Raw genomic sequence first — 143,183 nt, forward strand, 5'->3', positions numbered from 1 at the left:
CTCTTTCTAGTGTCGATAAGCCCTTTTGTACCATTTCATCTGTTTCATCAGTGGCTCACGTTCATGTTAACTAGGCAGGAAACAAGAACCAAATATCCCAAATTTGTTTTCCATCAGTATCAAGCATCAGGCTAAATATATCCAAAACCTTCAGTAAAATGCATTTAGCTATTTTCGTGGAGCTTTCAAACAGCTTTGGGAAATTTCAACAAAATGATGTTGAATTCCCTCACCATTTCTAGGATGGGCAATGGGATGTTATCATGATTCTCTAAGTGCTTACACATTTATTCAGAATCAAAGCGGTGTTCCTGCACTTTATACAGAGGAGTCAGGTTACTTCCTGTGCGTCTTCTCTAATTTTGTGTGTGATCAGACAATATTATATTTTATCCAAGGAAAAAAATCATTTAGCAGACAGCATTTTAACAACTAGTTCTTTATCCCTTGTTGTTGGCCCACATTTTCATAGTTTTACACAGACCTCTTCATTATTGTAACACACTCTATGCCCATTTAAGAGAGAAAAAAAAAAAGGTGTGGGAAAATTAAATAGACTAGATGGCTTGTAAAACTCCTCAGAGTTAGGGATTCAAACTTCTAGTGTCTGTGGTAATTGGATTTTTTTGTTGTTGTTGTTCTTTTGTTTTAATCAACCAGAGGTAGGACTTCTATGTTTTACTTAAGCTGTTGTTAACAGGATAAGTAAAAAAAAAAAAAACAAACCAAAAACTTTTCACTGGAGAAAAGTGCAGTTAATAAAAATGGTAGGCAGGGCACGTGGTTGGTTGAGCATGCGACTCTTGGTTCTTTCCGGCTCTGGTCATGGTCTCAGGGTTGTGGGATAGATCCCTGGGTCAGGGTCTGTGCTCGGCATGGAGTTTGCTTGGGACTCTCTCCCTCTCCCTCTGGCCCTCACCACCACTCTCCCTGTCTCTAAAATAAAAAAATCTTTCAAGAAGTGGCAGGCATTTGTTGCAGTTAATTTCTACAATTTTCAGGAATATAAAACCGTCCTTTCAATGGGCAAAATACATTTAACTTAGAATGTTCATATGTTGTGATCCGCCAGGGGCCCTCTAGAATGGGGTTTTCTAATTGTGTCCTATGCTATTTTCAGATATATTAGTTCCCTGTGGCAGCTATAACAAATCACCAACAAATCACTGGCTTAAAACAACACAATTCTACTATTTTACAATTCTAAAGGTCAGAAGTCTCAAGAGGGTCTCAGGAGGCTAATGGGTATCAGCAGAGCTGAGATCTTTCCTGAGGCTGTAGGAGACAATCTGTTCTCTGCTTTTTCCAGCTTGTAGAGGCTGCCTGCATTCCTTGGCTTGAGGCCCCCGTCCACCCTCAAAGCCAGTAATGGTTCCTTGGGTCTCTTACATCACATCATCTGACTCTGTTTCTCCTGAACTTCTTTCCTTTATAAGGACTTTTGTGATTAGGTGGGGCCACTAGATAATTCAGGATAACCTCTCCATCCCCAGTTAAGTCTGCCATCTCAATCAACTCCTTCCCAAACATGTGCAGGGAAGGTCATAATGTAAACAAACACAATAATGATAAAAAAAAAACAGTTACCAGCATGATGCAGGCTCTGTTACTTAGTGGGGTGACCCAGGGCAAGGCACACTTGGTTTGTAACATTTAGAGTAAAAAAATAACATATACCTCAGAGGAATTATCTAGATAATACATGGGCAAATGTTTAGTAGTCCTGGCATGTGACAAAACCCTCAATAAATGATAGTTTCTTGTCATCCTTATTACTGTTAAGTTACAAAAGAAAATATATACTTATCAATGTAATTATGATGAGAAATTGTCCAAGAAAACCAAGTATGGCAATGCTTACATTTCCTTGGTGTTTCCCTTGTCATGATGGGATGCAGAGCTCTTTCTGCTTGGGTCTTGAAGCTGTTTAGTGCAGAGTTGCCTGAGGGGAGGTGGCAAGTCCCCCATGGTGCTGAGTCTCTGGTCCTCCTCATTCTCAGGCCAGTTCTATCCCTGCTGTGGCTTGAGAATGTGGTCACTAAGCATTGCTTTTCGTGGAAACTAGATATATGTGGATTTCTGTCACATGTACTGGAAAAACATTTCTTATATATTAAGTTCTTAAGGGTATTTGAGTCTATTTTTATTCTCACCCTGTTCCCATTGACCTTTTCCCTTCTTCAGTAGAGCTGGAACGTTCATACTTCTTTACATTTTAAAATCTGGGGCTAACCTACTGCGTCATTACACTTCACATAGCCTTTTAGTGGAACTGACCTAGAGAAACCTTGATTGAGGGCAGGGGGAGATCGTCCTGGACTGCTGATGGAGCGATTTTGGTTTCTGTAAAGGTAGCTCCCTCTGCCCCCAATCTTGCCATCTCTAATCTTAAATTAAGTTGGTCAACTATACTTCAATTAAAAACAAATAAATAGAAATAAATCAAGGTTATTACTCAGTTTCTTATAAATAGGCTAGCAAAAATTAGCAGTCATCTTTAGGCTTGCTTACTTGGGCGGCCTCATGAAACTGGGGTTTCTAGATTTAAAAAAACGAAGACTGAACTATGAGCCACTGTGAGCACACCTCAGTGGCTGGGCCCGAGCAGCCAGCAGGCTAGCCGTGGCTCTTTCACAACTTTTTTAGCTGTAACAAGTGGTATATGTGCAGGGAAACCCAAGGTCTTACTGAGACATTGGATGCCATGCTCTGACTCGTACAAAGGGCGGGGTGTCAATGAATGAGATGTGGCGCTAGGGCTAGGATCAAGGGACACTGAGGAGAGGATAAAATGGGCGGGTTCTACTAAGACTGGATGAACCTTAACTGCACACACTTTAGTTGGGAGAGCCTTGGTCTGAATTCCTGCTGAGCAACTAACTTGTACGTAACTTTGGGAAAGTTATTTTAATTTGTGTTTCAGTTTACTCATCTGTAAAATGGAAGTAATAATATTATGGGCCTTACATGTCGTCACAAGGATTAAATCAGACACATGAAAGACTTACAACAGTCCCTGACACATAGAAATTACCAGGGAAATGACGGTTATGATAGTCTCGTCTAAAATGTTAAGGCAAAAAGAACTGAGACTGTGGATCTCTTTCCATGTTTCTAGGGGTTGTCTCAGACAGGTGAGTAAATCTTTAAGCCAGTCCAGCCCTCAAAAACACTGCTAGTTATTACTTTTCCTATAATTGACATTTGAGCTATAATCTAAAAAGGGAAGGGGAGAGGCAATATTTAAGTTGTGTTTAAAGAGAATCTTCAAATTGCTGATTTGGGCACTTCTTTGCACAGGTCCCTACTTTGTGTGATAGACTGGGCTAAGTGTCGCGTGGCACCCAAAGATGACAAAAAAGGTCTCTGCCCTCCAGGGGATTTCAAACTAGTGCTATGAAGAAAGACATGGGCCTAATGAAGGGCCCAGAATACTCACAGGAGGGAAGAGCCCACGTATGGGGTGGGGAAGAGCACACACTTGGACAGTTTCATAGAGGAGACCGTACTTTAGAGTTTGTAGCTGACACCGGAAGCACATGGTACATTTTTAAAATAGGATTTTTTTATTTATTTACTTGAGAGAGAGAGTGTGTGTGTACAAGTAGGGGAAAGGGCAGAGGGAGAAGAGAGAATCTCAAGCAGATTCCACACCGAATATGGAGGCTGATGTGGGGCTTAGGCTTATGACCTGAGCCAAAACCAAAACCATTGGATGACCAATCAGCTAGACCACCCATGCGCACCCACACAGTACATCTTAAAGATAACTTTTCATGCACTAGGGGTAGCAAAAAAAAACCCCAAACAAAAAAACAATTAGGAAATGAAGGGTCTGGAAATCCCTTCTGGGGGTATTTCTGGGATTTCAATTTCAATTTCGTCTAGTTTGATGAAAAAATGTGTAAGAGAATAATACAAGGTCTGGCTGCAAATGAGGCTGGAGATAAGTGGAAGTAGTTGGATTTCATTGTGGTGCTAGACACTAGACATGAGAGCAGAGAAATCATGTCCAAGTGTCAAAGAAGATGGATTATTAATGGGAAGGTGAAGAGTATATTCAAACATCATCCACAGTTCTTCATGTATAATTAAGATGTATTTTTTTCATTGATAAATTATAAGGAATCTTCAGTAAAAATATGCACAATAAATCATTACTATTTGAAAATGCTCATCAGACAGCTTCATGCCTTTTCAGTGGAAGAGGCCTCAACACTGGGGAAATCAGAAGGCGGCCTCAATAACTCTTCCACTTCCTCTTGTAAAGCCTCTGCTTTCTCGTGCAACAGCATCTACAATAAAAACATCAAGACATGAGGCCAGAATATGCATTGGCAGGAGCCGCAGCCATCTTTACCACCGTCTGTCAGATACTTGAACCCTTACACATCAGCGATCCAGACACTGAGACCAATAATGAGAATGAAAAATAGCCACTTAAGCATAAGTGATTATAGTAAATGAAACTGAAGCATCTACCTAAAGCCATTTTAACTGATCAGGGCACTTGGTATACCAAAAATAAAGGAGCTTTATTACTCTCAAAGATCTGTTTTATTGAAGACTCAGCTACTTAAAAATTAATTTACAATCTGTAAAATTTAAGGCAGTTTTGCAAAAATTTAATTAGCTCTTGAAAATGTTATCCTTTATATATGCTTTTTATTATTCCTCAAAGTTTAGTATGCTATCTTTTAAAAATCTCTATCAGTGTTTCAAAGAAAAATTTTGTTCAAGCTCCTAAAATTAACATGGCTAATTTCAAAAGAAACATAATGAGTCAAGAAAGTATTTCTGAATGTGGCACATGGTAGATGTCAATGAATATTTGTTGAGTAATGGTCTTCCCTTTCTTTTAAAAACCGGAAAAAGGGGTGCCTGACTGGTTTTAGTCTCTCGGTCTTGGGGTTGTGAGTTCGATCCCCACAGTGGGTGTAGGGATCATTAAAAAAATAAACTTTAAAAACAAAAAAACAGACATACAGTTTTGGTGTTTGCTGCAGCTAGGTGCTGGGTATACTGGGGGGCAGAATTTGCATTACTTCTGTTACAGAAGTTTTATAACAAAAAGTTCAGCAAAATCACATGGAGGAAAAAAAAAATCATAGGACACAAAATGAAAGTGGAAAACACACTCTACTCATTTGACATAAAGCATAGCATTGCATAGCATTATAGACAGAAGAGATTAAAAGGCAATGAGGCAAGCTTTCCAGTAGCCGAGGTAATGGTGACCATGTAAACTCATCTCCCAATGCACCCTTTAAAAACTATACAGCTCAGGAAGAGCGACAAGTACACTGCACAGAAGCCATGTGTCAGCACTGCTAGACTACAGAGAACACCATCATCTTTGTATTATGGTAAAAATACCTGCCAAATTGCAGCAGGACCTTTTCTCAAGCTTCTAGTCCAAGGGATTGCAGAGATGGTGAGATTGAGAAAAAAAATACATGGGAAGGAGGAGAGGGGAACATAAGGTTTTAGATTCAATATAATCACCTCCAGAGAGAGAAAGGCTACCCCAAGTATGAAAACACTGAGAAAAGACTTGATAGATTGAAGCACTGCCTACAAGAAGGGACTGAAAGCTCATGCGACTCTGGAAGGCAGTCTTGGAAAGGCAACCCCTCGGGGGAGAAGATGAGTAAAACAGGAGAGGAGCCCTTTAAGCTGCGCGGCGCGGCGGTGGGGGGCATAACAGGGTGAAGTTTAGGACGCAGCAGGACAAAAGGAATTAAAAAAAATCAAAGAACTTTTCTTTGCACTCCCCGCCCACCCCAAGCTGTCCATGAAACTATCCTTTGCTACACGGACAGAAAAGACTTTTAAACCAGAATTCTCATCAGCCACTCCAGACGGCCGACTCTTGTCTGAGAAGTGCAGGGCACACCAGTTCTTATTACACTGAATTACCGTATAAAATAAAACAGAAAATGAGAATCAAAGCTCTTCAGCTCATGAACATTTATTCTCCTGAAAGCAAACTATGAAGCAGAAGAACTGTAATGCAACATTCCAAACTGAATTAAATATTATTAAATAAACTATTTAATATAAAATATAATTAAATATTATTAAATAAATAAATATCATTTGGAGATACGGGGGGGAAACACATCTAAATAAGTCCCAAAGTAGGAAGAGATGGACCCAGAACAGGAAGAGTAAGCTCAGGTAAGAAGTGGAAGAAACAGGCAAAATCATATTAGAAATAAAAACCAACAAAGTGATCAAAGAAGAGTAGATTGTAATAAAACTTAATTAGGATCATGAGAGAAGGAACAGGAGTGGGACAAGAAAACAAGATGATGAAAATGAGATAAAGAAAAAAGTAAAGTGGCGCCGGAATGCAGAGTTGGTTAAGCATCTGGTTCAGGTCATAATTTCAGGAACCTGAGATAGAGCCCTGCCTTGGGCTTTACGCTGAGCGCAGAGTCTGCTTAAAGTTTCTCTTTCCCTCTCCCTCTTAACCCCCAGCCCTACTCTCTCAAATAAATAAATAAATAAATCTTTCAAAAAAAGGTAAAAGGGTCAGGGAGATTGAAATGGAAGATGGGCAAAGAAGATCCAACATACATATCACTAGCGTTGCTAAGAAAGAAAAATGAAACAGTGGATCATACTGAACTAATAGTTAAAACTACAATCTGGGGCGCCTGGGTGGCTTGGTCAGTTGAGCACCTGACTCTTGGCTTCCGCTCAGATAGGGATCTCATGGGTCAAGGGATCGAGCCCCTGGTTGGGTTCGTTCTATGCTCAGTGGAGAGTCTGCTTGAGATTCTCTCCTGCTGCACCCCCCGAATCACACGTGTATGTGAGTGTGTTATGCTCTCTTTCTCTCTCTCTCAAATAAATCAGTTAATTACAAAAATAAAACTACAGTCCAAGGAAACTTCCAGAAATAAAATAAAGATATCCTAGTAAAACTGCTTCAATTTAAAATACAGAACATATATTCATGTTTTACATCCTAAAAATTCACAAGGATGGGGGGGGAACTAAAATGGGATACAAACAGAATCTAACTGCTCTTCCAATGAATTACATAACCACAGTGAAGCAGATTTAAAAAAAAAAAAGTGACATTTGAATACATTATTTCAGTTATATATTCTCAGACTAAAGACAAAAAGAGCATATACAATACTGAACTCATTAGTTTTTTTTGCAATAGTATGGTTTAACAATTCTGAAAATTATTTTCAGTGCATTCTAGGATTGAGCAAAACAGAAAATATGCTGATGAAGACAGGAACTGGGTGTCTCACTGTTGGAGAAAGGAAGTAAAAATAAGAGAAAGGGTAGAACTACAATGAGTCCTGTAGTGTGGGATCAGTGTGGATTAAAGGTGACTGGAAATTCTTTGATGTTTACACTGGAAGGTGGGATTTGATTCTTCTCTTGAACCTGGATTGACTTGTAACCACTGGAGTGTAGTGGAAATGATGCTGTGTGATTTTCAAGGGTGGTCACAAGAAACTGCAGTTTCTGCATTAGTTCCTTGGACTGAGACCATTCCAAGATCTCCTGAATGTTCCCGCTCATATCCCAGGCCCATGCTATAAGAAACCCAAGCTAGGGTGGCTGGCTGCTCAGTGGGTAGAACCTGCAACTCTTGATCTTGGGGTCATGAGCTCTAGATCACACTGAGCAGAGCTTACATACGGGGAAAAAAAAAAAGAAGAAAGAAAAGAAACCTAAGCTACAGATAAATAAGAAACACACAATATTTTAAAAGAAATTATACCAGATTGAATAAAAAGTGGCAGAGAACCTTTGAGCCCTTGGACTTCTATGGACAGGGAAAAGACTGAGAAAGCTCCCCAGCTGCAAACACAGGCCATTCCTTATGGGAAAGAATGATTCCGATGAGCGATTCAAGCCAGGAAGCATCATTCCCAGGGAGAAAGAAGTCCTAACCAAGCAACTAGCCACAGGTGCCCAGCTGGATACCAGAACTGCTTCTAGGTGGGGCACACGTCCCCTCCTTTGAATGGCAGTACCCTGTGCTTCTGTCTCTGTTCACCATTGTATGTGTGTCTCTTTAGTTCACAGCTCCTCACAGTGAGAGGAGCATATCTGTAAAATTGTGCTCAAGAAGCATCACCTGCAGCTAGACTTGATTTAGAAGAAACACCGGACCTTGAGCCCGAGTCTAATGCCACAAAGGGATAAATCTTTTAAGGATGAGTATATTTTGCATGTGGGAGGAATGTAAATAATCTGTGACCAGAGAGCAGACATTACAGATGACTACAAATTATTTGGCCCAGCCCTCATGTGGAGCCGGGGTCTAATTCCTCTTCTTTTGGATCTGGGCTGATCTTAATGGTCTTCTAGTAACCAACAGGACACAGCAGAAGTGATACTACTTAACTTCTGAGGTTAGTTCAGAAGATTTCCTGCCTTTTCTGCCTTGATCTCTCAAAATGCCCACTCTCTGGGCATTTCCTTGAAACTGAGCTGCCAAGCCATAAGAAACCCTAGCCCCATGGAAAGGCCCTATGTAGCTGCTCCAGTTGAAAGCCCCAAATAACAGCCATTTTCAACCACCAGCCATGTGAGTGAACCATCTTGGATATCCAGTTCAGTCCAATTCAGATGACTATAGGCCCAGTCAAAATCGGACTGTAACTGCATGAAACTCCAAGTAAGACTCATGCAGCTAAACCTTTCCAGAATTCCTAATCCACAAAACACAAGCACAATAAAATAGCTGTTTTATGCTGCTAAACTGTGGTATAAAACTTTGTTATGCAGCAGTATGTACCTGGAAAAATTAGAATTGGAGTTACTGAACGAATTCATAGCCTTTAACAATTCACGTGTAAGTAGAGAAAAATATACATTTCTCCATAGATGGGCTCTCTCTACTAAAAGAACCTAGAAACAATGATCTCTCTCTCTGCTTATGAGCATACTTAGCCGCTGGAACTTGGGTTTCTAAAATACCAATCTTCACCAGAAAGAACTACAGCTCGTTGGAAAAATGGCTGATTCCATGACTAAAGCAAGCTGAACCTTGACCATCTTGTGTGAGAGCACTAGTTACCAATTTTACCGTCTCTCAGCTCCAAATCCATCCCCCGTTGTCTTGTAGAGAAAGACACTAGAGGTGGATCCTGTAAACCCGGCTCCTTTGCCAGCTGGGACAACGTTCAGCTTCGTCAGTAGAGGGCACTGGAGGGACTGCTGGAGGATGGGGCTTCTCTTCCCGGGTTTGGTGTGTCTTTTCTTTTGGCTCCCGCAGTGCTAGTCTGGTACCTGGACACCCTATCTGCCATCCCAGAGCCACGGCCACACCCTCTCTCCAGTGAATCCCATCGGCAGCGGGTGGTGTGGGTTGGGGCGGAGGCTTTTCTTGTTACTCTGTCTCACGGCGGCTGAAGTTCTGTCTACCCCTTAGAAGTCAACTAATAGCCTTGTTACTAGTCACTAATCCTTTATGTTGAACTTTCCTCTTCAAATTACTGTGTGCTTTCTGTTCCTAATAATTAGACTCGAACAGATATACCCCAAAAGTAAGAAAGCCCAACTATGACGGGGACAGGTCCAAAAGACAAACTGGCCCATGTCTAGAAAATGACGAGGAGGACAGTAACTGCCTAAAGCTCCATTATTTAATATGAGAAAAGAGAAATGCTTAGACACAAAGAGAGCTGTTTTCAAATATGTAAAGAACAACCATAGGAACAAAGAAAACAGACTAATTCTGGGGGTAGAACTTACGGCGTAATGGTAGATATTGTAAGAAGGCAACAGTTAGCCTCACTATTGGGGTGCTTTTTGGAACACGGAGAGTGTCCAAAAGTAGAACTACCTAATTTTTGAGGTTGTCAGCTCCTTGTCAATGAAGGTGTGCATAGGTGGGAAGACCAGACAGGATACCGAGGAGGGGCCTTCTGTGGAAAGCGTGAGGAGCGGATTCTGGGAGTTCCAGCTTCTCTGTACCTCAGGGGACTTTTGAGCCTAATTCTTAGCAGGTGCTTTTTCTCTTTTATGAGCCTTGTGGCACAACAGATGCACTCTTTTATCCACATACTGTAAGTACATGCTTCTGTGTCTATAGTTAAATGTTTTTGCTTTTATGTCCAAAGTATAAGGAGATAACACTACAAAATATTATGAAGGGTAAAAACTGGTTGTTTGCTTAACTTTTTTTTGTTTTTAAAGATTTTATTTATTTATTTGACAGACAGAGATCACAAATAAGCAGAGAGGCAGGCAGAGAGACAGAGAGAGAGAGGGAAGCAGGCTCCCAGCTGAGCAGAGAGCCCGATGTGGGGCTCGATCCCAGGACCCTGGGATCATGACCTGAGCCAAAGGCAGCGGCTTAACACACTGAGCCACCCAGGCGCCCCTGTTTGCTTACCTTTGCTGATGAAACAATTTGCTTGGCCTGGCGTCTTGATAAATGATCAACTGTCCTTATGAGCACTTCAGGATTTGCATTAGCTAAGTGAATCAGACTTTTATAGCCTGCGTTGTATAACTGTTTTGCTCGACCCTAAAGGTATTACACAAATCAACAGGGTCAGAATTTGGGATTAGAAAAAAATAATCAAGTGTCTTATTGAAGGAAAAATTTCACATGCAAGAGATAGAAACAGACTACGGTAATAATAAATATGCAGAGATAACACATCTGAATCCAGAGAAATTTTAAAATATGTATTTGGGTAGTCCCACTCTGACTGCAAGACAGCTTTCTGTGCAGCTTAAGTTAGCCAATGTGTGTTGCAATCAGGAATGAGATGTTCTAGTGCAATATCCTTAAAATGTTTTCACGATCTACTCAGGGGACTGCTGGGGTGCGTGCATGTGCGTGCATCTGTGTGTGTGTGCCTGTCCCCAGGCAGAAGAACGCTTCTGACGGAAGGACTGAGAAACAGAATAAGCTGAAATCAACAGTTGGCTAAAAACAAAGAGTTGAGAAACCAGGTGAGGATACTTGGTTCTCACTCCCTTAGGAAATGGAAGTAAGCCTTGTTGCCCCGAATCACCTTCCTGAGATAAGCACACCGACAGGAGGTAATGCTCCGCTGGAGTGGAGGAAGAGACACTAAGGACCATATACTCGGGGAGTCTCATTCTCATCCTACTGCTGTGTTTTTCCACAAATGTGATTCTTCTCATCAGAACTGCTTCCAGATTGACAGGGGATTTCTGGGAGGCCATGACAACAATTTAATAAAGAAACAGACACACACACACAAACCAACCTCTCATGATAAATGAGGAGTAAGACCGTTGTTTTTATTTACCTTGTGATAAGACTTCACAAAAGAGTCAAACCTGACTTTTCTTTAGTTGAAATCATCTCAGTTGGGAAACTGGGAAGCCACTAACCTCTAAAACACCAGTCACTTCCATGAGAGGAATTAGCTCTGCCTTGACACAGTAAGTCAACTTCTTGGTAAGTTCTACCAATAGGGCTCTATAAACCCAAAACTCCTCAAGTTCCTACAAAATACAAAGAAATACATAGGATTTAGATCTGGCAAGTCATTTATTTTTATTTATTTATTTATTTTTAAAGATTTTATTTATTTATTTGACAGAGAGAAATCACAAGTAGTCGGAGAGGCAGGCAGTCGGAGAGAGAGAGGGAAGCAGGCTCCCCGCTGAGCAGAGAGCCCGATGCAGGACTCGATCCCAGGACCCTGAGATCATGACCTGAGCCGAAGGCAGCGGCTTAACCCACTGAGCCACCCAGGCGCCCCTGGTAAGTCATTTCTAAGCTTGGTTGGCATAGTAGGGGCCCAGAGAGGGTGTTCCTTCATTTAAGTTCTGAAACTTGGTAAAACCAGAGACGAGTAACAATTCCACACAAAATTATCATAAGGAAACATGGGCAGAGACTGAGGGATTTGATCAAGTGGTTCTGCGATGAGGAAGAAGATGGGAAGTTGGAAAACGAGCCACTGAGAAGAGCTCTGTTCATTTTTTATCAAAACGCCAGCAAGTGAACGTGCAATTTTTCTTTCCCAAGTAACTGAAAACAATCCCCACCTCTGGGAGTTCATCCCGAAGACAAAACATTACGTATGGAAGGATCCCAATGCAAGATGTAGCAATATTCAAAACAAAAAAATCCTGGAAGCAATATTTCAGACAGTAAAAATATTGGAAGACGTGGGTCAATCATGGTTAAAGGTGGTGGTAAATGGGCATTTACTGTATTATTTTGTCTTATTTAATGTCTGAAAATTTCTGTCGTAGTTGTTTTCTAAAGGTCACTTTCTAAGGGCTGGGTGTCCCCATGAGCACACGTGACACATGAAGTGCCATTAGCCGGCTACTTTGTGACCACCAGGAGAGCAGCCAATGCACTAGAGATGGCAGAGTGAAGAGAAGAAGACCTTGACCAGAATGACCAGTCCGCCAACCCTGAACTGCCTTGGCTCCAGCTGTCCGGTTACATGCGACGATCTTGGTTCGCTGTTGTTTAAACCTCTGTGGGGTTTTTCCCGTTACTCGTAGTTGAAGGCATTTTAACTAATACTACTGATGTACTATTTCATACCACTTATGTAGCTTTTTAAAAAGGAAAAATCAGGGGCACCTGGGTAGCCAGGGGGTTAAGCCTCTGCCTTCTGCTCAGGTCATGATCCCAGGGTCCTGGCATCAGGCTCTCTACTCAGCAGGGAGCCTGCTTCCCCCCCCTATCTCTGCCTGCTTGTGATCTCTGTCTCTGTCAAATAAAATCTTAAAAAAATAAAAATAAATAAATACATTTAAAAAAAAAAAGGAAAAAACCCTTTAAAATACTGAAAATACACTCATGAGAGCACAGGCTGTCGGGCAGATTGTGTCTAGGATCAACCACTAACTTATAGTTGTTTTTCAGATTTGATAGTTTCTTTTACTTGAACAATTCTATAAGGCTGAAGTCCTTATAATCCTAAGTAAAACAAAGGGATAGAATTTTAGGGGAAGTACCTTTAAATATGAAGAAACACAAACACAGAAAACTTAAAAAAATAAAGGCTAGCTTCTTACTACCTATAAATTTTGTCTACTGCTTAGCTAGCACATGATTAGGGAATGTAAGCCAATATTTAAAACTTAGCATAAGTGGGAGACATTTAGAAATGCGAATTTGCTAAAATAATTATCATTCAACCCAAAGTCAAGTATTCTGGATTATTTACTCATTAATACATATGACAGAATTGACTGCCATATACGTACACAGAATATGGAAATTTAAGATGGGGAAAATGAAGATTTCAAATTTAAAAATAAGATTCATGAGAGAAAAATGTTTTTAAAAAACTGAGTATAGAAACAAAAATGGAAGGATTATTACACCATTCAATTAGAAGAAATTTAAATGTGGCCAAAAAAGGCTTATATTATCAATTCATCCCCAAAATTGTCCTAGTGGAAAGTCTGGTAAGCTTTGCTATGCTATTTAAAGAAACTCTGAAAGCTGGTATTAGTAAAGTCTTAAACAAATGCGTCCCAAATGCAAATGGCCAAAATAAAGTTTTCTTCTTGAGTTAATTAAACTATACACTTGACATAGAAACCTAAAGCAGCTGCCAAACACTGGAAGCAAAAATGGCAAAATACTGTGGCGATCACGAGAGCATGGTCCCAGGAGTGACAGGTGCCTGCTGGATATTGGTGAGGCACTCGTCAAACACTTCCCATGGTTAGCACCAGGGGAGAGATACCCCCCCCCCAGAACCTGTATCGATGGAGAACTGTGGTTTTAAGATTGATTCCAAAGACTTGTCACTACTAGAGGTGGTTTTATGAGTAGGGATAACCAGGTGCTCGCTTTCTTTTTTTTTTAAAGGTTTTGGTTTTTTTTTGGATTTCATTTATTTATTTGAGAGAGAGAAGATGAGCACAAGCGGGTTGCGAGTGAGGCAGGAGAGAAGCAGACTTTCCACTGAGCAGGGAGCCAGATGCAGGGCTTGATCCCAGGATTCTGGGATCACGACCTGAGCTGAAGGCAGACAGACACTTAACTGACTGAGCCACCCAGGGGCCCCATAACTAGGTGCTTTCTACTTGTTCGCTAAATATTTTAGGTGATTCTGCCAATTTTGTATCTTTACCGTAAGTTAGTATATAGGACTTTCATAAGCAGAAAGAAACAAGTATATTTTAAATATAGTTTGAGTGCTTAGTATTACTAGAACAAGTCAACAGTGAGGAAATAATGACTAACCGGTTTACGAGTTTAGCAGCAGTCAAAACAGAAAGATGCATGAGGCATGTGTCATGTAGTCAGTGGAATTACCTCACAGAAATGCAGCACACAAGAGGAGAATGAGGCAGCTCCGGCAAGAAGACTTTGTATATAGCCTCGAGGCATATTAAATTTTTCAGACACACTCCAGATGTTGGTCTCTTTGAGCAGGGTATAAAGAACAAAAGACAGGTATAGTCTGTTGACAATGTCCTTGTCCACCTTCTAGAAAGACAAGCAAGTAAATTTATGTCCTGGACCTGCTAAGAATGTACATCATATTGAAATTGGACAACAGGCAATCTGAATGAAGTTCTACTACAGAAAAGCCAGAACAGAATGATTCCACAGAAAAAAACCTAAGTTTTTACCATAGGTACTTCAGACTAATTCAGATGATCATTTTTCCAATTATTAAAAAAAAGAAAATATGCCAAATTACTTCCAATTTAAACTTCTTCTACAGGGGAAGCTGTAGTGGGTTGAATCTGTCTGCCCCCACAAAAAGATATGTTTACCTCCTAACCTGTGGTACCTGTGAATGTGACATTATTTTAGAAATAGGATCTTTGCAGGTGTAATTAATTAAAGATCTTGAGATGAAATCCCCCTGCGTGTGTACTGCCCACTTAGGGCTCTGTATCCAGTGGCCAGCGTCCTTCTAAGAGGAGAGGACACAGAGGGACACAAATAGGAAGCAAAGTGAAGATGGCAGTGTTCAGTGGCGACCCTGGAGGGATGCATTTACAAACCAAGGACACCAAAGATTGCCAGCAGCCACCAAAAGCTAGGAGAGAAGCAAGATGTTTTCTTCCTTAGAACCTCCAGAGGAAGCCATCTTGATTTCAGACTTTTGGCCTCCTGAACTGCAAAAGAGTAAATTTCTGCTGTTTTAAGATACTCGGTTTGGGCTAATTTGTTGTGGTAGCCCTAGGAAAAGAATATAGGAAGGGAAGGAGTTGGGAAGACCTTTACATTTACTGTGGTATTTACAGGTTGTATATATTTGTGAATGGAGTTAAAGAAATGCATTTATTTGGATAGGTATGTTAATAAGCTTATCCATATAGCTTATAGTAATAAGATATAGTAATAGTTAATAAGTTATAATAATAGTTAATAAGCTTATCCATATAGCATATAGTAGACTAAGTAAATATTAGATTTTATGATTTCTACATGGTCATGATAAAAAAATTAATGTTTCTAAAATTAAAACACTGAGAGAGAAAAACCTACCTAGAGCTGACAATTTCCATGTACCTGCTTCTGCCTATAGTATCTAGTGACCAGTTCTTGTGTAGAGTATCTCATAACCAATATCAAGCTAACTTAGAAATTGCATAACTGATGCTTAAAACCAGAGGAAAGACAGGATGAACTGGAAGGGAAAAAAGTGGGTATAAAATATAAAATTGTATCCCCTATGGTGGTAAAGGAATGGGGTGAGAACTCACAGTGGCATATTGAAGACTGTCTGAATTACAGAGTCTACATGTCGATTCTTATAAAAAGCATCGAGCTGAAAACCACGATAGTTGAATTGCCAGTAGGGAAAAACTGCTTCTCAATTTCCCAATTTTGGTGCACCTTCATTTGAGTCAATGTCGATTTTGCTTAGAATGTATTTTCTAAGCCAAGAAAAATGATATAATTTTATTACAAGGTAGGATAAGATGCTTTATACCAATTTCAAGATCTTTCATAAGAAATATCTAAAGAAAAACGGGAGTGTCTTTTTCAATGTAGAGAAACAAATTTGATTTTAAGTAAATTTGTTCTCTAGAAATTAAATCAACTGAAAGTTTATTGACTATATTTCATTAACAAAAATAAATTCTCATATGATCTCTCTGATATGAGGATTTGAGAGGCAGGGCGGGGGTTATGGGGGGAAGGGAAGGAAAAAATGCAACAAGATGGGATCGGGAGGGAGACAAACCATAAGAGACTCTTCATCTCAGGAAACAAACTGAGGGTTGCTGGGGCTGGGGCAGGGATGGGGTGGCCGGCTGATGGACACGGGGAGGGTCTGTGCCATGGTGAGTGCTGTGAAGTGTGCAAGCCTGATGACTCACAGACCCCTGGGGCTAGTAATACATTGTATGTTAATAAAATAAATAAATTTTGATCCAAGTTTAAGAAGATGCATTATTCTCAAAAGATTTTGTAAATGTTTATTATTTGTTAATTGAATTTCAAATTATTATTTTTTTTAAAAGGAGGACTCTTCTTCTTCTTCTTTTTTTTAAGATTTAATTTATTTATTTGACGGACAGAGATCACAAGGAGGCAGAGAGACAGGCAGAGAGAGAGGAGGAAGCAGGCTCCCTGCGGAGCAGAGAGCCTGATGTGGGGCTCGATCCCAGGACCCTGGGATCATGACCTGAGCTGAAGGCAGAGGCTTTAACCCACTGAGCCACCCAGGCACCCCTCAAATTATTTTGATTTTTTATTTTATATGTTAAAGTTGTATATAAAATGTTTGTTTTATGAAATATTTTTATTTAACATTTTGAATGTCTAAGCAGCATAGGCATTTCTGAGGTAAGAGACCCAATCAAAATATTGTGATAGCATGAACACTCAACAACTAAACATTCAATTCTAATGTGAGTAAATACCATCTTTCACTTTTCAAAATGAAATGAGTAATATTTATGTAATTAAAGATACAGGGGAAATGAGAAGATAATTAGGTTTCAATAAAGATTAGATTACCGATAAAATTAAAAATGAAAAAAAGTGTATTATAAGGCAGAAAATGAAATTAACTTTAGGATTTGAAGGCATGTTTGCCAAAAAATTATTTCCATTCATTTTTTTTTAAAGATTTTATTTGCTTGAGAGAGAGCACAAGCTAGCTGGGGAGGTGGGGGTGGCGGCGATGGCAAAGCAGACTCCCCACTGTGCAAGAAGCCCAACGTGGGGCTCAGGCTCAGGACCTTGAGATCATGACCTGAGCTGAAGGCAGACACTTAACCGAAAGGAGCCACCCAGGGGCCCCTATTTCCATTCTTCTTGACATTAGTGTATTAGACACTTGCTTTGTATTTGTTGACTAAACTTCAAAACACTGTAACATAAGAATATTACACAAAAAAGTATTAATTTATCAACTTCAACCTTCTACAGAATTTTATGTAGTTCAAGTACTAACTAGATAGGGAGTTCTTTACGAAAGAACAACAAACGACAACAAGAATGAAAACCTCAAACCCATCCTATCTCAGAATCTCTGACATCAAGCAGAATGCCTAACAGAGTGTCTAGGTGTGGGGGAGCACCTGGCTGGCTCAGTCAGAGGAACATGTGACACTTGATCTTGGGGTCATGAGTTCAAGCCCCACATGAGGTGTAGAGATTATGTAAAAAAAGAAAAAGAAATGTTCTAGGGGGATGTCTGGTGGCTCAGTCGGAAGGGCATGCGACTCTTGATCTTGTTATAAGTTCAAGCCCCATGCTGGGTGTGGAGATTACTTTAGAAAAAGTTTCTAGAAGATACATTTTTCTCCCTTGAACTGAAATTATTTCAGGATTATATATTTTATAAACATTATATAAATATATAAAAATATATAAACATTTATATACATTATATACATTTTATAAAACATTTTATAAAAACTTTATAATTTTTATAATATAAGCCATAAGTAGCCCAAGAAAAAGAGATCAAGAAGCTTTACCTTCTCCTACGATAAGAAGCTTATATGTGCTTGACAGTGTTTCAGAAATGCAAAGGTACACATAACAAAAAAACTCATGACACCATCCGAAAATACTGTTTTTAAAAAATTCCCAAATTTCTGGTCCTCACGTTTTAAATAGCAAAATGGGAATCGTATTAACTTAAAGAAAAAAATATGAAATGAAAAGATTGAATCAACAAAAGAGATGATACAACAGCATTAATTTTGCTAAGTCAACTTACTTAGGAAGAGAAAAAAAGACTATGGTACCTTTTTTATAGCTTGACCTGATGCTTTCTTCCCAATAAAGTTTTCAGAGACTCCAAGAAGAGCAGCTACGTTTTGTTCTGCTGGACTGAGCTGGCTAAACTACGTTTAAAAAGAGTAAACATAGAAAAAAATCAAATTGTAACTTTAAAAAAAATATTTATTTATTTGAGAGCGAGCAAGAAAGTGTGTTTGGGACAGCAGAGGGGAGGGAGAGAAAAATCTCAAGCAGACTCCCTGCGGAGCGTAAAGCCTGACACAGGGCTCGATCTCACAACCCTAAGGTCACCTCCTGAGCTGAAATCACGAGTGGGACGCTTAACTAACTGGACCACCCAGCCACCCGTCAAATTGTAACTTTAAAAAATCTGCCTTTTGAACCAAATCCAGTATTTCCTGATACCACATTTTCATGCTTTTAAAGGATATGAGAAGAACACCACCAATTTATTTATACAAATTGTAAGCTTAAACATGTATTATTAAAATACAACATATTTTAGCAGAATACTTAAAGGCATGGTCACAAGCACTGTGGTCTCCACTAGGGTTTCCACAGAGTATGTGGTTACGTCTAATACTGAGATGATGTCTGCTGGGGAGGAAGAACAGGGAAAACTTTTGACAGTAACTGCTTTATACAGCACCACTTAAAAAACCTTAGTTACGGGGCGCCTGGGTGGTTCAGTGGGTTAAACCACTGCCTTCGGCTCAGGTCATGATCTCAGGGTCCTGGGATCGAGTCCCGCATCGGGCTCTCTGCTCAGCGGAGAGCCTGCTTCCCTCTCTCTCTGCCTGCCTCTCTGCCTACTTGTGATCTCTCTCTGTCAAATAAATAAATAAAATATTAAAAAAAAAAAACCTTAGTTATGATTTTAAAATAGGACATTAAAAGAAAGATAATTTCCTGCAATTAAGAGCTGCATACTGCTTCCGCCTAACACATGTTCCTGTGTCTGCCGCACTCACAGTAAAGTCATAATAGACTACACTCGACTGCCTGGTTTTAGAGAAAGCAGGACCAGCTGCACCTTCCTGTTGTGATAAAACTGACATTCCTTCTCAGTATTGACATCACTGGGCTTCGTCATCATGCTTGGCTCTGATAGAGCTTTCATGTAATTCAAGTCTCCAAAAAAACCCAGCTTTCACGGTTTTCTTCACACTGCAGGCAACATAAAGTGGAGTGGTCACCAAACTGTAACAGTGACTATCTTTGCAGAATGGGAACAGGGATGATCCTGCTTTTTTTTTTTTCCTGATAATGAACATGTTTATATTTAACAGAAAAGTAGTATTTAAGTTAAATAAACTGAAGATGCTATTGCTATATTACTATTTAAAAAAACTGAAACATGAAAGACCCAATTTCAAATACACTTCAGTAGAGACAAAAAGTGAATAATCACTTGACAAAAATTCCATCGTCATTAATAAATAAAATAGCCTATATTGAAGAACCTTATAATCTTACCTGCCTGAAGTATATCATCCAGTCAGGGACACACTGAGAAGCCATATCATAGGGAGTTGTTAGGTAAATTAGGTGAAGAAGGCTTTCAAGCACAAGACCTTCGAGACCTTTCTTCAAATCTCTGTAGAGAATGTCACAATAAGCCAAATCTATAGTTCCTAAAAGAAAGATCAAATATTTCATCTTTCATAATTACCAAAAGGGAAATAATGTGATTTTTAAAGCATCTTATTTAGAAGTTACCTACATATAGCAAAAAGTCTTCAAAAGCTCTCAAGTTTTTTTTAACTCCATTATAGTTAACATACAGTGTTAGGTTAGTTTCAGGTGTACAATATAGTGATCCCACAATTCTGTACATCACTGAGTGTTTATCATGATGGGTGCACTGCTAATCCATCTATACATCTCACCCACTCCCCCCCAAATCTCTTCTTATGGAATTTAGCATAACTATTTTGGAGGTCATTTTGATAGTATATATCAACATTTCATAAGTACATACCTTTTGACCCAAATACTTTGTTTCTGGAAATCTAACCCAGAGAAACATGTCCACATATACTCAAAAATACATAAATAGTGATGCCCATTGCAGCTTTGTTTATAACTGAGAAAATAAAAAACCTGTGCAAATGTCCATCAATAGGGGAATGGTTAACTAAATTACGGTATCCAGACTACGGATGATTACAGTAGTCAAAGAAAAATGAGGTAGATTTAAAGGGACTGACATGTTAAGATGCTCCTAATATTTTAAGTAAGAAAAGCAAGCTGCCAAAAAATACCTACAACTATGATTTCATCTTAAAAAATAAAGTATAAAACATATATAAATATATATGCATGATACATAATAAAATCTATACACATATACAGATAGACAAATGTAAATACATACACATATTTATCTATCTCCATAGCAACATATGGAAGGACACACAGCAAACTGTTAACAGCGGTTGCCCCTGGGAGAGTGGAAATGGGACAGGAGAATGGGGTTTTCCTTTACATAATTCTGAGTTCTAAGGATTGTTTTAAAACAATATGGGGCGCCTGGGTGGCTCAGTGGTTTCGGCCGCTGCCTTCGGCTCGGGTCATGATCTCAGGGTCCTGGGATCAAGCCCCGCATCGGGCTCTCTGCTCCGCAGGAAGCCTGCTTCCCTCTCTCTCTCTCTCTCTCTGCCTGCGTCTCTGCCTACTTGTGATCTCTGTCTGTCAAATAAATAAATAAAATCTTTAAAAAAAAAAAAAAACAATAGACCTGTATTATTTTTCATTAAGTAAATTATGATGTAGCCATTAAAAAAAAAAACCATTCACTGCTGTGGAACAATTTTTAAGATATTAAGCAAAAAAAGCAAATTCTGGAACAATACAAATGATTATTTATTTAAAAACAAAAGTTAAAAAATCTCAAACTTGTATACAAGTATGTATTATGCATTGAAAGGAAATGTACAGAAACTGTCTGAAAAGACGCATGCCAAATTATTATTCTTGGTAGATATTAAGATTTGCATGATTGCTAGGGGAGGGGGTGTGTGAAGGGAGATTATCATCTATTTCCCCAAATACTTCTACAGTATCTTAAATTACCTGTATTCTAAAACATTTTTCGGGGCACCTGAGTGGCTCGGTTGGTTAAACGGTCAACACTCGATTTCGGCTCAGGTCGTGATCTCAGGGTTGTGAGATCAAACCACGAGTCCGACCCCTGGAGGACGTGGTCTCCTTCGGGTTCCCTCTTTCCTCTTTTCTGCCCCTCCCTGCTCCCTCTCTGAAAAAAATGAAAACAAAAAACCCCCAAAATCCCCAACATATTTTCAACTTATTTATTTACAAAAAATTTTCTTAAAGAAAGCTCTACACACAGCGTGGTCTTGAACTCACGACCCCGAGGTTGAGTCACACACTCCACTGGGCCAGCCGGGCGCCCTGATTTTCCAACTTTGAAAAGCTAAAGTAGTCTCATAGCTTATAAGATTAATGTTATTAATAAGAAATTACAGTTCCAATTTAAAGAAAGAGAATGATTTAATTTCTATTTCTTCCCCAGCATATTTCCTTAGAAACTTAGCTAAACTCTTACCCTTAAAAGAAGCTCGTCCCAGTTTTGTAATATGAAAGCTCTCGTCTTTGGGCTTGTCAACAACGTCTTTCTGGAGAAGTCCTTTTTCTGTCAGGTCTCTAAGCCATTCAACAGTTATTTCCCGCAGACTTTTTTCTTTCAACAAAATCTTTTGCTGAACACCAAACAATGTACCACCCATAAAGTGACATATGTCATCAAGATTTGTTGCGATCTGAAACAATTCAGGATGTCACTGGAGCATACGTCAAAGATACTGAAATAAATTAGTGCGCGATTGACATATTCGCGTATATAAGGATAATCATATAGTGATGTTTTAAAATCAACGAGAAACAATTTAAAGAAGTTATCATATTCATACTTCTAATGAAAACACGGACCTATTTCTCACTCAAAAACTCCTCAGATTTTTGAGTGGCTTTTCAGTCTCTCCCACGCTGTGCCGTTCCTTCTCCAATCATCACTGATTCCCACGCCGCCTCCTGCAGAAATTCTCCCTTCACCCCTTCCCACCTGTAAGAATTCTTCAGCGTCGAACACACAGACACCCATGCAAAACACAGCCGAAAGTCTCCAATGAAACAGGAGCAGGCAATATTTCCTGCATATCACCTAAAAATAAAGTCTTCTTCTTTTTCTGTCTCTCTCATTCCTGTTCTTTTGCTGCCTTCCCTTTCCCCCTCTTAGTCACTATTTAAAACCTTTAATGGCAATCATAATACTTAACCCTCCATTTGGTATTCAGATGTCGAGATGATGCTGAATTAGAATTTTGTATTAGCTAATTTTAATGAAATCAGCATGTTGTACTAAAATATAGTCAATCAATAAGCATATTTCTCTCTCTCACAATTCTGACGATACTTTCAACTGGAAAACATAGTCATTGGATACCAAACCCAAATAAGGGTTAACAAAAAACATGATGAGGCATAGACACTTTCTACTGCTTTTCCTCCTTTTAGTAAAATTCACTTTCTTGGAAATGTTCTGACCTTTTATTATTATTATTACTACTACTATTATTATTCTTTGAGAGAGAGAATATGAAGCAGGATCTATACCCAGTGGGGAGTCTGATGCTGGGCTCAATCTCACAACCTTGGTATCATGACGTGAGCCGAGATCCAGAGTTGGACCCTTAACGGACTGAACCACCCAAGCACCCCAAAATTCATTCTAAGTATAATATTCAATTAGGACAAAACTTCAGTTTTAAGATATTCAAGACTGATTCTCAGTGTGTAGATTATCAATGAATTTAGTCGCTGAACTGTTTTCTACCTGGTTGATGTCCGTAAACACTGGGGATACTTCCAGCTACCATCATGTTATCTTTCTATCCCTCTATGAAGATTTTACAGCATTGTGATTGACACCCACTGGTCTAGCCTCTGTCTCTGGCCTCCACAGCTTCTCAAAGCTAGATTCTCTACTGCTGCCCCAACCTTCAGGTTCACCCACGCCTCTCCAAAGTCAATCCATTCATTCGTTCAAGTACTAACAGAGCACCAACCCCATGCCAGGAACTGTGCTGGGCACTGGGAGTCAGGGACAAGTAAAGATAAATGTGGAGTCTGTTGGCCCAGGGCTTACATTCCAACAGGGATCGCTGCACTAACCAGCAAAGAAGTACAAACTGATAGGTTCTACTAAAGCAATGTGGTTCGATCAAGCATACAGTAAACTGACTGGACACAGAGGCACAGGGGGGCTTCCCTGAGGAGGGATGGTTAAGTGAAGCCTCCAGGTTGAGTGCGTGAGGGTCAGACGAGAGACAGAGTGGGGAAGATGGGCGAGTCCAGGCTCAGTGAGCACTGGTACGGAAGGACCCAGGAGGCCAGTGTGTCTGGGGTGCAGATTGCAAGGGGGCTGGGGGAGGGCAAGGCAGACAGGCAGAGGCCAAATCTACCATGGTAGACCGTGACAAGGAACTTGGGCTTCCTAAATCCTAAAAACAATGGGAAACCAATGGGACAAATTTTAAGCAGAGATGGGTAGCACAATCTGAGTTTACGTTTTGACAAGACCAGTCTGTGTGAATGATCATTTGGAGGGGATGTGGGAAGGCATGGCGGAATGGACGCAAGGCAGTCAGACCAGTGAGGGGACAACCACACTGGCCCGGACAGGAGAGAGACACTAGGAGCACGGACCCCAGTGTCCAGGTGCGGGGATAAAGCTACAAGCAGCCTACAGAACCTGCCTCTCTTTGCCTCAGATTCTTTTTTTGTAAAAGGGGAATTTCATTACTTAATTCGAAGGTATGCAAGGATCAGAGATAAAACACATAGTGTCTAACAGAGTGTGTGAAACATGGTTGTGATAAATAAATAACTGGAGGCTCCCCAGGTATTTAACAAGGCATTTACAACAAGTTATTTAACAAGTCCTTTAACAAGGCCCAACTTGTTAAATGCTCTCATTAATTCCTAGTTTCCTTCTCCTCGACCAAAGCAAGGACTTAGTCCCTCCAGGGGTGCTCCTCTGTATCCTCCTGCCCCCAACCTCACTGCCCAAGTCGCAGACCTTGCCCTTCTTGCTTCTCCCCTCTTCAACCTGCGTGTTTCTGTCCAGAGGACTTGACTGCTGCTTTAATTCCAACTCTAACGGTCTTCCTACTTTCTACTGTGTTTAGAGTTCCAGCCTTCTTCCATGACTACAGCCCCGTTGTGAGCCTTTACCCCAAGGTGTAAGAGGAACCCTGGTGGCCTGACCTCTTCATGGATGGGTCCAGTTTCTTGAGTTCTGCCTCCTGTGGTAGGCTTGGAACAACAGCTGCCCACCTGCTAATCTCCTGCCTAGACTTCTTGCTGTACTTCAACTGTTAAAACAGAATTTAAATGCAACTGTTGTGCCCCATAGCTCTTGGACTGCCAGGCCTATGAACCCTACCCCTGTGGCCAAGTCCACCCTCCCAGTAGTTACCTGAGTGGTCCCATCTTGAGTGAGTCCCAACTCCCTCCCAATTCCATGAGTCCTATCTCATATACACATTTGTCAGATGTATGTATTATATGTCCTGTGCCTTCTCATTTTAGCTGTCTTTTGAAGATAATTTTTAAAATTGTCTTTTGAAGATAATTTTTAAAATTATGATGAAGTCTATTTGATAGATTTTTCCCTTCATGGTTTTTGTTTTTTGCTTTCCACATAAGAAATCATCCAAGGTAACAAAAAATCCTTCCTTATATGTTCTTCCCTTTAAGTTTAGGTCTATGGTCCACTTTGAATTAATTATTTTTGACAAAATTAGTGTGAGGTAAGAGTACAGGTTAGTTTTTTGTTATTGTTCTATAGAGATATCTAGTTGCTCCAGCCCCATTTATTGAGAAACACTATCCTTTGTCCCTTTAAATATTCTGACACCCTTTGCTAAAACCTGATGATACACAGGGATGCCTGGCTGGCTCAGTTGGTGGACACGCAACTCCTTATTTTGGTGTCCTGAGTTCGAGCCCCACGTTGAGTGTAGAGATTATCATTTTTTTAACTGATCACATACATGGGCCTAATTCTGGACTTACTGATCTATTATTGGGCTATATAATCCTTGTGCCAATACCGCACTGTCTTGATTACTCAAGCTTTATAGTTACTTCTTGAAATAGTGTGAACACTCTAAATTTGTCATTTTTTCACAAAATGAATTTTGGTTAATCTACTCCTTTGCATTTCCAAATAAATTCTATCAGACTTCAATTTCTACAAACAAACCTACTGAGATTTTGGCTGGTATTGCATTAAATTTACAGACCAAGTTGGGAAGTAACATCTGATCAAAACTGATGTTCTAATTCTTGAACACGGTACCTCTCTCCATCTACGTAGGTCTCGTTCAATTTCTCTCAAGTTCTAGTTTTCAGTGTACAGATCTGACACATATTAGTTAAAGTTGTCCTTAAGTATTGTATGTTTTTTGATGCTATTGTGAATGGAGTTGTTTTTCCAATTATTTGTAGTGAGTATACAAATATAATTGAGTTCCATACACTGACCCTGTATCCCATGACAGTGCTGATTACACTCTAGTTTTTCCCCCTACATTCCTTTGGATTTTTTTCTTGAAACTAGTATCGCAAATAAGACAGTTTTACTTCTTCCTTTCTAATCTATACGCCCTCATTCCTGTCTTGTACCGGCCAGGATTCCAATATACGCTGAAAAGAAGGGTGAGAACAGATCTCCTTGCTCTTCCTGATCTTAGATGGAAAAATGAATCTTTCACCATTAAGTGTGATGGTACCTGTAGTGGTTGTTGTTGTTCTTAAAGATTTTATTTATTTATTTGACAGACAGAGATCACAAGCAGGCAGAGAGGCAGAGACAGAAAGGGAAGCAGGCTCCCCGCTGAGCAGAGAGCCCGATGCAAGGCTCGAACCCAGGACCCTGAGATCATGACCTGAGCCAAAGGCGGAGGCTTAACCCACTGAGCCACCCAGGTGCCCCAGTTTTGTTTTTGTTTCTGGTTTTTTTTTTTTTTTTTTAAATAAACTTCCTTGACCTCTTCTCCTCCTAGTTTGCTGAGTTTTTAATCATGAATGGGTGTTGAACTCTGTCAAATGAATAGTAACACTGACTTTTGAATGTTAAATTAATTTTGCATTACTGGAATAAACTCTGATTATGTTGCTGGATTACTAATACTTGGATAGGATTTTATCTATGTTTACGAGATAATGGCCTGTAGTTTTTTCTTCTTGTAACATCTTTGTCCGATTTTGGTATCAGAATAATGCTGGTTTCATGAGATGAGCAGTATCCCTTCTTCCTCTGCTTTCTGGAAGAATATGTGTATGATTGGTGTTATTTCTTCCTTAAATGTTTGATAGAATTCACCAGTGAAGTCAGGTCTGGAGTTTTCTTTGTGCCAAGTTTTAAGTTATAAATTCAATTTCTTTAATAGATCTAGGACTAGACTTTTTACTTCTTCAGTCAATTTTGGAAATTGTGTTTTCCAAGAATATTTGTAGTTGAATTCATTTTTTTTGCATTCAAGACTATAGTTATTCAAGGATTATTCCTTACTATAGCTTTAATATCTCCAGGATCTCAGTGATGACCCTATTAGGAATGATCCTAATATTGGTAACTGAAGTGTTCTCTCTTTTCCCTCTGATGAAATCAGTCAATAATCTTACTGATCTTTTCAAAGAACTAGCTTATAGTTTCATTATTTTTTTATTTACTTTTTATTTCATTTGTTTTTATTTGTATTATCTCTTTTATTCTACTTTGAGTCCCCCACACCCCACCCAGGTTCCTAAAGTAAAACTTAGAGCAGTGAATCTGGATCTTTCTTGTATTCTAACAAGGATTTTAAAGCCATAAATGTCCTTTTAAGCACTTCTTTGGGTTCATGCCAGTAATTCTGATACATCTTTTTTCATTTTCTTTCCATTAGAAATATTTTCTAATATCCCTTGTGATTTCGGTCAAAGTATACTTACTTAATTTCCAAATATTTGAGTAATTCCCTGATACCCTTCTATTACTGCTGGTATACTGTAATTGCTTCCATTAGATACTGTGCTATATTTTATTTCAATCCTTTTAAATGTATTGATATTTGTCTATGGTCTCAGAATACGGTATACAATAGTGAGATATTTCATGGGCATTTGAGGAATAATCTACACAGACAATAGTGTACTGGACAGAGTACAGGCCAGCAAGGCAGGAACCTAAATGATAGTCCAATCCAAATCGTAACTCACTGAATGATGCTACACTACTCACCGACTCGGAGTCCGTTACCTTATTGAAGACATAAATGTGGTAAGACTTGCCAATCTTCACGAGCTCTCCCTCCCTTACCAATTCCTCGGCAACCCTCCTCTTGCAGGTCTCATTACATTACATGTGGATTACTGCAACTGCTTCTCAACTAGTCTTTCAATACTTCTCTACACTATTATCCCAGACATTTTACAGATAAGGCAACTGAGTGAGGTCTAAGAGAGAGCTAATAACTTAAGCAGAGCAGTAAGAGACAGAGTTGGGACTGGGACACAGCCATGTGTGATATCAGAGCACTTGCTCTCAACCACCACATGTCACGATTCTCCACCGACAAGCGACAGTGTCACAGCTCTCTAGTTTGCAATTTAAGCACGCTTTCCCAGTTCCCCCAATTTACAGCACACTTCCGGCCTCCCTTTCCCCACCCAGTTTTCAACTCTTCAGGATCTGCAGCCCTCGTCTAGAGCTACACAATCTATTCTGCTGACTGTCACCTCACATCGCCTGAAGCTTTCTCACCGTCATTTCTACGTGAAGTACTCTGAGCGGCTTACTCCTGCAGATCTACAACTTCTATCTCTTTCACCGTCCAGCACTGATTCCTTTTCTTCCTTATGACCTTTCACATTCTAAACTGCCAGGGAATGTTACCACTATACATCTACAAGGTAATCAAAACTTATGGTATTTTTGTTTATTAATCTCTTCTTTTATTTTCACCTAAACTGTTTGGGTTAATGAAGGCAGACTGCATGATAAGTTAAGAGCACTGGTTTCTTTGTTTGTTTTAAATATTTTTATTTATTTATTTGACAGACAGAAATCACAAGCAGGCAGAGGCAGGCAGAGGGGGAGGGAGAAACAGGTTCCCTGTTGAGCAGCAAGCCTGATGCGGGGCTTGATCCCAGGACCAGGGGTTTAATCCACTGAGCCACCCAGGTGCCCCAAGAGCATTGGTTTTATTGTGGAACAACAAATTCAAACCCTGGCTTTGCCACTTTACGGCCAAATGACCTCGCACAAAAGTAAAATTTACTTAACTTAAGAATAACCACAGAGGTGCCGGATGGCTCAGCTGGTTAGTGATTTTTCTTTTTTTAAAGATTTGAGAGAGGGGCACCTGGGTGGCTCAGTGGGTTAAAGCCTCTGCCTTCAGCTCAGGTCATGATCTCAGGGTCCTGGGATCGAGCCCCACATCGGGCTCTCTGCTCAGCAGGGAGCCTGCTTTCCCCTCTATCTCTGCCTGCCTCTCTGCCTACTTGTGATCTCTCTCTGTCAGATAAATAAATAAAATCTTTATTTAAAAAAAATAGATTTATTAGAGAGTGAGTGAGCGAGAGAGAGAGAGAGAGAGAGAGAGCACAAGCCAGGATGGAGAGGCAGAGGGAGATGGAGAAGCATACTCCCCACTGAGCAGGGAGCCCGAGGCAGGGCTCAATCCCAGAACCCTGAGATTATGTCCCGAGCCCAAGGCAGATGCTTGAAGGACCGAGCCACCCAGGCACTCCAGGCATCTGTCTCTTGATTTCTTCGCAGGTCATGATCTCAAGACCATGGGATCGAGCCCTGACAAGCTCCGCATTGGGCTCCAGGCTCAGTGGGGAGTCTGCTTGAAATTTTGTCTCCACTTGCCCCTCCCCCAGCTCATTCTCTCTCTTTCTCTCAAATAAAAAAAATCTTAAAAAAAAAAGTATAACCATAAAAAAGAAGTTTAACTCAAGAGTAACCCTAAAAGAGAGAGTGAATTTCTAAGAAAAAGAGTGTTTTCCTGCTGTGTCTTTTTCTTTTTAAATTTTCTGCCTGATAAAGGCTATACGAATCTCACAAATGTTTACAATATCCTAGAATGATCACAGACTACCGGTGAATCTTATTCTTAACCAGGATAGAGATGATGGATAATCCCACATCAGGACCTATGTCTTTATAGCTTCTTACATCCCCCAGAGTATACAAAAAAGTGTCTCACTTGTAATAATGTGCAGTTATGATTTGCTCATTTTTCATATTTCATAAAACTCAAAGCATTAAAATGGACATATAAATCTAGATTCAGATTTATGTCAGATTTTTCTTTTCCACATTAGATTAGAAGTTAGCATTTTTTTCAAACTTATAGTTCTCATAACTTTTAAATCTCTATTATCTCAGATAATGGAATAAGATTTAAAAATAATGAAAAATACCTTCAAACCAATCAAAGAGAGAAACAAAGTTTGGATTCCCTTGGTGAATTCTTGAACAAGATGGCTATAACAATTTTCCAATGGTCTGCTTATTAACTCTGATACCTACAAAAGTTAAAGCAATATTATGTTTTGTGTTGTTATAAGAAAATTAAGTGTTCCATATAAAATTTTATATTTTGCATAGATCTTGTGGAAACAGGGGGTGTTAAGGACATAGAGAAACAAATAAGAATTTAGCAGGTGTTCTCATGAAAATGGAAGAACGATAAATAAAGAAAATACTTTTCACTGCTTGCCTGAACTACAAAAGTATTCAACTATTCTTTGTCATTCCTAATCGTAGAGGAGAAAGAAACATTATTGAAAGAAATATTAATAATTAATTTTTAAAAGATGATATCATAAAAGGGCTAGACCAAAGACCAAAAAGAAAAAGATGAAACAACAAACCGACAGTCAGACGATTACCTGCTGCTTGTCTTTTTCCTGCAGTATAAGGACACTCTCCCCGACAGAGTCTATTCCGGCACGGCCAGCTCTGCCAATCATCTGCTTATACTGACTCCTCTTTAAAAACTCCTTTGCAACATAGGGAGCTCTTAAAATAACTCTATGGAATTGATAATATTAATTAAAAGTGATACTCCTTCTATAATACTGCCTATTTTTTCATTCTTAATTTCATTATACAGTGATATTAAATTTAATGACATGTTAACTCAAAATAAGTCAGTGCTATTTAACAAGAACCAGTGATGTCCTAGATTCTTCATGTACATTATCAGTAATTCTTACAAAATTCTTGGTTACAACGTTCTTTATTATTTCACTTTAATTTTTACGAAGGGGCTAAGTGAAGCACAGACAAACTAAGTGGTTCACCTCAACACACAAAACTAGTAACTACCAGGACCATGCTTTGAACATGCTGGCTTGTCTATAGAGCAACAGCCTCCAAAGACTGATTCTACACCCCATAAATAAAAAATAGAATCATGCATCACCAACATATGCATATTTTAATTAATTTATGTTACTGTCAACTATATAACATTGCAGGTTTCGACTGTTTTTGACCTACAAATATGGTAATTTCAATTCTGCCAATGTAGTTGGAAGCCTGTAGCCAGCTTTCCTGTTCAGAAGTGAGAGACCTATGTCACCTAATCAACCTACTCTTTTATGAGCCTCAGTAGACAGCCAAGGTTACAAACACCTGATGAAAACTAAGGGCACAAAGTAGAGCCAGAATACACAGAATAAATACCTGACAGAAACAGGGAACAGAAAGAACCTTAAACTGGGGGGTGCCAGGTGGATCAGTCAGTTAAGTGTCTGACTTCGGTTCAGGTCACGCTCTCAGGGTCATGGGATTGAGCCCTGCACTGGGTGCTGCGCTCGACATGGAGTCTGCTTGTTCTTCTCCTTCTGCCCCAACCCCACTCATGCTCTATCAAAAAATAAATAAAATCTTAAAAAAAATTATTCAAGGATGGCAAAATAAAAAGTAAGTCATAGAAGGAAGACGTGGGATATAAGAGGCAGCAGTAAGCAAAAAAACAAGTATAATTTACAGGAAGGTTTAAATAATTACAGACTGTAAGAAGAAATGCAATTAAAAATCTGGTACTAAAATTCCAGATAGCTGCAACATACATGAGGCACTACAGGAGAACACACAAGGAGTAAGACTACTGTTATGTTCAGGAGGGGAAACAATCATTGATTAATTCTAAAATGGCAGAAAAGCATGTCTGATTACAGCTGTTACAATTAAGAGTAACAACTGGGATAAGAGAAATAAGATATTTAACTTCCTTTTTTATTCTCCAGTTGTCTGAAAAATGGAAAATTTAAACCGTGACTGATGGAAATAAAAGAGTGAAGAAAGATCTACTTTGCAGGGAAAACGTAATCCTAGTGTTCAAAGTGAAAACACTCAGTGAGAAAAACAAGGACCAATTATATTGATAAAAAGTATGATTCAGCAGTAAGATAGTTGAAATGAACCTTTGTATACCTAAACAGTTTTGAAATACAAAGCAAAAACTTCTAGAAATGCAAAAAGGAGAAAGACGACTCCAAAATAACAATGGGAGACTAACACAACTCCCTGAAATGGACAGATCGAAGAATCACAGATAGTAAGAAAATCAAGGGAGCTGATAACACAATAAATAACTGATCTCATGGAGATGTACAAACTGTGTATCCAACAGAAAATACATGTTTTTTAATGTGGATGATTTTTTTTTTAAAGATTTTATTTATTTATTTGACAGACAGAGATCACAAGCAAGCAGAGAGGCAGGCAGAGAGAGAGGAGGAAGCAGGCTCCCTGCTGAGCAGAGAGCCCGATGTGGGGCTCAATCCCAGGACCCTGAGATCATGACCTGAGCCGAAGGCAGAGGCATAACCCTCTGAGCCACCCAGGCGCCCTAATGTGGATGATTTTTAAAAATCACCCAAGCTTTTGAAAAAAATGTCACAAATTTTAAAGTCAAATTTTTATTTTTTTATTTTTTTATTTTTTAAAGATTTTATTTTATTATTTATTTGACAGGGAGAGATTACAAGTAGGCAGAGAGGCAGGCAGAGAGAGAGGAGGAAGCAGGCTCCCTGCTGAGCAGAGAGCCCAATGCGGGACTCGATCCCAGGACCCTGAGATCATGACCTGAGCCGAAGGCAGCGGCTTAACCCACTGAGCCAACCAGGCGCCCTAAAGTCAAATTTTTAAATAAAAATTATAAAGAACAGATATCAGCTATACAAGCCCACAACTTGGGTAATAACTGAAAAGATGGTCAAAGCTCTACTCTGGAAAAGATACTAGACCAGAAGTCTTTATGGATGAGTTCTCTAAGCTTTCAAGGAAATACCTGTGTTAAATAAACTCAGATCATAAAAAATGGTAGAGCTTGCTGTTTGCAACTAGCAATAAACCCTAACGTCGAGCCAGATAGGGAGAACACCAAAGAAGTAATTCTAATACCAGAAACTCTGCCGGTCACTTTTCAGTAACGTATTAAAGGGCACAAATGCGGAGCAGGTGGGCAGGGCAGTTGGTCGGGCAGCGGACTCTCGGACTCGCGAACTCTCGGTCTTGGCTCAGGTCCTGATCTCAAGGTCAGGAGACGGAGTTCTGCACTGGGCTCAGTGCTGAGTGAAGAGTCTGCTTGAGACTCTCCCTCCCCCTCCCCCGACTCTAAAATAAATGAATACATCTTAAAACATAAATAAGTAAACTGAAGGAAACAAAACAAACAATCAATTCAGCAAATGTCTGATAAATTCTCATCCACTCCTGAGAAGGAATAAAACAACAAAAACTCCTGGCAAAGGGCGCCTGTGGGGCTCAGTGGGTTAAAGCCTCTGCCTCTGGCTCAGGTCACGATCTCAGGGTCCTGGGACTGAGTCCTGTATCGGGGTCTCTGCTCAGTGGGGAGCCTGCTTCCCCCCACCCTCTGCCTCTGCCTCCTTCTCTGCCTACTTATGATCTCTCGGTCAAATAAATAATTAAAATCTTAAAAAGAAAAAAAAAATACACACTCTTACCTAGCTAAGAATTAAAAAGTTTTGAGCCTGGCCAATGGCTACCTTACCTTCGAGCTGGTAGATTCACACCTGCTGCCAGGGTGGACGTGCAGGTGAAGAGGCACAGAGCTCCCGTGGAATATGCCTCCTCCAAGAGCCTCCTTTCGTCGCTCGTTAAACCGCTGTGGTGGTAAGCAACGCCAAAGGGGACGGTGCGCTTTAAGATGGGGCACACGTTGCCACCGCTGATACTCTTCAAGTTCTTAATCAGCTCATGTTTTTCTTTCTCCCTGTGTTTCAGATACTCCCTAGGGAAAGAGATCTATTAGAAATATAAACCCTCGATCTTACAGGGACAAACTGCCTACTGCTTTAATTTTAGTAGATACATGTAAACATTCTTTATTAAAAAATATATAACTTTCATGAATCTCAGTATACAAAATGTTCTTAGAATTTGATTCTGATTTCACTAACTATTGGGCACTCTTTCAACCTTTTTGTGGATCACAGAACCCTATGAAAATCTGATCAAAGCTAAGGAAGGAAAAAGAACACAATATAAACATGACACTTTGCTTATGAGTTCATGGACTTCCTGATGCTCATTCTTATGCTGCCTATGAATCCGCGGGTGCTGGGGTTAGACACCTCCTGTGGATGTCACCATCATTTTTTTCACTAGAATATACATTTCTATGGGTGATTTTTATAGAATTTTTAAAAAATTCCAAGTCATAAATGTTCTTCTCTCAAGATGGAAACCTACTTACAATCGAATCACATGTAAGAATGTGAGACACGGACTAAACACTATATTTTAGAACCGTCAGTGAGGTCCCACAGTCTTTGCATTTACGAGCACTAAAGTCCCTTCAGAAAAGAGAGGAAGCACTGAAAGAGTAAGCGTGACGAGTAACTCACGCACTTCGAATGGCAGCCGCCAAAAACCAGTCTACGCCACACGCAGTGTTTCAGGGTGCTTAGTGGAAATAAGGGAGAGCCCTGGCTCTCTTACTCTGATGTTCCCAACGGGAGGCCAGGGACGTCACAAGAAGCCGAGAAACAGGGTGCAAGGAACACAAGAACCAAGAAGAACTGGGAAGAGCGTGGCCAGGAGTCGTGGGCACGAGAATGACAAGTGACAGCTGAGGAGAGAGCAGCAAACTCTGTGACCACTTCCCAGTCAGTGTTCGGGGTCATGCAAGGGACGGGACGGACACGACGAACTCCTCTCAAGAAATTACGTCTTACGTGGGGTGAAATGTGGATAATCACCACATAATGTTAGAGAAGGGAGACACTACTGATGGCTGACCGGGTAAGCTATGGTTACACGGCAAAGGGGTCACGGCAGAAGCAGAGGTCTGAGCTGGCTCTCGACCAGGGAGTGTCAGTGCCAGTGAAGAGGCAGGGGAGCACCCTTTCCTGGAAGGAAGGAAAGCATGATCAAAGGCACAGACACGAGAAGCTCAGAGCGCGGACAAAGAGAGTCGTCCGGGTGAGCTGCGAGGGAATGAGGAGTAAAGCAGTACGGGTGCACAAGTGAGCTGGACGCCAGCCTGAACCTACACGGAGAGAGCACAGTGCTATCATTCTGGGGGAGATTGTTAGGGAAACTGGTATGACTAGAGCTTTGGCAGTTGTTGGCAAATGATGTTTAAAAGTCATTTTTTTTTTTTTAAAGATTTTATTTATTTATTTCTCAGAGATCACAAGCAGGCAGAGAGGCAGAGAGAGGAGGAAGCAGGCTCCCCGCCGAGCAGAGAGCCCAATGTGTGGCTCGATCCCAGGACCCTGGCCTGGATCATGACCTGAGCCCAAGGCAGAGGCTTTAACCCACTGAGCCACCCAGGTGCCCCTAAAAGTCATTCTTGACTTAGAAGTCAATGGTAGTGACAGCTATAAAAAAGATGATAATTTTCCTTGCGATTGAGATAATCACTAGGGAAAAATCTGTTTTAGTCTTTGCACTTAAACAGACATAGCACCTGTTCTACTGCTCAGGCGGCTTTACTGCAACAGCTTCGCATGCCATTCACGATAAGGAGGACATCCCACGATGTCTACAGGATACAGTGGACATCCCAGGACACTCAAGAAATCATGCTTTACAGACATGGCTTGGGTCAGAAGCCATTTAGCTCAGGATTTTACTTCAGCTACATGTGAATTACAGAATAGTATTAAATTGTATGAGTAAAACATGATTCACCATTTCTTAATCAATAGCCATAAAAAAGGGTGCTAAACTATACTTGGAATATTCAGCTTATGAAAACAGCAAGTAATATACAAAATAGATTTTAGAGGAAATTTTCCTTCAGAAAGTGTTAAATCCTACTTCTTTAAGAAAGTATCAAGTAGGGACACCTGGGTGGCTCAGTGGGTTAAGTCTCTGTCTTTGGCTCAGGTCATGATCTCAGGGTCCTGGGATCGAGCCCCGCATCGGGCTCTCTGCTCAGCGGGGAGCCTGCTTCCCCCTCTCTCACTCTCTGCCTGCCTCTCTGCCTACTTGTGATCTCTGTCAAATAATTACATAAAAGATCTTAAAAAAAAAAAAGAAAGAAAAGAAATATAAACTCTCTCCTGCAATCACACAGTGATGCTACCGCCCCTGGGAACCGAGACACTCATGAGGAAAATCCAAACAGAAAGGACGTGCGATGATCTGAGTGGGACGTGTCCGCGTGAACACATGCGGTATTTTGTCTTTAACTATTATGCGGCACCTCCGCCCACTAAAAATGTCTGGGAGAAGTGCCTGACCAGGGGTGTCTCGGTGGCTCAGTTGTGAAGCATCTGCCTTCGGCTCAGGTCCTGATCCCAGGGTCCTGGGTTTGAGCCCCAAATCGGGCTCTCTGCTCAACAGGGAGCCTGCTTCTCCCTCTCCCTCTGCCTCTCCCTGCTTGTGCTTTTTCTTGTGCTCTGCTCTCTCTCAAATAAGTAAAATCTTTAAAAAAAAAGTGTCAGGGGGCGCCTGGGTGGCTCAGTGGGTTAAGCCGCTGCCTTCGGCGCAGGTCATGATCTCGGGGTCCTGGGATCGAGTCCCGAATCGGGCTCTCTGCTCAGCAGGGAGCCTGCTTCCTTCTCTCTCTTTCTCTCTGCCTGCCTCTCAGTGTACTTGTAATTTCTCTCTGTCAAATAAATAAATAAAATCTTTAAAAAAAAAAAAAAAAAAAGAAAGCCTCTGCTTTCAGCTCAGGTCGTCCTGGGATCGAGCCCCACATCCGGCTCTCTGCTCAGTGGGGAGCCTGTTTCCTCCTCTCTCTCTGCCTGCCTCTCTGCCTACTTGTTACCTCTGTCTCTGTCAAATAAATACATAAATAAATAAATAAATCTTTAAAAAAAAAAAGTGTCAGCTCAGGGGGCGCCTGGGTTGCTCTGTGGGTTAAGCCTCTGTCTCAGGTCATGATCTCAGGGTTCTGGAATCGAGCCCCGCATCAGGCTCTCTGCTCAGCAGGGAGCCTGCTTCCCTTCCTCTCTCTCTGCCTGCCTCCCCCTACTTGTGACCTGTCAAATAAATAAATAAAATCTAAAAAGTAGAAAGTATCAAGTATTGGGGTGCCTGGGTGGCGCAGTCTGTAGAGCATCTGACTCCTGATTTAGGCTCAGGTCATTCAGGGTCATGTGACTGAGCCCTGTGTAGGGGCTGCACTCAGTGGGGAGTCTGCTTGAGATTCCTGCCCTCTGCCCCTGCGCCGGCTTGGGCACACTCTCTGATAAATAAATCAATCTTAAAAGGAAAAAAAAGTATCCATTACAATTTATTAACTAAGGGTCCTGGAAAACCAGATGTTTAAGTGCTTCAAGGTTAAATATCAACATTTATGAGCCAAGTAAACTATTATCATCAACAATCAAAATAATTCAAGGGTATAACTAATAAATCGCATGTCTTCCAGTCAAATGTTAGTCTCTAAATCTCCACATCACTTAGCCAGTGCCAAAATTCCCTTAGTCTATGAAAAAAAATGACTTACTAAGACACCTCAATGACAATTTAATTTCCTTAGGTTTCTATAATCAACATCATCATTGTAAAGGCAGACTATTAGTTACCAAAATGGAAAACTCCTGGACTCTATCCCAAACATCTGGATCTTTGTGCTGGTCAATAAATTTAGCTCTATCAGACCAATGCATGACAGCAGGACTGGAAGGAGAGATGGGAGCTGCCTAAATTAGAATCCAGGGTCATAATGGTCCACGGTAATACAGCACTGGCTAGGGGCCAAAAAGAAGTCTGAAAAATCTGAGGAAACTACACATGGCACAAAGGTACAGAAAAAAACTCAACTGTTCACACTCAAGGTCACTTTACACTTATCTCTATGAATATAACAGAGCCAATATTAAAATACTATCAAATTACAAACTAATAAATTACTTAATTACCTAAGAAAATCAATTTAAATGTCCACATAAGTGTGACGTTTACTAAGAAAACAGAAGCAACAGTACTTAATTAGAGAGAAGGTTAAACTAAACTATGATTCATGGGGCACCTGGGTGGCTTAGTCACTTAAGCATCTGCCTCAGGTCAGAGTCTCAAGGTCCTGGGATTGAGCACCTAGTCGGGTTCCCTGCTCAGCGGAGAGTCTGCTTCTCTCTCTCCCTTTGCCCTACCCCTCTGCTGCTCTCTCTCTTTCTCTGCTTCTGTCTCTCTCAAATAAATAAGTAAAATCTTTGAAAAAGACGATGATTCATATCTGCAGTGATTAGTGACTGATCCTCTGTCACAGCCAGTTCCTGACCTTGGCTGGAGGCTGAACCTGCCTGGAAAGTTCTATAAAATAATGATAGCTGGGTCTGCCCGCAGAGAGTCTGATTTGTCTGGGATGTAACCTGGGCCCTCGATTTTTTAAAAGCCCTTGAGAGGATTCATTTGCAGTCAAGATTGAGAAGCACTGATCGAAGCCATTATACGGGTCAGCACTCTCTCTCATGGAGTCTTGGAATTTTTCTTTGGCTATTTCTCAGACATGAATTTCACGGTTACACTTCCTTCAGGGTTAGGGCCCTTAGAATCTAGTACAGCAACTTAATGTAACATTCTACAAGAAATAACAAGTGCTTGTTGAATAAACAGAATACACAGCATGGAAACCACAATAAAATAAAACAATATTTTTTGAAGATGAACATACTTGCTTAAAAATTTGCATATCATTTCTGCTACGTTTTCACAGTTCTTCTTAGTGGGACAAAAAACTAAGCAGGAATAATTGGGAATGACTTCTGTCACCAATGCCACCAAGTGATCGGGATCCATCTTTTTCAGAGTATCAGAATACTGTACAACGAGATGCAGGAACAAGGTAGATAGTTAGCAACCAAGAAAACCTGTCATTTACCAGAGTGCTCTGTAATTTTGAACTTCTCATTTAATTTAATAAATCTGATCATTTAAAAGAAAGATGAAACCCAGATGAAACATCAAAATGTTAAGTCCCGCTTTTAGGTTGTTAAGGTTTTGTTAGGTGTATTTGGTTTTAAATTAAAGAAGTGAAAATAGCAAATGTTATTAATAACCCCACTGCATGTTCATCTCTACCAGAGCAAAGCAAAGAAGTCCACAGAGAGAAACTCAGATTGGTCCTAATAACCGCCAAAGGACCACATAAACAAGATATACTTTTACTATTACTAATAGTTTTCAAAAACATAGGTTCAATCATACTACAGTATAGATTTTCAGAAATAAAAAATGTATTTGTCAAGCAGACACATGGAACCCAACATATGGAAAGATACAAAAATACAAAATTATTTAAAAATCTCACTTCCGGGATGTCTGCATGGCTCCATGGGTTAAATCTCTACCTTAGGCTCAGGTCATGATCTCAGGGTCCTGGGATCGAGCCCCGCATCAGGCTCTCTGCTCGGTGGGGAGCCTGCTTCCTCCTCTCTCTCTGCCTGCCTCTCTGTCTGCTCGTGATCTCGCTCTATCAAATAAATATATAAGTAAATCTTTAAAAAATTTTTTTAAATGTTAAAAACCTCACTTCCTTCAACTTTATTGGAAACCAAGATACAGATTTAGAATAATACACCTTTACTGAATTCTAAAAATATTGTAAAATCCCTTCTCCCCTTTTTAATATCCTTAATATAAGTCATAGAACATTAACACAGCAGACATTAACATTCTTGTACTCAGTATCTGAACTACATAGCCCACAAAAATTTCTTCTTGTTTTGTGCTTATTGCTGAATGAATGAACATTTAAAGGAGAGGTGTGCAGATTTTCTTGGTTCATGGAGCTCCAGGGCCAAAAGAAATACCTAACAGCTTTGTTTCTTAGGTATTTAGGTACACACAACTTAAGTATGTATTTCCTCACAATTCAGTAGCCGTTTGAATAAATAATATGCATCAGTTGAGTGAAGAAAATATCTCATTCTTAACCATAACTGCCCACTGACAGGATGTGCGCACAGCTGGGCACTGCACAGTCTTTCAGAACTTAGAATCAGATTGGAAATGGCTACTCTTTTTCTATCCCACATTGATTTTCACACTGCAAGAAACAAACCAACAAAAAACTTCACTAAGACCTGATATCATAGAAAGGAACACAGTGTGATCTGATGTCCAAGCTGTCCAAGCTACCTCGAACCAGTACTTTGTAGGGTATGCAACAGATGTCAGGCAACAGCTGCTTCTTGTAAATATCTCTTAGGGCACCAAGGGTGGGAACCTCGTATCCAAAGTTATCAATGTTACCTGACAATTAAGGAGACGTGAAAAAGTCATGCCGTTCTCAGCTTTGTTGTCAACCTCATATATGGCATCGTTTATTTTCAAATATTCTTTTAATTCGACCTTGGATTGGAAAGACATTTGCAATTAATACCACATACAAATTCCTCTTTCCAGAGTTTTAAATTTTATAAAATGTTCTAAAAATGGACAACTACAGAAAAACTGTAGCTTTTCTAAGGTATTTAAAACATGCTTCAATGTAAAAGTTTTTTCTTTACCATTTCTTTAACTTTCTTTTTCCCTTTCAATCAAAGTAGAGATTATTATCCTTGAAAAAGATACTTTTGAACAGGCACTATCTAAAAGGAAAGCAGACACTTCTGTATTCGTTGCAAGAAGGATAAATAAGTCAATGTTCACATTCTTGTGTTATTCCTTAGATCTAAAATTTTCTGTCTTATCAGTCATTAGTTTTAATTGTAAATATCACATTATTTTTAATTTAAGTATTTGTAGACAAAAAATATCTTCTTAAAGATTTTATTCATTTATTTGAGAAAGAGAGAGAGAGAGTGTGCATGAGCAGTGGGGAGGGCAGAGCTGGGGGGGAAGCAAACTCCCCGCTGAGCAGGAGCCCAGTGCTGGCTGGGCCACAGGCAGAGAGTCAACCAACTGAGCCACCCAGGCGCCCTGTAAAAAATGTTTTTAAATATAGTCCATTGCATTTTTAAAAGAAGTCAGTGAGTATCTACTGAAAATTCTTTTTGGTGCAAATGCCAAAACATCCAATTTCAAATTAAACTTTGGTGATTCTCAGTAATTATTTTCTGAAAAGCTATCTGGACACTGACCACGCATGCACACTAGTACCGCACACAGAGTATATGTTCATTATAAGCTACTTTCAGATAACTGCAAATTGTATTTATTTAAGTCTTTTGGGAATACCATTACTAGGGAGTTCAAATTAAATCCACGTGACATTTTAACTTATTAAAAGAGCATTGTTAACTACCAAAAGCATAAATATCTGAAAACACCTTAACTTTCAAGATTAACAGTTTTATGTGCTAATAACTCAAAACATGACTGAATTTTGACCAAATGAAAAAAATTTACATTACAGAATTAAGAAGTGAAAAAAACAGAATGGGTCTGAAAAATTTCACTCAGTGAGTATTCATTGAAGGCCCATGGGCCAAAGCATTGTTCCAGGTGCTACAGACAAAGTAGTGACCCGAGCCACAGTCCCTAGCCCCAGAGTTTATATTCTCTGTACACAAACTCTTATTAGCGTACAGTCACGGTCAGGGAGGGGAATTATGCCCCTTCCCTACTCTCTGGTACGTTTCCTCCTTTTCTTTCTGAGTGAGATGATAGGTAACAAACCCATACGGTGCAAACCTTAGGTACATACTGGTCTAAACTGACTGGTGTAACATTCCGCTTGAAGAAACTCTTGTAAATCTTCAACATTGTTCAGTGTTGCACTCATGCCAATAATCTGAGTTGTTTCTAAAAAAAAAAAATCCAAAAGAGGGAGGAAAATGTGTTACTTGGTATAACATAATAGTAAGTTAGTAACCTTTCTGGGTTCAGGACTCTTCCTCAGTGATCTGTGAAAAGGAGGGAGAGACTAGGAGGTAAGAAAAATTAAAAGATATTGGCAGAGTATTATTCTGGCAAACAAAGACTGAAAACTTTCAGTGACCTGAAAGTTACTATTTGGAATTCTACAGAATTTCACACTTGGCAAAAAGTCCCATCTTCATCAAGACTTCTAAGCAACAATAATGAGTATGAAATACTCTTGTTGCTGGCTCTCTGGACCACTGCCATGAAGAGCTAGGACATGTGCCACAGGTATGCCTAAAGGCAGAGGTACAGTGTAGGCTGCAGGGCTGAACAGGTCCTGAACACTTGCCAAATAAAGCCCTTAATGGGATCTTGCTATCAGGTTGTCAACTTTTTTTTTTTTTTAATATTTTATTTATTTATTTGACAGACAGAGATCACAAGTAGGCAGAGAGGCAGGCAGAGAGAGAGGGAAGCAGGCTCTCCGCTGAGCAGAGAGCCCGATGTGGGACTCGATCCCAGGACTCTGAGATCATGACCTGAGCCGAAGGCAGCAGCTTAACCCACTGAGCCACCCAGGCGCCCCGTCAACTTCTTTTTCTTCGTAAACAAAGGTGGAGTAAAACTCACATATGCAGTTAAAAGTGAGTCAGGATTTTAATCCAGCTCGAGTCCGTCCTCAGCCATCAGCTATCTCTCACGGTAACACACGCTCCCCACAGAGGGTGCTTCAGCACTCAAAGGAAAGGAAATCGATAAACAATCAAATGCTGAAGGAAAAGACAAGGACCGTCATCGTGCACTGGGTTTGACAAATAGGGAACGCTTCTCCTCTTTTCCTCTGCTTTTTCTTTTTCCATAGAAATTGTCACCATTTGACACACTGTATGTTTTCTTGTTTATCTGCGTATTGTCTGCTCACTTTCACTAAAATACAGGTCTGATGAAGGCAGGGTTATTTTTCTGTGTGTTACGCACTGCTATATCCTTAGCACTAAAAACAATGCCTGGCACAAAGTAAGTACTCACTAAAATTTTTTTTAAATGAATGATTATAAAGAGCCATGACCTGTCTAGATACCATTGCTATCAAAATTTTAAAAATAATTTTAATATTTGACCCTTATAATAACTTTTCCATAAATAAGCTATTGCAATATATAACTTAGTAAGTTATTGCAACAGTGTATCTATAAATAGGAAAGAAGACATTCAGAACAAATACCGAAAGACCATCCAACGTTGCAAAAGCTCTTTGAGTGACTACTTGCATTTGCTGCTCTACTGGTCTGACCAAGGTGAGACTGACGGCAGCAGCAACAATTGCGTATTGAGCGCTCCGTGCGAAGCAAGTGCTGACTGCTTTACACTAACTCATACGATCCCCCCAGCAATCCCCTCAAGGTGGTACCATTATCCCCATTTAGCAGATGAAGAAACAGAGGTTGAGTCACATGCCTACACATGCACAGCTGGCAGTGAACATGGGATGTCCAGATGTTAATCTCCTTCATATTCACAGCTCTGCTCATCTACCCATTTTTCCAACCAAAATTTCTAAATTTGCTTTAGAAATAAAAATCCAAGGAAGAAAGCTTAAGTATCTTACCCAAGGGTGCATCGTCTAGCTAGTGATAAAACGAAGTCTTTCACAGGCCTCCTGAGGATAAATCAGTTAGGGACCACATTTGAAAAAAATACTTACTGCTAGTGTAGAGGATTTTTGCTAGGGTCATTTCCAGGATAGCCCCACGGCTCCCTTCACCAATCATGTGCAACTTTGAGATTTAAAAACAGAAGGGAGGAAAAAAAGTAAATTTGCATATAATGCCTATATAGAGCATGCATGTATTTATATGAAATGAAGTAATCTTTGCTTTATAACTCTTAAGCATTTTGGATATAGCAACCAGATTACATATGCACTGTATCACTGATATTTTGGTTAATGAGGTTTGGGGGCAACATCCTGACATATCTAGAATTCATAAATACCATTATAAAATTGAATACATGCAGACATTTATTCACTCTTCAAAAAACACTTGACAGGGGCGCCTGGGTGGCTCAGTGGGTTAAAGCCTCTGACTTCGGCTCAGGTCACAATCCCAGAGTCCTGGGATCGAGTCCCACTTCGGGCTCTCTGCTCAGCAGGGAGCCTGCTTCTCTCTCTCTCTCTCTCTGCCTGCCTCTCTGCCTACTTGTGATCTCTGTCTGTCAGATAAATAAATAAAATCTTTAAAAAAAAAAAAAAACACTTGACATAAAACTGAATTTAAGATTACCAAGCAAGCATAAATGTATTCATCTGTATAGTCTATCTATTAAAACAAGTTACTTATTTTCATAGAGGTACTAAGGAGATACACATGATAATGTTAGTATAATAAAAATGTTGATAAATTATAAAAACAGTTACCAACCTCATCTACAACAACCAGACCCAGACTGCCAATCCTTCCAGTTTCAATCAAGGAGTTTACCAGACTATGTCCTTTTTCGATAGTGGCAATATATAGAGATTTCTTTTCCCTTCTTTTAATTGGAGGAAATTTTCCTTTGCTTCCAGCATATTCTTCAACAAAGAAGCCCAGTTCTATACCAAAACTTGACAAACCTGAAATCTAGAATATTAGTTAAAATAAACATACAAAAAAAATCTGATAATTAAGAACTCAATTACCAAGTGCTCATGTTGATTTTTTTAAAAATCTAAAATACTATATAATACCAATAAATGAGAACAAGGTCACAGATAAGACATCTATATCTAAGAAATGTCATAATTAGTATGTATGGCTCTTTGCAAAAGGAATGTAACTTTTAAACTACATAATCAATGTGGGAATAAATTTCAACTGTCTCCTCGGATTAAAAAAAAAACAAAACCCAGAATCATTCACTTACTTTGATAATAACTGGTTACTTTCTGCTTGAAAAGGCAGGCTGAATATCAATATATTAAATATCAGTATTAAAATGGAATTTACTCTGCCAGCTTAGAAAAAAGAATAAAATTCTTGTTGTGATTAGTATTAGAAGTGATTTTCGGCAGGTCCTGCACTTGCTTTTGCACACCCTAAGAATATCCTTCACCTCTTCTCTAAGTCAATCAAAGTTTTGAAATTTATGCTACTTTTTATATTTTAATGTGAAAATGTCAGCAATGTTGTTAAAAGACAGTCACACCTTTTCTTGGACAATTGCCACATACGGTAGGATCATTAGAACATCTCTTCGCCGGCAAAGCAGCTCTTGCAGCATTAAAATTTCCGCCACAAGGGTTTTTCCACCACTCGTTGGCAAGGAATAGATTAAGTTTTTTCTTTCTTGCACAGAATTCAATGTTAAGCAAGTATGTTGCCATTCTGTGGAGTTAAAAAAAAAAAAAAAAGGCATTTTTTTCCCCTTCTGCAATTCATTCTCAAGAAAGTTTCCTAAGAAGGAAAACTCAAATCCTACTCTGAGGATCCATCTTCTCATAACGATAAGTGTAATTATACATCAACATTAAGTGTAAGCATCCCCAGTGCACCGGGGACACAGCCAGTTAGAGTCTAATTCCAACAGTGGGTCACTAAGCCATCTATTTGCCAGATGCACACTCAGGTCTAAGATTCCAACAGTGGCCAGGACATAAGAAGAGCTAAAGGACAGTACGAGGATCTGTGTGAAATTTTAGGCTTTCCTCTTTTGTTCTGCAAGGAGATCATGTAAGCTTCCTTTCCTCTTCTACACAAACATCCTAGAGAAAAAGGGGGAGGAGGAAAAACACATCTATGAGGTTTTATACACACTAAGAAAGACTATTCACCTGGCTCTTGTGGGGAGCTGAACTCTGGTCTGAATGCCATTTTGAAGAGTTAAGAATATTTAAAACATAAAAGGCTAGGACTGGGTCCCTGGCTGACTCAGTCAACAGAGCATGAGACTACTGATTTCAGGGTTGTAAGATCTCTACACGTTGGGTATAGAGATGACTTAAAATCTTCTTTTTTTCTTTTTTTGAAGATTTTATTTATTTGAGAGAGAGAGAGAGAGCACAAGCAGGGACGGGCAGGGAGAAGCAGACTCCCTGCCGAGCTGGGAGCCTAATATGGGGCTTGATCATAGGACCCTGAGATTATGACCTGAGCCCAAGGTAGATGCTTAACCACCTGAGCCACCCAAAATGGCTTTTATTTTTATACCCCCAAAATAAAAATCTTTAAAATACAAAAGTCTAAACTGGCCCATCTAGGAGTTCCACAATTTAGCAAGGTGGAATTCATAAAAAGGATATCAGACCCAAAACATAGTGGGAAATCTAGTGTAACTACTCTGTAGGCTAATCTGACAATGTGGATCATCGAACGTCTTCAAAATGCACGTTAGTATTTCACCACTAGAAAAACGGGCAAAAGATAGGATGACATATCACAGCAGAGAGAAATACACGAAAAGATGCTCCACTGTTACTTACTGGGTTGGCAAAATAAAGACACAAAATACAAGTAACTACTACCACCAAAAAACACAAAAGCTTCACACATGGAAAATCCAGAGCTAACTTGATTGGGGACAGACAGACATTCTCAGAGTGGTCGATGAGAGCATAAAATACTATAATCTTTTTCTAAAGCAAACAGGATCAAAAATAAAACTGCACACCATCTTTGAGCTAGCAGTATTACTTCTAGGTCTCTACACCTACAGAAATAAAAACAAGGACATAGATTGTGTGCAAGAATGTTCATCACACGGGACGCCTGGGTGGCTCAGTTGGTTAAGCGGCTGCCTTTGGCTCAGGTCATGATCCCAGTGTCCTGGGATCGAGTCCCACATCGGGCTCCTTGCTTGGCAGGGAGCTTCTCCCTCTGCCTCTGCCTGCCACTCAGTCTGCCTGTGCTTGCTCTCGTTTCTCTATGACAAATAAATAATTCTTTAAAAAAAAAAAAATGTTCATCACAGCAGTGTTTGTATGTAACAAAGAGCCTCCAGGGGGTTGAATGAATTATTGCACAATTGTATCGTTCTTTGCAGCTTGAAAACAGGTGGCTGACTGCTCAATGTACAGTTAAGTAAAAGATCATGAATGTGAATTGGATTGTATAAACCCAAAGATATACAGATATTAGAAACAAATATATAATAGAAAAGTTAGATTTGAATGTATTATGTTTTCCCCCCAAAAAAATTAAAAAAATGACTAATAGGATGTATTACACAAAGGTATTAAAAAGGTATGTCTGCAGGATGCCTGGGTGGCTCAGTTGGTTAAGCGGCTTGCTTCTGCTCATGTCATGATCCCAGGGCTCTGGGATGTAGTCCCCCATCCAGCTCCTTGCTCAGCGGGGAGCCTGTTTCTCTCTCTGCCTCTTCCTGCCTGTGCTCACTTGCGTGCGCTCTAACAAATAAAAAAAAAATCTAAAAAAAAAAGCCAACAACAAAAAGTTACGTCTGAATGACAGCCAAGTGACATTAATTTCTTATATTTTGGTGATTCCCAAATATTTGCAAATGATTTTTTTTCATTTTAAATATTTCAAAAATACTTTAATACTTAAGCTTAATATTTAATATTTATATATTAAAAATATTTCAGACTGGTATCATCCATTATCTATGAAACTTCAGATGTCTATAAGAAAATACAACTTGAGGGGCGCCTGGGTGGCTCAGTGGGTTAAAGCCTCTGCCTTTGGCTCAGGTCACGATCCCCGGGTCCTGGAATCGAACCCCCGCATGGGGCTCTCTGCTCCGTGGGGAGCCTGGTTCCCTTCCTCTCTCTCTGCCGGCCTCTCTGCCTGCTTGTGATCCCTGTCAAATAAATAAAATCTTAAAAAAAAGAAAAGAAAAGAAAAGAAAAAATACAACTTGACCATTTCTGCATTTTATCCAACTCTAATTTTTAAAGACTACAATGACCAAAATACCAAATATTTGGTAATATCACTTATCTTCACACATTGAAAAAAGATATTGATTCTGAACATTTATATAATACATTAACCATGCAACTCTTTAATAAAAATAGTAACAGTATAAGAAAAAATATATATATACTTTTATATAAAAAGTATAAAAGTATAACAGTATAAAAAAAGTATAACAGTATAAAAAAAGTATAAAAAGTATAACAGTATAAAAAAAAGTAATAGTATAAGATTGAGGTTCTCAAGCTCAGTGGTTCTCAAACTTCTGGCACATCAGAATCCCCTGGAGGGCTCGTTAAAACCAATTGGCAGGTCACAACCCATGATTCAGGAGGCCTAGAGTGGAGCCTGAAAACGCCTATTTCGACAAATTTCCGGTGATGCTGATGCTGGGGTCCAGGCACTATACTTTGAGAACGACTGCTTTAGTGCAATCAAAGGTGGCACACATGCTTGATTTTTAAATCAGTCATGTCATCAAGCCAGATTTATAAGTAAAAAGAGATTTAAAGACCTGTTATTTACGGTAGTTCTTACTTAGAAGCTGCCAATATAGTTACAGACAGTCATTACCACCGTTTAATTTGGCATGTCCTTGATGCAGAACATAACTTAAAAACAATCATTACTGGTATTACTATTCCTTTTTAAGAGATCAGGAACTGAGACTCAGAGTGCACAAGCTGTGTTTCAGTACAGGGCCTGAATTCCTAACTAGCTGATGACCCCCAGCAGTTGAGAACTGACCAGAGTGTACCAGGCACAGAACTAATTCTATAAGAAAAAGCTGAGTTAGAGAGAGCCCTGTCCTCAGGGGATTCAGTCTGGGAGGAGATGCAGCTTAAACAAAGAACAAGGTACTAGGAGAAAAGCAGAGGGAAGAAAGTTAACACCTATTTCAAGGGCAATACACACCTTTAGCTCCTTAACTGCAAACCTCGCAATTCAGAATTTATTAGACTCTTGTAGTCTTACATTACTTTGTTTCCTGTAGTTCTACTTCTCCACCCGCTTGTCTTGTCCCCGAGATGAGAACCATGTTTTCACATGGTTCCTAAGGCACTAACACAGGAGTTTCGGAAATACTGATGAAGGATCTAACCAGCCAACAGGCTCATCTTTGAGGATGCCAGCAACCGTCCCTTCTTTGTCTAAAATGACACACAGTGAAGATATATGCAAGGACCCAGGATTTTTGAGAAACATTACAATATATATTGTTACTAATAATATCTCTTGCACTTAATTCTTAACTTCTGCTATCTTTAAAGATATTTAGTTTTAACCAATGGTATCACTAACATTGACATTTTCACTCAAGCCGTGAATGGTCAAAGGAAGTTCCAAGTTTTTGTACAGAAGACAGAGTCAGCCAAGGAGACACACCAGCTAAGAAAACGGAGAAGCAGCTAGACAGAGAAAAAACCAGGCACAGAATGTCAGAAAGTCAAGACACAGGTGTTCGAGGGTCTGGTCAATTGTGTCATGTAAGCTAACTGAGAAGTCAGGCAAGTGAGAACTGAAAATACCAGTGGCTTTAAGACACTCTTGTCCTTGCATCTTAAATGAGAGCACGGAACCCCAAGTGGGCTGGGGATTATTTGAGGTGAGAAAGAAACCGCAATGACAACAGATATGAGAAACGGGACCACGAAGGGAAGGAACGAGGCTCCGTAGCAGGCTGTTAGGGATGGAAGGCTGAGAGGACCGATAGTTTTATTCTGAAGATGAGATCTAGAACCGCAGAAGCATCTGATCTCTATGGACTTGCACTAGTATTATGGTAATAATGGGAAATTTTTTTCATTTCAGCAAAAAGCATTTACCATATAATTTTTCAATTCCCTTGAACTGAACATAAAGGTCTCTCACTTTGCTGGGCAATGAATAAAAAGGACCAAGATCATCTGATGACGACTCCATTGTTTTCTGAGCAACACTGATTTCTTCGGATAGGAGAGTCTCTTTGAGCTGTTTAGTTCTAGAAAACACTGGTGTTTGGGCCCTGGCATTTCCAGTCATGGCACTTTTCAGATGTTCTTTAAGGCTCTTTCTCCGACTTTCTTCGGATCCCCGTCTGGCTTCTGAAGAGGCGTCATCAGGCTGCTGGTGCTGTTCTACGCTACTCCGGGGGAATGCCTCAATCGGAGCGTCCAGAGACGGTGCCTCCCAGCCCCTCTCTTCAGGACGCCGGTCGCCCGCACCGGCGGGCGGGTTCTCCGCGTTTCCGAAGTAGAGCACCTGTGAAGAAGGCAGCCCATCCCAAGGGCCCCGCTGGGCAGAGGCCTCCTCACGCCTGCGGCGGCTGCTCACCGGCTCGTCCGTCTCCCAGTCCGCGAAGCCGCCCGCAGCCGCGGCGCCGCCTGCCCCGCGAAGACCTTCGGCGCCGAGCCCTGCGGCGTGTGCTCCGCGCTCGGGGTCCTGCATACACTGTCGTTCCGCGTCGTCTACTTGAGCTAGAAAAGAATTTTCGGCAAAGCTGTCACAGTCGCCGAACAGGTCCTCGTCGCTGTCGTTACTCTGCGAAGTAAACGAGGTCTGCGGTCAGTGCGGCTCGTCCCGGACAGACGCGGCGGCCTGGAGCCGTCCAGGCGCGCGAGTCCCTAAGCCCGGGCGGCGGCGGGACGGAGGTCCCCGGCTCCGCTCCGGGATGAAGACGCGCAGGGCCAGGGCGTGCACGGGGTCTGCGCCAGCGGCCATCGCGGGGTGCGGGGTGCCAGGACGCGGCGAGACCCGCGGGCCCCCGCAGGCCCCCGCGCTCCCCGCAGGCCCCCGCGCTCCCCGCACGCCCGCCGCCGCCCCGCGCTCCCCGCAGGCCCCCGCACGCCCGCCCCGCACGCTCCCCGCAGGCCCCCGCGCTCCCCGCACGCCCGCCGCCGCGCCGCAGGCCCGCGCGCACGGAGACCGGCCGCAGGAGACTGCTCCCGGCGTCCGGACCGCCAGGGCCCGCACCGCAAGGCCCGCACCGCGCCCGCGACGGTCTCCTCGGCGGGAGACGGGAACGTGGAGGGAAACGGACGGCGAGCGACGAAGGACGCGCGGTCTCGCCCCCCCTCCCCCGGTCCGCGGCCGTCTCGCCCCGCGCGGGGCATGCACGACCCCGGGCTCCACCCTGGACACCGACACGGAAAGCCACGGCGCGGCCCCGCGAGCCAGAGCTACCGGCGACGCCGGAGTCGAGGCGACGAGGGCCGCGGAGCCCGGGCGCGACCTCGGGGTCTCTGCGCGCGCCCGAGCCGGCCTGCGGGCTCCTCCCGGGGGCGCGCCCCGACGCCTGCGCCCCCCCCCCCCACGCGGGCAACCAGCCGGGCGCCCGCGGAGTCCGGGCGCGGCGCGGGCGGTACCTGGAGCGGCTGCGCCTCCGCGGTCCGCCTCCGCCGGCTCCCGGCCCCCGGCTCCTCCGCCCGCTCCTGCCGGGGCTCCCCTGGGCTCGGCCGGGCCCTTTTGCGGACAGACACCCGCCGGCGGAGGCGGGACCCGCCCTCATCCATGGCAGGGGCCGAGGACCATGGCCGAACCCCGCCCCGCGTGACCCGAGCAAGGGGGAGAGCGGGGCCGCGCGCGGGCAGCAAGTGCGGGACGCCGCGCTCGCCGCTCCAGCCACCTCAGGCCACAGACCAATCGCGCGGGCTCTCGGGCCGGAAGCGGAAGCACGAGCGTAGGGACCCGCCTTTCCCTAGTCCAGTCAGAGGCGTCCCGGGCTCGCGGCCGGGAGCGTCGGAGCGGGAAGGGGCTGCGCAGGCGCGTCGGACAGCGGACCGGCTCCGTTCGCTCGCGGAACCTTTGAACCGAGTCCTCGGGCCAACCCGGGAAGAGCCGCGGCGGGACTCGTCAGGACGGCCGGGGGAGAGCAGCGGAAGAGGAGGGGCGACATGGCGGCCTTGCGCGCCGCTCGCGGTGGTCCGGGGGGGAAGCCGTGGACGCCCTTCGTGAAGGCGGCTCTGGGCCTCGCGGGCCGCGGGACCCGCTCGGGTACGGCTTCCGGGTCCCAGGCCGTTCCGCCGCCGTCGCCGCCGCGCTCCCTGGGTGCGGGGGTGGTCCTGCGGGCCGGGGGACGCCGGCTCTTCGCGGGCGGAGCTTCCCCGAGAGGGTCGGGGTCCGCCGCGGGTCCTGACGCGGGTTTCACTCTGTTTCTGGAAGACGCGGCTCGGCGGGGCGGCGCGGGGCGGCGCGGGGGCGGCGCGGGGCGGCGCGGGGGCGGCGAGACGGGACGCGGGCCCCGAGCCGCGGCGCCCGGGTTGCGTTTCCGGGTGAGAAGCGGGGTCTGAGCCGCCGGGACGTCCGGGCCCAGGAGGAGCCGCTGCGGGATTCCGAGAGACGCCCCGGCCCCCGCGCCCCCGGCCGGGTCTCGGTCCCCGTCGCGGGCTCGCGCGGCGCCTGGGTCGCTCGTCTTCGGAACCCTCCGAGTCGCCGCCGGGACCGGTGCCGTCCCGCGAAGGGGACAGGGATGTCCCCAGCCCTCCCTCCCTTTCCCACGCGCGGAAGGAACGGCCGCGGGGCTCTCGAGCAGCGGCAGGGACTGACTTGCCTCCAGCTCCAGGCGCAGCCGGCAAGGACGGGACATGTCCGGAGGCCCGGGTAGTGCACTGCGGGCGCCGGCGGAGTCCGGGACGCGGGCCCGAGCGGGACGGGGGCTCTGGCGTCTCCCCTCGCCGCCGGTCCTCGCCGCCAGGGGCTGCTCCTCGGGGGCCCCGCCGGCGGCAGTGAGGCCGACCCGCGTGGGGCTCTCCAGGCTCTGTCCTGCAGCCGGTCCCCCTGCGGGCGCGCGGCGAAGCGGACCGTCCCGCTGGGGGCGCGCGGGGAGCCCCGCTGCAGGGCCGCGCAGCCGACCTGTGCTTCGGGGGTCCCTCCTGCCGGCTTGCCCGACCCCGGCCCTCACAGCGCAGAGGGAGAGGCGGTCTCGGGAAGGGGGCGGGCGGCGGGGCGCGACGGGCCCGTGGGTGTCCGGCCTCGCGCTGCGGCTCGCACGACGCGGGTCTTCGCGCCGCGTCCCCGGGTCAGCCGCCGTGAGGCCGGCGCTGCGGCGGACCGCGGACTGGGTGTCCTCTGTGATTGCAGTGCCCTGGAGAGGCTGTTGGCGGGGCCCGCGCGTGGCCGGCCTCGACGACCTGGTAAGACCTTCCCGCTTCCTTCTTAAGGCGTTGGCGGCTACGGCCCGGGTCTTGCCCTGTAGCTGTCGGGGCGGAGTCCGGGTTTGCGGTGAGATCGGTGATTTGTTGGCGAAGGGTCACTTAGGCGAGCTCCGAGTAAGAGTCCCAGAGTCCTAGCCGAGCGCGCCAGCAGACCCCTCAGTGCCCTTCTTAGGGCCCAGATTGCAGGCTCCGCCCCGGGGATTCGAGGACAGACTGGGGGGCGACAGGGCACTGCGGAGTCCGCCCGCCGCGGCCGCCTTCGCCGCCTCTTCACTGCCGGGGCGGGCTCGGGGTTCCCGCGCAGGAAGCGTCGCGGAGCGAGTCTGCCCTGGGACGCGGGACCGTCTCTTTTAGCCCGGGCGTGTGTCCTGATGGGTGTCCGGCGCTGGCATCGGGCTGGGCCTGGTGAGTTTTCGTGCAGAGGGTACGGGACGCGCGCCCGAGCGCACAAAGCCGGGGCGCGGGCGGAGAAGGGGTCTCGCTGCGCGGGAGCCGCGTCCGCGCGACCAGGAAGGGCTGCGGAGCCGGCACGCGCGGCTCTTCGGTCCTGGACCGCCCTCGGCAGCTAGTGCCCAGCCTGGTTCAGCGGAGTGGAGGGAAGTACTGGAGCGCTTTTCCAGGGTCGAATGAAATGTGGGCCCCGGGTGGGGGGGCGCAGTCTCAGTCATTGGAAAATCTGCATCCAACCGAGGGGCTGACGGACCTGCCACTCCGGATTGAGAATCTAGATCTGGACCGCAACACTTCCCCCCCACAAACCTTTGTTTTCCCCAAGGACCGTGTTTTATCTCAGAATCCCCCGAACCAGAGCACTTGGGCACAATGTGTACGAACACACCGCAATCTGGAAAATGGCCACTCCTTTTCAGATACACGGATTTTTCTTACATAAGCCAAGCTGTTGTGTTTTTTCTTTCATAGAAGAAGGGTACAGCTAATCCTTTGGATAGATTTAAATGTGGTAACCTTAAGATTTAATCTTTTTAAGTGTGATGCATGAAACTGTATTATCAGATCTTTTTCCTTTCCTTGATCTTAGCCCGTTCCAATGGAAAACCCTTATAAGGAGCCTCTTAAAAAATGCATCTTGTGTGGAAAACGTGTAGATTATAAGAACATACAGGTGAGATACGGTTTTACTTTGCTACATTTGATTTTAGGAGTTGCTCCTTTGTTATAATTGAGGAGGATCAAGTTAGCTTTATAACAGGCTTTGTGTAGAGGCACCTGTTTCAGTAGCTTCCTAATTTCAAATCTGATTTTCTATGTATAAGGCATCTCTGTTTTATTCTAATGAGAGCCCTTTGGCTCTCCCTCATCCACTGTTATTTCGGGTCAGTGTTCTCTTGTCTTCCCTGGAGGTCACCAACAGCTCACGGTGCAGTGATTCTTAGTTGGTCGAGTTGAATAGTTCGAAAAATCTCCTCTGGTGAATTTGGACTCCATACTAATAACACTGCCGGTGTAACTGCTTCAGATGTAATTTTATCTGTTGTCCAGGGCTCAGCAGATTAAAAGTGGCAAATGTAGGGGAGAGGATGATGCCAGAGGGAAGTGTACTGACAGCAGCAAAAAGCGGTAGCTACTTTAGATGAAAACCGAGAAGTTTAAAGATGCATCTTATCAGGATTATGCACAGTGCCAGGAACAGTGCCTGTTATTTGAAAAGTACTAAAGAATTTAAATGAATAAAACAAATTATGGCAAGTGGCGTGATGTACCTGTACCTCTAGAAGACCTTACTGTCGTCTGATACAATGTGACAGCCTCTTGTGGCAGATGAAATGCTTAGTGCCTTATTACAAGCAATAGTATTGTAGGAAAGTATCTGTGGAAAAGTTCAAGAAAACAGTTTTAGCTCTGAAAAAATGTGTACATTAATCTGTTTTGACACACTGGATAAAAGAAATTAACTTTAGTCATCAGTTTTTTCATTTAAAATTAATTAAAAAAAATTTTTAAATGACCTATTAATAGAATGAGCATAGTTCAGTATTTTTAAGAAGTTTGTCTGAAATTTATTAAACCTTTTACATAACTTGACAGTGATATATAATTTTTAAAATTTACATAAAGTTGAACAGATGTGTTGATAGAAATTTTTTTTCTTCTCCAAATAAAACGCATACAGCTTTTGTCCCAGTTTATTTCTCCATTTACTGGATGCATTTATGGAAGGCACATAACAGGTACTTTGTTTTCTATTATAGCAGCTTATTAAGAAAATTACACAAATCTCCTTCTGTTATTTAAGAAAAATGTCAAATTTTCAAGTTGTGCTGTAAATCACTAGATACTACAGGTCCTTTAAGAAAGCCTGTTCATAGGCCAAAAGGATTATTATTTTACATGTCTTCTTATGCTCAGAGTTAACGAGGCATACAACATGTAAAAAATGAGGGCTTAAGAAAATGGCATTGCTGTTTTGGGGTAGACGGGAGTCATTCCTAGACCACTTATCTAACCCAGTGCCTGCTGCCTATCGGCCACGTCACCTCCCATCTGTTTTTACGTCACAGTAATTACACAGTGGCTGTATGGCCCGCAAAGCCTATGAGATTTACTGCCTGGCGATTTACAGGTTTTCCAGCCTTTCCTTGACTGAAAATAGTTACTATGCATTTTGAGTGTTGACATTTTTTATGAATATGAAAGCATTTTTTTATAGGTCTTTGTGGGAAGAAACAGAAAGAAATCACAAAAGCAATTAAAAGAGCTCAAATAATGGGTAAGAGCACCTGAAAAACTGAATCAGGCTAATCCAAAGTTTGCTTGTTATCCTTTGTGAAGCATTTTCATTTTCTTTTACAGGGTTTATGCCAGTTACATACAAGGATCCTGCATATCTCAAAGACCCTAAAGTGTGTAACATCAAGTATCGGGAGTAAATTATATGAGCCTTATCATCAATAAACATATTTTATAATAAATGGTCGTGTGATTCTAATACTGACTCAAATTATAAGATTTCATAACCTTTGGGTAGAAAATCAGCTAAATCTTTTTAAACTGAAGTATTCAGTTTTTAATTCTTCACTGAAATCTTTCAAGGAAAAAGTAAGGCTTCCTCTCCACTGTTCTTTAATGAAAACAAGTTATTTAAAATGTTAATACACATTGCATTTTATATACATACATACAAATTTTAAGATGGTCCCCAGTAGGCTCATACAACTCATTGGGATTTCAAATACGGAGAGGATGACGACTTACATTGAATTTTACTTTAGACCCAGATTCTGTCTTGTAAATGGGATTTTAGGGATATAGGTGCATGAAGGTAGAATGTACATGTAGTGTTCATGTACAAATTCCATGTGGCAGGATATGGATTTAAAATTGCTGATTCTTTCTTTTTTAAAGTATTTTATTTCCTTATTTGACACAGAGACCAGGAGAGAGGGAACACGGGCAGGGGAAACAGGAGTGGGAGAAGCAGGCTTCCTGCCAAGCAGGGAGCCTGATGCGGGATTTGATCCCAGGACTCTGGGATCATGACCTGAGCCGAAGACTCAGGCTTAATGACTAAGCCACTCAGGAACCCTTCTAACTTGGAAAGAGGAGTATGCCTGGCTAGGACATTGGTTCTTCCCTTTGTAGAGATGTTACATGGGGATGGATAGGAGTGCAGTCACAGGACCTCAGATTTACTCCTGGGCTTGTCTATCTTAAAACTTGGTAGCATACTTTAAAATGATCCATAGGCAAATGGTCTAGAACTATCTTACTCCAGTGATAGGCTAATCACCAAAAGTTGAGAATTGGGGGAAAAATGACCTGTTGGAACCCATTTTCTTCTTTTCATTTAATACCTTGAAACTTGGGTCATCAAACTTAACTATGGAAGTTCAGCTGGTACTGACCTCAGCAAGATTCTCTGAAATTTAGCATTTCTTCCTTCAGAGATGATGGATCATTGTGCACAAGTATGAGCCAAATGCATTCCCTTTCTATAGTGTTTCAGCAAATTGAACTTTGTTTGAAGGCATGTTTCTTTTAAGCAGCCTTTGAAAAATCTATTGTCCTCAGATCTCTATTCGCATATGTCTAGCCTGTTGTATCTGTCGGTTCATAATCTGGTACACGGAGAGCAGGGAGAGACTGAAGGGGCAGATAACTCCAAGATTTGTAAGTTTCCCTTAGCAAACAAGGGAACTTAGAAGTTTGTCTTGGGTGGCCCCAAGCCAAGTAGATCTCCGCACCTGCCTGCTAGTCTTAGTTTATATTAAGGCCTTAACTGGGTTCAGTCACACACACAATCCATATGGTGTCAACACCTTACTTTCTCAAGGCTATGTCCTTGCAACAGTTTCCACTGTGGGAACAGTAGGCAAAATGTACAGTCCAAGGATGGGAATGGGTGAGGAACCTTTGCTTCAGTCCAGCTGGCGGTCAGCCAGCAGTCTTGTGCTTTCAGGGACTTCCTCCAGTAGTTCATTTGTTGGTTGCATTTAGTCTTTTATCTATGTTTTAGGTGATGTTCTAAATGCTCTAGTGATGTTTGTGGTACTTAAAAAAAAAAAAAAAAAAGACTATTTATTTATTGGAGAGAGAGCACAGGGTGGTGGGGGTGGGTAGAGAGGAACAGAGGGAGAGGGAGAAGCAGACTACCTGTTGAGCAGGGAGTCGATCCCAGCACCCTGAGTTCATGACCTGGGCCAAAAGCAGATGCTTAACCAACTGAGCAGCCCAGGTGCCCCTGTTTATGGTTATTTTTAAATTAGGCTTTAGACTGCCAACCTATTACCCCTCCTCCTGCCCTATATTGTGACACCACAGTGCTTTTTAGGTAACCAGTTAAAAGAATCCCAACAGAAACTCAATAATTGGTACAGAACATCCCTGCTGTTAATGTGGGCTTCATTAGCACCCCATGGTAACTAAGGCATGTTATAGGTAAAAGATAGTCTTTATAATAGCTAGAATTTGGTCTGTTACTTAGTAAAATGGTCAAAATATGTGTTCAGCATTTCATCCAGTGAATAAAACACGAAGGGTTCATATGATGTATAAGCTTCGTGGAAAATTCTCACAATTAAGGAAAAGACGAATACAAAAACCATAGTAAAAGCTCTCCTAGCCAACTTCCACTTAACCAACTGACTGGGTTAAACTGTGAGTTAAACTCAAAATCATACTGAAGCCCAGGACTCTTCAAACCTGCTGAGTTTTGCATTGCCAAGAGGCAGATGTTCTGTCCCCAAACCTATGTTAGTTTTGTCTGTCACTGTACTGATGAAGTATAGCATTAAAGTTATTCTTGCCATGAAAACGAAGTAAATGCTTTTGAAAGACTTGCAAAAAAGTGAGAAAAGAAAAAGTTGTCAGATTCGGTGTGGTTAGAACGGAAGAAAGGTGCAAGCAGGAGGGTGCCGTGAAATGGGAAAAAAAAAAAAAGCATTTTGTACTTCGGTTGCTTTTCAAAAGCTTCTTTAAATTCTTCACTCTTAAGAAACTAAAACTGGGAACTGTAAAGGTTAAGACATGTATGTGATTTACACAAGAACACCAATATTCTCACAGAGAAGTGCCTAGTCCTACAACAAAAGGCTGACAAATGAACGTACAATTCTGCTTCATGTTGCAGTGAAATCTCTGTGATAGACGTGTGTATACTGATACCCGTATGTACCATTTTTGAGTCCCATTTTAACTGGTCTTTTCAGCTACTTGACCAGCTGCTGATCTCAGACACACTGGATTACCAGGCTTGTTCTGTACTCAAATTCTGGATTCACTCAGTTTTGTGTAGAGGGATCTAGACTAGGGAGAGAGATTTGCGCTGTATTACAGTTTTGCCATAATTAGAACTACCAGATTTAGCAAATAGAAATACAGGGCATGTAATTAAATTTGAACTCCAATTCAGATTCAATTACTCATTTAAGCAATGTTTTTAATGTTGTCCAGCATTTTATCTGGCAACTCTAGACATTTATCATAAAGAGCAGGAATTGCAATGACTTAGATAAAAATGAAATACATTTCATATTAACTTCAGACATCTTTTTTTGTTGTGAAAATAAGGCTAGTCTTTCTTTTCCACTTCTAAAGAATGCTATAGAAGTTTAAAAAGAATATCATTTAAGCTCTTCCCTCAACAGTTTTGTAAAAGGAGCAAAAAAGGGCGGGGTGCCTGGCCGATTCAGTTGGTGGAACATGCAACTCTTGATCTTGTGGTTGGGGGTTCAAGCCCCATGTTGGGTGCAGAAATAACTTAAAATCTTTAACAAAGGCGGGGAGGGGGGTGGACAAAAAAGGTTATGGTTTTAAAATAAATTGCTTTAAAAAATAAATGTACCAGAACTTATGTATTACTGCAAATACCTAAACATAGTAAAAACAATATAAATCGCTTTACCATTCAGCCAATTAAAAATGTCCCTCTGGCCTAAAAGGATCAAAATGTAGGAGACTGTGGATATTCACCAGAACCCTTCATTTTTTCAACGTCTTCATCTGTTTCAGGGCTGCTCATCGTGGATGCTTTTTCTTGATTACTACTATCAGTATCTGTTTTAGATGGTTTGTTTTGTATCTCTAATGGCCGTGACTTCTTGAACTGCCATCCATCATCGGTATCTAAAGCTTTACGTTTAATGATCTGCGGCGCACCACTAGCCGCACTAGCTTCAGGAATGTCAGCGTATTCTACCATTAAGGTTAGGTTGTCTATCACATCGAGTTGGTGGTTAGCAGTACAGCTACTTTTAGAAATATGCCTATTTTTCAAGGAGATAACACATGAATGAAGAAATTCACAATCTGGAAAAAAGGTCCGTAAAGCTTGACAAAGAAAAATGTTCTCCTGAGGGTCTTTTTCTATGTTCTCTCCTAAACAAAATAAAACAACAGTTCAACATACAATATTTGTTCTACAAAGCTTTTGCAGCAATCTGTTTTTCAGTAAAGTTAAAAAGACTTTAACTGAACAGTTACATCAAATCCTCTAAATTGAGAAAAATGGTGTGCATAATCCCAAATTCTAATTTATACGCCCCTATATTCTAAAAGAAGGTTTAAGTTGTATTTTTTTAATAGCAATATAGTCTAGCTACAAATACCTTTATTTAGTAGGATTTACAAGTATTAACAAAACAATTATTTTTAACCCTAAGGTAGATGATCAGTTAGTGCAGGCAGCTCACCCGTAACTCACGTCAGTGAGACTTTTTTTAATGCATGGAAGGTAGTGATGTGTGAACTTTTTACTTACGTGCTACTTGAATTTGTGCCTGTTTTCTTTTTTTAATTTCCCGTTTCAATCTAGTTACGTCCTTTAGTAGTTTCTCTACCGCTCGCTCACTGTGCTCTACTTTCTTGCATATACTCTGCCAAGTAAAGGAATTTAAGGGCATGGATAAAATTCAAGTTGTGTCCTACAGTCTAGGTTCACAAAGTATAGGAAATCCTTTGTGGTACACAGTATCAAGTATTATTAGCCTTTATAAACACTTTATTTTGCTATTTTCTGAAGGAATTCAACAAGCATTTACATGGTGCTTTATAGGTTATAAAATGTTTTCCAGATGTAATAACTTCCCATTTATACACAGCTTTATCACACCAGTTATCTGCTTGATAGGACACAGAAATAAAATATTTCAGTCACTTTGGAACAAAAAAATACTGCAGTATTTTGAGAAATGCACATTTACTGCAAACATCTAACATTAAGAAACTGACAATAAGGAAAAGTAACTTTTTTTGTTATGAAAAAACTGTTACAGATTTTTAATTAGTGTAGAAGAAATGACTTTTGAAAAGCAGACTGGCCTTACCAGTTATTAGTTTTAAGTACTAGTTAAAATACCCTCTGGAAATACCTTAAGGAAATAATAAATAAAATAAAATAAAATACCTTAAGGAAATAATAAAAACTTACGTAAGATGATGTTTCTTGGTATACTTCAAATCAAAAGTAACTAATTTCCAATTATAGGGTAATATGTTGTTACATCTAGTTTTAGAATGTTACTTTTTTACTTCTTCATGCTTAGTTTTAAAATGGATACATTTTAGGATGATCTTCCCAGCCTATTTCTCACCATCTTATCCACCATGCCATAAAAGTTTACCAGTGACCCCTTTACCGACTTTCACCCTAACTGACCCAAGCAGAGATACATAGCCAGCAGACAAATCTCAATCTTCGGAACAGATCTTAATGTTTTTCTCTGGTTAGCCAGTGAATGAACAAACAGATCTGTAGGTACTACGCAGGAAACCAATGTGCAGACACAAGGGGAAAAAGTACGTTCTGGTGGCATTCCACCTCCTGGTACCAATTTCTTCCTGAAGCTCGGCCGCTTTCTGTCTGCAGTTCCTGTAACAGACCTCTACATTCCTTGTTTTAGGCCAAGTTAGTACTTTTGACATAAAAGTTCTAATATATTGCTATATGAAGTACATAGCCATTAAAAAGAACTGAAGAATATGTAACAAAAATGCTTATTAATGTTTTTGAAAAATGCTTCATGACGTTAAAGAAAAATCATGGCAGAAATTTATAAGTTTCCATCACTGTCGACTATGTAAAAGCATTTATGTATTAGGGAAAAACTAGAAAATATGGCAAAATGAAAATAGTTATGTTACAATGATGGGGTCTGGATGTTTCTATTTTCTAAAATTCCCATGTTACCATTCACATTAAAAAATAGCAATATTAGTAGTGTGAAATGTATTAACCTCACTTCTCTTACTTTGCCTTATCAAGGAATATGGCGGCCATGGAATATACTACTCACATCTCCGTTTGGGAGAAGCCTAGTTGACTAAAGGCCCCAGCTACCATCATTTTGGGTCCATTACTGAAGCCATGCTTCCCCTAGGCTGCTCTTAACCAGTGACTGAACACAGTGGGCTATTAGTACAAATCCATTCCAGTAGGAAAGCTTTGCTCAGAGTCCTCAGCAGCCTGGCTGAAATCACTCTGGCCCTGCAGTCTAAAGGTCTCTCTACCCAAATGTCCTCCCCTTCCTGTCTGTCTCCTTTCTCTGGTGTCGGACTCGGCATTACAACTCTCACGGCCTGCTCCTGCTCCTCCCCCCTCTTATCTTTCTCAGGCCTAATAAATCTCTTACATGTCTAATCCCATCTTGAGGTCTCCTTCTCCAGCTGATTCAATGAGATAGAATTTAGCACCGTGGTAGATTATTTTGTTCTCAAATACTGCTTCCCTTTTTAGGGAAAGAATTATATATATGTAAATATAATACATAATTCCTATAATACATAATATAATATATATTAGGGAAGGAATCATGTATTATATTTATATATAAAGGATTATACATATCCTATCTACTGCCATGAAATAGAGATATATATAATCCGGCCAATGAAATGTGAGTGGAAGCGACCTGCCAGCTCTGAGAAGTTTTAAGAGCTGCTGTGAAGTGTCTCCGCTCTCTTGCTCTCTTCCCTTGTCATGAGAAGAGCACGTCCCACATACGGGTGCTCTTTCAGTCTGGACCCCGGAATGAAGACGGCACTTAGAAGAGCACAGCTGCAGCCAGGATATAATGTGAGACTAAACTTTAGTTCTGGTAGGCCACTGAGACTGAGGTCTTTGTTACTGAACCTGAACTACTATAAAAATATAAACCTAATCAAATGCCAAGTTATCCCTAAAGATTTCAGTTATCAATTTGATATGAACTCTCCAAGTAGTCTTTAAGTGTTTGATATGTTAACTTACCTTTAATTCCTCTTGTAAAGAAGCATACATTTCATTTATTTTATGTACCTCCTTTAAAGATCCATCTTCTGTAAAAAATTCAGAGCTGCAAAAATTAGCATTTTGTCAGGCAAATATATAGAAATCATTTTTTTTTTTTTTAAAGATTTTATTTATTCATTTGACAGAGAGAAATCACAAGTAGGCAGAGAGGCAGGCAGAGAGAGAGAGAGGAGGAAGCAGGCTCCCTGCTGAGCAGAGAGCCCGATGCGGGACTCGATCCCAGGACCCCGAGATCATGACCTGAGCTGAAGGCAGCGGCTTAACCACTGAGCCACCCAGGCGCCCCTATATAGAAATCATTTTAATGCCACAATGAAACACATATCCGTAGTTGAAAAGATTCTTTTTACTCGTTTTGTAGGGACCATATTTTGTCAACCCACTTGTTCACAGCAAAATCAATCAGAAAACTTAGTTCAGGGACGCCTGAGCGGCTCAGTGGGTTAAGCCTCTGCCTTCAGATCAGGTCATGATCTCAGGGTCCTGGGATTGAGCCCCATGTCAGGCTCTCCACTCAGTGGGGAGCCTGCTTCCCACCCCTCTCTCTTCCTGCCTCTCTGCCAAATAAATAAATAAAATCTTAAAAAAAAAAAAAAAACCCACAAAAAATTACAGTTCAGTAGCCTATATGAGTGAATCTTGGCTAAAGCCTCATATTATTTAATATTCAGTCTAATTTCATGCCTTTATAATCTAAATTGCTGCCTTAGAAAATTGAGACTAGCTATTTATTATTAGAATACATATGTGGACTTACACAGGGTATGAAACACCCCTCCTTGTTTGTATATTATAAATGGACAAGTGCTAGAAGGAAATACGGAGAAAGTAAAAACAGTCTGGTTTACGTGTGTAAGGTTGTCATTGTTCTTTCGTTTTTATTCTGTGTAATAAAAAATAAATTTCAAAACATGAATAAGGAAAGCAGCTGAAGAGCCTCACCTGTGTGTTTTTACTGCTCGGCTAAAACCAGCAGACTCACAGGAACCTGACATGGTTTTATAACCCAGCTGTTCCGACATGCCCAGATTGGCCACCACTAATGGTATCCTGTGAAAAAGTCTGAAAAAATAAAATTTTAACTTAAAGTGAAATATTAGCATCCAACTATTACATACCTATATAAACTTATACATATTATATACAGAGTACCTTTCCCCTGCAAGATTAAAAAACAACAACAAAAAACCCCATTCTAAACTACTTACCTGAGATAGAATTTATTGACTTGAGGCAAATGCCTTTTAAAAATTGTGTAAAGGTCCCGGATATGAGGAAGTGGTGATGCAACATGGGGGCTTAAGTGGGTAGAAGAAGAATCAATGAAACAAGATGGGATTGGGAGGGAGACAAGCCATAAGTGACTCTTAATCTCACAAAACAAACTGAGGGTTGCTGGGGGGAGGGGGCTTGGGAGAAGGGGGTGGGATTATGGACATTGGGGAGCGTATGTGCTGTGGTGAGTGCTGTGGGGTATGTGGACCTGGCGATTCACGGACCTGTACCCCTGGGGATAAAAATATGTTTATAAAAAATAAAAAATTTTAAAATTAAAAAAAAAAAAGCAGTGAAGAGGGCATTGTGTAAGATAGTTGTGTGAAAATAATACTTTAATGGCTATTTTAACATGTAAAAATAGGCAGTATTGTTGAGATTTATCCTGTCTTCCATGAATAAAATTAGTTGGTATTCTTTTACTTAACCCTCATATTCCACGAGAATGTTCTATAACTTGGTGGGGGGGTGGTGTTAACTCATTTTGGTGAGCCATCAAGAATGACCTTGCTTCCCTGCAGAGTTAGAGAAAAGCTGCTCAAGTACCTAAGCTTGGTTCCATGTCGCGTCCTTCTGCAACCAGTTCTCTACCTCATGGGAAATAGTAACAAATCCTCAGTGCCAAAACACATGTCAGCGTTCCATACCGGGCTTCTAATTTCCTTATCTAACCTTCATTCTCCCATCTGAGAGACATGGCAGACCAACTTCGGTTATTGTGACGATCTAATGCAACAATATTTGAAAATGTTTGGTAAGAGGCTAAAAGTATAATGAAAGCATTGGGTATATTTTTCTATTAACTTAAAATAGCCAGTGACTGGCCAACACTGACCCCTTCTGAGGTTTATATAAGGCATGCTCCAGCCGGTGAGTAGAGCAGCTTTCCGTTATTATGCTTGGTGTTAACAGTAGAAAAACAAGTTCCCGGCTTGAGAGGTGATTTTGTAAGTTTTTGTGAAGCAGTCGCTCTCTGAATGTCATGATCTGGTCTGAATGACGTCGGAATTTGTACCAACCAACCACAGCCTGAGAGAAAATACAAAAAAAATCAGGTGTATACCTTAATGGTTATAATGGTTATGTGTCTTACTATCATAATTAAGCAATAAAGTTGACAGCCTTACAAATGGCTTTCTCAAACTTAGCAAGATTTGAGGCATAGATAAACAAAGCACAAACTTTAGTATATACTTTACTCTTTTTTCTATTTATTTTTTTAAATATTTTATTTTTAAAATAGCAAATACCCAACTGACTGAGCCACCCAGGCATCCCTACACTTTACTTTTAAAGTATGCAAACTGATTTATAGTCATTCAGTTAAAGTCCATTTAGTTAATGTAGAGAAAAAAAAATTCCTAACTTCCTCTAGCTCCTAGAGGTATTTGCTATTTTAAAATCATAGTTTTCAGTCATAATTTAAATGAAGAAAACAAGTTAACATCCTGTTTGGGTTCTTGGTTTGCTAAATAAGTAAACTGAACCCAACAACTTTTAACTGAAATTTATATGGAAATGATATCACCTAACCCACAGAGCAGGTTTCAAAATTGAATAAGATCCTATGAAATGGTTTTATAAACTGTAACATCTGCTGAACAAATTTGTAAGTATTACTAAATTTTTTTAAACTGGAAAAATGAATCTCATTCGCTGAGAACTTGGTAATTACAAGATGAAAGCAACCGCTTTGCTTAGAGATCTGTATATGACGACTTTAACAACGAAGTTTTATATCTGTACATTTAAACAGAGGAAATTAAAATGAGTTCTCTTCTTTTTAAAACCAAAAAATTTTTACAGGTACATTTTAAATGTAAAATATAATGTAATTTTATAATAAAATGTAAAATATTAAAAAAGCATTTTCATCAAAGGATGGTTTTTAAATTTCTCTTACTGAATCTACTTTTATTCTCAACTCAGAGATCAAAATGTTTTAAGAAGGAACCCTCCCTCCCTCACCATTTTGTATTTGGAAAAAAAACCCTATTTTGATCACTCAACAAGTCTTAGCACCAAGTATGTGTAGAGGGTTCAAATGAGGTTCTATATAGTGAAGTGCTAGTAACTCCAGCTATGGAAAATAACAGGAATGAGTTAGGTCCTAGAATAAATGGGCTGGGAAGGTGTGTGGTAGGAATATAGGAGAGGATCAACGCTAATTAGAATCGTTGAGGAGGAGAACAAGAGTAATACTTTGAATGACTAGTTCTGCTCTCAGAGCACAACTTTGAATTTCTGGAAAGAACAAGCCTTTCCTCACCTGCTTATAGGACATTGTGAAGACAAGTGCTGCTTTAAAATTCTGTCAAAGTATTAGATGTTTTTCAGGCTGAAAATAATACACATAACACCAAACAAACAAAAGGTCAGTTAGGGAATACCTTTTTGACACTTGATAATATTTTCTTCAGTGCCTGCTCATTTAGTTCACCAGAAGAATTATAAAAGCTGTAAAACAAGCCAAAATTAAAAGCATTTCAAATAGGCTAAAAATGATTTTACTAGCACTTTTAATGTTAGTTACTCCTTACCCAACCAACATCCATATATGCACTTGCTGGTCAGATCAAGTTCTAAAAATAGTAACAGAGAAATTTCCTCAAATTAACAGACCTAAAATGGTAGAAATGTGAGGCCCATAAACAACAAGAAAGGAAAAGGAGTGGAGAAATTTCAAGAAATAAATTTGGGCATCATATTTTCTTGAGCCTAAAACAAACTATCCATTAAATATAAAAAGTTTTAAGTCTACATAGCCAGTTCACAATTCATTCACAATCTGCTTATTAAAACTTTTTTTACAATACTGATACATACCAAAGAACGTATGAGTAATGAAACACAACAACAAACAGTTTATTTATTGCTAATTCCAAAAGCTGTACTTCTATTACGTTGAGAAGCACTTTAGGTGCGGGTCCTTCTGGGGTTTTTTGGTGGGGCGGACAAGGTGCTTAGACTTTGGTTTGTCTTTGTCCTGCTGGAAGGTCAAAGATGTAGGAAGGACTGGAAGGATAATTCTAGAAGATTCTGAAGTGTCTACTTGCAGCTTTCCTCCTTCTCCAACAATAGTGGACGCAGATAATACTCTCCTCTTTTTAACATTCACTGAAATCAACAATATTCCTTTCTATGATGGTGAAATACCTGTCATGCAAACTCCTTTGTAAATAATATTCACTGTAGTAAGGCTTTTACTGGTGGTTCTAATCTGTACTGAAAAAACTTACGTATGTCAAACAAAAAAATACATTCTGATAAGCAATGTTTTTTTTTAAATTTACGACTTACATTAAAAATTTTCCATCAAAAATTTTAATGGGAAAATAGACAAAATGGAGTGTTCCAGCTATCAAAAGGGGATTTCCACTGATCAAACAGATCTGTCCACCTAATCTGTTATTCTAACATGAATACTCTAAAACAAGAGTTTATTCCTGTATTTCTCTAGCCTGGTCCACTTCCCACTTCTCAAACGGGGGCGTAAGGCAATACACCAAGTGTGTAAGAAACAACAGGATAACAGTATATACTCTGTGCAAACACTGATTTTATGTGAAATTCATGGGGTGGAGAGGCACATTTTTATACAGAATGATACTGTGCAGAATTCACGTTAAACTGCGTAACTTTTTAAGTGACTGAGTTTTAGGCTTCAGTGGACTGTTTTCCAGATGTTTCCTCTAGATTCTTGATAAGTGATTTGGTGTTCTTCATTGGAAACCTTTGAGAAACAATGTTATTAGAAAAGAGCTGGCAAACTTTTCTGTAAAGGGTCAGAGAGTAAATATTTTAGGCTTTGCTGGACACAGTCTCTGCTGCATATTCTTCTGTTGTTCTTTTTGTTTTTAACAGCCCTTAAAAAAATACATTAACTATTCCAGATGGCCCTATAAAAATGGGCCATACTTTGCCACCCTCTGTATTAGCACATAAAAGTGGGCGTTAAAGCTTATTCAACCGGGAGTCCAAGAAGTATGGTATTAAAAGGCTTTAACATGTTTAACTCTATTATTCAAAACAAGGAAGCGACACCATGGTATGCTGTTGGGAGCAGAACTGACGAAATCCTCATTCTTCTAGTTTCTGCTCTATTGCAAACTAGTTCTGCGGCACTGGTTCTATCATGAACTTTTTTAGGCCTCATGTTTTGCTAAGGAAAAATGAAGTGTGTAGAAAACTTAACTAAGTGACAGCCTTTTCCGGTGGTTCTCCTTATGCCTTCTTCCCCTTTAACTTACAAGACAAAAAGGCTGAGGCATGGGTTTCTCATCACTGGATCAGACGGGCTTCCTCCATTCTAAGGCTCTATTAAGTTGGTATAATTATTTAGGGCAGTTGCCAGTAGACACTGAATCACTTTTCCTTTTCACTCTTCATTCCTAATCTTTTTGCTGGGCAAGAGTCCTTAGGGAAGTACTTGTCTCCACCAAGAATTCCTCATTCAGCAAGTACTTTTGTATGTCCGTTGTATGCAAAACACTATCCAAGATCTCGCTCTTTCTGCAGCAGTTTAAGACCACAAGAAGCCTTGACTTCTGTCATCCACTACCACAGATCTTCTTCACCCTTACCATATGCTCCACTGCCACTCTTACACAGCCTCAGTCTATGTACAGCGTGACCGTAAGACAGTAACATTGATTTTCCAAGTACAGTTTATATAAATCATAGTTATTTCATTACACCTACACCATGCTGTGATTACAGGTGTTTATGAAAACTCACTTATGTGTGTACTTTTCTATATGTATGTTATACCTCAATAAAAAGTTTTCGAAAATACCATAGCCTAGTGGCGCCTGGGTGATTCAGCTGGTTAAGCGACTGCCTTCGGCTCAGGTCATGACCCGGGAGTCTCAGGATCGAGTCCCGCATCGGGCTCCCTGCTCAGAGCAGCAGGGAGCCTGCTTCTCTCTCTCACCCTCTCCCCTCTCATGCTCACGTGCTTTCTCTCTCTCAAGTAAATAAATAAAATCTTAAAAAAAAAAAAATACCATACCCTATTAGGGCTACCGTACTATTATAATCTGTGCGACTAGTAACACAAATTTTCACCATAGAAGGCAATGGGAAGCAGGTTAGATAAAGAACCTAACCAGTTAACAGACAAAAGATGACATTAGATATGTGGTAAGTGAGAAAACAAGTGATGAAACAGGCTGAATAAAAGAGTAGGGAAAAGGGCTGCTGCTGTATGAGAACGAGTCAGTGAGCTGACACTATGCAGTGAGGTGACTGAGTGTGAGAAAAGCAACCTTCTTGGTGAACGGGCAGCTGGGAGTCAGCGGAGTCCGGCTAATGCAAGCACAAGGCAAACACAGAGAAGCAACCATCAGACAGGGTTGAAATGAACAAGTGGATTTTCACGTATTTTTTAAAAAGTCTTTTCATTTTTATCAGTACCACCATGTGTAACTGATAATTAAAATGTTTTGTATAGGGGCGTCTGGGTGGCTCAGTGGGTTAAGCCTCTGCCTTCAGCTCAGGTCATGATCTCAGTGCCCTGGGATCAAGCCCCACGTCGGGCTCTCTGCTCAGCGGTGAGCCTGCTTCCCCCTCTCTCTCTGCCTGCCTCTCTACCTACTTGTGATCTCTCTCTCTCTCTCTGTCAAATAAATAAATAAATAAAATCTTAAAAAAAAAAATGTTTTGTATAAAAAGTGACTTCACTTGCAGAGGGTAATTTTCACAGTGGATCACTTACTTGCTGTGACTACTTACCTGAAAAGCTGATAGCACGGAATATATTTCTGGATGTCTGGAAAAAAGGAATTTTTTGCTATGACTACATTAATATTCATTTAAATAGCATATATTAAGTGAAGTACTTTAACATTATCTCATTTAATCCTCACAACAAACCTATGACACAGATGTTACATCATTCCTTCCGTTTAAAAGATGAGGTAACGAGCAGAGAGAATGGTGGGGCCAAAATTCAAACCCAGTGCCTCAGTCTTAACTTGAACACTACATTCCTTCTAAACAGGTTTCATAATGAACGGCACATGAGAGATGAATTTAAAGTCGCTCGATTTTCGTTGAGTTCTAAAAAGGTTATATTCCAATTTTACCTAGTTGACAACAGCAGCAGCTAAAGGAATTATCTTCTACTATTCCAAGTAGTTGCTTCATCAAAGATTCATTAACGTTAGCTCCAGACTAAGAAACAAGAACCCAGTGTCTTTTAGGAAGGGAGTTTTATTCTCGCCAATAAAAATACACCTAAATTCTGGTAGCTGCAGATACTGTGCAAAAGAGAGAAATTCTATTGCACAAGACATCACTATAAATCTTGTAGGAAATATTAAGATCAATATAGTGTTCCCTCTAGCAGTTCAAACTAACAGATCTTTCAAAATTATTGGAGAACGACAGGAGTGGAACATCCACACCTGGTAACACAGCAACCTGCCAAGAAAACACATGTTCTGGGGCGCCCGGCTGGCTCAGCTGCAGAGCGTGCAACTCCTGACCTCAGGGCTATGAATCTGAGCCCCACTCCAGGTGCAGAGATTAGTTTAAAAACAACAAAGAGAATATAAGTTCTTCTAGGCTTCCCACCTTAAGGGTCCCTTGTGTCAAAATCAAATCTACCAGACAGCACTGGATCACTCTAACAACAACCATGTATTTCAGATGGTTCCCGTGACATATCCTATTTGTGTGTCAGGTCATAGCCAGAGGACTAGAAATTTTTTTAGCCACTTAAATCAAAGACATCAGTTTGATTACAGAGAATCTGTGACTCTTGAGCTAGACGAGGAAAGCCGTTATCAGACTGCTACTGAACAATCTCTTTGAGTAAACACCTGAAGGCTGGAGACATCTCCGCATGTTTGTCCCTGCAAGTGCCATCTTTAGAGAGAAAACTACATGAAATCATCATCTCAATAACTCTATGTGTACATTAATAAAAATAATTCAGTCTACTTAAAAAAGGGAAAGTGACCATCCTCTTTAGATAATTTTCTCCTAGCAAATGGATGTTATCCTCTGATAAATCCCTGTCTGAGAAAAAAAAAAAAAAAAGACTGAACAGAAACAGTCCGTTACTGATAACTGACCAAACATACTCTGATGTATGTCTACAAATGTATATGATGAAAATCTCATTAACCAAAGCAGTGTAGTAATTTGCAGATCTTGGATTTTACTTGTTAGTCATCTAGTAATCCAACATTTAAAAATAATCTGAGCAATTACTTAAGTGTTCCTACAGCACTTGCCTAATAATACCCTAAAGTTTAACACTGGTCCCAGCACAATGGAGTTGTTCAATAAATGGTTGCTTAAACTCCTTAAAATATATCTGGTTACCTTGGGCAGCATGTCACTTCAATTAGGGGGAAAATGCCCCAAGGCTTTGCTTTTAAAGTTTGTGTCTGGAAGCACCTGGGTGGCTCAGTGGGTTAAGCGTAGGACTCTTGGTTTTTGGGTCAGGTCATGATTTCAGGATCCTGAAATTTAAGCCTGCATGGGTTCCACATGGAACCTGCTTAAAATTTTCTCTCCCTCTGCCCCTCCTCCCATTAAATAAATAAATCTTTTTTTTTAATCATTATTTTTTAAAAAAGGTTTTATTTACTTGTCAGAGAGAGCACAAAAAAGGGGAGCAGCAGGCAGAAGCAGAGGGAGAAGCAGGCTCCCCAGGACCCTGAGATCATGACCTGAGCCCGAGGCAGATGCTTAACAACTGAGTCATTCAGCTGTCCTTCAAATAAATAAATCTTTAAAAATAAATAAATAAAGCAAGCAAGCAAGCTTGTGTCTGAGCTGAAAAAAACACCATTAACAAAGTAAAATTACAAACTGTACAAACATGTGCAACACAGGACAAAAGCCCAATTACCTCACATTATAATGTAATTTACAAATCAGTAAGAAAAAGCAAAATAGTTTAGCAGAAATACAGTCAAAGCATGCAACAGGCCTGTCTTTTTCAAAAACAAAAGCCGCTCCCAAAGAAATAAACAACCTCATTTGTAATTAAGAAATATAAATTAAAGTTGTTTCATTGATCAAATTGGCAAAGATTAAAAAATTGGGTAATACTTTGTGGTAGCAACAGTACGTGCACTTTTACGTATTGTGGAGGAATCTTAAGATAGCATGACTTTTCCAAAGGCAGCGGTCTATAAGGAATCTGACTTTCCAATAGACTCAAGCATAGAGAGATATATACACTATAAAAGTGTTTACCATTATATAGTTTTGTATTAACAAAAAAAAAATAGGAAGTCATTCATAGCTGATTATGTAAGTGCTGGTATGTAAATACAGCGTAAATACAGAGCCATTAGAAAGGGCAAATTATACACATTGGTACTACTGTGTGCTAATAGAACAGTATCACTGGAGACACTTATCTTGGAAATATTTATCCATGTATAGGATAATCCCATTTGTATATATATAAATATATATACATTTATATACCTCTGTATTGTTAATGAGGAAAAAGATACTTGTAAAACAGGGGATGCTGCAGAGGAGACTCTAAAGAGACTGAATTTACTTTATATACTTACTTCAAATATATATGCTACATTTATATACAATTATTTATTTATTTGAGAGATGGATACAAAATGGGAGATATATAAATTTACATATATACTTCCATTTTTAACCTTTAAAAGTGGCAAACAAAGAAATGACAAACACAACTATAAACTGATACACCATCTTTCTGGAAAGCAATTTGCTAATATAGATCAAGAACCTTAAAAATGCTCATACATTCTGACACCATAATGAATGAATGAATACATACATAATGAATCTATGTATTATCAATGTAGAAAAGTGTTTAAGGATGTTCACTGTAGTGTAATTTATGAAAATGAAAAGCTGGATAATTTACTTAAAGGACTGCTAAATTCCACAGCAAATACAATGCAGTTACCAATGATGAAACTTAGAGACTCCTTTAACATGGGAAAGAGGTCATGAGACAATCTAATGTCATCATGCCACGTCTTTTATAAACCACACCCCCAATTTCTTTTTTCAAAATATGCTTAGAGGGCATCTGGGTGGCTCAGTGGGTTAAGCTTCTGCCTTCAGCTGGGGGTCGTAATCCCACAGTCCTGGGATCTAGCCCCACAAGCGGCCTCTCTGCTCAGCAGGGAGCCTGCTTTCCCCTCCCTTTCTCTCTGCCTTCTTGTGATCTCTGTCAAATAAAATCTTTAAAAAAATATATGCCCAGAAAAAAGTCACACATTAGGTAATCAGAAAACGCCCCGTCGATTTCTATGTTCCCTTCTCCCTTCCTCCTGAAAAAATAAGCTGCCGTCTGCTGCAGGTGGTCCCGGGCCCATCCCTCAACCTCTCTGAGGGCCGGCCTTTCCCCCACTACACTCCGAAAGCTACTTAGGGTTTCCAGTGATCTAATCAGTGTTTTTTCAGTTCTTCTTTTCCAACTTTTTTGCAGTATTTTATGTTTTTATCTGAACTGTTTTATATTTTTGGGGGGGGGGCACTGCTTGCTGGGCCATCTTCCTGCCACTTAAATCTAAACAGGAGCTATTCCATCCTTTTTCCGCAGGGTAGTCTTACATACATCCTACGTCGCACACTCTTTCTTGCTTTATAGTAGATCATGGTCATAATTTTAACTGAAAAGTGAATGCAACAAAATCTGTTTTAACATGCTTTATCTGTTTCTTAAAGCAATTTAAAAACTCACTTATGCTGATCCTGTTCAGCATAAATCACCAAATACAAGAGACTCAGAATAAGTGACTCACCAATCGTATAAATAACTTCAACATCATCCATTTGGGAATCAGTAATACTATTCTTGGCTTCACCTTTCACTTCCCCAAGGAGAAAACCTTCCTATAAGGATAAAAATAAGCAGTATATGGAATTATGTGGTTGAACTAACTACTCAGTCACTCCACTACCCAATGTTTCCCAAGTGTTTCCCAATGCATACAAAATGCGGGAAACAGCCCCAGGTACCAGAAGAAAGCCCGGGGGCACTGCAGTGTGGCTGGGAAACAGAACAGCAGAGCGACGGCAAAGGCCTCACCGGAACCCAGAAGGCTTCAGGCCCGAAACGAACACACAGTATTTGGAGGAGGAGGAGGAGCGTCAGCCTGGGGACAGCCTGGGGACAGAGGAGGAGCCTGGGGACTCCCGGTTCCGAGCGGTGAAACCCTAGACGGGAACAGCAGCGACAGCGGTCGTCCCAGGAACGGGTCAGAGACTGGATTCTGGAAGCCCGTGGCCGCTTCCGAGCTGCGAAACGACCCAGCGCTTCGCGTCCGCGGATGAAAGCCTGCGGAGCACGAGAGGTCGGGAACGGAGGCCGATTTCTGGACGGGGAGCTGCGGGTCCCGCTCGTTCCCCACGTGCCGGCCTTGGCCGCAACAGCACCGGCGTCTCCGGACCCGGGTTTTCGGTCCCTCCACTCGGCACACTGACGACCCAGCGCGCTCCGCGCCCCGAGACCCGCCCCCGGTCACGAGACCCACAGGGGAAGGTTTCAGGTCGCAGCCCGGACCGGACTCTCCGCCGCGCGGGGCCGCGCACAAAGCCCGGGAGGGAAGCGGTGCGGGACAAGACGCGGGGCCCGGCCGGCTCCCCCGGCCACCGGCCCGCGCGCTCCCGCTTCCCGCGCGGAGACCCCGGGGCCCCGCACCCCGCAGCGGTCCGCACGGCCGAGCCGCCCCGCGCGCGTTCCCGGAGGCTCCCGCCCGGCCCCGCGGCTGCGCGCGCACGACACGCGTCCCGGCCCGGTGCGGACCGTGCCCAGACCCGGCCTCGGCGACAGCCGACGCCGCGGGACGCGCGACTCCGCGCCCGGCCGAACCGCAGGCTCTGCCCGCGCGGAACCCTCGGACGCGGCGGCTCGGGCGCGGGCCCCCCGGGCTTCCCGCACGTTTCCGAGCCGCGCCCGCAGGGAGAGCTTCGCCGCCGGCACAAGCACGACCCAGCGGCCCGCGGCGGCGGAGACACGGACGCGCCCCGAGCGCCCCGAGCGCACGCACCAGGGCCGAGGCCCGCCCGCCGGCGCACACCGCCCCCGCGAAGCCCTCCAGGGCGGCAGCGGCCGCGGGGCGCGTCCCGCACGAGACCCGCAGCGGCCCGCGGCCGCGAACGCGCGGAACCTCCGGCGCCGGGAACCCTCCGTGCGCTCGCGAGCGAGCTGCGCCCAAGGAACGGGGACCGCGGGGAGCGCGGGACACACCGGTCGGGCGAGGACTCGGACACGGGTCGGAGGGGGCGGGGCTCGTCCCGCCCGAAACTCGGCGGCCGGGGGCTCCCCCCGGGACGGCCCCGGAGCGGCAGAGGGCGGGGCGCCGTCGGGGAGCTCGTGGGCGGGGACCCGGGAAACGGCGGCGGGGCCGCCCGCGCTCGGGGCCTCTTCCGAGGCGACGCCGGAGCCCGCCTCGCCCCGCGGCTCACCGTGTCCGAGTCGGTGTTGAGGTGCTGGAACGCGAGCGCGCCGAGCACAAAGCCGGAGAGCACCGCCGACGTGCTCTCGCCCTCCATGCTTCCGCCGGCGCCGCGCCGCGAGGGGTGCAGGGGCGGGGCGCGCCGGGCCCGCTGCTCTGCGTCGCGGCGGCAGGGCGGGGCCGGGCGGGCGGGCGAGCGAGCGGGTGGGCGGGGCCGAGCGGGTGAGCGGGTGGGCGGGGCCCGGCGAGCGACCCAGCCAGCGACCGAGCGGAGGGGCGGGGCCCGCGTCGGCGCACCAGACGCTGCGCGCACCGCGGGAGGAGCGGGCCCTTGGAGGCGCGGGCGCCCTCTGCCCGCAAGGGTGCGGTCAGGTGGTGGGGTCGGCGGCGGGGCGTCTTCCTCCCGGGCGGAGCGGTCGCCGTCGCCGTCGCGGTCGCACCGGGGCTTCGGCTTCAGACTCCGCGCTCTAGGCGCACGCGTGTTGGGACGCGGCTGCGCAGCACCGTACCCGCGGCGCGCGCGCACCCTGCGCGGAACGAGCGGCGCGGACGGGGGACGCTCTGTGACGTCATGGAGTAGCGCGAGGGCGGGGCCGCGTCAGGGCCGCGGAGGCCGGGACCCGCTTTTCCTCCCGGGGCTTCGGCGCTGGCGCCCGTTTCGCAGGTCGCGCTCGCGTCTCCTCCGGAGCCTGCCGCGATGTGCGGCCGCGGGAGCGCCTGCGGGGGCGGTGGCGGCGGCGGCCGCGCGGGTGCGTGAAGCTGCGTTTCCTGACGGCCGAGTGCCGGGCTCGGAGCTGGGGTGCGGCTCGGTCCGGGTCTCGGGGCGCCCTGTGGGCCGACTTGTGTGTTTCCTACCGAAGCGGCGTTTCCTGCCTCGCTTCAGCCGCTCTTCGCGGAGGACGCGTTCCGCAGGTCCCGGTCCCCCGAGCGGGGCGATCCCGGGGCGATCCCGGGGCGGAGACGTAGAACGGGGGACGGTCGCGGGACCAGCCGTCAGCCCTCCACGTGGCGGCGAGTGGCCACGGCCGGGCGCGGGGGACAGGACGGAAGGGGCGCTGGGCTCTGGCCCGACCCCGCGGACGGCAGCCCCGACCGGATCCCGGACGTCCCGGGCAGCTTCACCCCGGTGGGATCTCGGTGACCCCGAACGGGAAAAGGCGCAAATTGTACGTCATCAACGAACACCTTTGTCAGAGGACGCGGTGGCGGGAGAACGGGCCGCCCGCAGAGTGGGGGGAACACTGTGAACCGCGCGTGGCGAGAGGTCGTGTCCCGCGTCCGGAGCAGCGGGTCCGCGTCCCGCGTCCGGAGCAGCGGGTCCGCGTCCCGCGTCCGGAGCAGCGGGTTCGCGTCCCGCGTCCGGAGCAGCGGGTTCGGGTCCCGCGTCCGGAGCAGCGGGTTCGGGTCCCGCGTCCGGAGCAGCGGGTTCGGGTCCCGCGTCCGGAGCAGCGGGTCCGCGTCCCGCGTCCGGAGCAGCGGGTCCGCGTCCCGCGTCCGGAGCAGCGGGTTCGCGTCCCGCGTCCGGAGCAGCGGGTTCGCGCCCCGCGTCCGGAGCAGCGGGTCCGCGTCCCGCGTCCGGAGCAGCGGGTCCGCGCCCCGACGGCTCGCGGCAGGAAAGCCCCGTTGAAGAAGGAGCGAGGAACGTGACAGTGACAGACAACGGATGGCCTCGGCGCACCACGACGTTAACTCCGCTCGGCCGTCGGGAGGGCGCCGAGGCGGCACCGATCGCGACGGAGATGCAGACCGGACCGCCGCGGAGATCCGGCTTCACGCGCGTCAGGACGCGGGATAATGAACAGTGCGTTTGGTCCCGTCCCCGTCCCCGTCCCCAGGAGCAGGTCCCTGAACGCGGAGCGTCTCCGACGGGAGGGACGTGTCGTTCGCTCGCGGGGCCGCAGGGCCGACGTCCAGGGACGGAGCCAGTGGCTGCAAACGTCGACTGGAACGTTTAGCTGCGTTCCTGACCTCTTGGTGAGCTTCAGCCTCGTCTGCAGCGGCCAGTGCTTGATTCGGTCCCGCGGACGTGGTGAAGCCTCCCTTACGGCTCCTGGAGAGTGGGATTTCCCCGGATCAGCGGTAAGTGTCCGCCTTCGGCTCAGGTCAGGGTCCCAGGGTTCTGGGTGGAGCCTTGCTGAGCGGGAGCCTGCGCTCGCCCTGCTCGTGCTCACGCGTCCTCTCTCGGACAAGTAAATACAGTCTTAAAAAGAAAAGGAGAATCTCCCTGAACAAAAGCAAGCATCGGAGGAGTCGTATAAAATTTGTTGTATCAGCTTTTCTCTCAGAAACTAATAAAAAAATTAAATTAGTTAACAGGGAAATGGGGAAAGGCAGAGCGCAGAGTCCCAAGAACTCTCCCAGCAAGTAGAACTCTTCAGGTGGTTATTAAGAATAAGGCAAGGGGCGCCTGGGTGGCTCAGTGGGTTAAGCCGCTGCCTTCGGCTCAGGTCATGATCTCGGGGTCCTGGGATCGAGTCCCGCATCGGGCTCTCTCTGCTCAGCAGGGAGCCTGCTTCCTCCTCTCTCTCTCTGCCTCTCTGCCCACTTGTGATTTCTCTCTGTCAAATAAATAAATAAAATCTTTAAAAAAAAAAAAAAAAAGAATAAGGCAAATAAGGCAGACCTAGACGGGGTTGAGAAAAGTTCTTAATAGCACCCCCTGCTCATGCTCTCTCCCACGGTCTCTCTCAAAGAAGTAAATACAGTGTATTTTTTTTAAGATTTTATTTATTTGACAGAAATCACAAGTAGATGGAGAGGCTGGGGTGGGGGGGTGGGATGTGGGACTGGATCCCAGGACCCTGGGATTATGACCTGAGCCCCCTGGGCGCCCTGTATTTTTTTTTTTTAAGACACAGAAAATCAGGGCTCTTAACTCTTTTTTAAAATTATTTATTTATTTGAGGGAAAGCATGAGAGGGGAGAAGGTCAGAGGGAGAAGCAGACTCCCTGTGGAGCTGGGAGCCCATTGTGGGACTTGATCCCAGGACTCCAGGACCATGACCTGAGCTGAAGGCAGTCACTTAACCAACTGAGCCGCCCAGGCACCCAGGGCTCTAAATTCTTAAAAAAAACAAGTATTCACCCAAAGCAGAACAGAGGAGATGAAGTTTATTGGACACCCTGCAAGGGAACAGCATGTGGGACACAAACCGAGACTGTCTGCCGGGAGTCAGTGGGGAGGGGCTGCGGTTAACGGGGGAAGGTGAGGAAGTGGGGAACATCTAGAATTTTCTTTTTACTCGTGCCCCATGGGCACATTGAGGAGGTTGCCTAAGGGGCCGCTTGTTTCGGCCTGTGGGGCGCTGTGGGCCCGTTGACGTCCTCGGACTCTCATTGCTCAACTGGTTGCCCAAAAGCACCCTCAGTGCTTAGTGCCTTGAACCAGAATTTGCTAAGACTTCCTCCACACCATCCAATTGTCTGATAGGAGACTGTGGGAATTCACAGTTCCATAAGAAATGAGTGCTGAAAAAAACAGTCACTAAATGGTATCTTTGCCAGCGTTATGGGTCAAAAATTTCCTCCTGGGTAGTTTCAATTACTCTAACTGGTACTATGCTTGTTCCTGAACTGAGGCATCATTTGGCCGTTTTTATTTATTCTCTTGTAAATTACATCAATATAAATTTGCTCTTTTTCTATTGTTTCTATCTTATTGACTTAAAAGAGTTTTGATGTATTAGAATAATTAAGTTTTCTCTGTCAAATATTCAAAGTGTTTTTGTCAGATTTTTTTTAACTTTTGTGTTTAAGGTAATTATTTTTAATACAGAAATATAAAACTTTGTATTTAAAACTTCCATTCATGTTCTGTATCTTTCTAAGGTGTCAGGTTTAGGAACACTTCCCTGTCTTATGATTTAAAAACTTCTTTTTAAAGATTTCATTTATTTTTTTTGACAGATAGAGATCACAAGTAGGCAGAGAGGTGGGGCGGGGGCAGGCGGCGGGGCTCCATCCCAGGACCCTGAGATCATGACCTGAGCCGAAGGCAGCAGCTTAACCCACTGAGCCACCCAAGCACCCCTAAAAAACACTATTTTAAATAAGAGGCGATTACTGATTGGGATTAATGGACTAATGGGTGAATGGATCCATGCTAGAGATGGTTTACCAAAAGTCTAAATGCTGGATTCACACAAACGATAGAATTGTTTTTAAAAGGTTTTTAAAAAGATAATTGGTACCTTTCTTCACTGAAAGGATCTAGCACTCCTTGGGAAAAGGGCTGATTTCAAGGACTGACACAGAAAATACAAGATGAGCCCGAAACTTTTTTTTTAATTCCAGAAAGTAAAGATGGGCTCAAAGAATGATGTAAATAGTCAAGCTGACGTAAGAGTCAATTAGAAGAAGGTGAGACTGACCAAATCTGAGGCAATTTAAGTATCAAAATCATGATCGTGATGGATTATGTCCCATTAAATAAAATAAGAATCTTGGAATCCATACTGATAAATTAACAAATAAACAATTGGCGCCAGAGAAAGGTCTTTTACTTTCCGTAGAATACCAACTAATAAATGTAGACGAAATCATGAAATTAGAAAATCTCTTTTGTCAGCATCATTATCATCATCATCAATATAGGCAACAGATACTACAACTGGTGGGTAAAGCTTGAGTAACAGTCTGTTAATATAGTCTCCAAGTATCTTCCCAAAAGATGTTTGTGAATGACAGGAAGAAAAATAATTTTACAAACGCCACCTTAACCAAATAATGAAAGTTAACATTACCAGTAAAGAGACAAATCAAGATCGGATGCTTCCTGATAGGGTGCTCTGAGAATAAAACACCTGATCTGTGATATTCTTGCTAAAGGAGCATCACCTGAATTTTATCACAAAGAAACACCAAACTCAAGTTGAGGAACACTTTGCAGAGTAACTGACCTGTACTCTTCATAAACGTCAACATCATGAAGCCGAAAGACTAAGAAGTCACTCTAGATTCAAGAAAACTAAGGAAACTGGACAACGAAATGCTATAAGGAATAACCCACAATGACAGAGACAAACTGGTTCAAACAATATTGAAGTATTGTTGAAAATTTGCTTTACCCGATTTTACTTTGCTTTATCTATAATTAGCATACTATAACTCAGGAAAACCTGAAAAATGGAGAGACTTTGGAATCTCTATTTTAAGAACTCTTTAAAAAATTTACAGGGGTGCTTGGGTGACTCTGTACGTTAAGTGCCCAATTCTTAGTTTTGGTCAGGTCATGATCTCATGGGTTGTGGCACGGAGCCCCAAGTTGGGCTTCAAGTCTGTGGGAAGTCAGCTTGAGATTCTCTCCCCTGCCTGTTCCCTGACGTTCCCTGACTCGTGCACATGCGCATATGCATGCCTCTCTTTCTCTCAAATAAATAATCTCAACACAAATATACAAACAGGCCTCCTCCAGTTACCCAAATTGTCAATCTTTGAATATGTTTGAAATATTTTTTGTGATAGTTTGTAAATTTTCTGTTCACACTAAAACTTCTCTGCCATGCTCTAAAATTTACCATATATAGATAGATAGCTAGATAGCTATCTATATATATATAGTTTTTCCAACACGGGGAATTCCTTTAATATGGTCTATTAATGATAATTTTTAAAAACACCCCATTTTACGGGTGAAATGCTTAAGGAACTATGGAAGACGTTTTTAGAAATGTCATTGTGCATATCATTCCCAAAACTTTGAGAATACAAAATGAGACGATCTAGTACAAGAGCAGAACAGTTCGAATTTCCTTAAAAGCATAATCTTCCTTCATTTAAAGTTTTACTCCATCGTCATTGCCACCATCATCATCACCATCATAATACAATCTCTACCTCAAAATCCCCATAAACTTGCACGACATGAAACATTTATGGTACGTTCTCGTGAAGATTGGCTTGACTCCTATGTGACAGATTCCTCCCTGCTACATTTCTAATATTGTCAAGTTTTTTCAAAATACCATTTTCTTAGTATATGTCTAACATGTGTGAGATCCATTTCCAAAACAAGTGTTACTGGGCATATCCCTCCTTCATGTACTACCATAAGATAGAAGAACGAGGGGCGCCTGGGTGGCTCAGTGGGTTAAAGCCTCTGCTTTCGGCTCAGGTCATGATCCCAGGGTCCTGGGATCAAGCCCCGCATCGGGCTCTCTGCTCAGCAGGGAGCCTGCTTCCTCCTCTCTCTCTGTCTGCCTCTCTGCCTACTTGTGATCTCTGTCTGTCAAATAAATGAATAAATCTTTAAAAAAAAAAAAAAAAAAAAAAAAAAAAGATAGAAGAACGACACCAGAAGAAGTCAGCTTTAGAACATACTACAAAGGAACATTTTGGACCTTATATAGGTTTCCTAAACTCCAATGCATACTTTTGTGGGAATGTGCTTCCCAGCTGTACTAGTTTTCTAGGGCTACCGTATCAAAAATCCACAGACCTGGTGGATTAAATAGTAGAAATTTATTTCTCACAGTTCTGGAGGCTAGAAGTCCAAGATCAAGGTGCCAGCATGATTGCTTTTTTTCTGAGGCCTTTTTCCTTGAGTTTGCAGAGGACATCCTTCTCACTGTGTCTTCTCATGGTCTTCCCTCTGCACGAGCATCCTTGGTATCTTCTTGTATATCCAAATGTCCTCTTCTTATGAGGACATCAGTCACTTGGATTATGGCCCACCCTAATGACCTCATTTTAACTTAATTATTTCTTTAAAGATCCTACCTGCAAATATAGTCACAGTCTGAGGCACTGTTGGTTAGGACTTCAACATAAGAATTTTGGGTGGATGCAATTCATATCATCGGCCTGATGTGTTTGGGATCCCGGATATCTAGCTCCACTGGAGATCTGATCCTGAGATTCATTAAGTGGTTTCCATAAGCAGACTTCCAAACAATCTATATATCAACAAGATGTCATTGGGTATTGTCATAGATAAGCAAAGCTGGACAAAGCTTTTACTTAGTAACTAGTGCCATAGGGGAAAGAACTGAGCTTCATTCTAATTTGTGCAGAGGTGATAGGGCGTTTTAAAGGGAGAATGAGGGGGGTGCCCAGGTGGCTCAGTTGGCCGGACATCTGACTCTTGGTTTCAGCTCAGGTCATGGTTGCAGGGGTCGTGAGATCTGCACTTGGCTGGTAGTCTGCTTGGAGGTTCTCTCCCTCTACTCCTCCCCCGACTTTTATTCTCTCTCAAAAATAAATAAATAAATAAATAAATAAATAAATAAATAAATATTTTTTAAAAGACAGATTGAGAGTATAAGGAGGAGGAGCAGCTACAGGTCTGAGCAGAGTCAGAGAAGTGAAAAATTACATAAAAAGGGTAAAAGTTTTGGTTAACATAGATGTGACTAGACCATCTGTTTCTGTTAACTAGCACTTATTAGAATTAAGCTCCCTCCCTCCCCCAAAAGTTCTAGGAGGCAAACACCCTATCTTTCCCGATGATTCCATTTTTGGGTCTTTGAGAAAGACCTTCCTGGTTATAGGAAATACAAATATATCTCAAAGGGACACAGAAAGGATTTATAATTATAAGTCCTTTTTAGTAAATGCTCTAAGAAAGGAACACCAGGGCCTATCATTAGGTATTGGCTGAAACAAACAGCAAGATTTTTGGCAGTCTTGAGCTTTTGCAGGGGGGCGGGCAGGGGGAGGGGGCTGTTGGTCATCCAGGAACCTGGCCTTAGTCTGCTAGGAACCATGCTAGAGTTTGGTCAAGCTTCTTAGTGCATGGGTTTGGATTGGAGCCATTTGTGCTAAGAGTTTTTGTTTGTTTGAAAAATTTTTAAAATAAATTTATTTATTTTTTTATTTATTTAAGAGAGAGAGAGAAGGCATGTGCATGGGAGTGGGGAAGGGGGCAGGGCAGAGAGGGAGGGAGGGGGCAAGCTGACATGGGGCTCAATTTCACAACGCTGAGATCACCTGACACAAAAACAAAAGCTGGCCACCCAATCAACTGAGTTACCCAGGGCCAAGAGTTTTTATAGTCCTTGGTATCAACATCTTTCTCCCATGATCTTTGGATAAAGATCTGTGATCTAACAATGAACTTTAAAATTCCTAAATATCAGGGTGCCTGGGTGGCTCAGTGGGTTAAGCCGCTGCCTTCAGCTCAGGTCATGATCCCAGGGTCGTGGGATCTAGTCCCGCATCGGGCTCTCTGCTCAGCAGGGAGCCTGCTTCCCTTCCTCTCTCTCTGCCTGCCTCTCTGCCTACTTGTGATCTCTGTCAAATAAATAAATAAAATATTAAAAAAAATAAAATAAAATTCCTAAATATCATTCTGAAACAATAGAAGTGACTACAATTCTTTCCAACCATTGGGCTTTCCAACTATTGGATTAACTGACCCTGGAACGTTCTAGAATATTACCAGCCATGGTGCATCTACATGCCTTAATTGGAAACTAGACCTCTAATAATTACTTGTTATTACTGTTATTTTTCAGGGCCTTAAAGAAACCCAAGAGACATCAAGAATAGAAAAGAGACATGGAGGAGAGTCCCTGGGTGGCTCAGTTGGTTAAGTAGATGACCCTTGACCTCAGCTCAGGTCTTGATCTCAGGATCTTGAGTCCGAGCCCTAGCATTGAGCTCCATAGCTGGGTGTGGAGCCAGCTAACAACAGCAACAAAAACAAAAGAAAACAAAGAAAAGAGACCTGGGACCGATAACGGAAGCTGACGTCTAAGTATTTCTCACAAAGCCAATAAAAACCATTACTTGATTTGTTTAACTCCATTCAGGGCACATGTCCTCCACATCAGACCAACTAAAGGAAGACTGCAACTAATATTCAAGTTACCTTAAACTGCACATTTATGTTTCCTTGATGAGAATCCCTGGGACATTTCTTCCTATACTTACCTCATCAAAACACAGCGTGTAACTTGGATGTGATTCTGGTGAGCAGGATTTACAGCGTCAGCCCCCAAGGTTTGCTTTAGCTCCAGGAAGCCACCTAGGGGCCATCGTCTAACTGATCACGCAAGGGTATAAAGCCCTGGCCATTTTGGCCCAAAGAGGGACAAGACTGATGGGTCCTGTGTGTCCCCGAGCTCCCTGGGGGTTTGGCTGAGGCTTTCCAGGGCTGCGAGACAGTTTGTTTTTATCTTCTGCCTAACCCTCCTCCCACCCCCCTCCCAAGTGTTCATTCCTAATAAACGCCCCATAGGCAAAATTCCATCCCAGTGCTGGCTTTCACTAGACCCAGCATGCACCAGGAGTCATTGGGACTTTGCAAAACTCAAAACAAGTCCACCTGTTGCTCATATTTTATTAGGAAGATAAAGTACCAGGAGCAGTCTGAGGCCCTGCATGTCTGGTTTCTCCAAGGCTTTTTGTTTGACCTGACTGCAAACTCTTGAGCAAAAACTTGTGATATGTAATTTAGCCCTGACTCTGACCCAAACTGGATAATCCCAGGTTGACTAAAGAATTGAATATAAAATTCAGTTCGAAATACTTATGGTATTTGTGATTGTCATTGATCTTTTTGTCTTTCCCCATTGTCTGATATACAGGTGTGTAAGTGTCGCTCTGCAGCCGTTATCTCAAGGCTAAGTCTAACTAAAAATACCCTGTCAAAAACAGCCTTTATGGACAACTCAGTTCCTTTGGGAGCCGACATTAATCAAAAGGGGGGAACTGAAAGTTTCTGTTGAAAATGATGCAGTCCTGGTTAACTAAGATAGAAACGTCAACAGCAGAACAAAGGTAGATGTGAAACAGTATCACTAGGGTTTTCGTGCCTTCCGGAACTATGGTCTCAAGGTGTGGTTGCTGTTAGATCCGCAAACTCTCTAGCCTTGCCGCAACCCTGTGGAATGAGCTGTTCAGCTCAGCACTCAGTGTTTTACTACTGCCTGCTAGCATTGGAGAACCATGGTTGAAGGGAATCTGCAAGTAATGGAAATTGTTTTCCCCCAGGACCCAGCAGCATGCTCCAGGGCAGACTCTGGGATGGGCCCTCAGCGCTAACTTCAGTCAGCCAGATGACTCAAGTGAAAGAAAACAGAGCCCACTATTCCTAGACTTTTCCCTCCCCTCTGATCACCTCCTTTAATATTTTATTTTTACCTTTGATTATAAATGTTAGGGTCCGTCATCAAAGGAGCGAAACTGATACAAAGCAAAGGTCAAGCAAAGCTTTATTTCGTGCCAGCACCAAGAATCAAACCGATGGGTTGAGGCCGTCCCTTATGGAGAGAGCGACCCCTCCCAGCCTCACAGACTAACTTATATAGAGCAAAGGCCATGTGGTTGAGCCTGGCCACACACAGGTGGCCAATGAGATGGTAACACACAGAGAAAGCTGCACAGTCATGCTAGGTCACACACGGGTGGCCAACTGAATTACAACTCTAGCCATAGGAGCTACTTGAACTAGCCTATCACCTTGGTCAGAACTGGCACCCAAAAGGCGCCCAAATGGCGGGGCCCACATTCTTTGGTAGTTAGGGAGATAGTATTGCGCCCCACTGATTGGATGTCTCCACCTGACCTGACCTGTCCTTGTATTTGGGCTCTGTTATCAGGGACTGCTTGACCATATTTTACTGGTTTCCCGGATTTGCTTCTAAGGTGTTCCTCTGGGGGTGGGGCGGGCAGGATCAGTTCAAGTTTTACTGCATAAACAACAAAAATCACTGTTTAACTGAGATGGAATCACTCTGGCTAAAGAGGCCCTTACAGTAAACACAAGTAAACTCCTAATACACTACTCATGTAAAAGGTCTCTGACTTGTTCTGTGACATGACCCAAGCAAAGCCAGTTTCTAAATTAATTTTTCTGAAATTAATATTTTGAGCCTGGGACACTAATACTGGAGGCGGGGATTGCCAGGCTGAGGGCATACCCTGGGCCAGCAGGCGGCCCTTCCACTGGAGAGTCCGACATATTTGACACCTGGAACAAGCACGTTGTTTTTTTTGACATTCTTTCCTCCACATGACAAAATTATTTTCAGTAGTAATCATGAAATAAAATGAATCATAAAATAAAGGCCAGAAAAGAAATGCAAACATTGAAACTTTTCTTTTATTGAAGACTTTGTATAATTATGTCAGGAAAAATGAGTAAACAAATAATTAAATATTTGAGTAAAAAAAGGACAGAAATAAGGGATTAATAATTATTATCAATAATGCTGATATATGTTTTTGAAATGGGGGAAACTCATATCTACACATTGGTCTATGTCATAATCGACATCAACGCCACAGTGTCTCTTCCAGAGAGAAGAACACGTAGTGAGGTCTAGTTCATTCGGGGTTTGGAATTCCAGTGAAAATAAGAGAAAAGGGCCATGCTCCCTGCACTGCAACAATGTTGTGTAGAATACTACATATAGAACTCGTTGTCAAATATCAGAATAAGGAAGATAACAATCAAATACGGAAAGCACTGCAGCTGCGCGGTTAGACTGGCGTTAGTCAGAGATTCAATTCTTCAGAGGCATGTGCTCACCTAAACTGGGGTCCAGGGGCACCTGGGTGGCTCAGTGGGTTAAGCCACTGCCTTCGGCTCAGGTCATGATCTCAGGGTCCTGGGGTCGAGTCCCGCATCGGGCTCTCTGCTCAGCAGGGAGCCTGCTTCCTCTCTCTCTCTGTCTGCCTCTCCATCTACTTGTGATTTCTCTCTATCAAATAAATAAAATCTTTAAAAAAAAATAAATAAACTGGGGTCCAGTGGGGGCGGCTGGGTTCAGCCTCTGGCTCAGTTTCGGCTCAGGTTGTGATCTCAGGGTTGTGAGGCTGAGCCCAGCGTTGGGCTCCACGCTCAGTATAGAGTCTGCTTGGAGTTCTCTCTCCCTCTGCCCCTGGACCCCATTCTCTCTCTCTCTCTGATAAATACTTCTTTAAAAAAATGGGACCCAATAATATTCATCTCTATTAAGTAGTTGTGGCATTTTAAATGGGTGGGTTAACACAAATTCAAATCATTTCAAGGAAAAAACATTTCTTTTACCTTTTTATTTGCATTTTAAAATTTATTTTTATTTTTATAAATATTTTTTATTTAAATCAAATTAAATTAATATATAATGTATTATTGTTTTCAAAGGTACAGATCTATGATTCATCAGTCCTATATAATACCCAGTTCTCATTACATTACATGCCCTTAATGTCCATCACCCAGTTACTCTGTCCCTCTACCTCTCTCCCCTCCAGGATGCTCAGTTTGTTTCCTGAGATTAAGAGTCTCTTATGGTTTGTCTCCCTCTCTGGTTTCATCTTGTTTTATTTTTTTTTTTCCTCTCTTCCCCTATGATCCTCTGTCTTATTTTTTAAATTCCACACATCAGTGAGATCATATGATAACTGTCTTTCTCTGATTGACTTATTTTGATTAGCATAATACCCTCTAGTTCCATCCACATCATTGCAAATGGCAAGATTTCATTTTTGATGGCTGTGTGATATTCCATTGTGTTTCTCTATATCTACATATATAGATATATAATCTATACATATATAGATATATAATCTATATGACATATATATGTAGATATATATATCACGTCTTTTTTTTTTAAGATTTATTTATTTGACAGACAGAAATCACAAGGAGGCAGAGAGGCTGGCAGAGAGAGAGAGGAGGAAGCAGGCTCCCCGCTGAGCAAAGAGCCAGATGCGGGGCTCGATCCCAGGACCCTGGGATCATGACCCGAGCCGAAGGCAGAGGCTTTAACTCACTGAGCCACCCAGGCACCCCTATATCACATCTTCTTTATTCATTCATCTGTCTGTGAATATCTGGTCTTGTTCCATAGTTTGGCTATTGTAGACATTGCTGTTATACACATTGGTGTGCAGGTGCCCCTTTGGATCATGACATTTGTATCTTTGGAGTAAATACCCAGTAGTGCGATTGCTGGCTCATAGTGTAGCTCTATTTTCAATTTTTTGAGGAACCTCCATGCTGTTTTTCAGAGTGGCTGCATGAGCTTGAGTTCCCACCAACAGTGTAGGGGCGTTCCCCTTTCTCCAAATCCTTGCCTACACCTGTTGTTTTTTGTGTTGTTAATTTTAGCCATTCTGACAGGTGTGAGGTAGTATCTCATTATGGTTTTGATTTGTATTTCCCTGATGCGTGATGTTGAGCATCTTTTCATGTGTCTGTTGGCCATCTGGATGTCTTCTTTGGAGAAATGTCTGTTCTGGTCCTCTGCTCATTTCTTGACTGGATTTTTTGTTTTTTTGGGTGTTGAGTTTGATAAGTTCTTTATAGATTTTGGATACTAGCTCTTTATCTGATATGTTATTTACAAATATCTTCTCCCATTCTGTCGGTTGTCTTTTGGTTTTCTTGACTGTTTTCTTTTCTGTACAAAGCTTTTTATCTTGATGAAGTCCCAATAGTTCATTTTTGCCCTTGATCCCTTGCCTTTGTGATGCGTCTAACAAGAAGTTGTTGCAGCCAAACTCAAAGAGATTGATGCCTGTGTTCTCCTGTAGGATTTTGATGGATTCCGGTCTCATTTTAGAGAGAAAGAGAGCTTTCATCCATTTTGGGTCTGCTCTTGTGTGTGGTGTAAGAAAATGGTCTGGCTTTATTCTTCTGCATGTGGCTGTCCAATTTTCCCAGCACCATTTATTGAAGAGGCCATCTTTTTTCCATTGGACATTCTTTCCTGCTTTGTCAAAGATTAGTTGACCATAGAGTTGAGGGTCCATTTCTGGGTTCTGTATTCTGTTCCATTGATCTATGTGTCAGTTTAAAAAAAAAAAAAAGATTTTATTTATTTATTTGACAGAGACAGATCACAAGTAGGCAGAGAGGCAGGCACAGAGAGAGGGGGAAGTAGACTCCCTGCTGAGCAGAGAGCCCGATGCGGGGCTCGATCCCAGGACCCTGAAACCATGACCTGAGCTGAAGGCAGAGGCTTAATCCTCTGAGCCACCCAGGTGCCCCATGGTCTGTTTTTGTGCCGGTACAGTGCTGTCTGGATGATCACAGCTTTGTAATGAGCTTGAAGTCCAGAATTGTGATGCCACCAGGTTTGTTTTTCTTTTTCAATATCCCTGTGGCTATTCGGGGTCTTTTCTGGTTCCATATAAATATTAGGATTGCTTGTTCCAGCTTTGTGAATAAGGCTGATAATATTTTGACAAGAATTGCATTGAATATGTAGATTGTTCTAGGTAGCATAGACATTTTAACAATATTTGTTGTTCTAATTCAAGAGCATGGAACTTTTCTCCATTTCTTTGGGTCTTCCTCAATTTCTTTAATGAGTGTTCTACAGTTTTCTGAGTACAGATCCTTTGCCTCTTTGGTTAATCTAAGATGAGATAAGATACCTACCCACTCGGTATTTTATGGTTTTTGGGTGCAATTGTAAACGGGATGAACTCCTTTCTTCCCTCTCATTGTTAGTATATAAGAATGCAACTGTGCACTGATTTTATATTCTGTCACTTTGCTGAACTCCTATATGAATTCTAGTTATCTACTTAAAGTAGATATTCAATAGTTGTGAATTCATGAAAATGAAGAAAATATAAAGCAGGATTCCTATTCTCCAAGAATTTAGAATCTTAATAAGGAAAGAAAAAAAAAATCCAAGAAATATTTACTGTGCCCAGCCATCAAAAATTAAGAACCAGGGGTGTCTGGGTGGCTCTGTCAGTTAAGCATCTGCCTTCCGCTCAAGTCATGATCTCAGGGTCCTGGAAGAGAGACCCCCCCCCCCATGGGTTCCCTACTCAGTGGAGAGACTGCTTCTCCCTCTGCCTCTCTCCTGAAGCTTGTGCTCTCTCTCTTGCTCACATATTTCCTAAAATAGCTGACTGCTTTGTGTAAATAATCTGACCCACTTAATCTTCCACTGTCCTTTCTCCACTCCCCACCAAGACCATGCTTTCTCTGCCGAACTTTACCTTCTTGTATTTCTGTCTTAGTCTCTTTGGGCTGCTCTAACCAAAGCAGCCATAAACTAGATGGCTTGTTCACAGTAAACATTTCTTTTTCTCAGTTCTGGAGGTTGGAAAGCCCAAGAGCATGGTGCTGGCAGAGTCAGCGTTTGATGAAGGCTCCTTCTCACAGTTACCCTGTGACGGCTGGCTTTCTGGGGTCTCTTGTAGGGACGCAAGGCCCTGTCTCGAAAGAGAACATATGGAGGGGTTGTTCTGAATCAGAGTCCACTGGAGAAAAGCAAGAGTTCAGCATGATGGTTTCTCATCTGGCTGAGTGGCTACAGTAGTTGATTTCTTATGTGGGAGATGTGGTGTATATTTTTTCCTGTTGGACCTATGACTATTGATTTTTTCCTGTCGACCGTTCTTCTGTTGAGGTGTATAATTAGTTGACAATTCTTGGTGTAACTGATGTCAAATGTCACGGTGTGAGAGCTGCCCCTTCTGGCCTCCTGACTCCATTTTAGGGAGGTTTCCTTTATCAGTTTTCCCTGGAATCCATCACCCCACTGGGAGTCAGTTGCTTCCGTGGTGGGAAAGGTTTCTTGACTTTATTTATACTTATAGCTTATGTAACAGCAAAGGAGGCTTGCCCTTGGGGAGGCAGATGTGGGTTTATTTAAGAATTGTTTGCAGGATGGGCGCCTGGGTGGCTCAGTGGTTGGGCCGCTGCCTTCGGCTCAGGTCATGGTCTCAGGGTCCTGGGATCGAGTCCCGCATCGGGCTCTCTGCTCAGCAGGGAGCCTGCTTCCTCCTCTCTATCTCTCTCTGCCTGCCTCTCTGCCTACTTGTGATTTCTCTCTGTCAAATAAATAAATAAAATCTTTAAAAAAAAAAAAAAAAAAAAAAAAAAAAAGAATTGTTTGCAGGAGATCAAGAGCTTTTGCGTCAGTGCCAAGCACCCAGAGTCTGTATCTTCCACTAGGAGGGACAGAAATGAGGAAAAGGACTGCGTTTGGTGCAACCAAATCCATGCTAGATTGTTGATATCTAACATAAGGCCGTAAGGCCAAATAAGCTAAAATATGCTGGTGCTTTCTTCAAAATGACTGCTCCAATGGCATAGTGGAAAGTGGATTAGAAGTGGCAAAAGTTCTGTATTTATGCACCTTCTTAGTCAATTTTGTCACATGCCATGGACCATTCTATTCATCTTTAAACCTCCAAGATTTATCATAATATCTGGCTTAAAAATAGTTTGACCTCCATATTTGCTTATTGAATGAAGGGACTTTTTCACTAGGAGTTACGAAAAATGTCAATACAGAGAGAATGGAACAAGATACCCCTGGATTGCCAGAATTTGGAAATAAGAATATCCTTTGAGGGACGCCTGGGTGGCTCAGTTGGTTAAGCAGCTGCCTTCGGCTCAGGTCATGATCCCAGCGTCCTGGGATCGAGTCCCACATCGGGCTCCTTGCTCAGCAGGGAGCCTGCTTCTCCCTCTGCCTCTGCCTGCCATTCTGTCTGCCTGTGCTCACTCTCTCCCCCTCTCTCTCTCTGATAAATAAATAAAATCTCTTTAAAAAAAAAAAAAAAGAATATCCTTTGAGAATGAAAATAATGTATATATTTATTTCACATATATTTAATAAATGTATATCACTTATACATTTGTTGCTCATCACTTTTTGTTTTTGAAGAAATCACTTATTCTAGCTTGTCTCTATTTTTTTTGAGATGGAGAGAGAGAGAGAGGGGCCGAGGGAGAGGGAGAAAGAGAATCTTAAGCTTCACACTCAGTGCAGAGCCCCAAACAGAACCCAACATGGGGTTTGATCTCACAACCTGAGATCATGACCTGAGCCGAATTCAAGAGTTGGACACTTAACTGACTGAGCCATCCACATGCCCCTATCCTCACTTTTTTCAAAAAATGATTTAAGAGGATGCATGAAACTATGCATAGTGAATCATTTGTGGCAAAAAAAAAAAAAAAAAAAAAATCAGGAAAACCTGGTAAATGTGTTGCAGAAGAGATGTGAGGAACACCTATGAAAGTGACTCGCATAAATTTCCCAGATGAATGACAAAAATGCCTAACAGGAAAAGAACCATGACTTCACTGACTACCGAGAAACTTATTTGATGAAGGAAGCTGAGAGTCCAAGTAGAGTAAGGGAAAAGAGAAACCAGACAGGCTGACTTGAGTGGTTATCACATCACATGGCCAGAAGAGGCGCTGGAAGGTGACGACTTGTCTTTTAGCCACAGCAGCGAGGCTGCTCCAGGTCTCTCTCTTGGCCGTGGATGAAAGAACCCTCAACGCTGTACAGCTATCTTGCTCTCCTTTCTTTTGATTCTGAATTTGGCCTTCCTCCTGAAGGAGGAAGTACTATATTTTGAAGATGTTCTGGCTACTAGAAAAATACACACAGTCCCATAAATATGGAACTAGGCTTTCTGATTCATAGCTCAGTCTCCTGTGAATTTGATGTTATGAACTGGCCACAAAAGCTTGATCTAAAACCAAATTTTAGATCTTAAAATCAAGGGCCATATTAGCTATCTCAAATGGAGATGATCGCACCGAGGGAAAGGAGGGTTTGCAATTTGATGTTCTGTCTCACTCTCGCTAACCTCATTGGAAATTTATAAGAAGAACCTGCCTCATCAGGGTAGCTCATTCCAGGCAATCTTGCAGAATCTCATTTGCCTTTGGCTTTAGGAGTGCTGGGGAGACTGGGTCACGGTATTTTCCAGACAGGCATTGCAAAGAATATGCCCCTAACACACTTTTGTAAATGCAGGTGACTAGGAAAGTTTGAGGTTGAGACCTTAGTCAACAGTGGGCAAGCTGATGTTTTCCTTAATTCATTCAACACATATAGTATAGGTGAACCATTTAGTTTTTAAGGTCTTTAATGACAGAGTCATACATTGGGATTTTCCTGGTTCCAAAGAACATTTCCTTCAGATTTAAGTTCACCAGACTCAGAACCATATCAACATCTTCCTGGGATGCTCAACCCAGAGAATTCTCAGATCTCTGAGATCTCTGTTGGTATGCTCTAATTTAAGAAATGCTGAGTTAAAGAGTTGATGGTCACTCCTTCTTCACAGAGGACTTATGGATCCTCCACGATTCTGTTTGTGTTTCTTGTGGTTCCGGGAACTCCATTTTGAGAAGCACTGAGATGATTGCCTTCATCGGACTGTTTGTTCATGGGTGAGGGTGGGTTAACCAGTTTTCTTTGCATTTATGATGAGGTCCTGCCCAAAACACTGTTAGCCATTTTCTAGTGAGAATAATACCTGATGGATTTAAAGTAAGTAAGATAAAGTTCTCGTCTGTTAGAATAGCAAAAAGGATGGTGGAAATAACTGAAGTGTGGAAGTCGCATCGGAATGTGCTCAGCACTACTGTCTCTTTTAAACTCTGGCTTGATGAGGCTGTGTTTTCCCTCCGGCTTCAGTGGGGAGGCATGAGGAGGAGACAACGAGTAATGGGTGAAGCATTCTAAGTAGCAGTGGTGCCTTGTAACACTCATCATGATGGTTGAAGAGATTTTCTTTTTAACAGAGGCCAGAGTACACTGAAGCTGCTAATTAGTCAGCAAGCTGTTTTCTTTTAATTGTTATTGTCAGCTAGTTGCTCTCTGCTCAAGATGCAGAAGTGAACTTTAGCACTACGTATTATAGGGTGGTGACAGTAATCCATTAATTAAGGGTAACTCATGATTTGAAAACGTTTTTAACTTATGAACTTGCAGAATAAAAAATTCCAAGACTAATCCTTGGATAAATTTGACCACTCTCCATCACTATTAATCTACTTATTTTTACTCTGACTGAGTAAAAGGAAGGTATGCATCTAAAATATTTAAAATACCAGGGTGCCTGGGTGGCTCAGTGGTTAAGCTTCTGCCTTCGTCTCACGTTGTGATCCCAGAGTCCAGGGATCAAGGTCCACATTGTACTCTCTGCTCCTCAGGGAGCCTGCTTCCTTTTCTCTCTCTGCCTGTCTCTCTGCCTACTTGTGATCTCTGTCTGTCAAATAAATAAATAAAATATATAAAAAAATAAAATAAGATATTTAAAATACCAGTTCCAGCTATTACCACTTGTCCCAATAAATAGTGTAGAGTTGCATTTTGTTTTTCAAAGTTTTTTATCTTTCAAAGTTTTTTTATTTTCCCTGAAATATGAATATTTTAAGGACAAAAGTCAGAAAATCAATCTCTATGACAAGTTTTCCAATCATGAAGGAATTTCAGTGCATGATTGATTATATCAACAGAGAATGATAAATCATAAAATCATTCCTGGAATCATCAAACCACCAAGACCTATGTACGAGCAACTATGTGAGTGCATGTGTGTCCTTCCTTCAGAGGGTCGAGGACTTCACCCACTCCCAGGTGAGTTCAGAAGGCTAGATAGAGTATTAGCATCTGAACAAAATGTTGCTCTTATCCAGGAATTTTGAATGTGAAGCCAACTTTTAAAATCTCTTAGGAAGTTTTGTTGGTTATTATAATAATGTAATGATCCTTCCAAAATTGGAAAAAGATTTTGGGAATATTGGTAAATTATGTAAAAGTGGATATTACTGGGGATAAAGTGATGACAGCTGTCTGAGGAAGAAGACCTTCGCTAAGCCAACAGTTTCTTACTGGAAAATTTGTTAACATTTTTATTATTTCCCCAATTTTATTCTCCTTTGTCATCATCTCTCTCCTCTTCCCCAGAGATACCAAACTGTGTAGTGGGGTCTTCTGTCTTCTGTTTTAGTATTGTCCTAGGGACACAGGACACTGGGTCACCAGACTCCTCTAATCTTAAATGAAGATCTCTGGTCTTTGACCCCCCCCAAAAAAAATTAAAAAGAAGAGAGAAAGGAAGAAAGAAAAGAAAAAGAAACTCATTTCTTCACAATATCCAGCTCTTGGGAATACTGAAACCCTAAAGCTTTGGTAGTAGTGGGATAATAAAATTCCCTGTGGAGGAAATTCTGACTAACTGGGCAGGCTGAGATTTAAATTCAAACACTTACTGGGAGAGGCTGCGCAGGTGATGAAAATGAAGTAGACTGAGGTGAAGAAAAATTTTGACAAGGACTAGGTACAAAGTACAAGTCATTTCCCTCATATTTCTCTCCTACTGTAAGAAATACATCAGTGCCCTAATGATGACAAAAGGCCGTGAGAGGGATGAAGAGGAAGAGGTTCTGTCCTGAGGAAGCAAACTCAGTGTTGCCTGATTATAAAAGAGTCTGGAAATTCTAATTTTAGTGTGAAGATTTTAATACGTAGGCAATCAATTCAAATTTCTTAAAAAATGTTGGATGGGTCTTCATAAAGGCCCTTTGGTTTCTGACAGCTGATTTACATAAAATCAGTGAATAAATGGACTGGGGGAAAGGGAGCTTGGGCTTTCTTGTCAGAGGCTTCCCTTGTCCCTATGGACATACTCCTGAAAGCTGCATTCTTGCTCTTTTGGGACATTCTGTTCAGTTCAGCAGTGTGCATTGACTATATTACTATATCATAACAGTTTGCTATGGCATGAAAAAGTGTAACTACTAGTTCTGACTCCCACATTTGGAGACTAGGTAGCATAGGTTCAGCTATCGGGTCCTATGATAGTGGTTCCCAATCATACTACAGATTAGAGTCTGTGGGGTCACATTCTATTTTTTAAAGATTCATTTATTTATTTTGAGAGACAAAGAGAGAGCATGAGCCAGAGGGACAGAGGGAGAGAGAAGCCCAAGCAGACTCCAGGCTGAGCGTGGAGACCCACCTCGATCTCATGGCCCCCAAAACCACCGGAGTAGAAACCCAGATCCTGACTCTCAGCCAGCTGTGCCACCCAGGCCGGCTGTGGGGTCCCATTTGAGATCCCAGAGTTAGTTTCTTAGCCTGTCCATAAAGACATAGTTGAATGTGTCAAAATCATCCTTGAAGAGTTCCCTAGGAACGTTCCGTCATGGAAATGGATAGACTACCTCTTCCAATGTCAGTTTTCCTTACAAAATTGGAGCAGATTCATTGCTCCTTGGACTGAGCACAGATGAAGCAGATGCTTGGCTTTTAGGGCTAAGCAGTTTAAAAATATGCACTCTAGTTTTTAAAGCTAGAATCATACCTGGCAAGGAAAATATTCACACTTTGAGAGACTCCCCCCCCTCCCTCCAGGAACTGACACCTTGAGAAAGAAAAGATTTATGTTTCCCACTTCAAAATGCTACCTGTGTGGAATGGCCACTATTTCTTTTTTGCTTTTTTTCATTTTTTTAGTCATATAATTTAATTCAGATAAGTTGGAATGAGGCATAGGCATGAGGTATTAGCCAACTCCATCACAAATAATGTGCCTTCATGCACTATGGCTTTTGTTGGAAAAATACTTCTATTTAGGTCATTGGTTTTCAAAATATAGCCAGGGACTCCTGGAAGTCTGTGAGACTCTTTCAGGGGTACACGAAGTCACAACTATTCTTATAATACTACTTTATTTTTACTATTTTTATAGTTAGATGTTACTTTTCCTTTTTTACTCTCATTCTCACACATGAGTGATTGATGGTATTTAATTTTTTGGTTAAATTTGAGTAGAGTTGACACACAATGTTATATTAGTTTCAGGTGTACAACATAGTGATTAGACAAGTTTATACATTACGCTATATTCACCACAAGTGTAACTATCATCTGTCAACAGACAAGGCTATTGCAATATCATTGCATATATTCCCATACTGTGCCTTTTATTCCCATACGAACTCATTCAGAATCTAAAGGTTGAGTTTTCTGGAGTTGTCTTTTTAATCTGATTGTATTTAAGTGCACCAATGGCTCTGTTTTCAGGATACAAGGAGGGCACTGATAGTCCGTAGCATGATACAGCAAGAGACATGCAAACTATGGCCATTGGATATTCCTAATGAGTATTAATAGAAGGCAAGTTTCTGGGTAACCATATATTTGCTATTTTAGAACATTTTGGTTAAACTAAGGAATATAATGAGCTTGATTGTTCCTAACTTCCCTCTAATAGTAGGGAAAGAAGGGGGTGAGTTCACGGTTTTAGATTTTTGGGTCGCCCCCTGCCAAGTAAATAAACTGAAAGCTTCTGTATGTGCCCTGAAAGAACCCTGGTCTTCTGGAGCCATGGGCCAGTATTTCTGAAAAGCAGGCCTCGAGTCTCATCCTCTGAGTGACTGAATTATAACATAAAATGTGATGGCATTGATTGGGAAGAAACAGGATCCTGAAGACTGACAAGAGGATATCAGGGCCAATCTTGACAGAGCTAGGGGACATGGAACCTTTAAAGTCTGCTCAGTCATCTTTGCCATTGGAAGCAGCTTTCTACCTCCACCTGAAGAACTAAGCCCTCCTTTGCCAGAAGATCCTGGAATGGGCTCCCCAAGGCACTTGCCTTGAAAGGCACAAATCCAAAGACATACCTCTTCCTTCAACGGTGACAAATGAATTTGTGAAAGGGAGCTCCAGCATCCTTAAAAAGCTCTGTGGTTGCTTTTCTCTGTGTCAGAGTTTACAGTGGGAACTGCTACCATTGAACTGGGGTCCTTAAATGTGATGGGACTCTAGGAAGACAGGAGCCAAGTGGCTGCACTGAAGGGCCACAGACAAGGTGAGTAGGATGACTGTAATGGACAGCAGAGTCAGAGTAGTAAGAGTATGAATCCATGAAACCTCTGGTGTTGACTGCTTGAGCAAAAGAAATAGACAGGTTGTGTACTAAATTCTCACTTGTATCCTGTATAAGTGGAGGACTTCTAGGTTTAGTCAACAGAAGTTTACTTTGAATCACAAAACAGATAGCCTTAGTCCCTCAGTTAATTCCCAAATTTGAGCCAGTTTACAGACCCAGAACCACTTGAAAGAAGGGGAGGCTGGGTCCCTTTGAAGACTGCTGAAAGTGTTATACTGTTACTATATCTCCTGGTCTTCCACTAAAAGACCTGAGGCCATTTATTAAGGTGACTGCACATTGAGGAAAGAGAAATAATCAACTTTCAGGGAATACTGGAAGCTCTTTTGAAATTGACACTAACTCCTAGAAACCCAAAATGTCATTCTGATTTATCAGTAAAAATAGTTTATGGAGGTCAGGCGAATGATGGAGGTTTACATACATAAAGATAAACTCGAAATGGGTAAAAGACCTCAATGTGAGGCAGGAATCTATCAAGGTCATAAAGGAGAACATAGGCAGTAACCTCTTCAACATCAGCCACAACAACTTCTTTCAAGATACATCTCCAAAGGCAAAGGAAACAAAAGCAAAAATGAACTTTTGAGACTTCATCAAGATCAGAAGTTTCTGTGCAGCAAAGGAAATAGTCAACAAAATAAAGAGGCAACCCATGGAATGGGAGAAGATATTTGCAAATGACACTACAAAGGGCTGATATCCAAGATCTGTAAAGAACTCCTTAAAATCATCACACACAAAACAGATAATCATGTCAAAAAATGGGCAGAAGACATGAAAAGACGCTCCTCCAAAGAAGACATACAAATGGCTAACAGACAAATGAAAAAATGTTCATCATTATTAGCCATCAGGAAGATTCAAATCAAAACCACATTGAGATACCACCTTACACCAGTTAGAATGGCCAAAATCAACAAGACAGTGAACAATGAGTGTTGGAGAGGATGTGGAGAATGCAAGCTGTTGCAGCCACTTTGGAAAACAGTGTGGAGATTCCTTAAGAAATTAAAACTAGAGCTTCCCTATGACCCTGCCATTGCACTCCTGGGTATTTACCCCAAAGATACAGATGTAGTGAAAAGAAGGGCCATCTGTACCCCAATGTTGATAGCAGCAATGGCCACGGTCGCCAAACTGTGGAAAGAACCAAGATGCCCTTCAACGGAGGAATGGATAAGGAAGATGTGGTCCATATACACTATGGAGTATGATGCCTCCATCAGAAAAGATGAATACCCAACTTCTGTATGAACATGGATGGGACTGGAAGAGATGATGCTGAGTGAAATAAGTCAAGCAGAGAGAGTCAATTATCATATGGTTTCACTTACTTATGGAGCATAAGGAATAACACAGAGGACAGTGGGAGATGGGGAGGAGAAGTGAGTTGGGGGAAATCAAGGGGGGAGATGAGCCATGAGAGACTGTGGACTTTGAGAATCTAACTGAGGGTTTTGGAGAGGAGGAGCTGGGGGGGTTGGGTGAGCCTGGTGGTGGGTATTAAGGAGGGCACATATTGCATGGAGCCCTGGGTGTGGTGCATAAACAATGAACACACACACACACACACACACACAAAATAAAAAAAAAATGATGGAAGTTTAGCACAGGTCCATGGGGTGGGTGTTGGAGGGATGTTGGGGAGGGCATTGGCAAGGGGAACTGTGGTGTGATCAAAGACCCACACAACAAGAAACCCAGCAGAAACCAAAAGAAGGTGAGAAAGGTTTTGTTGGAAGGTGATAGGAGTTAACATTGGAGTGCTTCAAGAACTAGCCCTAGATGTTTGGACTTTACTTAGTCACCATTAGGGTCATACTGCTGGCTTGGAACAACAGTGGGGCATGAAGTAAGATTCTGTGCTGGTGGAGGAGTGGATAATGGTCAGGGAGATACAGATGAACGAAAACGATAGTGAGCAGTTTACAGTGGAACAGTAAAGCAAACTCGGGAATCAAGGCGGGAGATGATGAAGACCCAAGAAAGGTGTGAAATCAGAGAAAAGAGAGGTCTCACACCAAGACTGGAGACAAGAACTGCAAAACTTGTCTGTTTAATAAAATGCTTCAGCGACCTGCTTCACCCCCGGTTTCTGAGTTCTACCCTACCTCTCAAGTTAGATCAATATTCGTCATTTAGCTTCAAGTTTGGCGTCTTATTTGCTGGAGATATCTAGTCACAAGAATATTGACATTTGCTTGAAGTTTGTTAACCTTAAGTCCTCTGTTCACATCCCTCCAACTGCTGTCAAAGCAGGGGTATGAAGATGATACAAGATCACAAAGTGAGTCCTGGATAATGGCCGCTAGCCCTTGGGAATCACTTCTTTTTGGGTTGTCTCCTAGCGACTTACCTGGACCCTGCTAAGTATTTGCATTTTAACAAGAGCCCCAGGGATTTCTACCCACATTGAAGCTGAGAAGATGTGAACAAATGCTAATCCCTTTCCTTAATTCCCTTATACAATTTCATTTGGCCTCAGGTGTTGACAAGGTGCCATACAAAGAACTTGACAGTGATTTTTTTCAAAGGATCCAATATTTTAGGAGTGGGAAGGATCTTAGAAACTATGTAAGCAGAAGGGAACCATGTGATTTCCATTCAAACCAGGATATTTTTGAGAGTGATAGGAAGCATTATTAAAATATGTGCCAGGACAAAAGGTGAAAACCAGGATTGTTCTGAACAACCTCATGATTGAACATTTTACCCTCAGCTGAATTTTTAAAATATAATCTCAAATCCCAATAACAACCTCTCCAACTGGGTCTTATCTCAGTTTTCAGAGATGATAGAGTAGTGGATTTAGTGGATTGAACTGTAGCCTTCCAAAAGACATGCCCAAGTCCCAACCTGTGAATGTGACCTTATTTAGAATAAAGGTCGTTGCAGATTGAGTATAACTAAGTGAAAGATCTTGAGATGAGATAATTCTGGGTGAGGGTGGGTCCTGAGTCTAGGATGACAATGTCTTTATCAGAGAAGAGAAGACTTAGCAAGACTGAGACCATCAGTGGAGTGGTGCCACCACCAGCCAGCGAATGCTGGGAGCCTCCTGAAGGGAGAGGAAGCAAGGAAAGAGTGTCATCTCCACTCCTCCTCAGTCCTTTGGGAGGAGCTTGGCCCTGCAAGAAAATCAAGTTTTCTTGTTTTGAGTTATTAAGTCTGTGGTCATTGGTAACAAGGTAGCCCTAGGAAGCGAACAGAGAACAGAGTGCGTGCAGAGAGTCCGAACTGCAGGAGAGGAAACAGGGTCCTACTTGGGTTTCATTGAAAGGGCCTCAAGGGCTGCAGGAGAGGGGAGAGGTGAGGTGAGTGCTGCGGGGAGGTCTGGGGCCACCCACACTCTCTCCCCTCTCCTCCCTCTCCCTCCTCACTTGCAAAGGTGAGTCTACCTTGGCTCTGCAGTTTTTAGGCAAGAAGAAGATGGAGAGCTTTTGCACTTGCACACACTAGCTTTCTGATCTCCTTGGAGAGCTTTGTTGTTAACTGATGAGAAAGCTGAAGCACAGCAGGACTAGCAGCCTGAGCTTAGAGCTTTTTCTGCGGTCAAGCTAAGACCACACATTCCACGTTACTCTCATTCTACCATTCTGTTGTGGGACGATAGTTCTTCCACAACAGTGAAAAAAACAAAAAGGACAAACCGAAACCAGTTCATGGAGTTTGGTAACGAGCAACAGAAATGACTAAGGATTGTGGGCAGCACCTGTGTCTGGCTGGCTAGAAAAAGTCATCCTTAGGCCGAGTTGCAGGCCCTGGGTGTTTGCTGGGTAAACGCTGGCCCAGTCATTCAGCATTCCTGTCACCTTCCTTTGAGGAAATACAAGGAGTAAGAATTTTGCCTCAAGTATAAATGTTAAATGAGTCAATATAATCTTTTTTTTTTTAAGATTTTATTTATTTATTTGACAGTAGATGAAGAGGCAGGCAGAGAGAGAGAGAGAGAGAAGCAGGCTCCCTGCTAAGCAGGGACTCGATCCCAAGACCCTGAGATCATGACCTGAGCTGAAGGCAGCGGCTTAACCCACTGAGCCACCCAGGTGCCCCAAATGAGTCAATATAATCTTTAAGGTTTTATGCTAAATAGGTGTTTGTTTTCAGCAAGAACTTGGGACAGTTTTGCCAATCGTGTCTTCCTTCTTTTTGTGAACTGGAAGGTCATACAGAAACACCAAAAACCCGAAACTTCTTCATTCATAACTTGGTTCTTTAAAAAAAATTCTTAACAGATTTTATTTATTTGACAGAGAGATAGACACAGCGAGAGAGGGAGCACAAGCAGGGGGAGTGGGAGAGGGAGAAGCGGGCTGCCGGCTGAGCAGGGAGCCCACAACGCGGGCTCCATCCCAGGACCCTGGGATCATGACCTGAGGCCAAGGCAGAAGCTTAACGACGGACACCGCCGCCTCCTGCCCCCATAACTTGGACCAACTCGTAATTGTTTGCTTTCTTTGCGGCCCGCACCGGGCAGGAGGTGCGCAGGACTAGCGTGTACTTTCTTCGCCTGGAGGCTCGTCTCCTGCTTCCTGCGCCCCGTGCCCTCCACACCCTGGGCAGGGGCAGGTTTCCTTGAAGCGTTTGCTCTCGGCCCTGGCGCTCTCAGTCCGCTCGCCCTCCCAGTTTTTCCAGCTTGAGACGACCCCCGAAGGAGGCCTGGGTGCGGGAGATTCCGGCCCCTTTCGGTCGCGCTCTGGAAGCTCGGGCAGCCCGAGGCTCTGTGTCCGGCAGGCTCAGGTCGCGAAAGCCACGGAGGGTTCGGCCTTCCCGGTGTCCCGCGGGCGGCCGAGGCCGCGGGGTCCCGCTCGGCCGGCGGCGCGCGACCGTCGGAGCCGGGCGTCCCGCGCTCGTGCGCGCCGTGCGGGTGGCCGCAGCGCCCGCGCCTTCCCCGGCCGAGAGCGCGGCCTCGGCCGAAGGGCGCCCGCGCCCGGGGGAAGGCGGCCGCGGGGAGAGCTTCCCCTCCGCCGGCGAGCGGGAGACGGGCCGCGCCGCTGCTCGGGGCGGGGGGCAGGGGGCGCGGGAGACCCGGACGCGGCGCCAACGGCGGCCCCGCCGCGCCCGGTGCCCGCCCTCTCCCCGCAGCAGCTTGATTTACAGCCGCGACCTCCTCCACGTCCCGGATGCGTCATTCCGCGTGAAGAAATGCTAACGCGTTGCCCAAAGCTCTGCTCCCCAAAGGACCTTGGCCGGGCGAGCCGGGGGAGGCGGGGCGCGGGGAAGCAGGGGGGCGGCGGGGGCGACGGGGGGCGACGGGGGGCGTGTGCGGCGGCGCGGGCGGCGCGGACCCGCCTGGAGGCTCCGGGTTGGGTGGCGGGGGAGGCGGGGCGAGGCCCGGCGCAGAAATAGGGCGCCCGGCGCAGGGGCGCAGCCTGCCCCGACCCAGGGCTCGGCCTGGCGCCAGTTGCGCCCGCGGCGCGTGTGCGGTGGTGCGGGGCGCCCGCGGGGCCGCGCGCTCCGGGAGGGCCTGGGTGACTCAGCCGCTGAGTCGTCGCAAACGCCGCGCAGAGGAAATCAGGCCCCGGGGTGGGGCCCGCGCCGCGGTGTCACTGCGCTCACCCCAGCTCCGGTCGCCCGCCGGCGCGCCCAGGTCTGCGCCCAGGTCAGCGCCCGCTGCGGTGGCGTCGCGCGGGCCTCCGGCGGGGAGAGAGTTAACTGGCGCGGCCGGGAGGAGCCCGAAGGGGAAGGAAGGAAATCGCCGTCGTGCTCCAAGTTTTCTCCTTCCTTTCCTCTTTCCCTGCAGAGGGGAGTGCCGGGAGGCGGCGGCGCTGACTCTCCGGAGCCCGGCTCCGCGCCTCTGCTCCCCGAGCCGCCGCCGCCGCCCGCCTGGGGACAGGGACACCGCCGTCGCGCTCGGACCGCCTCCGCGGACCCCTTCCGAGAGGGCGCGCCCAGCCATGGAGGGCGCGGAGCTGGCCGGCAAGATCCTTTCCACCTGGCTGACGCTGGTGCTCGGCCTCATCCTCCTGCCTTCGGCCTTCGGGGTGTCTCTGGGCATCTCCGAGATCTACATGAAAATCTTGGTGAAAACTTTAGAGGTGAGTGTCCGGGGGATGTGGCGCCCCGACGCCGCTGAGGGCTTTAGGGAGAGAGACCCCGGGGCAGAGCTGTAGAGAGCCGAGCTGGTGCGAGGGGGCCGTCTCGGAAGGTCAGCGGGCCCGCGGGGCGCGCGTTTGTCCCCCGCAGTCGCGCGGAGACCGACAGCGTCGGGGCTACTCCCGCAGAGTGGGGGGTCCGGGCTCAGACCTTGTTCTCCCTGCTGGGCGCAGAGCCCCTTCCTCCGTAAACCACGGCTTTATTACTAGTATGGGCTAGAACAAGGCAGCTGTCTTGTATACTGCAGGTTTCTGTCTGTCCGTCAGCTAGCGCGTGGTGTCCCTTCGCTCGGCCCAGGTTTATAGCCCCAGGTTTCAGAGGTCCTTTCACGCACTAAGGCTGTCCAGAAGGCATTATGTTCCAGTTTATGCTCAAGATAAGAAACCGATTGCTGGGCGTTAGAGGGAAATCTGATTATATTTTAATGGAGTCATGGAAATTTTATCTAACCAAAGCACTTGAAATGTCCTTGAAAATGTATCTTTTTTGACCTCTGTTCTCCTTGCTTCCAAATTCTGCACAGAAAGCTGTTAGCGGATGGGGAGCCACGGCTGCTCAGCCTTACACGGAGCTTAACTACATGACTGGGGCGAGGGCTTTCCCTTCTCTTTCCTCCCTGCCTTGGAAGGGAGGGAGGGCCAGTGTTACCCCCTTTTCCAGGGGAGGGGACAGACTCAGAAGTCAGTGGTTTGCTTGAATTAAGTGGAGACAAGAATCTTACTAAGGAGAGGACCCGTAGTCCAGTGATGAGGAGACTCTGGATACAGGTTCGCTCAGATTTGCTTCCAGAGTCTGCTCCGCTTCTCAGTTTGTGACCTCAAGGAAGTCACCCACTTCTTGTGCTTTATTTCACTCATCTGTAGAATGGGAATAACAATATAACATCCATTTCCATGGAGTCATGTTTATTTTTTTAAAAAAGATTTTATTTATTTATTTAAGAGACAATGAGAGAGAGTGAGAGAGCGCTTGTGCGAGCAAGCATGAGCAGGAGGAGGGGCAGAGGGAGAAGCAGATGCTTGGAGGGAGCCTGAGGCTGGGCCTTGATCCTAGGACCCTGAGATCAGGACCTGAGGCTTAACCCACAGCCACCCAGGCACCCTGCACAGGGTTGTTCAGTGAGTTAACATGTCAAGCATTTTAGAAGGGTGCCTGTAGGTGTTAGCTGCTAAAACATTGTCTGCGGCTTTTAATTAAAATGAATAATATTACTATTTAGACACTGCCACCCTTTTTTCTCTAACTCCTACAGGACCTTCCAAATCACGTTCTCATTTCTCTGCCCTTATCTTCGGTCTACCCGCAGGCCTGGTTTTTTTCTCTCTCAGTGAGTGGGGTGGCTGCCAGATACACATCTCTAACCTGCTAATCTCCCACGTGGATATTACCCCCTTATCTCTCACCTGCTAACCTGCAACTCTCTTCTACCTGCTAATCTCCTGTTTTGCCCCAGATTTTTATTGCACTTTCTGTGGCTGCTTTCCTGTGTCATCTCTGAAGTTGGATTTGATTCTTCATCCTCATCTTCAGGTTTTAGAGGTTCTGTTGTTTCTGCTGGGAGATATGGGGCAGTGTTTAACTTTCCTGTTGGCTTCACACTCTGAACTTGGACCCGCTGCCGCTGTGAGTTTCTTAGGCTGCTTCTTTACTGCTAGGTCTTCTGCAGATCCTCTCCCCGTAGCAGACGATCCTCTTTGGCTGGTGTTCAGAACTCTTTCTCAGAACTCTGAAATGACTGAGTTGTTTCCCCGTACAATAGTGTCTTTTGGAATTTATACCCCAAGTGAGGCTGGAGTGCAGGGAGATCCCACACACTGGCTTCCAGCCTCTGACTCCTGTCTGCTGTGCTTTGATCATTCAAGGTACAACTAAAAGAGCTGTCAAGGAGAGAGACCAGCTAGTTGCTGCCTGCCTGGCAGACATCTACTATACTTGGAAGGGATGTAGCCAGTTCAGGATCTGGTCTTCAGTTAGGTAGGGCCTGAAGTTTTCAGTTTTTCTTGTCCATCTAGAGTTGAAGAGACTTTTAGAGAGGCGCTGCTTGTTGCTGGGAGATAGACCACGTAGCCTGGAAACCAGGTAGATGGCAGCCTAAGGAACTACCCTCTTTGCTTAGAGTAAGTTACTGGGTCAGAGTGATGGTTGGCGTATATGTAATTGGAAGGGGGATTCATTTTGTGGGCCAGCGCTGACTTGTCGCTGACTGGAGCACCTGTGTTTGGGAGCAGCTGGGCTCCTCAGGAAGGAGCTGTGATCCCAGAGTGATGTCTGCTTTAGGCACAGAAGAAGGAAATGGTGACCCTCGGCTTCTCCTCCTCCTGCTGGAACAGCTTTAGATGTTTCACAGACGTTTCAGTTGGGTGGTACAGTGGATTGCTTTTCCCGACTATAGGGATAATTCCCTTAAAAATTGTGCTGGTTGTTCAGTATTCAGACATTTTTAGTTCTGGACAAATACATCGCCTTTTTGTTGATTCTGTGCAAGGCCTGGTCCTTCTGTTACTCATTAGTCCTTAGCACTTAGTTTTCAATGGATTTGGTGGTTTCTTTCTCTAAGCTGGTGTTTTTACAGGGGTATATCATGATTTCTAAGGAGTTTATACAGCATTATTGCAACTTCGTATTGGGAAAATTGTTTTAGGAATTCAAACCATGAACAGTAAAACTTTGGGGTGGGGATGTGGAGAGGGTGGAGCGTTTGGATACACGTTGGAATCTCTGGGAGGGTGTGTGTGTGTGTGTGTGAAGTTTTCATGTTTATTTTAAACAGGAACATGGATTTAAGGTTAAAAAAAAAAAAGCCGTTTCCAACCACAGAAGCTGACGGGGCTGAAGGTGGTGGACTGCTATGCGTTGGCCCAAGGCTCATGATTACAGGGAAGTTGAGGTGGGAAGAGAGTATCAGTAAAGGATCAGTAGAGAAGAAGGCAGGGCAGTGAGACGAATAATCCAACCAGAGAGCGCAGGCGACGGACAGATAATGAATGTTGATGCACTAATTTTTCTCTCAGCTTTTGAGAAGCTGGAAGCATGGACAGATTCTTCAGAACTTCTGGCCCTGCGACCTTGAGTATGTCACGTAAGATGCCACATGGGTGTAGAGAGGAATGACCCAGAGAGCTACTGCGTGCCTGTGTGGGGGAGGCCGAGGAAAGCACCGATTCGCCGGAGGTCCTCCAATCTCCGTGCTGCCTGAATTGGAACACTCTTTGGTTTTGTTTTTGTTTTTTTGTTTGTTTTTGCTTTTGCTCCTATGTGGCTAAGTAACCTACCTTCAGATTTTTGATGAGTCCGTATACTTAGTCAGAGCAGACTATTTTTGCCTTTTAATTATTATTCTTTCCCTTTACACTTGCCTCCATCCACCAATTAGATTTCATCTTCTTTTAAAGGCATGTCATGTCCGGTGGTTCTAACCCCTCTGTTACTCTAATACTCAGGCATTATTGCTGCTGTTGGAGATACAATAAGCGTATTAGAAGGCCATGGCTGTTGATGACAGAAAGTAATGATAAAGAAAAGCTGCCCAGGCGGTGTGCTTAATCGCACAGCTCTCTGACAGAGGCTGTGTTACTCCCCCCGACAGGTGAGGGAATGGTTATTCACAGAGTTAAGTCATCCGGATAGCGGCATACAGCTGTTGGTGATAGAATTGGGATTTTAATCTGAATCTAGAGCCTGAGTTCTTACTCTGCCAAGACGACAGGTCTGTCGAGAAACTGTTTTATGCTACGGATGGTGGCCTGCTGTTATTTGGATAAACCTTATATTTGAATTTTTATATAATTTTCATCGTCTCCTTTTCTCTTTTTAGCTAATTTTTAAATGTCTTTTTAGCGTAAGAACTTAAAGTTGTTATTATCTAGGTGACAATGTCACATTTTTGCAAGCTTTTGATCTAAGCTTTAAAAGTCAGACTGAGGGGTATGTGGGTGGCTCAGTCAGTTAAGTGTTTAACTCTTGATCTCAGCTCAGCTCTTTAACTCAGGGCTGTGAGTTCAAGCCCAGTGTGAGTCTTGATTTCGGCTTAGGTCTTAATCTCAGGGTCACGAGTTCCCATACTGGACTCCACAGTGGGTGTGGAGCCTACTTTAAAAACAAATAAATGAATACATGAATAAAAAGGAAGTTACCTTAAAATCGTACCTAACACTTTTTGTGTGTGAATTAGAATCAGCTGCTTTTTGTTTCCCAAGAGGATTTTTATTTCTTTTTTTTTTTTTTAAATATTTTATTTATTTATTTGACAGAGATCACAAGTAGGCAGAGAGGCAGGCAGAGAGAGAGGAGGAAGCAGGCTCCCTGCTGAGCAGAAAGCCAATGTGGGGCTCGATCCCAGGACCCTGGGATCATGACCTGAGCTGAAGGCAGAAGCTTTAACCCACTGAGCCCCCCCAGGCACCCCCAAGAGGATTCTTAAAGTAAAGTAGAGTGAGAACCCAATGGGAAGTATCTTTCAACTTTTCTTTTTGGGGGTGGGTTGGAAGTAATCTGGGAGTAACAATGGGGTTGTTAAAAGCCACCGTCCTACTTCAGGATCTTCTTGAGGACAGAACTGCATTTTTCATGTTTCCTGGAGGCAGATGTTTTCTGAGATAACCTCTAGAAGAAGCTTAGAACTTCTGAAGAGATATTCCCCATCTCTCTCTCTGGGCTACCTGGTCAGTTGGCATGGTAGAAGCGACAGAATTGTTTATTGGAAGATGCAATGCAATTTTTCTGGAAAAAAGTGATCATTTTGGAAGTTAGATAAACTGTAAGGTGTGAGGAGGGAGGAGGAAGCCAACATTTTCCACTTTGTGGTCGTTGTGTGGCAGTCATTGGACAGATCACCTTCTTTAATCTTTTATCTTGGTACTGTTGCTGGTTTAGGGATGATGAAACCAAGGTCCCAAGAAGTGAAAACTCTCCCCTCTGAGATGAGCCCGGCCTGGGATTGCAGAGCCAGGACTCGCTCGCAGTGTCCGGCTGCAAAGCCTGGTGCTTTCCACCTTCCCTGGGGAGTAAGCCCATGGAGAAAGTGGTTCTCTACCACACATTTCCTTTGGCTTAAGTGACTTCTCCTCCAACCTGAAACTTTGCTAGTCTTGGACACTGTAACTGCATTTTGTAGGACAGACCTTGGAGCTACCGACTGAGGAGCAGGTGTGCCTTCTGACGCTTGCCCGATGACGGAACGTGGAGCCCTGTAGCACATCACGCTGTAGGATGCACACCCCTGTATTAGTCTGCCAGGGCCGCCATCACAAAATACCACAGATTGTGTGCCTTAGACAATGGAAATTTATTTTCTCACAGTTCTGGAGGCTGGAAGTCCCAGATGAAGGTGTGGGCAGGTTTGGTTTCTTCTGGGACCTCTTTCTTCGGCTTGCAGACGGCTGCCTTCACAGGATCTTTCCTCTCTTTCCTCTCTGCGTGCAAATCCCTGGTGCTTCTGTTTGTTAAATTTCCTCTTCTTAGAAGGACATCAGTCGTGTTAGCTTAGGGCACATCCTAAAGGCCTCATTTTAACTTTGTCACCTTTTAAAAAAAGGCCTTGTTTCCAAATGCAGTCAGACTCTGAGGACTGGGAAGGGTTCCGTGTTGAATTTTCGGAATCTGCATTTCCGAATTTTGGGAGGAGACACAATTCAGCCCATAACAGCCTCAAAATATCAGTTTTTTCCATCACTTGAGCATGGAATAATTGTCCTAATCTAATGTCATTGCTGCTTATATAAAAAATAAAATCGCCTGGCCGCAAGAAAAAAGTGAGCTCCAAGATAACAAATGTTTGGTTATGACACAATTTTATTTTAATTCTCTTTTTGGTCTAATTATAAATGACAATAGGTACTAAAAGCTTTAAAGTAAAAACTATGGAAATAAACCTTCACATCTATCGAGAGGAGAGGAGATGAGAGGTATATCTAGAGTTTGAGAACTCCTGCATTCAATCACCATAGAAGGAAAAAGGCTCGATCGGATTAAGATTGAGTCTTATTATCATTTGTGACTTGCCACTTGAAGCCAGGAAGATTATGTGTCTATTTATAGGCGGTTCTCTAAGCGCAAATAACATGTTCCTACTTGGCTCTTTGGGATGTTGTGCGGGATCCTGATGTACTCAGGTCATGCCCTTCCCCTTGACCGCCAGGTATATGTTTTAGGTTATTTAGTCCTTGTCCTTCATTGTCTTATTTATTTGCATTTTAAAAAATCTGTTTAATTCTTTGTGAGTCTAGCAATACCTGGTTTTTGGCCACTATATTTTTGAAAAATTCTTTTTGCTCCTTCAAGGGCACTGAAGTCCTACTTATAATGATCACGATTTCCCACTTCCTCTCCAATCACTCAGTTTAGACAATGTTAGCTGCTGGAATTGTAATCATCGACATATTTTAATAATTTTAACCATTCCTTTTCTAAACTGGAAAAATAGCCATTGGCATTTTCTGGGATGCTATCAACAGAGTTCACTTGTGGTCTCTGAACACTGATGTTCATGGTGGATAATTTTGGAAATGCATAGGAAAAGTACAAAGGAGAAAATAACAAATCACATCTTGGTCTATTTCTTTATATTCCTGTGTACACTGAAAACAAAAATGGGAATTGATTTTTCCTGTTCGTAAGTTCTTGCAAACCTGTGGTTCCACATCATTTCCTGTGCATCTCAATAGGGGCAAGTGACCAGCTGATTGGGGGATGGCTTTGCTGTTTCCCCACTTCCTTTCCAGTTCCCCAAGTGTGGACAGCCCCCTTCCGCAAGCCGATTGCTGATGCAGGCAGTCAGGTCTCTCTGAGGTGTCTAGCCCCGGAATGCCTTATTTGTTATGAAAACAATAGTTATTCTTCGGCTCCTGTGTTCAGTAGGTATTCACACGAGGGGGAGCGTTCATCTCCTTCGATCCTCATGGCAACCCTGAGGAATAGGAACTATTGTCCTCATTTTACAGATGAGGAAACTGAGGCCTAGAAGGATTAAGTACCTTGAACTCAGACTTGATGCCATAACCTGTGCTTTCACGGAGTCCTTGTTGGGGGTCCCAGGTGCGTGAGGGGTTTCAATAGGGTAAACACCATCTTGTGCTCATTTGATTAGAGCATAATCAGTGATGAATATAGGGCTGTGCTTGAGCCTCGGATTACCGCTACCTCAGAGGTTTACAAGGGCGTCTGTAATTCAGAGAGTGCCGGGTTTACCGTTTAATTCCATTTGTGTGTAAGTAAGGTTCGAGTATCTTACCTTGTGTCTATGGACCCGTTTACACTAACAACACTACTTGTTTTTAAACAGTGGGCCACAATCCGAATTGAAAAAGGAGTCCCAAAGGAGTCGGGTCTTAAAAGCTCAGCTTCTGTTGGTAAGTCTTCTTTTTCATTTATGACGGTTAACGCATCCAAACTGGATAAATTTACATCTACCCAGTTTGAACTTGGCATATGCAGAAAGTGCATCTATAGGCCTTGGACCACTCATGCTTTTGTTCTTTAGGCAAAAGAGCCACTGGCTAAGTTTTGAATGAGTTTTCACTGTGTAGGAGATAATAGTGTGCTAGTTCATCTTTGTGTTCTTATAGGGCATTTCTAAAGGTATACATTTAAAGGTGGTTGCCTGTAATTTTTAAAGATGTAGTTAATGATTTAAGAAAATAATGCTAATTAGACTATCATAGAGTCAAACTTATTTTTGAGCTTTTATTAGTACCTTATTCTAACTTGTTCTCAAAAATGTTCCTCAGGGTAACCCTTTCCTTCTAAAGGCTGACTGGTATTATGTGAAAAAAATAATTATTCCACCACATGTGACACCTTGTTTTTATTTATTTTATTTTTTTTTAAAGATTTTATTTATTTATTTGACAGAGAGAAATCACAAGTAGATGGAGAGGCAGGCAGAGAGAGAGAGAGGGAAGCAGGCTCCCTGATGAGCAGAGAGCCTGATGCGGGGCTCGATCCCAGGACCCCGAGATCATGACCTGAGCTGAAGGCAGCGGCTTAACCCACTGAGCCACCCAGGCGCCCAACACCTTGTTTTTAGAAAGTAACATTACAGAGTAATGTGGTAACATAGTTATTATACATTACATAATAACAAGGGCTCAGAAAAGTCCTACAGTAAAGACCCTGGTCAGTTTTTTTGAAAAGTGAATTAAGTCACTGAACTCTCTAGTGCTTATGCCTTTTAGCATTTTGCTATTGTTCCAATAAACTCTTTTACTGAGGGTAAGAATTTTAAGAATTGTTTAAGACAGGGGTTCATAGGAAAGTAGAATTCTATGGAAGGGATGACTATGAAATTAGGAATAAATAAGTCATTTGATTTAATTAAAAGACTAAGCCTTTACATGTTTTTCAAAAATAATGTAAAGGTTTTTTTTTAGGACCAGTTTTGTGCCCATCTGATTTGAGATTAAAGATAATCACGAGGTCGAACACTTCACTAGGAGGGATTTGTCTTCCAGAGGCTTGTCTGAGAGGAACTGAAGAAACTGTATTATACCACAGTGCATTTTGGAAACAAAGTATTTGAATGAAAACATCTGCTCATTTTGTGTAATTGGATTGTTACATTCAAAGGATTGAAACAACTAGTAGACCTTTCTGGTGTTTACTTTAACACCAGGTATTATCACTGGGAACATTTTACCAAGATTGGGGATTTCTGGCTACACACATTCCTTTTGTTGTCAGATAACTTCTCTTGGACATAGCAGATCTACTAATATTTAATTTTTCCAGGTACATTTTTAAATGTGTATCCTTATGATTAAGGAGACAACGAACTTTATTGCTGGTTTTCTGTTGTACTTGGTGAGATTTGGGGTGTCACTGATCTTGAGTGAAATTCTGTGGAGTCCTATAGATTGGGGTGGTGGTGGTGCACATCTTGGGCCATGAATTAATGCAAAAGGTGTTTCAATTTGGTAGGCTAAGAGGATTAAAAATCAGTAGGTGAGGGTGTCCTTAGTATTAGCTTAGATTTTTTAGCCTGTACTGAAGTGAATAGTGTCACTTGTTGGATTCCTTCCTTTTTTTGTTTTTTTGCCATGCATGTCTTTTCTATGATACCTCCAGAAAAGAGTGGAAGTGAACAAGAGGAGAAAATATAAATCATAATGGCTTAGAGTAAGGCTGAAGTCTCCTAAATTTATCTTCTTTTATTCAGAGTAGTTGTCCCTTTTAGCCATGAAATAGGCAATGACTATTGGCAGCTACTGAACATTTGCTACCTGTGAGTTTGATGAGCCCCGCAGACCACTAAGCTACGCCTCCTATGAGGAGACAGGCATCCGACAGGTCACAGCGATGCACGCCCAGGTAGGCCATAAGCGAAGGACTGCGTGGGATCTGCTTCAGTCTCTGCTGTGCGCCTCTGCTCCCATCCTGGTTTCCATCCTGCCCGGGCAGGCTTGTCCCAGGTTGTGCGCCCTGTTGGTGCACCTGCTGTCTGTAGTCCGCAGGCAGGGAGCGACTTCCTCCCCGACAGACAGGCCGAGGCCGAAGAAACACACAAGCGTGCGGGGCGCTGGGCGCCACAGTCTTCTGCCTCCAGAGCCTCGTGTCTCTGTGCGGCTGCGGGCAAGAACCCCAGTTGGCGCCAAGCCGGTCGAGGTTGAGGCAAGTGTCACAGGCAGGCCAGGGGCCCCGGGAGAGCAGGTGCCACTGGAGCTGTGGGAGCGCTCCCGAGCTGGCGAGAGGTTCAGGAAACAGAGAGGGAGAAATTGGCTAAACAGGGAAAATAGTTGTGTTAATTTCTGCACCAAAATTTCTTTGGCCACTCTTGTATCTGAAGGAGTTTTGGAAACACTTTTTGAGCTCCTCTCTCTGCAGTTAAACCCCTCTTGGGTTCTATTTCTTTTGTGCTTTTATTCACAAGCCAGAGGAAAGCTGACCCGAGGGAAACACTGTCTTTGTGGCTGAAGCGCTGTCTCCTGTCTTCAGCCATCTGCTGCGGAGCCCCTGTTAAAACCACTTGCTTTCCGGAGTGAGCTTCAGACAGGGTCACGAGCAAGGTCTCTTCTAGAAGCCCTGTTATTGCACCTTCTTCCAGGTTTAAGGATGTTTCCTCATTGTTACTGCAACATTGAAGACACATCTTTCTTCCCCTCTTTAAGGAACCGTGTTCTGAGCACTCCATGTCAGTGCAGAACGTAGTTACCCTCTACCCTCGTTCGTTTGGCCGATGGGCGTCGCCGCTCCAGCCATGGGACAGGCACGTCTGTTAGACCCAGGAACATGGTGGATTGAGATTTTACCAACTTTCCTCTCACTCTGTTGTAAATTGTGCAAGGGACCATGGACTGTTAAGAGCCACCGCCTCATCCTTGGGTACCTGACTGATCTCAAGGATTGATTGTGCAATGGACTTCAATGACTCAGGGTTAGGGTCGTGCTTATCATGAATGTAACTCACTACGCCATTTTCAGAACTGGACACTAATTCCACAGTAAACTGCATTATGTTACTAGGACATGTTGAATGCTTACCGACCAAAAGTTAACAGGCAGGAAGAAAGGCTTGAGTTTGCCCTTGTCCTGGTGGTGTCACAAACAATACAGATAAGTAGAGGCCGTGGCTCGGGTATGATAGGCGCTGTCCTCTACAACGTGCCCTTGGTCCGACTCAGCAACGTTTGCGTGGGAAGTGCCTCCTCAGGATCCCCCCTTTGCCCCCACCCGCAGGCACCACCTGCAGGGATTTGGGGTCACATGGCCTATTGTTAATGAAATTCCCCGTACTAAATTTCTCTCCTGCCCTGCATGTCTTATGTCCCGTCCCAAGTCCCAATCTCTTCCTCCACCTCCCCCCCCCCCCGCCCCCACACACAAAGGGCAAAATGCTGTGCTGAAACTTCGGATGTTATACCGATTCAGAGAGAATTCAGGTTGCCTAACATTTTGCTCTGATTTTACTTTTGGAATTCTTTCTGTGAGACTTGATTAACCATGTTGATTCTGGTGTAACATTGGTTGCATCAATACTGAATCTCTTTCATTTGTAGAAAATAGGGATAATATTTTGTGACAGAAATTTGAGTATCATTTTCAATACTCATTTTGTTTTGGGCAGGCTGTTTTTTTTTTTTTTTTTTAAGATTTTATTTGTTTATTTGGTAGAGAGAGAGCATGTGTGTGAGAGGGAGAGGGGATAGGGGAGAGGCAGAGGGAGAGGAAAAAGCAGATTCCCCACTGAGCAAGGAGCCCAAAGTGGGGCTCTGTCCCAGGACCCCAGGATAATGACCTGAGCTGAAGGTAGCTGCTTAACCTACTGAGCCACCCAGGTGCTCCGCTGGGCAGCTGGTTGGTGGGAATGGGGGGGGGGGTTGATAGTCTGTTTAAATCACTTAAGTTGATTTAGTAGGATCATCTTGATGCAAACTCCCTGAATACAAGTCAGTATCTGCTGTCCTCACAGATGTGTGGTATAGTGCATTTAATGGCATTATCTTGCTGATAAAAGACTGGAACTTGTCTAGCTACTTGTAGAGAGAAAAATAATCCAGTTACAGGATATGGAAGGATTATAGAGCGAGATTTTCCTGATCACTGCCAAATGTCTATCTGCTTTTATTAGTCTGCCTCTGTTCACAAATCGTGTGCCTAATGGTGGTAGCCATGATGATGAAAATTGTCAAACACACACAAAAGCAGAAGAATAGTATAATGAGCCTGATACAGGTAATATTTGTCAAGATTTTGCCACACTTGATTCACCTGTGCCTTCTTATTTTTTGCTAAAATAGTCAATGCAATATAAGATTTCATATCTTTTCATGCATTTTAAAAAAAGGATTTTGAAAAATAGCCACAGCACTACTAGGTTAACTCAAACTTAACTTTTTAATATCATCTAATACACAGTCCATATATAAATCCCCCTAACAGTTTAAAAATGTTTTTATAATTGGTTTATTTGAACCTAGATTCAGTCATGGTCTATAGATACATTTATTTATTTATTGATACTGCTCTACTGGACATAAGGAGTATGGTTTTTGTTTCTGGAAGGAACAAAAATTACTTAATAGCAGGTGAGTCTGAGAAGATTCTCTAGCACAACGTACATTTTTATCCTCACCGCTTAATACAGCTCTCTCAAGACCAAGTTTCGTTCGTTTTGCAGCCATTCATTTGTAACCCACAGGATTAGTCATCTCTGTTTCTTTTCTTTCTTTCTTTCTTTTTTTTTGAGATTTTATTTATTTATTTGACAGAGAGAGATCACAAGCAGGCAGAGAGAGGTGGGGGTGGGGAAGCAGGCTCCCTGCTGAGCAGGGAGCCCCACTCAGGGCTCTATCCCAGGACCCTGGGATCATGACCAAAGGCGGAGGCTTTGACCCACTGAGCCACCCAGGTGCCCCAGTCATCTGTATTTCTAAGTGCAATATTCCATGATATTTGTTACATGAAATTTATGACATGAAATTTTCATATTCCATGAAATTTCGTTGACAGCCCCTCACTTCCACTTCTCCTAAGATCTCAAACCGAGCCACATGCTCAGCATGTGTGTGTAAGGAAACTCGCTACAAGTGCATACAAATAGTGAAAATGTGGGGACGGGGCACCTGGGGGCTCAGTCGTTAAGCCTCTGCCTTCAGCTCAGGTCATGATCCCAGGGTCCTGGGATGCAGCCCCAGTTTGGGCTCCCTGCTCGGGGGAAAGCCTGCTTCTCCCTCGCCCCTTGCTTGTGTTCCCTCTCTCGCTATGTCTCTCTCTGTCAAATAAATAAATAAAAATCTTAAAAAAGAAACTTTGTCTTGCAGAGAGCTATATTAAAATAAAAAAAAAGAAAAGAAAATGTGGGGACAATGCAGTCACTCACCAGGAGGACAACCAGCACGTGAGCGTTAGCGGGATTTACACAAAGAGAACAAAGTACACAGTTTTTAATGTTGCATGAAAAGAAAATGTGTAGTGTAAAAAACATTTTAAATTACTACTATAAACATATTATGTAATTATGTAGATATATGTAAATAAGTGTAAAATAAATGTGGTTATTTTCTAGGCGGGAAGAGAAAGAATGGGAGATGGGCTTTAACTGTGTCCAGTTTTTTTCTTTAGAGAATATCTGAAGCAAATATGACAATGGGTATCTTTTTCTTTGTTGTTGAACTTATATTTTTTTGGTTAAACTTATACTTCAAGCATAAAGATTAAAAAAACACAACTAAATAAAGGATCAAGAATTGCTTAGCTAGAGTCTTCAGTCTGAGGCATAGAACTAGTTTTATATGAATAGAAAGTAAATATTTGTCTCAAGGGTGTGATTGATGGTTACCTGCTCTGAAACACAACTCTGAGACTGACCAGTGCCTGCAATTAAAACTCAAAATTACGGAACAAAAGTTGTTACTCAAAGCACATTATCTCTTAGAGATAGGATTTTCAGCCTCAGGACTACTGACATTTTGGGTTGAATGACAAAGGGTCATTGTGCATTGAGAGGGGTCTTCTGCATTGTCAGATGTCCCTCTAGATCTTAGTGGCAAACTCCTAATAAGACAGCCAACAGAGTCTCCACGCATTGCCAGATATTCCCTGGGGGCAAAATCCTTTTTCTTCCCCTAACTTCTGTCCACTGGAGCCACTGCTCTCTGAGAATAATGTGTTCATCTCTTGGTATCCAATATTGTCACCATAGTTTCTTAGTTTTCTAATAAATAGGCCCTTGAAGGAGCAGAACTTGATTTCCAGTCTTTGGTGGCTGGTGTGGGGAAGGATGGCATGGGACCTGCGGCTTGTGAACAACAGGGTTAGCAGACAGCACAGGACGGCGGGGAGAGGCCGTTCTTGAAGGAAGAGTAGAAGTGAGACAAGAGTTCTTCCTTCAAACTCTGCCTCATAATCTGATGAAAATATACTGTTTTGGAGGGAGATTTACTTTTGACTGGATTGGAGACTTGTGTGTAACTGTGTACTCTAACCTCTGAAAGGAGATGACTTAGCATTTAATTCTGGCCCACGGTGAGTGAGCAGGAAGGAGTGGTTCTGGCAGGAAAGAAGGTAAAAGGTCACGTCAGACTAATGGTCTTCATTGCATTGTGAAGAAGCCCTAAATCACAGAAAGGAAGTCTCCATGTTAAGAAAGCAGCGACGAAACTCATAAAATATCCCATTATTTTTCAAATCATTTTTCTTATCACGTAGCAGTGACAAAGTAGGTGATATGCCTTGTGCCTAAACCTATTTTCTATGAAATTAGTTTTGCTTTTAAATATAAGTGGTAAGGGCATCTGGGTGGCTCAGTCATTGGGCGTCTGCCTTCGGCTCAGGTCGTGGTCGCAGGGTCCTGGGACCGAGCCCCGCGTCGGGCTCCCTGCTGGGTGGGAAGCCTGCTTCTCCCTCTCCCAGTCCACCTGCTGTGTTCCCTCTCTCGCTGTGTCTGTCAAGTGAATAAATGAAATCTTTAAAAGTAAAGAAATAAATATAAGTGATAAAAGCAGGTGTTAGACAGTTCTGTCCGCAACACTATTTAGTTGTTGGGGGATCTTGTTGGGGTTTAGTTCTCCTAGTCCTGGACTCCTCAGTAGATAAGGAGAGTACCTGTGTCTCCGCATTGTGGAGGTGGAGGAAGCCAGATGAGAGTAGAGACTGAGGGATTCTTTGAGAGTGGGAAGACAACCGGACCAGGCGACTGGGAGTCAACTTGAGAGTACATTCTTTTTTAGGGAAGTTCTCTGCACCATCGGGAGGAGCAGACAGCTCACCAGCTACCATTGAAGCCAAAATCCAGCCTGCCATTTTAGAAGTGTTCCCCAGAGCAGTGTCCTCCCCTAACAGCCCTCTGGCCACCCTACCCTCAGAGAAAGCCCCAGTCAAAAGAACAAAACTTCTCCACTTTGTTTCTACCTTATGGACAAAAATCTATCAATATTAATATCAATATCAATAACATAATCACCATTTATTAAACCGTGGCTGCATCATGCAAAATTATTTACATGAAGGAGGTTTTGTTACGTATCACTTAGCTGATGAGGAAACTACAGGTGAAGAAGGTCAGGAACTTGCTTCAGATCACATAAGGAGTAGCAAGCAGACTGAAAAGAAATCCCAGTCTGATTTATCTTTCCTGTGCAAAATCAAAAATCAAAAAGTTGCCACCACTCCCTCCCAAAATTGTATCTTCCTTACCTGGTCCTCTGGTCAATCCTTCCACCTCCGTTTTCCCGTTGAAGGCTGAAGTAACTCTTCCACAAATGGGAACTCCTCTGCTGAATGTTGGCTTTTGTCACATACTAGGGAACTCATAACGTTTAAATTTCAAATCATCAACAGAACTTTTAAAGAAATGAGTCTATTGAGAATATTTAGGATTATAATTTAAAAGGTACTCTACATCAATGCCAAACATTAAGGTTGACATTTTAATTGATTTGATGGCTCATTTGACAATGAAGTTTTACAGATGCTTCTCTGTTGTGGGATTTCTTGTTTAATCAAAGTAATCATGTCCAAGTCAACAAAGTTAGTGTGGGTTGTCAGCCAAGAAACGGGTCAGCAGTACAGTGAATGAGATGTCACAGAGTTCGTTGTTGGGGCCCCTGGGTGGCTCAGTCAGTCAAGCATCGGTTTTTGATTCAGGTCATGATCTCCGGGTCCTGGATCAATCTAGCAGCCCTGCATAAGGCTCCCTGCTCAGCGGGACCCTGCTTCACCCTCTCCGTCTGACCCTCCCCCCCACTCATGTTCTCTCTCACTTGCTCTTCTCTCTCTCTCAAATAAATTTAAAAAACCTTTAAAAAATAAAACCTGTAAAAAATAAAATGTTAGTTGTTGAAATGAAACTCTGCCTGTTAATTCTAAGTGCCTATTAGTTTCTCTGCAGTGTTGACTGACAGCTGATTGCAATGTCCATTCTTCCACTCTGTTTCTGCTTCAAAATAGATATAAACATACAGTTAATTTCATGATCAGTATTTATATCTGGGGTTAAAATCCTCTTCTTTTATGATCAACATTGCTTATTTTGTAAGTTTCTGGGGGACTTCCAGGGTATATAGTGATGAAAAAGGAATTGATTTTTCTTGTTTGCTTTTCTTAGGAGAACAAGTACATCTTCAGTATTTCTAGTCTTGATAACTGAGAGACATTAAAGAAAATTACTCAAAATTTAAAGAGGGGCAAATTATTGTATTACAGATACATGAACTATAGAAAACAGGAAAACTGTACGTACCTTTATTTTAGTAAAGCTTCTGATCGTATGCTCTTCTAAATACCGGGTTGACAAAACCACTCTATCTGTTTCCCTCCCACAATCCTGGCAGACATCACTGGGTGATGGGTCCTCGCCTCTGAACCATGACGTAGCCTCCTTAACACACACCTGCTTTTCACTACCGACTGCTTTGGAGTTGGGCTTCCTGAGGAAACCTTGTCACCACTCGGGATCTGGAGAATAGAGTGTCTCACACCGTCTGCCCAAGTAACTGAAAGGAGTAACTGGGTTTAGACGTAGATTTGGTTGTATTGTCTGGAGCTGTATTGACCCAAGTAACTGGAAGCATCGTATCATTGAATGCTTCTAGCTGGGGTTTAAGTAACCTAGGAAACAAAGTAGAATTTAAAGTAATCTTGATTGTTTTGGTAAATGAGCCATCAGAGAAGGGGTGATATTGAAGATCCTTTACCCGAGGAGGATGCTCCAGAATGGGATAGAAAAGCCAGCTTCGGGGCGCCTGGGTGGCTCGGTCGATTAAGCGTCTGGGGTCCTGGGATTGAGCCCTGAGTCCAGCTCCCTGCTCAGCGGTGAGCTGCTTCTCCCTCCCTCTCTGCCACTCCCCCTGCTTGTGCTCTCTCTCTCTTTCTCTCAAACAAATACATAACATCTTTATTTAAAAAAGAAGAAGAATGAAAAGCCAGCCTTGGTTACATGGTAGGAAAAGGCTGCCACTTCAGGAGGCAGTTTTAGACTATCAGGCATGGAAAGCACTGAACCCAGAATGATGCTGCCCTCCATGGCACAGAACCAGCGCCGTGACCTTCACGAAACTCTGCAGTGACGCGCCGCTGGCAATCACGGACCCTGGTCTGCGTGAGCAGTGCTTATGGAGTGTTTTCTGTGCACCCACGTCCGATGGTGAACTCTGCGCTCAGGCAACCCTCGCCTCCTTACAGAGATCTCCCCCAGTCTCCGCACATCCCTGTGACCACCGGAAGCCAGCCGGTGCTGACGCATCGCATGTCCCCAAAATAAGTGTAATTAACCTGAGGAAGAAAAATCCCAACTGCTGCATGAAAAGAGATCGTTTTGGATGGGGGACTTCAGAGAGGGTGTTTTGGTGGATGTGTTAGTGTTGAACCGGCCACGTCAAGGGGGCTTGGGCTTAACAGAGCTGATGGGACTTTCCAAACTCGGGGCATGAGGAATAGCCTGTGTAGCAGAGGGAGTGAGTGTAGTTCGTGGACCGGAACAAACACAGAAATAAGGTTGGCTAAGAGGGTGACATTAGATATGACGGGCTCAATGCAGAGTGGTTTAGCTGTGACATCAAGGTACAGAGAATCCCAGGCTTACTGTTTCTGTAAAGAGGAAGTTCTGAAGCCTGCGAAAGGTGACTGCAGTGGCCAACCAGACCTGTGAAGGTTGATGATGGAATTTGGGAAAAAAACCCAAAGGATGATTCATACGACAGTAGGCTGATTAGCAGAAGAAAGAAGCCATCCCTCTTTCTCTCCGTAACCATAAAAGATAGGAAAGACTGGTATGCATGAAAGCAAAATGTTTTATGTAAGAAAGAGCTTCTTAGCCAAAAGGATCATGAAACTGGACACAGGCTACAAGGTAGCTTTCACAGAAAAGTTTTATACATAGAATGCAGAGTTGAGAGTTTGAGGAAAGGCATGGATTAGGTAACAAAACTCTTCAGTTGTTAGCAGTGCCTTGTCATCTTTGTTGTGATAAATTCCATATACAAATTTTATTTTCAGTTTTTAATCTGTCTTTTGGTCGTATTTATCTCTGTAACATTGGTATCTGTTTGTGGGCCACTGACTCCGTCAGCAGAGACAGCAGGAAGGGTCTTCGTCAGGTCTTTCCTCCGCAAGGAGCGGCGCCTTCAAGCCCTCTCCTTTTCTCCTCTCTCTAGGACGGTTTAGAACGGCAGTTCCCAATCTTCTCTGTTTTCTTGCTGAAGCTCTTGGTACAGCACAAGGTTTTTTTTTTTTTTTTTCCTTAAGATTTTATTTATTTATTTGACAGAGAGAGACACAGCGGGAGAGGGAACACAAGCAGGGGAGTGGGGGAGGGAGAAGCAGGTTCCTGTTGAGCATGGAGCCCGATGCGGGACTCGATTCCAGGACCTTGGGATCCTGACCTGAGCTCAAGGCAGATGCTTAACAGTTGAGCCACCCAGATGCCCCAGCACAGCGTGTGAGGGGCCAGGGTGCCAAAGTAGGCTTGGTACACAGAAGCCTGGGGAAATGGGGGGTGTCTGTTGGGGATGGGCTCTTGGGGCTCAGGGAAGGGAGAAAGCCTGTTGGGCCTGTGATTAGACAGAGTCCTTTTCTTGGGTTGGAGTAGGAGGATGCTATAGTATGACATCTGGAACATGAATTAACATGTCACATGAGTTGGTGGCCTAGTGATGTCTGCATTCCCTGGGATGTGCAAAACCCTTAGGACCCTCTCTTGGTGTGGACCTCAGTATTTTGAAAGCTCCCCTCTGTTCCTCCTTCACTGACTTCTAGGTCAGGTGCCTGGTATTCCTGCTTCTCTCCTTCAGAGTTCTGTTTCCCTCAAAGCTTGGGCTGACTAGGGAAGGACAATTTCCTGGAGTCCTATTTTGTTTTTGAAGGTTCCTTAGAGAATAAAACCCATAGACCCCTTATGGCTCCGGTACTTCTGGGGACACCGGTGAATAAAAGGAAAGCCTGGGGCGTCGTCTGCTTTTCTGTTAGGGCCGCAGAGCCTTCCACCCTGTCTTGCCTCGTTGTTTCTGGAATCGACAGGCCTAGCCTTTGTGCTTCTCTGGTGCTGCGTGCTGGGCCTGCACACGCCCCTTTCACTGGGCCATTCAGTGGAGCGGACCGAAAAGCCCGAGGATGGAGAGACGCTGTGGGCGAACTTTGGGGGTGGGATAATTTGGCCCCTTTACCTTTGAGTATCTGGAAAAGTGCAGTGCCTGAGAGTCCAGCAACTCGGAGGAATGGTGACTTTGGCTTTACGGAAAGCCAGTGTGTGCGCACACTGAGTAACAGTCTTCCCGTGGTTCGAGAAAAAGCATTCTGATTTCCAGTGTCCCTTCGTGAACAGGGAAATTCTCGTGGCTTACACAGAGAGGAAATTGATCAGGGATTCCAGAGACCATCCCTTTACGAAAAAAAAAAACCCAGACAAAACAACAAGGAGAAAGGAGATTAAGACTGGACAGAGCGTACAGGCTTTGACCATGAGTGATTGTGACCATGAGTCACATTCATCTGCCGTGTACGCTCTGTAGAGTACTTCACGTCTTTGCAAAGAGTAAGAGTATATTCCTTTTTCCCAAGTGTGGTAGGTTTTTTGATTAAGTCGGTATCTGTTAGTGTATCATGCAGATATACGCTTCCTTTTCCTGCCTCTTGCAATGATGTTGGTACAAATCTACTCAAATGAACGAACATCCTCATTTTCAATGACTCATATGTTCATGGCAGTGAGTTTATGTGCCAGTCACTGGCCAGTCCCCACGACTTCTCCATGATAGATCTCAAGTGTGCGATGCCGGCAGGTGTGACGAAATCCCTGCGTGTCACGGTGTTCCGCCTCTGATGCTCATGTGACATTCTGTTCTCGCAGAGAAGCATGTGTATCGGGGTCTATACTCAAGGAGAGAAAGGCAGGCATTTCGTAAGCAGCAAAAAGAACGAACATCCTTTTTCCTAAGGGAAGCCGTTCCACCGTTACTGCTGCAGGATAAGCCACCCCTTGTGTCCTTTAGCACAAGCTTGTTTTAGAAACGTAGAAATGACACTTCATAAATTTGATGTAACTTGGTCTTTTTTTCTGTCTTTGCTTATAAACAGTTAAGACATTGCCTGCATCATGTGATGACTGGAGTTGGTGGGTCCTGGGCTCAAAGAAAACACAAAAAGGGGAAAATGGGGTTCTGATGTGAAGAATTTTGAATGATTTTAGGGATGTGGTGTCCAGTGGAAGAAGTTGTAGCCAAAAGCAGGAGGGTAAGAGGGCCCAGAAAACATTAGGGGCCCAAGGACCGCTTTAGTTTGGTTTGAGCTAGAATGAGTGAAAATGAGTTGGAGGCAGGAGTTGAGATTGGATAGATATTTAGATTTAAGTCCTAGAAGGCTTTAAGTGCCAGGCTAAGAAATTACTTCTTTAGGTGAGGGAATATCAAAGGTTTGGGAAGATGAGTCTGGTTGCTTTGCAGAGGTGGGTTAGACAGGGAGAGGGAGAGGGAAGTGGAGAAAGAAGAGGTGCTCGATAGCCGTTCTGAAGGTAATGGGGCCTTGGCGTGCCAATGTCGAGCCACCCCTGCATCCCAGGTAAATCCCACTGGATCCTGGTGAATGATTTTGTGAATGTGCTGTTGGATTCGGTTTGCTACTGTTTTGTCGGGGAATTTTGGCATCTCTGTTCAGAGATGCTGACCTGTAGTTCTCTATTTTTGTGGTGTCTTTATCTGGTTTTGGCATCAGGGTGATGCTGGCCTCGTAGGATGAATTCAGGAGGCTTCCTTCCCCTTCTATGTTTAGGAATAGTTTGAGAAGTCTAGATCTTAACTGTTCTTTAAATGTTTGGTAGAATTCACCCATGAAGCTCTCTTGTCCTGGACTTCTCATTGTTGGGAGGTTTTTGAATACCAACTCAGTTTTATTGTTGGTAATCTGTTTGTTCCAGTTTTCTATTTCTTCCTGTTTCTCTTTTGGTAGTTTATGTGTTTCTCTGAATTTATCCATTTTTTTTCTAGGTTGTTCTATTTGTTGGCATATACTTGTTCATAATACTCTCTTGCAATCTTTTCTATTTCTGTGGTGTCGGTTTTATTTTTCCTCTTTCATTCGTGATTTTATTTAAGCCCCTCCCCCCTTTAAAATGAGTCTGGGTCGATGTTTATCATGTTTATTTTTTAAAAAGATTTACTTATTAGAGAAAGAGTGAGTGAGCAAGCAGGCAGAGAGGCAAGGGGAGAGATACCATGAGAGTATCTCAAGCAGACTTCTCGTCCAGTGCAGAGCTCATGAGCAAAGGGCTCGATCCACGGCCGTGACCTGAGCTGAAATCAAGAGTTGGACACTTAACCGACTTAGCCACCTGGCGTCCCTCCATGTCTGTCAGTTTTGTTGATGTTTTCAAAGAACTAGCTGCCAGTTTCCATGGTTTGTTCTGTTCTTTTTGTTTGTTTGTTTTAGATTCCATTTTATTTCATTCAAATGAAACTAATCTTCATTCCTTCCTTCTGCTGGTTTTGAGTTTTGTTGGTTCTTTTTCTAGCTCCTTTAGCTGTAAGGTTTGGTTGTTTATTTGAGACTTTTCTTGCTGCTTGAGGTGAGCCTGTGCGGCTGTAAGCTTCCCTCTTAGACCCACTTTGCTGCGTCCCGGGGTGTGGGACCGTTGTGTTTGTGTTCCTTTGTTTCTGTGACCTTCTTCCTTTTTGATTTCCTGGTTGACTTGTTCACTGTGTAGTAGCAGATGTTTAACCTCCACGCCTGTGGTCTTCCCAGAGTTTTCCTCATGGTTGACTTCTGCTTTAATAGCATTGTGGTCAGAAAGAATGCATTGCAGGACTTCGATCTTTTTACGCTTGTGGAGACTTATTTTGTGGCCTAATATGCCACGTACACTTGAAAACAGTGTGTTTTCTGCTGTGTTAGGATGGAATGTTCAGAATATACCTATTGTTAAGTCTACCCAGTGCGGATGGAAAGCCGTTGTTTCCTTGTTGATTTTCTCTTTGGGTGATTGGCCACTGACATAAGTGGGGTGCTCAGGTCCTCTGCTGTCACTGTATGAGTGCTGATTAGGTGCTTTATGGTTTTTTTTTTTTTTTAAGATTTATCTATTTTTTTATTTGACAGACAGAGATCACAAGTAGGCAGAGCGGCAGGCAGAGAGAGAGGAGGAAGCAGGCTCCCCGCTGAGCAGAGAGCCGGAACGTGAGCCCAAGGCAGCAGTGGCTCAACCCACTGAGCCACCCAGGCGCCCTTTATGTTTGTTTTTAACTGTTTTATGTATTTGGGTCCTCCCATGTTGGGTGCACAAATATTCAAAATTATTTGTTGTGATTGTTGGATTGTCTCCTTGATTGTCATGTAGTGTCTTTCTTTGTTTCTTGTTATAGTCTTTCTTTTGAATATGAATATGGCTATCTGGACTTTGTTTGGACATCTGTTTGCATGATAAATCTTTCTACAGCTCCTGGGGCCTGTGGAGCTTGGGCAGTGGGTTGGTGGAGAGATGGAATGTCCTGGCAGCGATATAAAGTGTGAGCCTTGGGGAAGAAGCCAGGCTGCAGGTGCGCAGTATTTTCGGCGGGTGAAAGTTGAAATGGAGGCTTTAGTGAACTCTCAGAGTGAAAGACATTTACAAACACTAGAGGAAAATTCGTAGGAAAAGGACCGGAGAAGAGAAACGGATGAGACGAGGATCAAGCAGGGAAGAAAAGGAGAGCAGAGGGAATGGAGACCGAGGGAAGGGCGAGCTCCGACTCGGCATTTTCTTCCTCATTCCTCGGCCCACCAGTACTCTTTTGTGCTCTGTTTTTCTCCCAAGAATAATAGATGTTATCTACCAACTCCTTCTGAGAAACAAAGCCTTTGGATGCCTTCTCTGTAAAGTGTGCTTTTCCGTGCGTGCTTACACATGGGAGGTGGGGCATTGTCGGGGACTTCTAAAGCTAACCTAGAAATTAAGTATTTTGGGGTAAGGTTCGAGATGCAGGGGTGGCACTGGTTATGTGGGAAGTGGTCACCGTCAAGGTTCACTTTGTTTCGTCTTTGCAATTTTGAGGACTCGCTGAGCCATCAGATGATGTGATTCTGGGACAGCTGGCCGATGAACACGCAGGCTTCGCGTCTGCAAGCTTTCGTGTGAGTGTTTGAAATTTGGGTTTATACATCTTGAAAAAATATTTTAGTTTTTTTGCGTAAGTAATATCTTCACATGATGCTGAAACCGTAGTTGTTTAAAAATACGTGGTTTGATGACCAATAGTATAATTTCCGCCCCCTGCCGTCTCCGTCTGCGTCCTGCTAGCTGTCGCAGTGTTTCTTCGTGCTGTGCAGACACCTGTTACAACGTGGATGTTTCTGGCTTTTGACCAAAGATGACGTATAGTAATCAACTCTATCCCGTGGTCCTTTCCGTTGATTATTTAGAAAGTTTCTTCTTGTTTAGCAAGAAATTTCGTTATATGAGTGCAAATAGTTCTTTTTAACTGTAGTTCTAGGCCTGGTGCTGTTCAAGTATGCTGCGGGGATCACCGGGCAGCTCAGTGGTTAAACATCTGCCTTTGGCTCAGTCATGATCCCAGCCTCCTGGGGTCAAGCCCCCCGCAGGCTCCCTGCTCAGCGGGCAGCCGGCTTCTCCCTCTCCCTCTGCCTGCCCCCCTCTGTGCTTGTGCTCCCTCTCACTCTCTGTCAGATAGAATCTTTAAAAAATACGGGGCAGTATTCTTTCTGTAACATGAATAAATACGTAACATCAGTCTGTGACCCGAATGCATTGTTTTGTCAAAGAGCATTTGTAACTTTGGTTGGCGTTGCTAGATGCCCTTCGTTAACAGTCTGCACCGTTTGTACTCACTGGAAGTGTGTGCCAAGTGCCTATTCCCCACAGCTTCACCGAAGGCATAAATTTGTCCAAGTTTTGGATTTGTGCCAATCTGTAGGTGAGAAGTAGAAAATCAGGGTAGTCTTAATATGCGCTTCTGCTACAAAGAGTGACTTTGTACATGTTTCATGCTTAAGGGACTTTTTTTTTGCTTGCAGAGTTTAATTTTCTTGCTTTTTTTTTTTTTTCTTGTTAACATGTAATGTATTATTTGCTCCCGGGGTGCAGGTCTGTGAATCATCAGCCTTACACCATTCACAGCACTCACCATAGCACATGCCCTCCCTAAAGTGCTTAAGGAAAATTTGTATTTTTTTTTTTAAGATTTTATGTATTTATTCGAGAGAAAGTGGCAGAGAGAGCACAAGAGTGGGTGGCCGGAGGAGGACAGAGAGAGGGGGAGAAGCAGGGGCCCGATGTGGGCCTCCATCCCAGGGCCCTGAGACCATGACCTGGGTGCTTCCGTTGGTTAAGCATCTGAAGCACCCTGGTACCCCATGCTTCTCCTAGCTTTCTGTTTCACTTTGATTTCTAGGACCTTCTCATATATTTAGGTGATAAACTTCTGTCTGTGAGGAGATACAGATATTTCCTTCAGTTTGTGACTCGTATTTTTTTCTTTGCTTATCATGCTTATTACTATGCAGGGATTTTTCATTTCTGCGTAGTCAAATTTATGAATATTTTCTTTCCATAGTGTCTGGATTTTGAGTTTTTTAGCAGAAAGATTTTCCTTTGATCAAGTTTAGGGAGTTCTCCAATGTCTTCTTTGATTAGTTTTGTGTTTTTTAAAATATTTAAATCTTTGATTCTTTTATTCTGGTGTGTTTGTCCAGATGGCTTTCCAGTTGTGGAAAAACCCAGTTCATCTGTGCACAACTGATTTATTTGTACGGCACCCTTGATTTCCTGTGTTTGTTCGGATCTGTTTCTGTACTTTCTATTTTGTTCCCTATGTTTACTTACCTTCTTATGTATCATCATGGTTTTTTTTTTTGAATTTTCCAAAAGTTTTAGTTTAAATTCAGCCAGCTAATATATATTAATTACATCATAGTTCCAGACATGGTGTTCCGTGACTCATCAGTTGCATGTCACGTGCAGAGCTCAGCACATCACGTGCCCTCCTGATTGCCTGTCACCCAGTTACCACCCCCCCACGCTCCCCCCTCCAGCATCCCTCAGTTTTTCCCTGTAAGTTAAGTGTCTCTCATGGTTTTTCTCTCTCTCTGATGACTTCCCATCCAGTTTTCTCTCTCTTCCCTATGATCTCTGCTCTGTTTCTTATATCCCACATATGATAATATATGTCATATAATAGTCTTTCTCTGATTGAGATATTTCTCCAAATGATTTTAAAATCAAAACTTTTCTGATGGCCGTGATGTTATTTTAATTATTGTTCAGTGATTTAATAGACGTAATGGGTTGTATTCCTATCCAGTAGGGATTGTTGTGCTCATTGCTTTCCTCCACAGAATCTTCCTGTTTATTCTTGCCTGCCATTTCCCCACACGGTCTTGAGATACAGCCTGTGCATGGTCCAGAGGAAATGCAACTCTTCATTTTTATTGGACTTGTGTAAAATGTATAAATTTTCTGGGAGCAGCTTGACATTATCTAGGTTGAGTAAGACTCTGCAAGGACATTAGGTCTTTCCACTTGTTTAGGTGATCTTTTATATCCCTCAGGAATGTTTTAAAGTTTTTCTTAGATAAGTTTTGTATACTTCCTCTTAAAATCATATTTCTGGTTGCTATTGTACATGGAGTGGCTTCTTTCATCCTAGCTTCTAATGGATTGTTGTTTGTATATTGAAAAGCTTGATTTTTTTCTATTCATCCATTCATACAATTTTTATTTAAATTCTAGCTAGTTAACATACAGTGCAAGAGGGGCACCTGGGTGGCTCAGTGAGTTAAGCCGCTGCCTTCGGCTCAGGTCATGATCTCAGGGTCTTGGGATCGAGTCCCGCATCGGGCTCTCTGCTCAGCAGGGAGCCTGCTTCCCTTCCTCTCTCTCTGCCTGCCTCTCCATCTACTTGTGATTTCTCTCTGTCAAATAAATAAATAAAATCTTTAAAAAAAAATACAGTGCAAGAGTAGATTCAGGTGTAGAATTTAGTGATTCATCATGTACAGACACTACCTTGTGCTCATCACTGTCAGTGTCTTCCTTAATACCTGTCACCTATTTTAGCGCATCCCCCCCCATCTCCCCTCTGGTAACCATAAGTTTGTCCTCTGTAGTTAAGTGTCTGTTTCTTAGTTCGTCTCTCATTTTTTCCTCCTATGTTCATTTGTTTTGTTTCTTAAAGTCCAAATATGAATGAAATCTTATGGTATTTGATTTATTTCACTTAGGATAATGTTCTCTAGCCCTGTCCATGTGAATGAAAGATTTCATTCTTTTTTGTGGCTGAGTAATATTCCATTGTATGTGTGTATCACATCTTCTTTATCCATTCATCAGTCGGTGGACATTTGGGTTCTTTCCATAGTTTGGCTATTGTTGATAATGCTGCTATAAACATTGGGTGCACGTACCCATTCAAATCTGTATTTTTGTATCCTTTGGGTAAATACCCAGTAGTGCGATTGCTGAGTCATAGTGTAGCTCTATTTTTAACTTTTTGAGGAACCTCCATGCTGTTCCCCAGAGGGGTTGCACCAGCTTGCATTGCCACCAACAGTGTAGGAGGGTTCCCCTTTCTCTGCATCCTCACCAGCATCTGTCATTTCCTGACTTGTTAATTTTAGCCATTCTGACTGATGTGAGGAGGTATCTCATTGTGGTTTTGATCTGTATTTCCCTGATGCCGAGTGATGTTGAGCATCTTCTCATGTGCGTATTGGCCATCTGGATGTCTTTGGAAAAATTCCCATTCATGTCTTATGTGCATTTCTTGACTGGATTATTTGTTTTTTGGATGTTGAGTTTGATAAGTTCTTTATAGATTTTGGATAGTAACCCTTTACCAGATATGGCGTTTGCAAATATCTTTTCCCATTCTATAGCCTACTTTCCCTTTTTTTTTTTTTTTAGGATTTTATTTATTTATTTGACAGAGATCACAAGTAGGCAGAGAGGCAGGCAGAGAGAGAGGAGGAAGCAGGCTCCCTGCTGAGCAGAGCACCCAATAAGTGGCTCAATCCCAGGACCTTGGGATCATGACCCGAGCCAAAGGCAGAGGCTTTAACCCACTGAGCCACCCAGGCGCCTCTGTAGACTACTTTTTCGTTAGGTTTATTTTTATTTATTTATTTTTTAAAAGATTTTATTTATTTATTTGACAGAGAGAGATCACAAGTAGGCAGAGAGGCAGGCAGAGAGAGAGGAGGAAGCAGGCTCCCTGCGGAGCAGAGAGTCCAATGCTGGGCTCCATCCCAGGACCCCGAGATCATGACCTGAGCCAAAGGCAGAGGCTTAACCCATTGAGCCATCCAGGCGCCCCAGGATTTTTTTTTTTTTTTAAAGATTTTATTTATTTGACAGAGAGGAGCGCGCACAAGCTGAGGGAGTGGCAGAGGGAGAAGCAGGCTCCCTGTTGAGCAGGCAGCAAAGAACCAGCTCCTGGTTTTATTGATCTGTTCTGTTTTTTTTTTTTTTTTTTTTTTTTTTTTTTTTAGTTTCTACATCATTTATTTCTGATCTAACCCTTATAATTGCTCTTCTTCTGCTGGCTTTAGGCTTCATTTGTTGTTCTTTTTCTAGCTCCTTTAGGTGTAAGGTAGGTCATGTATTTGAGATTTTTCTTGCTGTATTGCTACACTTCCCTCTTAGGACTGCCTTTGCTGCATCCCAAAGGTTCTGGACTATCGTGTTTTCATTTTCATTTACTTTTATGTATTTTTTAATTTCTTCCTTAATTTCCTGGTGTTAACCCATTCATTCTTTAGTAGGATGTTCTTTAACCTCTGTATACTTATGGTCTTTCCAAATTTTTTCTTGTGGTCGAGTTCTAGTTTCATGGCGTTGTAGTTAGAAAATATGCATGGCATGATCTCAGTCTTTTTGTGCTTTTTGAGGCCTGATTTGTGACCCAGTATGTGATCTGTTCTGGAGAATGTTCCTTGTGCCCTTGAAAAGAATGTGTACTCTGCCAATTTAGGATGAAATGTTCTGAATATATCTGTTAGGTCCCGATGTAGGGCTTGATCCCAAGACCCTGAGATCATGACCTGAGCCAAAGGCAGAGGCTTAACCCACTGTGCCACCCAGGTGTCCCCTTATTTTACTTTTATTAATTGGATTAATTGATGGGGTACATAGGTACTTAAAACAAACTTTACCCTTTTTATGTTTTAAAAAAAAAGAAATAGAATTAAAAAGTTGAATGTCTCTTAAATGTGCCAACTGGGGAAACATGGCCAGGGGTACATGAATAGTTTCATAACTAATGCTTTTTTTTTTTTCTGAACGAGGCAATCATGACCGAGTACCTCTTAGGAAATCAAAGGATATGCTAAGCCAGCATTTATTTTGAGCACATTTCATATACATGACAAGTCACGACAGTTGTACTGATTTTATCCTCTTTTTTTTTATGGACCTAGTACATGGCATGTAATAATTTAGTTTTTCTAAAGCAGTTTTGCTGCTATAGGGACACCTGTGCACCTTCTATGTAGTGAAGTTTTTTATTTTGCTTGCATTCACATTTTTTTTGTTTTTCTCTTCAATCTTGCACTTTTAAAATTAAAGAAACTTCAGACCTTAAAACAACAACCCAAAGATGACCTAGCCAACAGCAACCCCTCTAAGAAGTATATTGCTGATTTGATCATCCAATAGATAACATATTATCAATAGTAAGTGAAATTAAGCAGAAAGATTAATGTGTGTCTGTGAGCTCCCAGTGTTCTAATACTTATTGGTAATAACTTGGTTCTCTCATCCTAAGTTTTTATCCTTCTTTTTTATTTAAAAAAACCTTTTTTTAAAGAGTTTATTTACTGATTTGAGAGACAGAGACGTGTGAGAGAGAGAGCGAGCGCGAGCAGGGAGGAGGGGGAGAAGCAGGCTCCCTGCGAGCAGGAACCGGACAGAGGGCTCGATCCCAGGACCCTGAGATCATGATCTGAGCTGAAGGAAGACACTTAACTGACTGAGCCACTCAGGTGCCCCGAATATTTCTCCTTCTAAATCGATTTAATTTACAAGGTGAATGCTTTATCACAGATGTGTTGCTTGTAGCAACAAAATGACAGTATGACTTAGAGGTGCCTGTTTTGTGGGTGCCTGAAGCTTATACAATTTGGAGATCCTCTTTAGGTAAAAGAATATACAGAATTAGGTGTGGGACTTTGGAAGGAGCCGTTTAGGTGAGGAGACCAAAGATGAACTGTGTTGGCTTCATGGTCAATCTGTCTCTGTCTCAGCGACCTTGAACTCAAACCTAGAGTCATGGGTGAGGGTGTAACAGGCTGTTGGGACCAAAAGAGATAGAAGGTGTTTCCTAAAAACCTTGGCAACATGAAGAGTGATTATGCTTTCTAAACCTTGACTGATTTGCATACACGGGGCAGCTGATTGTGCCTCAGGAGGACTCGAGGAGCAACAACGCCGGCGGGACATGCGCCGAGGTCACAGAGCCCTGGGTTGGACAGAAGAACCGCCTCAGACCACTCAGACCTGGAGGAACAATGGAACTGGGGAAGGAGTATCAAGTGGGCTGCTGCCCAGTGGCTGCTTTTTGTTGGGCTTAGCATGGGAAGGTACAGAGACCGAATCAGATGTATTCCAGGCACTGAAAGATTCCTGCCCTCGTCAAAAAAAGAGAGAAGAAAAGTGATGTGGGTTACAATGACCCTGGAAGGATGAGGCAGTGTAAATAAGTTAGTGACCAGTGCGTCTCCAGACTAATGCTAGATGCCGGCCCTGCACAGCATCTCCTAGGTCAGAGTTCCGTTCCTTCCCTCACAGGCAGGAGAGACACTGTAAGAACTGTTACTCAAATCCCTTTTTAGCGAGGTCTTTGGGGCCTGTCAGAGGGCAGGTGCTGGACAGAGCGATGTGGAATTTGAAGCTTTAGGATATGAGGAAGCAGTTGGTGTTGGAGTAGCAGAGTTGGTTTCAAAACCTCGTTCTCTTCCTTACTGTTTTTTGGCCCCTGGAATGTTACTCAACCCTACTGAGCCCTAGTTTCCTCATCTGTAAAATGGGGGTAACCTACAAAACCTCATAGGATTCTGGGGATTATTTAAGTGTAGGTGTCAAGGGCTTAGCACAGTCTGGCATCAGAAAACATTCAATAAATGTCAGTTGTCTTCTAGTTTAGAATATTTATGGAAAAAAAGCACTATGATTTCCTAGAACCTCTAATTGGGATTGTAGCTACAAATTGTGGCAACTCTTAAGTGTAACATGTTTCTGATTTTTAAAAAGTGGAGGCACAGTTAACACATATTAAAATGCACAGCTATCAAGTGTTCAACTAGATGTCTTTTGGGGTATTTATAGACCTGTCGAAGAATCTGTCATAGTTCCCCTAAAGAACACAGCCTAGTTCTCAAAAGTCTCTCAAGCCCTGCCCAGATGTAGGGTCCTCCCTCGGACCCTGCCGTCACCTGTCTTCCGACTTCCATCATCCGTCAGTCTTTCTATGTTTGAAATTCGCATAAATGGAATCAGAGGGTATGTGCTCTTTTGTACCTGTTTTTTCACAAAGTATCATATTCATGAGATTTCTCCATGTCGTGGGACTCAGTGAATTTTTTAAATTGCTGTGGAATTCCTTTATTGAAATACATCCTTTGTTTAATTCGTTGTCATGTTGATCGACATTTGGGTTGTTTGCAGTTTTTAGCCCTTAGGAATAACCGTGACCATTGTCCTGAGCCTGTTTGCTTGTTTTTTTGCCAGAGGACAATACCTGGGGCGATTGAAAGGCATAGGGTAGGCGATTTATGCTTAGCAGTATTAGAAACTGCTAACTGGTGATCCAAAATGAGTCGTACACTCAGAGTCCATCCAGCCGCTGCCCGACTTCCCCAGCACTCTGCAGTTTAACTGGGCCTTTTAAATGATGGGTGTTTGGCGGGGGTATGTTGGTCACATGTCATTTCGGTTTAAAAAAAATAGCACTTTTAAGTTCTTTTCTCTCACTCTGTAATATAATACATATACTTTATCGAAAAAGGAGATATTGTAGATATATAAATAAGAACATTAAAAATCACCCATATGAAATTTTGTTATGCAGAAAAGACCTAATTTTCTTGAGTGTCATTAGGTTAGAAGTGTTTTTGAACATATGTGTGTAACTACAACCCCAAAGGATTGTGCTTATCTCCTTGAAGCTACCCTGTGCTTAAGAACTAATATTTTGATGTATTTCTGTATTTTTTTTTTTTTGATCCTTCATGTGTGTTTATTAAAATGTGGTTGGCGTTCTAGTGCGCGGGTCCGGGGCTGGGCCCTGGCGCTGTGTGTTCACAGGTTCCAAAGACAGTTCTGATGTGCGGCCGTGCTTGAGTTCAGCTCCCTTTCCCTCCGTTCTGTTTAGTGCCTGGCTGTCTCTCTGTCGTGGCTGAATGACGGATTAAGTGAACGAATGCTTTGGGTTTGGGTGAGGAAATTGATTTCCAGCTAAACTGACTTTGCAAATGAGTTTCTGAAATGGATTTTTTAAAAATACAGCATTCATTTTTAAGAACTAACAAGAGCAGTACAGTTAATCTCCTTGTACTAGCCACCCAATTCAATAAGAATTTACATCATCTGTCCTCTTTTTTCAGTTTTTCCTTTGTGGAAGTGTTTTTTTTAAATTAACATCTAATGTATTATTTGCCCAGGGGTACGGGTCTGTGAGTCTTACACATCTCACAGCACTCACCGCAGCACATGCCCTCCCCCGTGTGCATCACCTGGCCACCCTCTCCCTCCTCCACCCCCCAGCAACCCTCAGTTTGTTCCCTGAGATGAAGAGTCTCTTATGGCTCGTCTGTGGAAGTATTTTTTAGATAAATTTTAATTACAGATGCAGTATGTGAGCAACATAGAAAATTAGAGAATACAGGTAAGCAATCAGAAACACCATGTTCTCACCTTAATGTGTATCCTTTTATGGAAGCACTTTAAAAACTAATCCTAGATACCATGCCATTTTACCTTCAAGTACCTCAGTGTATACATTGTGAAAAACTGACTTTTGTTTTAAAGATTTTATTTTTATTTATTTATTTGACAGAGAGAGAGAGAGCGAGAGATATCACAAGTAGGCAGAGAGGCAGGCAGAGAGAGAGAGGAGGAAGCAGGGGCTCGATGTGGGGCTCAGATCATGACCTGAGCCGGAGGCAGAGGCTCAACCCACTGAGCCACCCAGGCACCCCCTAACTTTTGTTTTAAGTATAACCCTGACACCTTTATTACACTTAACTAAGTTAATAATAATAAACAGGATTTTTTAAAAAAGTACTTAGGAAGGAGAGCAGCGGTAATCAGAAACACAGAGGATTCTCTGGGAAGTAAGCACAGTCAAATTCACATGCTAGAAATTATGGCTTGATTAATGGCCCTGGGAATTGTCTGCACAGGGTATATCTAGAATTAGCCTTGCAGCATTACAGCTAAATTTTTGTGGAAAATGTGACCAAAAAAGGGCCGGAAAGCTGTGCAGTCAGGTGACTATGTAGTTGCTAGAGTCATCTGTGTGATGACTGACGGACAAGAACAAGGACAGAGACTCCTGGTTGGAGGGATCCATCCCAGGCCCTTAGTTGTGCCAACTGGGTAAAGATCTTCCAGTCTTTACAGCCCAGCGATGGCGTGAATGTGGGTCTTGGTCCTCTGGAGCTTGACGGTGAGTATGTCTGTTCCCCCCACCCCCACCCTGGCCCCAGGCAGCTCATCTTTACCACTGCTTCACCTTGATCTCTGCTGTAAGCCCACTGATGGGTCCGGAAGGACATGGGGGTGTGGTCAGGGTGGACCACAGACCCCCAGAGGAGCTCCTCACACCAGGAAAAGGCCTTTACTACCAGTGGTTGGTGCCCCTACAGGTAAACTCCTCCCTGCCCCCTTGCTTAGGGGGATATGAGCTTTTTTTTTTTTTTAAATAATGGAAGTATTTATTTAATCCTATAGTGGATGAATGACTGAAACAGGGATTCACAGATACTGTCTCTTTCTCTCTTTCTAATCTCTTTCTTTTTAATTTGGTAAGAACACTAAACATGAGATTTATCCTTTTAACAAGTTTTTTTTTTAAGATTTTATTTATTTATTTGGCAGAGAGAGAGATCCAGTGAGAGAGGGGACACAAGCAGGGGGCGTGGGAGAGGGAGACGCAGGCCTCCTGCTGAGCAGAGCTGGATGTGGGGCTCTATCCCAGGACCGGAGCTAAAGGCAGCCGCTTTACCAACTGAGCCACCCAGGCGCCCCTTTTAACAAATTTTTAAGTACTTAATACAATATCATTACCTATAGGCAACATTGTACAGCAGTTTGCAAGTAAACTTTTTAAAAATTGAAACTTAACACACACAGGCAAGAGTGTAAAATTATAAAGGTACAACTTAATGGTTTTTCCCAAAGTGAACTTACTCATGTGCTTCTCATTTTGATCAAGAAACAGAACATTACCAGAACCCCTGAAAGTTCCCAAATATCCCCTTTAAGTCACTGCAGGACAAGGAAGTATATTTTTGTCAATTCCAAACCAGATTTAATTAAAAAATTTCTGGTAGAAACAGTGCTGAAGATTTCTATTTCATGGACTGGTACTATATGATCACCTACGTTTTGGGGTTAGTTGGGCTTATGACTGGATGGGCTTGGAGCTGAAACAGACTAATTCAGTCAGAGTTTCCAGGAGAGAGTGTATTTTGAACTCTGAGCTTCTGACTTTTGGAAGAGAGCCCATTGGCAGGTTAAGGATCTGCTCCTCTATATACAGCCTCTTGTATACACTTTTGATCTGTAGTGGACCCTGATTTTCCCTAATGGCTAACCTAGAAAGCATGATTTACATCTGAAGGATGGCAGAACTACTGTGATTTATAAATGAGCCGTCATTCCCAGAGTTCACTCAGCTAATTTAGAGTTAATTATATTTGAAATGGTTTAAACTTCAGCCTCCATTTTTTTTAACTTTTCCTAGCTGGTGTTACTGATGTACCATGACTTGCTAAAGGCACAGGGCACAGGGCAGCTTGTGTAATTAATCTCTCGTATTAGAAAGAGATAGTTTTTCTCATTTTATTTCCATCCAAGCATGGACCTTGTTGGGTTCACCAGAGCATTTGTTATGAGGACAAAGTTCAAAGTTTAGGGCTTTACTATTTTGAACCTGACTTAGGAAACAAAAGGAAATGCTTCCTAGAGTCAGGGTTCTATCAATCTCAGAAATATGGATCGCTCTGAAGGATCAGGACTGATTTGTTACTGATAAAATTAGGTTTCCTTAATGACCATAAAACTGATATCAAAATTGTGTCTGTGCCAGTTAAATCTGATACGTATTTACATCTATATATTGAAAACTTTCAGTTTACTTAGGAACATTTCTTGGTGCCAAAAGAAATACTTCCTCTTTCCCTTTCTAACCTTTACTTTGAGGCCTGAATCAGAGTGACTGTATGTTGACTGAATGAAGTTTTTTGTTTGCTTTTTTTTTTTCCTCTCAGAAGGTACGCTTAGGGCAAATTGAATCGGTAAGTCTGACCCTGAGTGGCCAGTCTAGTTAGGGAGGGAAGTGATATTATGTATTGGGCAGTGCTTCTTTTGATGTCAAATTTTATAATAATACCCACTTTCAGAATTTGTGTACCTTATGGAAGAGCTTCTAAGCTGGTAACTGCTCTCTGACAATATAGATTTTTGTCTTCGGAACAATTGTCAGTTCCATGTAACCTTTTGTTGTTGTTTCCATAAAGTTTTATTTATTAAACTAAGTTGTTTAATAAATAAAACTTTATAGAAACAATTAAATTCTTCTGTGTATTGTTCCCTGATTCCCCCCGAAAGTGCTACTCTGATTTTCATGTTTATTATTTTTGTGCACATTTTCATGTTCCCTATACATGTACATATCTTAACACATAGTACTCATTGTTTTGCATTATTCTGGCCCTATAAAAATATCACCATCACATATCGTTCTGAGTCATTTGTTCATGATGATATTTGCAAATTACCTAAGTTGGTCACTTTTCCAGGTAATTTCTTCTAGCTCTTATGTGGCCCTGGATGTATCCATCTCTTTTTTATACGAGCTTCCCTTTGTTTTTTTATTTATTTTTATTGAGGTACAGTTACAGCATACTGGTTTTAAGTGTACAACATAATGGTTTGATATTTGTATGTATTTCTGTATATCCATCTCTCTAATGTACCTTGAGATTGCTGTTGCAAACAATGTGTCAAATTGTTCTTATTATGTCTACTTTTGCATAGTTTTATAAGAACTTATGGAGTGTATCGGAAAAGCTCTCTTTTTTTTTAACTTTTTTTAAAATTTATTTTTTATTTTCAGCATAACAGTATTCATTATTTTTGCACCACACCCAGTGCTCCATGTAATCCGTGCCCTCTCTAATACCCACCACCTGGTACCCCGACCTCCCACCCCCCACCCCTTCAAAACCCTCAGATTGTTTTTCAGAGTCCATAGTCTCTCATGGTTCACCTCCCCTTCCAATTTCCCCCAACTCCCCTCTCCTCTCTAACTCCTCATGTCCTCCATGCTATTTGTTATGCTCCACAAATAAGTGAAACCATATGATCATTGGCTCTCTCTGCTTGACTTATTTCACTCAGCATCATCTCTTCCAGTCCCGTCCATGTTGCTACAAAAGTTGGGTATTCGTCCTTTCTGATGGAGGCATAATACTCCATAGTGTATATGGACCACATCTGTCTTATCCATTCGTCCGTTGAAGGGCATCTTGGTTCTTTCCACAGTTTAGCGACCGTGGCCATTGCTGCTATAAACATTGGGGTACAGATGGCCCTTCTTTTCACTACATCTGTATCTTTGGGGTAAATACCCAGGAGTGCAATGGCAGGGTCATAGGGAAGTTCTATTTTTAATTTCTTGAGGAATCTCCACACTGTTCTCCAAAGAGGCTGCACCAACTTGCATTCCCACCAACAGTGTAAGAGGGTTCCCCTTTCTCCACATCCCCTCCAACACATGTTGTTTCCTGTCTTGCTAATTTTGGCCATTCTAACTGGTGTAAGGTGATATCTCAATGTAGTTTTAATTTGAATCTCCCTGAGGGCTAGTGATGATGAACATTTTTTTTTTTTTAAGATTTTTTTCTTTCTTTATCTGACAGAGATCACAAGTAGGCAGAGAGGCAGGCAGAGAGAGAGGAGGAAGCAGGCTTCCCGCAGAGCAGAGAGCCCAATGTGGGGCTCCATCCCAGGACCCTGGGATCATGACCCGAGCCGAAGGCAGAGGCCCAACCCACTGAGCCACCCAGGTGCCCCGATGATGAACATTTTTTCATGTGTCTGATAGCCATTTGTGTGTCTTCATTGGAGAAGTGTCTGTTCATATCTTCTGCCCAATTTTTGATATGATTGTCTGTTTTGTGTGTGTTGAGTTTGAGGAGTTCATTATAGATCCTGGATATCAACCTTTTGTCTCTACTGGCATTTGCAAATATCTTCTCCCATTCCGTGGGTTGCCTCTTTGTTTTCTTGACTGTTATCTTTGCTGTGCAGAAGCTTTTGATTTTGATGAAAGCTCTTTTAAAGATGGAATGGAAATAATAAATGGGGGAGGAGTGAGAAAATGCCATTTAAAAGAAACACAGTGGGGCGCCTGGGTGTCTCAGTCGTTGAGCTTCTGCCTTCAGCTCATGTTGTGCTCCCGGGGTCCTGGGATCCAGTCCTGCTCAGCAGGGAGTCTGCTTCCCTCTCTCCGGCTCCCACTGCTTGTGTTCCCTCTCACTCTGGCTCACTCTGTTAATAAAAAATTAAAATCTTTAAAATTCCTAAAACAAAAGACGCGTAGTACCAGTTCATTCAGGTGAGAATCATCGGAGCTGCTAATGTCATTGGGTGAGGATTTGAGGAGCAGAATAGTTCCTTAATCTTGAGGTATCTCTCCTTCACAGGTACTTGCAGACAGTAATTCTCCACTTACTGATCAAGCAGAGAAAGATGGTAACTTTACAGTGGAGAAATCTGGTAATAACTAACTGCCTTAAACCAACCAAAGTTAAATGTCATCAGTCACGGGACAGATCAGTCACATGTTCCCAACGCGACTAGGGAGAAGGACACACCGTTTACATAGTACTCCTGCCCAGAGTATACAGCCTGCGTCTAATCATGAGGGGACATGAGACTAACCCAAATTAAGAAACATTCTTCAAAGTAAATGGCTTGTCCTCTTAAAAAATGCCAATGTCTTTTTCCCCTTATTTATTATTTAAATAGTTAATTAACATATAACATATTATTAGTTTAAAATGTCAGTGTCTTAAAAAACAAAGAAAGGCCGAGGAACTTTTCATATAATTAGGAGACTAGGAGATGACATGTAAATTAATATGTGATCCTTGGTTGAATTCTGGGCCAGAAAAAAAGTGGTATGAGGGCCATTACTGGGACCATTGTCGAAATTTGAATAAGGTCTGTACATTTGATGCTAGTTTTGTAGTAATGTCCACTTTCCTGATTTTGACAATTTCATTGTGATTAAGTAAGTAAAACCTTGTGTCTTGAGGAAATCAGTGCTGAAGTATTTAGGGGCAAAGGGCATGATGTCTGCAATTCATTCTCAAATGGTTTTGAAAAAAGTGTCATTTTATACATCTAGGGCTCGCACAATAAAGCAAATGTGACAAAATGTTGGCGGTTCATGAATCTGGATAAGGTGAGCTCTCATCACCCTTCTCTGCACACCTGAAATTCCTGAACAAACATCTTCCTGAGCTATGCCTGGAAGTAGAATCGCTGGGTCTCGGGCTGTGAATATCTTTACGTTTACTAGATGGTTCCACATTAATTGTTTTCCAGTAGGGTTATACTAGTTACATTACAATTGGCCAAATTTTCACTAGCACTTGATAGGACTCAATTTAAAATTTCCTCAGTCTTTATCCGTATGAAATAGTATCTCACTGTTATTTTGTTTGTGTTTCTCTGCTGATAGTGAAGTTGAACATCTTTTAAAATGTGTAGTCATTAAGGGGGGGCTTACTCTTTTTTTTTTTTTAAAGATTTATTTATTTGACAGACAGAGATCACAAGTCAGCAGAGAAGCAGGCAGAGGGGAAGGAGAAGCAGGCTCCCGCTAAGCAAAGAGCCTGATGCGGGTCTCGATCCCAGAACCCTGGGATCACAACCTGAGCCAAAGGCAGATGCTTTAACCCACTGAGCCACCCAGGCGCCCCAAGGAGGGGCTTACTCTTTTTATGAATTGTTTGCCATATTTATTTTTTTTACTTCTTCTTCTTTTTGTATATCTTAATATATTCTGGAAATTAATCCTTTGTCGATTAAGGACATTAAAGTCACCCACATACCTTTGAAAGAGGCTTAACAAAAATCTAAAATTGAGTTCTATTTTATTTGAGTTACACAGAATTAAGTAGGTTGGAGGCCCATCAGGTGGGTGGGTGCTGGCGGCCGGCCCCTGTTGAAATGTCTCTTTTCTCTTCCGGCTCAGTTAAGTGAAGAGGTGCAACTTGAACTGGCATTCTTCTCTCTCACCCCTCCGAAAAATCTTATTTTTAGAAAGACTGTCCACTGTCTCCAGTGTATTTCATTCTGAGATTTGCTAAATAATTTGTTCTTCCCTCCCCTTCTAGACTTAAAAAACCCACAAAACCCTATATATTGCTAAATAATGAAACTCTTGCGCTGAGTGTTGGCCAGCACTTGGATTGAGTAACCTGTTCGGAGGTATTACTGCTGTCCGCAGAGCAAGAGGGTAAATCAGGGGTGACAGGGTCTGGTTCACCCTCTGAGGGAAATCAAATCCTTTTCCAAGGGTGAGGAAAGGTTAAACCACTTAGACTTGATGACAGAAAAAGATAATCTAATCATTCAAGAGCTTATTTTATTGTTCTAATTCTTATGGTGATAAGGTATTAGATTTGCATGTTGGTAAAAACAAGCAGGCAAAAACTACCAAAAAAACCCAAAAGTAAAATCGTGGAACTTTAGCCCTATAAAGAAACTAAAAAATTTCCCACCTCCAATTTTATAAAGGAGGACACCAAGTTAGGTGACCCACAGAATGACGCAGAGCGTAAGAGCCGGTGACTGTCCTAAACAGAACTTGACTCTGGACTCTGGGTTCTCTTTACTTTTTTTTCTCATAGACCATGATGCTCTTCCTTCAGAAGAAATGAAGTATCATCACCTCTCCTTCTAGGGATGCGTGTACCTGTTCTCCAGGGGATGGAGAACACTCTCCTCACTGATTTCTTAGTAAACTGGAAAGTGAGGAAATCAGAGGCCATTTTCTTATAGGGAATTTAATATCTTAATCTCCACCTCAAAAGGAAAGGCTTTTCTAATTTAGGAGGTAAATTCCTTTGCAACACACCCCAGAGCTAAGATTGGACAGTTATGTCATTGTATATATAGCTGCTCTTTGATTACAGATCCTCTCACCTGTGATTCTTATTTAGTAGTCAGAACTGGGTGGCAGTGATCATTTTTTTCAATTTACAAAATTTATGCTACTTTAAAAATCTTTGAATTATTTTCTTTATGGGAAAGATAATAACAGCATAAAGAGGAAAATCTAATCATATTGCCCAGA

General features: G+C 42.8%; 4 protein-coding genes across 24 annotated transcripts in view; 2 read left to right on the plus strand and 2 right to left on the minus strand.

The window, feature by feature from the left end:
* Positions 1-4,080: 4,080 nt before the first annotated feature.
* On the minus strand, positions 4,081-51,087 carry HELQ (helicase, POLQ like). 15 transcript variants are annotated; one of them, XM_045077896.1, is made up of 18 exons: positions 50,749-51,087; positions 49,231-49,924; positions 44,679-44,857; positions 43,913-44,113; positions 43,195-43,267; positions 41,332-41,429; positions 39,936-40,034; positions 38,356-38,501; positions 33,274-33,513; positions 30,140-30,281; positions 29,669-29,773; positions 21,738-21,951; positions 19,646-19,803; positions 18,175-18,273; positions 14,264-14,437; positions 11,356-11,469; positions 10,379-10,513; positions 4,081-4,295 (listed from the first exon to the last, which is right to left on the minus strand). In XM_045077896.1, exons 1-18 carry the CDS (start codon positions 50,893-50,895, stop codon positions 4,188-4,190), a joined length of 3,126 nt encoding a protein of 1,041 aa, XP_044933831.1. In that variant the 5' UTR covers positions 50,896-51,087; the 3' UTR covers positions 4,081-4,187. The 15 variants fall into 15 exon arrangements, 14 of the variants coding, with proteins under 14 accessions (XP_044933831.1, XP_044933856.1, XP_044933877.1 ...); XM_045077921.1 differs by lacking the exon at positions 39,936-40,034; XM_045077942.1 differs by lacking the exon at positions 29,669-29,773.
* Positions 51,088-51,137: 50 nt separating this feature from the next.
* On the plus strand, positions 51,138-55,466 carry MRPS18C (mitochondrial ribosomal protein S18C). The gene is made up of 6 exons (XM_045078514.1): positions 51,138-51,376; positions 52,463-52,515; positions 53,576-53,659; positions 54,668-54,725; positions 55,205-55,264; positions 55,348-55,466. The coding sequence occupies exons 1-6, from the start codon at positions 51,277-51,279 to the stop codon at positions 55,422-55,424; spliced, it is 432 nt and encodes a 143-aa protein (XP_044934449.1). The 5' UTR covers positions 51,138-51,276; the 3' UTR covers positions 55,425-55,466.
* ABRAXAS1 (abraxas 1, BRCA1 A complex subunit) lies at positions 54,532-75,163 on the minus strand. Of its 5 annotated transcripts, none has more exons than XM_045078373.1 (10): positions 74,987-75,163; positions 73,321-73,411; positions 69,290-69,326; positions 65,947-66,013; positions 64,392-64,585; positions 63,224-63,343; positions 62,240-62,324; positions 59,753-59,867; positions 58,966-59,370; positions 54,532-57,045 (listed from the first exon to the last, which is right to left on the minus strand). In XM_045078373.1, the coding sequence occupies exons 1-10, from the start codon at positions 75,071-75,073 to the stop codon at positions 56,996-56,998; spliced, it is 1,251 nt and encodes a 416-aa protein (XP_044934308.1). In that variant the 5' UTR covers positions 75,074-75,163; the 3' UTR covers positions 54,532-56,995. The 5 variants fall into 5 exon arrangements, with proteins under 5 accessions (XP_044934308.1, XP_044934335.1, XP_044934404.1 ...); XM_045078400.1 differs by having other exon boundaries at positions 58,898-59,370; positions 74,987-75,162; XM_045078469.1 differs by lacking the exon at positions 74,987-75,163 and adding an exon at positions 74,769-74,964.
* Positions 75,164-102,887: 27,724 nt separating this feature from the next.
* Positions 102,888-143,183, plus strand: part of GPAT3 (glycerol-3-phosphate acyltransferase 3) — a 58,563-nt gene continuing 18,267 nt past the window's right edge. The window contains exons 1-3 of one of the 3 annotated variants that reach the window (XM_004777326.2): positions 102,888-103,192; positions 103,334-103,628; positions 110,966-111,032. In XM_004777326.2, coding sequence (XP_004777383.1) covers positions 103,488-103,628; positions 110,966-111,032 — 208 coding nt within the window. In that variant the 5' untranslated portion in view covers positions 102,888-103,192; positions 103,334-103,487. Of the gene's footprint in view, positions 103,193-103,333; positions 103,629-110,965; positions 111,033-126,625; positions 126,712-143,183 lie in introns of those variants that run through there. The other 2 variants (XM_004777327.2, XM_004777328.3) reach the window with 2 other exon arrangements.

Source organism: Mustela putorius, unplaced genomic scaffold (genome assembly GCF_011764305.1).
Source record: "Mustela putorius furo isolate JIRA1106 unplaced genomic scaffold, ASM1176430v1.1 tig00000040_pilon_pilon_pilon, whole genome shotgun sequence".
Classification (NCBI taxonomy): Eukaryota; Metazoa; Chordata; class Mammalia; order Carnivora; family Mustelidae; genus Mustela; species Mustela putorius.

What these genes read in the sequence shown, in the direction of transcription:
- ABRAXAS1 (XM_045078373.1), bottom strand. Translation starts at nt 75,073, where the DNA reads ATGGAGGGCGAGAGCACGTCGGCGGTGCTCTCCGGCTTTGTGCTCGGC. An exon ending in TGAAGTTATTTATACGATTG is followed by an intron (nt 69,327 to 73,320) that starts GTGAGTCACTTA and finishes CCTTTTTTCCAG; the next exon opens with ACATCCAGAAATATATTCCG. An exon ending in CCGTGCTATCAGCTTTTCAG is followed by an intron (nt 66,014 to 69,289) that starts GTAAGTAGTCAC and finishes CTTGTTTTACAG; the next exon opens with CTTTTATAATTCTTCTGGTG.
- MRPS18C (XM_045078514.1), top strand. Translation starts at nt 51,277, where the DNA reads ATGGCGGCCTTGCGCGCCGCTCGCGGTGGTCCGGGGGGGAAGCCGTGG. An exon ending in TGGCCGGCCTCGACGACCTG is followed by an intron (nt 52,516 to 53,575) that starts GTAAGACCTTCC and finishes CCTTGATCTTAG; the next exon opens with CCCGTTCCAATGGAAAACCC. An exon ending in TTATGGAAGGCACATAACAG is followed by an intron (nt 54,726 to 55,204) that starts GTACTTTGTTTT and finishes ATTTTTTTATAG; the next exon opens with GTCTTTGTGGGAAGAAACAG.
- HELQ (XM_045077896.1), bottom strand. Translation starts at nt 50,895, where the DNA reads ATGGATGAGGGCGGGTCCCGCCTCCGCCGGCGGGTGTCTGTCCGCAAA. An exon ending in GGGAATTGAAAAATTATATG is followed by an intron (nt 44,858 to 49,230) that starts GTAAATGCTTTT and finishes TTAACTCCACAG; the next exon opens with AATGGCAACATACTTGCTTA. An exon ending in TCTCTTTGATTGGTTTGAAG is followed by an intron (nt 21,952 to 29,668) that starts GTATTTTTCATT and finishes GAATTGTTTCAG; the next exon opens with ATCGCAACAAATCTTGATGA.